The sequence below is a fragment of the Lutra lutra genome, chromosome 17 (genome assembly GCF_902655055.1).
Source record: "Lutra lutra chromosome 17, mLutLut1.2, whole genome shotgun sequence".
Classification (NCBI taxonomy): domain Eukaryota; kingdom Metazoa; phylum Chordata; class Mammalia; order Carnivora; family Mustelidae; genus Lutra; species Lutra lutra.
Genome location: NC_062294.1, coordinates 30,032,169 through 30,140,774, shown reverse-complemented (window position 1 = coordinate 30,140,774; position 108,606 = coordinate 30,032,169). Strand labels below are relative to the sequence as shown.

Here is a 108,606-nt window from a genome sequence, read left to right as displayed (position 1 = left end):
CATGCCCCTTAGGATGGGCAGAATCAAAAAGACAGGCGGTAAGTATCAGCAAAGATGTGGAGAAGTGAGAACCCTCATATGGTGCTGGAGAGAATGTGCAATGGTGCGACAGTTTTGGAACACGTTTTTGCAATCCCTGGTGGTATTGCCGTATGACTCAGCGATTCTATTCTTTTTTTTTTTTTTAAGATTTTAATTATTTATTTGACAGACAGAGATCACGAGTAGGCAGAGAGGCAGGCAGAGAGAGAGAGGGAAGCAGGCTCCCCACTGAGCAGAGAGCCCGATGCGGGGCTCGATCCCAGACCCCGAGATCATGACCTGAGCCGAAGGCAGAGGCTTTAACCCACTGAGCCACCCAGGCACCCCTTAGCGATTCTATTCTTAATTATAGACCCAAAGTAATGAAAACATATGCCCATGCAAACAAATATTCACATTAGTGTTATTCATAATAGCCCCGAAATATAAAGAACCTAAAGGTCCATCAGCTGATAAATGGATAAATAAAATGTGATATATCCATATAATAGAATATTATTCACCAATTAAAAGGCATGAAGTAGGGACACCTGGGAGTCTCAGTCGGTCAAGCACCTGCCTTTGGTTCGGGTCATGGCTCCAGGGTACTGGGACTGAGTCCCGCATCGGGCTCCCTGCTCTGCAGGAAGCCTGCTTCTCCCTCTCCCTCTGCCTGCTGCTCCCCGTGCTTGTGCTCTCTCTGTCAAATAAATAAAATCTTAAAAAAAAATTTTTTTTAAATAATAAAAGACGTGAAGTATAATACATGCTCCAACACGGATAATCTTTAAAATATTATGCTAAGTGAAAGAAGCCAGTCAGAAAAGATCACATACTGTATGATTCTATTTATATGAAGTGCCCTGAATAGGCAAATTTTCTGTATAGATGAAAAGTAGATTCATGGTTGCCCAGGGCTCAGTGTGTTGGACTGCTACTGGGTATGGTTTTTTGCTTTTTTTAAGATTTTATTTATTTATTTGACAAGTAGGCAGAGAGGCAGGCAGAGAGAGAGGAGGAGGCAGGCTCCCCAATGAGCAGAGAGCCCGATGCAGGGCTCGATTCCAGGACCCTAAAATCATGACCTGAGCCGAAGGCAGATGCCTAACTCACTGAGCCACCCAGGCACCCCTTGTTTTTTTTTTTAATAAAATGTTGCAAATATTCCAAGAAGAGATTTTAGGTTGTTGCTTTAATATGAATATACTAAAAACTACTGACTTGGGGGGCCTGGGTGGCTCTGTGGTTAAGCGTCTGCCAGGGTCCTGAGATCAGCCCCACATCAGACTCCCAGCTTGGCAGGAAGCCTACTTCTCCCTCTCCCACTCCCCCAGCTTGTGTTCCCTCTCTCGCTGTGTCTCTCTCCATCAAATAAACAAAAAATCTTAAAAAGAAAAAAAAAAAAACCCTACTGAATTGTATCCTTTAAAAAGGGGTGCATTGTATGGTATGTGGATTGTGTCTCAATAAAGTTGTTTTAAAACACACAAGGTGAGGGCGCCTGGGTGGCTCAGTGAGTTAAAGCCTCTGCCTTCGGCTCAGGTCATGATCTCAGGGTCCTGGGATGGAGCCCCGCACCGAGCACCCCCCCCCCCCCCCCCCCCCCCCCCGCAACCGGGCTCTCTGCTCAGCAGGGAGCCTGCTTCCTCCTCTCTCTCTGCCTGCCTCTCTGCCTTCTTGTGATCTGTCTGTCAAATAAATAAATAAATAAAAATCTTAAAAAAAAAAAAAAACCACAGAAGGTGAAATTTACAAACTCAGTGTAAAATCTTTTAAATTTTAACCTCAATGAACTCAATCATTTCCCCCCAGGGAAACCAACAGGCCTCCTCAGAGCTCTTGAGATTACAGAAGCCACTGCTCCCTCCACCTACAACTTTTGCTGATCCTTGAGGTTCAGACTGCCTAGCAGTTCTGCTACTTAAGAGCAGGCCCTGGGGGCCAAGAAGAAAAGCAAGAGTTCTGGAACCCCTTTTCCTCTCCTGTGCCTTTACTTCCAAGGTGAGACCAGGAAACTTACATCTCTTCCCTGCCCTCCACTTGAACTCCAGCCTAGAATATCGGATTTACTACGTGACGCCTCCATGTGCTTGTCCAAATGGTATCTCAAATTTAAACGGGCAAACCCAGACTCCTGATTACTCCTCTCCACACTTTGAGTTGCTCAGACCTAACGTGTGTCATCCTTGACAACTGCCCCCTCCCCACCCCTCCGTATCCAATCCATCAACAAATCCTGTTCTGTATTTCCATTTTTTTAGGTGAAGGGAAAGAATTCAACATATGCCTATAATCTTGCATTCTCACAAAATCCACTAAGTTGCAGTAAAGGGAATTCTTTTACTGATTTTTAAAAATTTTTTTAAAGGTTTTACTTATTTGAAAGAGAACACAAGAGAGTAAGAGAGAGAGAGAACTCAAGGATGAGCAGGAGGGCAGGGAGGGGAGGGCAGAGAGGGAGGTGCAGGGAGCCTGCCTGCACTTGATCCAGGACCCTGAGATCATGACCTGAGCTGAAGGCAGAGATGCTTAACTGATGGAGTCACCCAGGAGCTCTAAGGAAATTCTTTTAAATGACAAACCCATAGTACAGGGAGAATGGGGGCGGGGAGGGGGTGGACAGTTGCAAAATTTCGGAAACTGAAGCAGACCACTGAAAATTAACACAAGTCTCCAAAAAAGCTAAACCCCAAATTGAGAGTAGGAGAAGCTGAAAACTGGGAGTTCCTTTCTATTTGCTAAATGGGATGCTGCCAGATTCATGCATTGCTTAGGAAAACTAATCTGATCTTCAGGAAAGAGAAAGAAAATGAGAAAGAGAGAAAGAGGGACGAAGGAAGGAAGGGAGAGAGGGAGGAAGGGTAAGGGAGGAGAAGGGAGGGAAGGGAAAGGAAGGGAAGAAAAGGGAAAAGAGGAAAGAGAAAGGAAAGCTGAAAACGAATCCAAGTTACCTTTCTTTATCCTGAAAAAGTTTAAGAATTAGCAAACTAAATTCATCTACAACTAAGGATAAAAGAGCGACTATTAACAGAAAAAGTAAAAGTCTTAGAACTACTTCCCCACTCTTAGCCCTGTCTCTGCAGAGGTCTGGAGGTCTGTTCCATGGAAAACTGTTTCTGTACTGGAGGGCCCCTGGCTCGAGCAAGGAAGTCAGCACCACATGGAAACAAAAGGATTAAGTGACTGACACTGCAACTTAATATCCTGAGCCATCTCCCCCTAATTGGCTCCTAGAATTCTGGCATCCAGACTTTCATCTCGCAGCAGGAGATTAAAAGACAATTCACTGGAGACGGAGAAAATATTTTTATTTTTTTAAAAGTTTTTATTTACGTATTTGTGAGAGAGAGAGAGAGAGCACACAAACAGGAGAGGCAGAGGCAGAGAGAGAAGCTGGCTCCACCCCCATCCCCGCCCCCCCCAACCCAACAAGGAGCCTGACGTGGGACTGGATCCCAGGACTCTAGGTTTCCTGGGTTACCCAGGCACCCCAGCACCACAATCTAATTTTAGAACATTTATATCACCCTAAAAAGAAACCTCATGTCCATTTGCACCCAAAGAGTTTTATTCTCCAATTTTTAATTATGAGCTGATTGCCAAAATTTACCAGACATCAGAGGAAAACTTTTAACACAGAAGATAGAAATCTAAACAAAGAGCAAGGAACAGAAAGTGCAGAGAGGAAATCTTTCCAAAAGCTTTCAAAGAGATGAGAATTGCATTCATGAGAGAAAAAAGAAGAGAGGAAAAAAATGTATATTAGCATATGTATAATATATGTTAGCAATAGAATATATTTATATAGAATTAAGAGAACAAAAAGTCAATAAAAACACGATAGCAGAAATGAAAATTCAACAGAACTGTTCAATAGGAATAATAAGAAAATGTTTCAGGAAGCAGGCAAAGAGACGGAAGGTTAAAAAAAAATTCAAAGAGCAATTTAGAAGGTCCAATATTCAATAGGGACAATAGAGAGAACAAAAGAAAATATCTGTGAACTAAATAATTCAAGAAGATTTCCCAAGATTGGAGGGCATGAGTTACTTCTGAATGTCCAGCACGACAAATAAAAATGAACTCACACCAGAACGGATCATCAAACAATTTCCAAACATGAGTGTAATACTTCCAGACATGGGGATCGCATGGAGGTGGGACAGAGCCACCGGTCCCACTGGAGCAGCAGGACTCAAGAAATTGCCTTGTCATCACAAAGATCCCTGCTGCTGTGATACTCCCTTAGTGATTCTGGGAACGGGATGCACTGGTAAATTACCCAGATTCTTCTCTGCCCTTGGCTTGTCTTCACCCTGGGCTGATGATTTCCTCCTCTCCCTGTGGGGGATATGAGCCCCAGGCTATGCCCTGCTGACCTCAGTCAGTGAAGGACACAAGTCAGGAGCTTACAACTGAACCTACAGAGAAGGGGCGCCTGGGTGGCTCAGTGGGTTAAGCCGCTGCCTCGGCTCAGGTCATGATCTCAGGGTCCTGGGATCGAGCCCCGCATCGGGCTCTCTGCTCAGCAGGGAGCCTGCTTCCTCCTCTCTCTCTGCCTGCCTCTCTGCCTGCTTGTGATCTCTCTCTGTCAAATAAATAAATAAATAAAATCTGAACCTACAGAGAAGCCCACTTCCTCGGACTATTTCTGGACATCAGCCCCTGACTCATCCCTGCCCTACCAGACCCTCCAGCTCTCCTGACCTGGGCCACTGACTTCCCAGCAGGAGCCCTTAGAAAGCTTCCAGAGAGTAAAGCCAAGACCAAGTCCCTGAGGCCATTTCCCTGCTCCTGGGAGCCTGCATCCATGAAGGAGAGGCAGGACTCCCCTTTCCTTGACACTGTTATGCTTGTGTTTGCCTCCCAGTTTCTCAAAACACAGCACCGTATTGTTTAGAGATATATATAAGCAGTGAAACTACAAAGAAAAGCAAGGGGGTTATTAGCATAACAATTAAGTTAGTGGTTACGTCTTGAAGAATAGGGAATACTATTGTAGATAGCCTGTGGGGCCCTGCTAAATTATCTATAGCTCTCAACGTGGGTGGTGGGCACCTGAGTATGGGTTTTGTTATTCATTATTCTTTCAACTTCTTTGTGTATATATACTTTGTTTTATACACACCTGTGTGTATAAATTATTTCATAGTAAAATGTGTGTGTGTGTATCTCCTGAATCTGGGCACTCACTACCTCTATCTACTATGTCCATTAATTCGGTCTATTTTACGTACAGCAAACAAGGTGAGCTTTTAAAATTGTGGGGACTCAGGTGGCTCATTTGGTTAAGCGTCTGCCTTCGGCTCAGGTCATGATCTCAGGATCCTGGGATCGAGTCCCGTGTTGGGCTCCCTGCTCAGTGGGGAGCCTGCTTCTCTCCCTCTGTCTCCTGCTCCCCCTGCTTGTGTGCGCTCTCTCTCAAATGAATAAATGAAATCTTTAAAATAAAATAAAATATAAAATAAAATAAAATCGTAAGCCAGGCCACGTCAGCTCTCTATTCAAAACCCTCCTCTGGCACCCACTGCCATCAAAGTGACAGCCAAAGCCTTCACCAGTCTCCCCATTCCCCTCTGACATGGACTCCTACCACTCTTGCCCTTGTCATCCAGCTCCAGATACGCTAACATCCTTGCCATTGCTCCAACACTCTCCTCACCCTCCCACCTCAAGCCCTTTGCCTTCACTAGTTCTTGTCCTGCAGTGCTCTCCCTCGGGATCTCTGTGTCGCTGAGTCACTGACTTCAGCCAAGGTCACTGGCCTGCTCTGACCATCCTATCTAGAACAGCATGTCTCCTGCCATTGTTAGGAAAGCAGAACCCAATACTTTGCTTATCTGCACAGTGAAATCAACAGGGCTTGGTGACAATGAGGGACTCGAGGAGGGCTGCTGGTTTCTGGCTGGAGCGAGTGGGTGAGCGGTGGAGGTTCCAGTAAGGAGATGGAATGAGGCTGGGGGTGAAGCGGGTTTGCGGAGGAAGATCCTGAGTCTATTCTGGCCGTTTTTTGTTTTTTTTTTTTTTTTTTAACAGTTTTATTTTATTTTTTTTTTTTATTTTTTTTAAAGATTTTTATTTATTTATTTGACAGAGAGAGAGATCACAAGTAGATGGAGAGGCAGGCAGAGAGAGAGAGAGAGGGAAGCAGGCTCCCCGCTGAGCAGAGAGCCCGATGCGGGCCTCGATCCCAGGACCCTGAGATCATGACCTGAGCCGAAGGCAGCGGCTTAACCCACTGAGCCACCCAGGCGCCCTATTCTGGCCGTTTTGATCTCATAGCGTTCCCGAGCCTCGCAGGTAGAGGCGCTCAGAAGACAGGTGCACCCCAGAGACGCACTGGGCAGTGGCTTCCGGCTGGAGATCAAAGCCGAGGGAATGGGTGAGCTTGCCTGGGAAGGGAAGGCTGAGTGGAAAGAGAAGAAGTCTGGGGACGGAGGCCCGAGAAAGGCCCAAAGGGGACAGCCGCGGAGAAATCTGACAAGTAGGAGGGAAGCCGGGACGGTGGGTTTCCTAGAGGCCAGCGAGAAAGTGCGGAAGAGCTTCTGGGGGAGAGACAGTGGTTTCTGCCCACGTTGCTGGCGGACAGAGGGGAGGAACTTGGAAATGGAAGTCCCAGAGTGGGAGGTAAGAAAGTGACAGGGGCAGGGAGAGGTCAGATCAGCGTTAAGGGGAGGCAGGGAGGGGAGACTTTGGTCCAGCAACCCATTTCCTTCGCGGCTAGCCCCCTGGGATGCTGGCCAGGGTGGGTTTCCTCGGGGAGTCTGGGACACCCGCGGGGGTGGGTTTTTATTATAGGAGCGTGGTGAGGGAGGGGTCATCAACGGCAGGGGGTTCTGGAGGGGGTGAGGGGTTGGGGGGGTGCGGGTGGGGGGGTGCGACCGGGGTACAGACTGAGTCCTGTACAGCCTGTGAGAGAAGTCTCTTCTCTCCAGGAACCAGGAACCAGGAGGACCAGGGAGTGCTGGTGCCCAGTCATTTCTACCAACACCAAACATGCTCTCCTTTCTTTGTTTTTTTTTTTTCTTTTAAGATTTAATTAATTAATTAATTTGAGAGAGCTCGAGAGCGCGTGCAGGTGGGGCGAGAGGCAGAGGGAGAGAGAATCCCTAGAAGACACCCCTCTAAGGGCAGAGCCCGGTGCCTCTCTCGATCTCCCAACCCTGAGATCATGACCTGAACAGAAAACCAAGAGTCAGAAGCTTAAGGAACTAGGCCCCCCAGGTGCCCCCTTGTTTCTTTTATCTGAATGCAACAGCAAATGAATGAACAAAACAAAACTGTTCTCACCTGCCATCCCTCCCCACTTCTGTACTATTTTTTCTTCTCCCTTTTGAAGCAAAACTCAAGAATTCTCTGCCTTCTGATTTCTCTCCTCCCAAACCCTCGTAAACTTGCCTTGATCTAGTTATGGGTCAGCGGTCTCCATAACTGCTCTTGGCCCACAGGACCATGTTGTCACCTACGCAGCATCCATTTGTGTATTTTCTTGCACCATCGGTGTCGCTAGACAGGGGCACTCACCCCCTTTCCCTCCTCTCTTCCTCCTCTTCTCTCAGACCTCTGAGCACTGGAGGCTGTCCTTCATCCTCCTCTCTTCCCCACTCACGCTCTTGGTGATCCCGCCCCAATCTCATGGCTTTACAAACACCAACTCTGCCTGACACATCGCACATTTATGCATTTTGTGTCTTTATTTATGTAGGCTGCTGTAGTATAAGTAGAGAGAGGAACGGTAGCAGGAGGTGTGCTTGAGGTGGTAGGTAGATGAGGCAGATCCAGAAGGACCTTACAAGGCTGTTTTCTCAAGGTTGCCTTCTACTCTGAGTCAGAAGCATTACTTCAATGAAGCATTGAAGTAATTTGAACAGAGGAGAGACAGGATATGACTCACTTTTTTAAAGAAGTTATCTTAGGTGCTCTATTAGGTTTCTCCAGAGAAACAGAACCAGTAAGAGAGAGAGAGACAGAGAGACAGAGAGACAGAGAGATGGGGATGTGGAAGGAGAGAGAGAGAGATTGATCAATTTTAAGGAATTGGTTCACACGATTATGCAGCCTGGAAAGTCCAAAATTTGCAGGTGCACCAGCAGGATGAGGACCTAGGGGAGAGCCAGTGGGTTAAAGTTCAAAAGCTGTCTCTAGCAGAATTCTCTTGTACTTGGGGGAGGTCAGTCTTTTTGGTCTAGTCAGGCCTTCAACTGATTAGGCGCGGCCCACCACATTATGAAAGGCCATTTGCTTTACCCAAAGTACACTGACTTAAATGTAAATCTCAGCCAGAATTATCCCCACAGATCACTGAATAACGTTTGACCAAATATCTAGGCACTCTGGCCCAGCCAGGTTGACACATAAAATTACCACCACAGCTTCTCTATTGAGAAGAAATTGCTGTAGGATGAAGGAGGCAGAGAGACCAGCTGGGAGGAAATTGCTATAATGCTGGTAAGAGATGCTGGAAGCTTGCGCTGGAGGATTGGCAATGAGACATATGAGAACTGGTTAGGTCCTGAATAATTGAAGACCGAGCTGACAGAAATAGCAGGTGAATTGAATGCAGGAGGTGAGAGAAAGAGGAATCAAGGATGATGCCCAAGTCTTTTGGCCTGATCCACAGGAACAATGTTGAAATCATATTCTGGTAGGAAAAAATGGAAATGATGGGCTCAGGGCATGAGCTTTGATGACATGGAGAGTAAGGTTCTGGTGGGCACAGTGGGCGGCGGACAAGACACAGCCCCTCCTCCTGGCCTTGAAGCCTGTGGGATAAGGAAATGCTGAGGGTTCTAGAGGGCACAGCGAAAGGACAGGTGATAGTAAAGGAGAGAGAGATTTCATCCTGGCTGAAGTCACTCAGAGAGCGAGATAACTAGAAAGGTTTACATTCTTTTTTTCTTTTCTTTTCTTCCTTCCTTCCTTTCTTCCTCCTTCCTTTCTCTCTTTATTCTTTTTTTTTTTTTAATTTGACAGACAGATCACAAGTAGGCAGAGAGGCAAGCAGAGAGAGACAGGAGGAGGCAGGCTCCTTGCTGAGCAGAGAGCCCAATGCGGGACTCGATCCCAGAACCCTGAGATCATGACCTGAGCCGAAGGCAGAGGCTTTAACCACTGAGCCACCCAGGCGCCCCTATTCTTTTTTTTAAGATTTATTTATTTATGGGGCACCTGCATGGTTAGGTGTCTGCCTTCAGCTCCAGTCATGCTCCTGGGATCTGGGATCGAGCCCCCCATCGGGCTCCCTGCTGGGTGGGAAGCCTGCTTCTCCCTCTCCCTCTCTCTGATGCCCCCCCCACTTGTGCTCACTCTCTCTGTCAAATGAATAAATAAATCTGAAAAAGAACAGATGTATTTATTTACTTTTAGAGAGAGAGTGCAAAAGTGATGGGAGGAGCAGAGGGAGAGGGACAAGCAAGCGGACTCCATCCTGAGCTCAGAGCCTGATACGTGGCTCAGTCTCATGACCCTGACATCATGACCTGAGCAAAAACTAAGAGTCGGCCATTCAACCAACTGAGCCACCCAGACACCCCAAGGTGCCTTACATTCTTTTTTTTTTTTTAATGTTTTATTTATTTGAGAGACAGAGAGTAAGAAAGCACAAGCAGGGGGAGCAGCAGGCAGAGGGAGAAGCTGACTCCCTGCTGAGCAAGGAGAACAATACAGGACTTGATCCCAGGACCCTGAGATAATGACCTAAGCTGAAGGCAGCCACTTACCCGACTGAGCCACCCAGGCATCCCATTCTTAATGATGACAGAGGAAATCAATCTAATCAGCATAATCAATTTTATTTGGGGAACGCTGGGTTGGAAATCAAGCTAGGTGTTTAGTTCATTAATATTTGTTGAACACCTACTAAGGGCTCAACACTCTTCTAGGTTTCAGGGATAGAGGTGTGTCACTGCCCTCCTTAACCTAAAAATGTAAGTGGCTTCAGCTTTAGAATCAAGTCCCAAATCTTTCCCAGGTCTTTCACTTCCTCTCTATCCACACCTCTTGCCTTTTCTTCTCCATTTTCACACTTAAACCACATTCTTGTTCCTGCGATTCCCTGAATGGCCCATGTCTTTTCCTGATTCAAGGTCTTTGCATAAGTTTTTTTCTCCACCCGAAACCAAACCTCCTTCCCATTCTCTAGCTATGATTTGATATATGTATATATTATGAAATGATTAACACCATAATTTTAGTAACATCCATAACCACACATAGTTTCTCTCTCTCTCTCTCTTTTTAGCTTTCTCTTCAGGGAAAGGAAAGGGAGGAAGGCAAAGCCTTTGTCCACCTCCAACCACTCAGTTACCCCCACTCCCACTCCTGCACATGTGTGTGCACACAACACACACACACACACGGTTAAAGGGCTTCTGTGATGCACTCCCATAGATTGCTAAATTTATTTTTTATAACATATTCATATTTGACCGTTGTTTATTTTGGGTCTGTTTTCCTCATGAGATCACAAGCTCTGTGAGGACAGAGACCACACTGGTCCCATTTGCTACTGTATCCTCAGTTGCTGGCAAACTTGACCTATAGCAGATGGTTACTAAACATTTGTTGAGTGTTTGAAAGGGTTGATGGTAGGTTCTCTGGCTAAGTAAATGAGTAAATGAATGAATGAGGGGATGAATAATCAGACCCCAAGAAAATCTCTGAACAATGCAGATTGATTTCTTTTTAATTCTTTTTTAAAAAGATTTATTTATTTTTTAAGATTTATTTATTTAGGGGCCCTTGGGTGGTTCAGCCAATGAAGCATATGACTTTTTTTTTTAAGGTTTTATTTATTTGACAGAGACACAGAGATGGAGGGAACAGAAGCAGGGGGAGTGGGAGAGGGAGAAGCAGGCTTCCTGCTGAGCAGGGAGCCCGAAGCAGGGCTTGATTCCAGGACCCTGAGGATCATGACCCGAGCCAAAGGCAGACACTTAACGACTTAGCCACCCTGGGATCTGGCATCTGACTCTTGATTTTGGCTCAGGTCGTGATCTTAGGGTTGTGGAATTGAGCCCTGGGTTGGGCTCCGCACTGAGCGGGGAATCTGCTTGTGATTCCCTCTCTCCTCTGTCCCCACTCATGTGTCTTCTCTCTCTCTCTCTCAGTAAGCCTTTTTTCCACCTGAAACCAATCCTTCTTCTCTTCTGCTAGCCATGGTTTGATATATGCATATGTTATGAAATTATGAACACCGTAAGTTTTTTAATATCCGTAAGATTTATTTATTCATTTTAGAGGAGGGGAGGGAAGAGAGGGAGAGAGAGAATCCCAAGCAGACTTCCCACTGGCATGGACCACCCCGTGTGGGGCTCAATCCCACAACCCTGAGCTCACAACCTGAGCCAAAATCAAGAGTTGGACAGTTAGCTGACTGAGCCACCCTGGAGCCCCTAATCTTTTTTTTTTTTTTAAGGATTTTATTTATTTGACAGAAAGAGACACAGAGAGAAAGGGGAACACAGGCAGGGGGGAGTGGGAGAAGAGGAAGCAGGCTTCCCGCCAAGCAGGGAGCCCAATGCGGGGCTCAAATCCAGGACCCTGGGATAATGACCTGAGCTGAAGGCAGAGGCTTAACATCTGAGCCACCCAGGCACCACTCTTTTTTTTTTAATTGAGATATAACTGACATATAACATTATATTATGTTAGGTGTATAACATAATTATTCGGTGTCTATGCATGTTGTAAAATGATTACTACAGTAACTTTAGTTAATACCCACAACCACAGAGTTACACACTTTTTTCTTGTGATGTGAACTTTTAAGATTTACTCTCTTAGCAACTTTCAAACATGCAATAGAGCACCCTGAAGTATAGTCACGATACTGTCCATTATATCCCCAGTACTCATCCATTTGATAACTGGAAGTTTATATCTTTTGACCACTTTCACCCATTTTGCCCACTCCCTACCCCCTGCTTCTGGCAACCACCAATTTTTTTTTTTTGTATTTATGAGCTTGTTTGTTTTTAGATTTCACATATAAATGAGATCATACAATATTTGTCTCTCTCTGTCTGACTTATTTTACTTAGCATAATGCCCTTGAGATCCGTCCATGTTGTTGCAAGTGGCAGGAATTCAATTCCTTCTTCTTATAGCTGAATAATGGTCCATTTTATATGCACACACACATTTTTTTTACCTGTTCATCCATCGATGAATGCTTAGGTTGTTTCCATGTCCTGGCTGTTGTGCTTAGTGCTGCAATGAACACGGGGGTACAGATATCTCATCAAGATCCTGATTTCTTCCTTTCCTTCTTTCTTTCTTTCTCTCTTTCTTTCTTCCTTCCTTTTAGATTTTATTTATTTATTTGACAGACAGAGATCACAAGTAGGCAGAGAGGCTGGCAGAGAGGAGGAAGCAGAGCAGAGCGCCCCACGGAGCAGAGAGCCCGACGCGGGGCTCGATCCCAGGATGCTGGGATCATGACCTGAGCCAAAGGCAGAGGCTTTAACCCACTCAGCCTCCCAGGCACCCCAAGATCCTGATTTCAATTCCTTTGGATAAATACCTAAAAGTGGGATTGTTGAGTCATTTGGGTTTTTTGTTTTGTTTTGTTTTTTTCAATGTAGGCTCCACACCCAGCATGGAGCCCAATGCGGGGCTTGAACTCAGGCCCCCAAGATCAAGACCTGAACAGAGATCAAGAACCAGGTACCTAACTGACTGAGCCACCCAGGAGCCCTTAGTAATTCTATTTTCAATTTTTTTTTAAGGAACTTCCATACTGTCTACCAAAGCAGCTGCACCATTTTGCCTTCCCACCAAAGTCCACAAGGGTTTCCTTTTCTCCACATCCTCACGCTTTTTCTTTTCTTTTTAAGAATAGCCATTCCAGGGGCGCCTGGGTGGCTCAGTGGGTTAAGCCGCTGCCTTCGGCTCAGGTCATGATCTCAGGGTCCTGGGATCGAGTCCCGCATCGGGCTCTCTGCTCGGCAGGGAGCCTGCTTCCCTCTCTCTCTCTCTCTCTCTCTCTCTCTGCCTGCCTCTCTGTCTACTTGTGATCTCTCTCTGTCAAATAAATAAATAAATAAATAAATCTTGAAAAAAAAAAAAAAAAGAATAGCCATTCCAGGGGCACCTGGGTGGCTCAGTCGTTAAGTGTCCGCCTTCAGTTCAGGTTATGATCCCAGCGTCCTGGGTTTGAGCCCTGCGTCAGGCCACCTGCTCAGTGGGCAGTCTGCTTCTCCCTCTCCAAAATTCCCCCTGCTTGTGTTCCATCTCTCTTTGTCAAATAAATACATAACATCTTAAAAAAAAAAAAAAGAATGGCCGTTCTAATAGGCGTGAAGTGTTATTTTGTAATTTTGATTTGCATTTCCTTGATGATTAATGATGTCAAGCACCTTTCCATATATCTGTTGGCCATTTGTATGTCCTTTTGGAATAATTCTATTCAGATCCTCCATTTTTTTACTGGAACTTTTTGTTTGTTTCTATTGAATTGTATGAGTTCTTTATATGTTTTGGCTATTAATCCCTTATCAGATATATGATTTGCAAATATTTTCTCCCATTCTGTAGTTTCCCTTTTCTTTTCTTTTTTTTTAATTAAAAGATTTCATTTATTTATTTGACACAGAGATCACAAGTAGGCAGAGAGGCAGGCAGAGAGAGATGGAAGCAGGTTCCCTGCTGAGGAGAGAGACCGATGCAGGGCTTGATCCCAGGACCCCGGAATCATGACCTGAGCCGAAGGCAGAGGCTTAACCCACTGAGCCTCCCAGGTACCCCTGTAGTTTCCCTTTTCATTTTGTTGATTTTCTTTTGCTATACAAAAGCCTTTTAGTTTGTTGTAGTCCCACTTACTTATTTTTGCTTTTGTTGCCTTTGCTTTTAGCATCAAATCCAGAAAATCATTGCCAAGACCAAAGTTGAGGTGCTTGCTGCCTTTGTTTTCTTCTAAGAGTTTCACATTTTCAAGTTCTATCTCCAAGCCCAGTCTGAGTTGATTTTTGTATATGTGTGGGTTAATTTCTGGGCTTTAGTTTGTTTAGGCCAATACCATACTGATTTGATCACTATAGCTTTGTAGTATAGTTCATTCTACTTTGTCAAGGTTGTTTTGGCTTCCGGGGGTCTTTTGTGGTCTAGATTGATTTCTTTTTTTTTTTTTTTTTTAAGATTTTTATTTATTTATTTGACAGAGAGAGATCACAAGTAGGCAGAGAGGCAGGCAGAGAGAGGAAGGGAAGCAGGCTCCCTGCTGAGCAGAGAGCCTGACGTGGGGCTAGATCCCAGGACCCCGGGGATCATGACCTGAGCCGAAGGCAGAGGCTTAACCCACTGAGCCACCCAGATGCCCTAGATTGATTTCTTAAACTCAGTCATTAGTGTCTGTGCTTTCCACTCAAAGGCCCTCACTCACTTATGCCCTATTGGTCATTAACTTGACAGACACATTCCCAGCCACCTCTCGGTGGGTTACTCTGTTTGCAAGCCCTCTTCCTGGGTTATCAGTAGGTCATCCGGTGACTTCAGTGAAAAGAAACATCTTATTGCCTGAATTCAAAAAGGAAGATAAAAATAGACAAAGCATTTATTTTTTATTTTTAAATCTTGTAATTAAATTACTGATGGAGTGTTACAAATGAGAGAAAAAACATGTTATTCACAAATTAGACAGAGTGTCTTAAAACTCAACAGTACAAAGCAGTTGAATGTATGTAACCCAATACCTACTCCAACAGACCCGGTAGGCATCAGAAGACAATGATGGTTTATAATAAAAAGGTTTATAATTGTTTATAGAGGACTGAAAAGACAGGTGGCATTCATTCCAGACTGCCAAGGCTTCCCTGTATATTCAATCTAGCTAGTTTGTTTGTTTGTTTGTTTGTTGTTTAAGATTGATTTATTTATCTGAGAGAGAGAGAAGGAAAGGGAGCACAAGCTGGGGGAGGGCCAAAGGGAGAGGGAGAGAGAGAATCCGGAAGCAGGATCGCCGCCCAGTGCAGAGCCTGATGTGGGGGCTCAGTCCCAGGACCCGAGATCATGACCTGAACTGAAATCCAGCGGGCCACTTAGCTGACTGAGCCACCCAGGCGCTCCTCAGTGTAGCTAGTTTTTGTAGTTTATACTGCGAATTGAATTTTTAGCAGGCAGATTCTGATTCCCAGCCGGGAAAGCTGGTTTGAGGGGCTTATAGTATGGGCCCATAAGGGACACAGGTGCCTGACTGGAATTAATCACAGATAAAGTGCTAGTTAACTCGGGTCTCAACCAGAGGCTTCTCACATACCAGGTGAAAAGTACATTGGTCTCAGCTTTGCCTGAGTCGATGGCGCCCTCAACTGGCTTTTGCTGGTACCAACACCTCTTTCTTTGAATAATTGTGGGAGACACTTAAAGCGCAAACACAAGTTGAAGCCATAGCAGCTGTAAAAGCCATCTGATCACTCATCTGAAAGGAATACAACACTTATAGCTTCATGATCATAGGAAATAAATGTAAATGTATGTTTTTTTTTAATTTAAGAATAATGACTCTCTATCAGTTTCTGGTGTATATTGTTGTGACTTGTTATTTTTATACATTATGAAATGCCCCTCACTTTAATTCTGGTTACCACCTGTCACTGTACAAAATTATTAGATTAGTATAGACTCTGTTCCCTGTGTGGTACATTACATCCCTATAACTTATTTATTTTGTAATTGGAAGTTTGTACCACTTAGTCCCCAAATGTAAATTTCATTGTGGGTGGGAATGTGAAATGATAGAGCCACTTTAGGAAAAAAAAAAATTGGCAGTTACATATCAAGTTTAACATTTGCCATATAACCCAGTAATACCGCTCTGTCTTCATCTGCTAGACCTCTCCCTGTGTGTTCATATAAGCCTTTCCTCCATCTGTACATGTGACTTTCTTATGAGGCCACATATTTATGACCTCATTTAACCTTACATACCTACTAAAAGCCCTATCTGCAGATACAATCACATTGGGGGTTAGGGCTTCCACATATGAATTTGGGAAGGACCCAAACATTTAGTCCATGACACACTCCTAGGTGTTGACCCAAGAGTAATAAAAAACGTATGCTCTGCAAAAACATTTACCTAAATGTGATGGTAGCTTTACTCACAATCGCCCCAAACAGGCAACAACCGAGCTGTTATGGATAAATAAACGTTGGGACATTCATATGGTAGAATATTATCAATAAAAAGGAACAAACTACAGGCACATCCATGAATCTGAAAGGCATTATGCTAAGTTGAAAAAAACCAGACTCAAAGTCTACATATTTTTTTTTAAAGATTATTTATTTATTTATTTGACAGAGAGAGAGCACAAGCAGGCAGAGAGGCAGGCAGAGAGAGAGGAGGAAGCAGGCTCCCCGCTGAGCAGAGAGCCCGATGCGGGGCTCGATCCCAGGACCCTGAGATCATGACCTGAGCCGAAGGCAGCGGCTCAACCCACTGAGCCACCCAGGTGCCCCTCAAAGTCTACATATTTTTTAAAAAGATTTTATTTATTATTTATTTGACAGAGATTACAAGTAGGCAGAGAGGCAGGCAGAGGAGGGCGGGGGAAGCAGGCTCCCCGCTGAACAGGGAGCCCGATGTGGGGCTCAATCCCAGGACCCCGGGATCATGACCTGAGCCGAAGGCATAGGCTTTAACCCACTGAGCCACCCAGGTGCCCCTTAAAGGCTATATATTGTATGATGGCTTTCATGTGACATTTTGGAAAAGAGGAAAAACTATGGGGACAGAAAATTGGTCTGTGGTTGCCAAGGATTTACTAACAAGGGGCACTAGGAAACTTTTCAGGGGATGGAAATGTTCTATAGTATGATTGTGGTGAACGTAGCTTTGTGTAGTTGTCAAAATTCGTAGAACTGTATACTTAACAAGAGTAAATTTTACCACATACAAATTATACCTCGACGAATCTGATATGAAAGAATAAACAGAAGATACTTGAAAAAATTCATTTGTATGTATGTTTTTGCTGAAAGAAAATGGGAAGAGAATCCCTAAAGAACTTTTGAACACAAAACTTACCAGGATAAAATTATGTTGGAGTAGAATGGGAATATGAGGTAAAGGAGAGAAAGGTAGGATAGAAATTTCTAATTGCTAAAGCAAAGTTTTGTTCATGGATTTTTGAAATAGATGATAGTGAGTATCAAACTGTTATGAGTCCATTGGATATAGGTTAGTAACAGTTTTCTTTTCAAAGGTTTATAGTTGCATGTTGGATATTACACCTGATTAAACTTTTAATGAAAAATTTAGATGTCAAATTTAAAATATGCTAGAAGGTAGTTCTTTTAGGGGGACATGACCAAAAAGTTTCAAGACCACTGCATTTTTGTTTGTTTGTTTTGTCTTATAAAAGTTTATGTGAATATTCACAGTTAAGCCGTGTATTTTAAGGTCATATATACAGAGTAAAAATAAAGTTTACTTCTAGATAACTGCCATTTAGGGGCTTTGACATTCCTTTGGGCTATCATATCACAACAGGGTAAGAATTTTACACATGCAAAATTGAGGGTCCTATAAAAGCAGTTGGTAGGTAACATGTCTTAGCCATAGGTGTTTTGTGTTTTTTTTTTTTTTTTCTTTTTCTTTATTTCTTTTTTTATGTAGGCTCCATGCACAGTGTGGAGCCCAACTCGGGGCTCAAACTCAACACCCTGAAATCAAGACCTGAGCTGAAATCAAGAGTCAGATGCATGATCGACTAAGTCTCCCAGGTGCCCCACTCTCTCTCATCCCTAGTTCTTCATTCTCCCTTTAAGACACCCCACCACCTCTACACAGATTGGAATGGAGCTCAGCTCTCTCCCTTATGGTCAATAGTGTCTGAATAAAATCTGATTTCACCTCTTTAACTAACGCTCAGTTTTGTCTACCACTGATAATATGCTGCTCCAAGTAACCTGGGTTTCCTCACAGTATGGTGGCTGGGCTCAAAAAGGACACTGAAGAGAGAAGGAAGTGACCCCATGGCAATTAGCAATACGTTACTGGTTCCTCAAATGCAAAAATGCCTAATACTATACCCACTTATAAATCAAAGAGCATTGTTATTGAAGTGATTCAAGTCTGAAAGAGAAAGCAACGTAAAAATAACGGAATAAAGTTAAGAAAGCTGAGGATAGTACAAACGTATCACTTAGAGTGAAGGTAAATTTGCCCTTTGGGAAATAAAAGAATTACTGCTTTAAAAAAAAATCCAGTGTTTAATTGAAAGGCTCACATAAAACTAAAACATAGGAAAGAACGAGAAATTAGGAGCGATGTTGAAATTACAACTAGGCAGACAGGCCCTTGTTTGCTATTGTTCTTATTTTAGAGATAAGGACACCCAGATAATGAGTATTAATTTTGGAGATACATTGGATATTTAACCATCACAAAATGTTTTTTGGATGTGTTCTCTTCAATACAGTTCTGCCGAATGGGTCCACCACGGGACGTACTTAAAAACTAGCAAAGGCGCTTTTATTTTAGCTCAAGAAACTTGATTTTTTTAATATGATTTTTGACCCCCGTGGGCTTCCGGCTCGGACTACATTTCCCAGCAGGCCACGCTCGGAACTACGGGTGCCTACAAGAGGTTTCGCTACTTTGGTGGCGGCGCAGTCGCCGTGCGGCCGGCGGACGGGCGGGCGCTTCGCGGTTTGAATGGCTGCGGGCTCGGGCCCTCAGCTCACCTGAGGACCGGCCGCCCAGGGGTGCGCTATGCCGTCGGGAGGCGACCAGTCGCCGCCGCCCCCGCCTCCTCCTCCGGCGGCCGCAGCCTCGGATGAGGAGGAGGAAGACGATGGGGAGGCGGAGGACGCGGCGCAGCCGGCCCGGTCGCCGGCGCCTCAGACCCAGCAGCGGTTCGAGGAGCTGTGCAGCCGCCTAAACATGGACGAGGCGGCGCGGGCCGAGGCCTGGGACAGCTACCGCAACATGAGCGAGAGCTACACTCTGGAGGTGCGCCCGGGGGAAGAGAGGTGGGGCTTTCCGGGCCTAGTCGTCGCGCCCCGCCGCGGGAATGGGGCCCCTCCCCTCCCCGGGTCGGGCGCTCTGCAGGAGCGCGGAGACCGGCAGGCCCCGGGTCTCCGGTCCCCAGCCTGCAGAGCCGTGGGACTCCTTCCTGGGCACCTCGGTCCTGAAGACCTGGCTTCCGGGAAGCTTTTAGCGGCCCTGCAACTGACCCTCGTCTCGCAGCTGTTCCCTTTCGAGTTCCGAGTGGGGGAACACCTCTTGCCCTAAAGTGGCAGCGCGAGGCTGAGGTCGTGCTGGGGTCATGATTGCAAAAATACAACCACCTTGTTGGCGGAATGAACAGGTGCAGTCGTGGAGGCCGTAAGGAGAAGGGGAGGGGACTTGGCTGTGCTCCCACGGAGATCAGCCCGATTTTAGCGCCTCGGTTGCTAGGCTGCTCCTTCAGTTCTTTGCCTGCTGTACCAAATTGCCTTTGTCCCGGCGTTGCATCCGTGGAGTAAGCGCGTCGTTAAGTTTCGGGCTGGGTTTGTGTGTACACCGAGGCGAACCTTCCTGCGGGCAAATGAAACGGGCTTCCTGCCTATCTGCACATAGATACACGCCCCCCATTTGTCCCTAGGAAGTCCGGACTGGGACGACCTTGAGGACCTTTTGGTCACCCCAGACGTTACCCGGGACTCTGTACCCTCTGTGATTTCGGCCTGTCATGTCCCTTTCTTCGGACTGGGCTTGCGGATGAGAAAACTGGCCCTTCTAGCCAGTGAGGCTCAACTCTGTAGGCACCTCCCCTTTATGGACCAATGGGAAGTGACACGGAAGTCTGGATTGTTTACCAGCTGTTTGCCTGTGTGTGGCATTAAACAGGAGGCCGTGAGATTTTCTGAAGTTGTTTTACAATTTGGGGAAAGTGCGGGGCCGGTAGAATGAGGAGTCCTAAGCAAGGTATTGTTTAATTATAATAATAGGATTTTTTTTTTTTTTTGGCCTGTGTGTAACTCACTAAGGTTACTTTCTGTTTATTCTTGCATTAATAGAATCTTTTTTTTAAAAATATTTTATTTATTTATTTGTCAGAGAGAGAGAGGGAGAGCGAGCACAGGCAGACGGAATGGCAGGCAGAGGCAGAGGGAGAAGCAGGCTCCCCGCGGAGCAAGGAGCCCGATGCGGGACTCGATCCCAGGATGCTGGGATCATGACCTGAGCCGAAGGCAGCTGCTTAACCAACTGAGACACCCAGGCGTCCCGCATTAATAGAATCTTATTTCAATTCCTTCTCCCCGTAGTTACATCTACAGCGTGGAGGGAGGGGGGAAGGCTAGTAATATAGTGGCTTTAGAACTTGACAGACCTAGGTGACTTTGGACAGTTTGCTTCACCACTCCAAAACTCAATTTTGTGATATGTAAATCTGAGATAATTTGTGCCTCCATCAGAGTTGTTCTGAAGGTTTAATAAGGTCCTGTGTCGTTGCTGGCACAAAAGGCGGTCGTGGACCCTGCTTCTGCTTGAGAGTTACAGAGCTCCTTCCTCTGCTTAGGTGATGTGGCTGTGGCTGAACGGGTCATATTCCTGTTTATTTCTCCGTGGTTCTCGTGGTCAGTGGTTTCAGTGACGGGCGTAGTGCTTCCAAATAAGCTCTTATTTTATCCTCATGATCTTCTCTTAAATTGCATAGAACAAGTAATTATCACCATACAGCTGAGGTATTTCAGCTCAGAGAGGTTAAGTTGTATGAAGCCCGGTGTTCTATGAGCAAGTGACAGTTGATGGTTTCTGAAAACACATGTGTGATTACTCAATTTTTTAAAGACTTGGACTTCAGAGTCTTAGCTCAGTTTACCCAATGAATGAACAAATAGTCATTTATCAAATATTGTTCACCTCTTCCTTTTTTCTTAGTTTATTTATTTGACACACACAGAGAGCACAAGCAGGGAGAGCTGCAGGGAGAGGGAGAAGCAGACTTCCCGCTGAGCAGGGAGCCTGATGCAGGGCTAGGGATGATGACCTTAGCCGAGGGCAGAGGCTTGACCAACTGAGCCACCCAGATGCCCCTATCACCTCTTCTTTGCCAGATACTGTTGTAGATGGTGGGGACAGAGCAGCATCCAAAACTTAAAAATCTCCACCGTTGTGGAGCTTGTAGTCGGGTATGCTCTAAGATAACGTAGGTTGTCAGTCTCATGGAAGTGTACGATGGAAAATAACACTCATGATATTTTTAAAAAATATTTTATTTGAGAGACAGAGACAGTAACAGAGATAGGGAGAGAGAGAAGGAGCGTGGAGGAGAGGGAGAAGCGGAATGCCCACTGAGCAGTGAGCCCGACGCAGGGCTTGATGCAGACCTCTATCCTAGGACCCTGAGATCATGACCTGAGTGGAAGCAGACACTTAACTGACTGAGCCACCCAGACTCCCCTCAATATGATATTGAATACAGAGTATTGGCTATAGAATTTTATCTTTTGATTTCTTGTATTTCCTGGGCTTTATACTTTGTAACTCATTTCAGTCTCATAGCCCTCAGATAAGAAAATTGAGTCTCTGTGACTGTTAATTTGTCCCAGAGTGGGACACCCAGGCCATGTATGCTGAGAGAGTGAGCCAGGTAGAATCATTATTGCCCTTTCTGATCTTGCAAGGTACATAGCAACATTTTCATCTGTGCTATTAGTTGAGACAGTTGAAAATGAGGGAATGGAACACAGATTCCCATCTCCTAGTGTGAAAATGTTTATGTCCCAGTATAAGGAGCACATGGGATAGATAGAGCCATCATTGAACATACAGTTTCCCGCAAACATAAAAACAGTGCCTTCCATTTAATCTAGAAAGGCTATTATATTGAAATGTTTATATAGCTCATTAGCTAAAACTCAGTTTTCTTTTATTTTTACAGGGAAATGATCTTCACTGGTTAGCATGTGCCTTATATGTGGCTTGCAGAAAATCTGTGCCAACTGTAAGCAAAGGGACAGTTGAAGGAAACTATGTATCTTTAACTAGAATCCTGCGATGTTCAGAGCAGAGGTAACTATGTCAGAGTTTGAAAGGTAGAATGTGACAAATATGAAAACTCAAAAATCGTAGTGATATTAAGAATCCTCTCATCATTTCCCAGGCATTTGTACCTATAGAGTGCTGAATTTAGAAGTTAGGTCATGGTTTTCTTTTACTACATTTAAGTATCTATTATATTTTTACTCTTTAGTGAAAAGTTTTAAAATTTTAATGTATTAGGCATTTATATGAAGAACTTACTATTAAAGGTTATGACTTACTGTGCATTATTGGGAGAATTCTAAATAAGGATATTGAGAAACTTTAGGATATACTCTAAATTGTAGAGGTAATTAAATATGGTATTAAACTTAAAACTACATGTACAGGATTTGTATTTTAATATATGGAGTGTGTAAAGACTTCTCTGTTTCCTGTATTGGGGGATAAGCAACACTCTTAAAAACAGTTACTGAAAGGGCCAAATAATGGTTTAAAGAAGAGGCAGAAATTGCTTTTTCTATCTGTTGTATAATTGAATTGATTACATTTATCATTTGTGCCATTTGGGTGAATTTTCTTTTATGACTTACTAAAGATTGGCAGAAAAAGATTATTTGGCACTTTGTGGGGAGAGAATGCCACAGGTAAAATTTATGTTCCTAATGGCTTAAAAAATCACTTACTATTAAAATAAGAAGAAATGTAATATTTAAGCTGTAGTCTATTAACCTTGAACTCCATCCCAAATTATATTTAGGCTTAAGAACAAGAGGCAGTGCATAAAGAGTTGAACCCCTGAACTGTATACCTGCAAAAGTGGACTTAAATAAGGTGCAAAAGTATCATCATTATGGAGAAGAAAAGGCGAGGCAGGGCAATCCAGTTAGGATTGGAACTTTAGAAGCAAATGTCAGATTATGGAATCATCATCATATACTGTAGTAAATCGACTTATCCAACATTTTAGTGCAAGTAATTATACAGTCCTAGGCTTCAGGTGTAGTTCCATTTCAGAAACTCAGTTTCTATCTTTAAATTTTTACCTTTGAGTTCAGATTCTTTACTTTTCTGCCATAATGGACTAAAATGGGTTAAAAACAAAGAGTATGTCAAGGAGAAGGTATCTCCAGTGTGTATAACTGACAGCACCCAGATTTATATAAAGAGCTACTAACAAATGGTTGCGTATTTGACAAACAGCCACTAAACGAGGGGTAAAGAATGTGGCTTCCCAAAGGTCAAAACTCACATAGCTAATCGATGTATGTAAAGATGTTCAATTTCACTAGTAACCAAGGAAGTTCAAATTAAAAACAAGGTATCCGTTACTCTCATCAGATTGGGGAAATTTGAAGTCTGATAAAACCAGCTTTGGTCATTATGTAGGGAAATGGGAACTCTTGCTGGTGTACTTTGGTGAGAGTATAAATTGGCATGTCCCCTCAAATGGGAAATTTGACCAAATCTAGTGAAGTTGAAGACGCACAGTCTCCGACTTAGCAGTTCTACTTCTTGGTGTCCCGAAAGAAGCTCTTACGTACATGTACGAGAATGTGTCGATTACAGCATTTTGGGGTCATAATGTAAAAATAGAACTCAGTTTCCATTGGTTGGGGAATGAATGCAGAAAGTCATCGTAGTTCATAAGAAGGAATATTTTTAACAGTTAAAATCAATGAGGTCTACATCTAACAGTGTTAATCTCAGAAACATTGAATGAAAAAGCAAGTTGCAGAATTCTACTTAAAATATGATACTGTTTATCTAAAATCTTAAAGCCACACATACAAAAGATACTACTTACTGTTCTTGGATACATTTAGATCCATATAGTATCTATACTAAGTAGTAAATATAGTCACAGGGATGGGGAGGATTCAGACTAACTTTAGAATGGTGGTTATCTTTGGGCAGGCAGTGAGGGGCATGGGTTTGGGGAAGAGTACAAATGGGAATTTGGCTGTTTTGGTGGATCTGATGCAAACATGGCAAAATTTCTTCAATATGTTAATGTTTGTTAAATTTGGCAGTTGAATACATAAGTGTTGGTTACATTACTCTAATTATTTACTATTTTTATATATTTCATAATTAAAAAATAAAGCCTTCTGATAATTTCAGAAAAATAGATTAGGAAAATCAGAGAAATAAACCAATCTGTAAGAGATTAAGCTAGTCAGAGGCATGAGGTGTGATTTTATCACCGTTTTAAAGTAATATAATTAAATTTTTGATTTAATTATATTTGTGTACCCCACCTTTGTGTTAATTTTGAAAATATCTCATTTTTTATTTTTAATATCAGCTTAATTGAATTTTTTAACAAGATGAAGAAGTGGGAAGACATGGCAAATCTACCCCCACATTTCAGAGAACGTACTGAGAGATTAGAAAGAAACTTCACTGTTTCAGCGGTAATTTTTAAGAAATATGAACCCATTTTTCAGGACATTTTTAAATATCCTCAAGAGGAGCAGCCTCGTCAACAGAGAGGAAGAAAACAGCGGTATGTTTTTATAAAATTTGTTAGTCAGGAATACACTTTTTTTTTTTTGATCTGTGCTTCAGTTCTGATCCCTCAGTTGGTGTCCCTCAGTTTATTTTGTTAGGTTTTTGTTTTGTTTTGTTTTTGTGTTTTTTAGAGAGAGAAAGAGACTGAATGCATGCACTGGGTGTGGGGGGAGGGGCAGAGAGGATCTTCCTCAGACTCCAGGCCCAGGGAGGAGGCCATCATGGGGCTCACAGGCCATGAGATCATGAGCTAAGCAGAAATCAAGATTTGGTCGCTTAACCGACTGGGCCACCCAGACGCCCCTATTTTGCTAGTCTTAACAAAAAACAAAAAAAAAACAAATGTGATTTCATAAATAGTCTTTCTTTCCAATAGTTCTCTTTTAATAATAATTTCTTCCTTCTTGATTCATGTTAGCCATGAAAAATTGGGCTTCCTTCATATTGCAAAATGCATGGAATTATTATTTCTGTAAACTTAACCTTTTCATTTAAGCACCCAAAAATGCAAAAGTCAGATCTTAGATATTTTTGCCAGTTGGCTGCCTTGGTTATAGAATTTGACTCCTCGATTTTCTGTTATTGGCTATGTTGACTATTTGTATTATTTGACTTTTATGTCCAGCTTAGTGACAGATAATCCCCCTGAACTGGCTTCTGTGTGTATTTTGAAGTTTACAGTCAATGAAGAGTAGAGAAATTAGATGGGGAAGAGGAGGGGATCTAAAATGATCATGAATTTGTGCTTTCTTTCTTTCTTTTTTTTTTTTTTTTTTGGAAATTTAAAAAATCTTTTTTGAATTTGTGCTTTTTGATCATGTCTGCAAAATCTATAAACTTATTCTGGCTCAGTGTTTTTGCATCTTTCCCAATAAAGGCAACCTTGGGAAGTAAATTCTCTACCTTTATCATGAACACTTTTTCATAAAGTAGAATCGGAAATTTTTTTTAAGATTATTTATTTTTTTATTTGAGAGAGAGAAATAGTGAGAACAAGCAGGCAGAGCAGCAGGCAGAGGGAGAGGGAGAAGCAGGCCCTCCCCTGAGCAGAGAGCCCAATGTGGGACTCGATCCCAGGACCCTGGGATCATGACCTGAGCTGAAGGCAGCCGCTTAACCGACTGAGCCACCCAGGCGCCCCTGGAAATTGTTTTTAAACTAAACTAGAAGAATGTTGACAAGTCAGGGAAAAGGAGTTGTTATACTTGAATGAATAATGTTTACCTCTCTTTCTTTCGCTTGCTCGCTCGCTCTCTCTTTTTTTGTTTTTTGCTTCTCTTTCAATATAAATTTTTTTCCCAAATTATGAAAGTTGTTTACATAAGTAAGTGAGTAGCTTTTTTTTTTTTAACTTTATTTATTTGAGAGAGAGAGGAAACAAGAGGGAGAGAAATGGAGGAGCAGAGGCAGAGGCAGAGCGTGAGGGAGAAGCAGATTCCTTGCTGAGTGGGGAGCCCAACATGGGGCTCGATTCCTGGACCCTGAGATCATGACCTGAGCTGAAGGCAGATGCTTAACTGACTGAGCCACCCAGGTGCCCCAAGTGAATAGCTTTTAAAAATAAAAGAATCTCTGTACTTTCTTAGTTGACCCCACTGCTAAGGAAGCAGCTGGTGTAGTTTGCTTGTAGTTTTGGAGAACTATTTCCAAAGTTTGGATAGGTGCTTTGTTCCAAATCTGAGTGAGGCTGATTGTATCATTTACAGAAAGATAGACAATATCTTCTCTCTTTGTAGTTTTGTAGAAAATGATTTTAGATTGTACTTGTTTTGATATTTAGTAGGGTATCTGTACTACCTAATTATAGTTAAGAAAATTGTAAGATAACTTTATTCTAAAAGTTTTACATTTAGATCACTCTGTATGCATTAATTAGTACTTTTGGCTAATAATAGTAACATACACCATTTATTGAGCATTTATTATGGGGACTGTTCTAAGATTTAAATCTGTATTCAGGGGGCGCCTGGGTGACTCAGTTGGTTAAGCGACTGCCTTCGGCTCAGGTCATGATCCCGGAGTGCCAGGATCGAGTCCCACATTGAGCTCCCAGCTCCATGGGAAGTCTGCTTCTCCTCTCTCATGATCTCTCTCACTCTCTCTCAAATAAAATCTTAAAAAATAAAAAAAAAAAATCTGTATTCAGTGAATCTATATGATAGCCATATGAGGTTGATGTTGTTACAGGTGGAGAAACATAAGCTGTTGAGAGGTTAAGTAATTTGGTCAGGGTCACACAGCAAGTGTGGAGCTATTACTGAAATTAGCGGTCTGCTTGTAGAACCCATGTGCTTCATCACGACTCTGTACTACATCTCATACACACTTTGAGAATTTGTCACTGGGTATTTGTTGAGAACTTAGTGTGAAGTATGTTCTTAGGTATTATATAGAACACAAGTATTTATTTATTTATTTTTGAGAGAGCGAGAGTAAGAGGGAGAGAAAGAATCTTAAGCAGGTTTCATGCTCAGCACAGAACCCAGTACGGGGCTCAGTCCCACAACTCTGAGATCATGACCTGAGCCAAAATCAAGAGTTGAGTCCCTAACCGACTAAGCCACCCAGGTGCCCCAGGACACAAGTCTTTAAAAAAAACCAAAACCCCACAGCCACCGTCTTTTGAGAGCTTACAGTATAGTTGTGGAGAGGAGGCATGTAGAAATGTGAAAGACAATAGAAACGTACAACTTCTGAGCCAAAATTAAACCACTGTACATGAGCCAGTCAGCTAAGGATCCATGGAGTAAGGAATGATGGGTTGGATTTCGATGGGTGAATTTGGAGATGTAGGTAGAGCCTTCATTGCATAGGATAAAGAAGGAATACACTGAAGTAGCAAAATAAGAGGCAGTTTGGTGTAGTAGGTTAAATTCTAGGGTTCTCAAGTTAAAGATTCAGTTTTTAGAGTGGCTTGAGTGTTAAGCTAAAAAAACGTTTGGCTTTTATCTTGGTAGACATTAAAACTGAATAGTTCTCATGTGCCTGTGGTACAGAGGCCACTTTTATTTTGTATCTTTTAATTTTTTAAAAGATTTTGCTTATCTTAGAACATGCACGAAAGTGGGGAGGAGCAGAGTGAGAGAGAGAATCTCAAGCAGACTCTGTGCTGAGTGTGGAGCCCAACGAGGGATTCAGTCTCATGACGCTGAGGTCATGACCTGAGCAGAAATCAAGAGTCAGACGCTTAAGCAATTGAGCCACCCAGGTGCCCCAGAGGCCACTTTTAAAAAGCAGGGCACTGACATTTAATGTTGCCAGGGACTGGTGACTTAAGTACAGAACTCTGCCCAAGTAGAATGATCGTTCAGCAGATGAAGAGACGAGGCATATGGACAGCAAATGTGCCTTGTGAAGGACAGTGGGAGAACTAAACCCCAGTGTCCTGATTGTTCTTCTTAGAGCTCCTTGTTGGGATGTGGAGACCATAGATGTTTTATCTAAACATTGCAGGGGGTTCTGGTAGAAAACACGAGAGCTTAAAACTCTCGTCCAAAGGGTCCAAAACTCCCTTCAACAGACAGCATTGACAAAATAGAATGGATCATCTTAACGATAAAGAATAAAAAATTCTAGGAAGCCCAGAAGTTACATTAAATAGTCCTTTTGTGACTTGACGCAATCTGCAATGTCTTTAGGGAGGGAGGGTTGGGTTTACAGTTTATCAACTGTGATAAAGGAAACAAAATGGGGAAATAATCCGCATACACAGGTCCGAAAGCAGCATCAGCCTTGCTGATGTCATTAGAACTGTTGTCACTCATTTTCTGCCTTACCTGTCTTGACCTTGAAAACCTTTTAGAGTTCTTCAGAATTTTCTTTTTTCTGGGATGAACTCTCCTTGGCTTTGTCCTTACCAGGATTTGATTGGAGCAGAACTTGCATGTTTTCTGTCTGAAGTAAATCTGCTCTTATTCCCTTTAACTGGGGGTTTGGTGTCTCACCTACTTTATAGTCACTTGTGGTGTCTTTCTCGCATGCTTCTTTTATCTCATGACTTTTTTTTTCTCCCCCAAAGGCGACAGCCCTGTACCGTGTCGGAGGTTTTCCATTTTTGTTGGGTGCTCTTTATATACGCCAAAGGTAAGACAGAGCAATATTTATCTAGATTGTAGCTTATTTAAATGTTCACATAGCACTTTTGTCAATCTGTAATGTGTATCAGGGAAAGATGCACTCTGAAAAATTTCTTAAGGGTTTTCGTCTCAGATTCATTTTTGAGTATTGCCTTTTCATAAAAGATTTAAATTTCTTTATAATGTCCAAAACTACTTTTATTAAAAATGGAAAATCCTTTAATTTTGTTCTTATGTAACATCTTTTCTGCTCAAAGCTATTCTTCTGAGTTACGGACTGAAAACACATTAGTGGTCTGTACTGGTATCTTCAGCTGTATTTTTCATGAGCCACGTCTTATTTCTTTGAGTGTGACTGCTCATCTCAGTATGTGTAGTTCAGATTACTTTTTGCATCTTGTTCAGATAAAGACACTTGCTCAATGCCTTTGGATACAATTTATTTCCTCCCCCTTCTCATCTCCTTTAACTTACCCAAGGTCAGTGAAATATGTTTTTATTTTTTTATTTTTTGGTCCTCTCCATATTTCTATGTAGAAATGATTCTTAGTAATCTCAAGAAGAAAATAAGTGACATTAATTACATAGACTATGTAGGATGCCTTTGCTATTAAGAAAACCCAATAAAATACAAAGTTATAACCAAAGAATCAGAGCTGGAATTTCATAAATGTAAGAGATTCTCATTATTAGATCAAGTAGCCCAAATAATTTACTTTTAGGGTTAGGTAATTGAGGCCCAAAAACTAGCTGCTAGGAACAGAGCTAGGATCTGAACCCAGATCTAGCTCTCCATTTCTTGCCAGAGGCAAAGGCTCTCAATCAAGGATGCGTCACTCCATTGGTCTCGGGTTTGATGTGTCTGATTATAACTGATTAAATGAGTTTTACCTAGCTAGTTAAATGAGAGCTCAGCCTTCCTCCTTGAGCTTTATGGTTGATTGAAGGTATTACGCTAAGTGAAATGTCAGTCAGATAAAGACAATTATCATATGGTTTCACTCATATGTGGAATATAGGAGATAGTGCAGAGGATCATAAGGGAAGGGAGGGAAAACTGAATGGGAGGAGGTCAGAGAGGGAGAAAAACCATGAGAGATTCTTGACTCTGGGAAATAAACGGAGGGTTGTGGAGGGATAGGTAGGTGGGAGGATGGGGCAACTGGGTGATGGGTACTGGGGAAGGCAAGTAATGTGATGAGCACTGGGGCTTATATGCAATTGATGAATTATTGAACACTACATCTGAACTAATGATGTTACTGTGTGTTGGCTAATTGAATTTAAATAAGAAAAATCTTTCTTCTGCCAAAAATAAGCTGCTAGTTATTTTACTTTCCATCACTCTGGCATGTTTCTTTAGTGGAGGTAAAGGTGATCGGGTAAGTGGTACAAAATAAAGGCATAGGCGCATATAAACTGTTCTAATAGTGGCAGTCGCCCTTGCTGTCACTTTTAGTTTGCCGTGGTTGGTATTATATACGGTATTAATGTCATTCGATTGTGGGCAGGTATATGTTGACTTCTGGGATTTTTATCTGTTTTGTATATGTCTCTTATGGTGCATGTGTACCTGGGAGTGAATGTGTTTGGTACTTTATAAACTATTTACAAACAATTTTATTGTCCTTATTTACATTTTGGTCTCACTTGATTACCTGGGGTGGCATGTGTTTTTGTCTCTGCAGTTAATTCAGTGTTTGTGTTTTATTATTAGTTCCGTCTGTAATTACTTAATCTGAAGAATCTTTATCTCCTCACTGTCTGACACTACGATCTTTTATGATTCACCAGGAACTTTTCTTTTCTTTTCTTTTTTTTTTTTTTAAAGATTTTATTTATTTATTTGACAGAGAGAGAGATCACAAGCAGGCAGAGAGGCAGGCAGAGAGAGATGGGGAAGCAGGCTCCCTGCTGAGCAGAGAGCCCGATGCGGGCCTCGATCCCAGGACCCTGAGATCATGACCTGAGCTGAAGGCAGAGGCTTTAACCCACTGAGCCACCCAGGTGCCCTCACCAGGAACTTTTTTAATAGAGTTGTTGAATTCGTTTTATTCGGTTCTTGATTTAGTTGTTTGGAGAGAGTTGTACCCTTCTGTAGCCACCTTTCTATGACTTCCCTGTAGCATATGGGCAATCCCAGATGATCTCATTCCTGATACGGAAGCCAACTTTCTGCCTCTTACCTTCGTTGACTTCCTGTGGCAAGTATACACCAGTGACAAGTTTGGGCTTGTCATCATGAAGAGCTTTGTGGCCTGAAGACCGCTCAGTGCCACTTCCTGTTTTACACTCTCCAATCTCCTCATTCCTGATAAATAAGCCAACTTTGGAGTTTAAACAAGTTATCTTTATTTGAAAGATAACTTATCTTAACCAAGTGAGATCTGTTTCTAAGGTCAGGATTTGTATGTCGTGTGGGACAGTCTTGGGAATTTAAGATTTTGATCTTCAGGGGCCTTTCTGTTTTTGTGTTAGAAGTTATAGTGCTGCTGGTTTGTGTGTGGTTTTGTTTTTTTTTTTTTACTTTATGGCAAGTACAAACCAGTAAGAAGTTTAGGCTTGTCGATGTGATGGGCTTTGTAGCTTGAAACCAGTAGGTTCTACTTCCTCTTTTACATTTGAGAAACTGAGTACACTTTAGTATGAAACATCTTTATAGTGGAACCAAGCAAGTTAGTTTGGTTGTATTAGTGCAAAACTTAACCTATTAATTATCATTTGTCTTTATGACAACAGAAAAAAAAATTCTCTGTAATTCATTTAAGTTGATTTGTTGAATGTTTTCATCTTTACAAAAAGAGAGTTATCCTGATATGTAGAGGTAAGTGGCAATTTTCTTTGGAGGAAAGGAGAGGGGGAAAAAAGCCTGAAACAAAGCAGTATGTGTGTGTGTGTGTACATGTGTGCATGTATTTGGGCAGGCATTACATGTGAAAATGTCGAGGTTTAGAAATAATCCCTCAGATGTATGTTAGCTATTAAACTTGAATTTATGTGATATTATAAGAATGTAAAATCGCTAGGAAGCATGTGTATGCAGTGTTGAATGAGAAAAGGGATACGCTCAAAGTTATAAAAGAAGTCTGGAAATATTTGTTAATTTCTAAGAATAAAACTGTTTTCCTGACTGTAAAAACTGATTTCAGTATTAGACTTAAGCTAGCATTACAGAAATGACATGTTTCTATAGGTTTGAGTTTTGGGTTCTTTTTTCTTTGTTGCCAGATATCTACATCACTCCTGGGATATTAGCTCTAGACTTCCATTGTGACCTGTTTGCATTAATTTGTACGAGTTTGTATTACTGTGTAGAAAGTATCTAAAATATGATTATTAGGACTCTGATTATAGGTTCCGGTCTTTTTTAAGTATATACATGAAAAAGTCGTTTTTCAGCTGTTCCTATCTTAAGTGTTTCTACTAATCTTTTTTTTTTTTTTTTAATGAGTCTTCCTATTAGAACCGGTTTTTTGCATCCCAGAAATGTTGGACCATTGTTTGTCTCCATGTATTTTTATTTTTTTTTACTTTTTTGTTTTTAATTAAGTTTTAAATTTTACTTCCAGCATAGTTAACATACAGTGTTAATTAGGTGTACGATATCTACTAATTTTCTGGACAGAAGAGTATTTTCACACAAAGAATTCCCTACAGTTTGAGATAATTTATGAAGTTGTTTAGAATTTTCAAGAAAGAAAATGATAAAATTTGCATCAGCTACTAGGAATTTAATGCTTATTTAATGAATATTGAGTGAATGAATGTTGTTTTTAGTAAACTTTTAGTTTTTATTATGCTCTTAGAAATTTATTAGACTTAAAGAGTAATATTTCAAAATGTAAGTTTGCCAGAACATTTCGTGTCGCTCATGAGTCAACTTTGGTACAGTGTTGTATAATGTCATTTTAATTAAAGGAAGGAATTACTTTTAAAATATTGTAAAGTTGATGCAGATATACTCGATAACTGTTTATATTCCTGTAGGTAATTTCCCCATGATTAGTGACGATTTGGTCAATTCTTACCATCTTCTGCTGTGTGCTGTGGACTTGGTCTATGGAAATGCCCTTCAGTGTTCCAATCGTAAAGAACTGGTGAACCCTAATTTTAAAGGTAAGATTATAAATCAGAGACTATTGCACAACTCGCATTTCTACGTTGTGTTACTCTTGGGAGTTGTACACATACCACAGGTTTCCAGCATCAGAGAACAGAAGTGCTTTGAAAAACTCCATCATCATGGTTCTCCAGAGCGCTTATAACTACTTGTCACTAGGAGTTGAGCTCTCTGTAAAAATATCTGTGGAAAAAGCAACTGTAAATATTATAAAGTGTAAAGTCTCATATGACAACCTGAGAAGTTTCTGCAAAATATACTCAGCAGGAGGAAGGAATTTAAAAACCCAGGGTAGCAAAGTTACGTTAAAACTGATGTTGTTTTTTTTACATTGCCAGGCTTTATGCCTGATACACAGTAGGAGCTCAAAATGGATTTATTGAAATACTCTTCATTGCAAATTTTTTCCTACGGAGGAGAAGTAGTAATGGTTGTAAATAAGTAAAATAAATTTTTAACTCTTAAACTAAAAGGTGAATAGAAATGATTATTTTGACAGTGGATTGAACAGGTTTTAAGACCTGTATTTTCGGGGCACCCGGGTGGCTCAGTGGGTTAAAGGCTCTGCCTTCGGCTCAGGTCATGATCCCAGGGTCCTGGGATCGAGCCCCGCATCGGGCTCTCTGCTCTGGAGGGAGCCTGCTTCCCTTCCTCTCTCTCTGCCTGCCTCTCTGCCTACTTGTGATCTCTGTCTGTCAAGTAAATAAATAAAATCTTAAAAAGACCTGTATTTTCTACAAATGAGTTATCGTAAGAGACCAAATCATAACTTACAGTTAATATTATAAATATTAAACAGTATTTATAGAGCTAGTATGTAATGCTGTTGCTCTTTGAATAATACCATGGTAGGATTCTGAGTGATTTTCAATTTTGGGGTGGTTATAATTAGAATTTTAGGTTGTCCGACTTGCAAGGTAGATTTTTAAAGTTAATGGAGTTAGTTACCTAGTTGCTCCTGCTTTGGTACATGTAATGTTTTTCATTTAATGTTTTTTTCTCTCATTTCCTTCCTGAGTCCCTTTTATGTTTCTACATAGTGGCTGCTTTTCATTTTTCCCCCTCTCACTTAGCTTTTCTTATACTGAGTCTAGGGCAAAAATAAGTTGTAAATCAGTATATTAAATGCATCCCAGTGTAATGGAATGAAAGCATATAAACTATATATACTTTGATTAGTAATGTTTTCCAAAGTTGTATTTTTTATTTGAATGTCAGACTTACTTGCAAAGTTATATTTTATTTTTATGTTTTTTAGATCTTACAGCAGTATACTAAAATTGTTTCTTTAGTTTTTTTTTCTTTAAGTGTCTCCAGATAAATAATTGAATAACTGAAATCTTTTGCGTAGTGATACACTTTACTTCTATTTCTTATTTATTTATTCTTATTTAAGTATAATTAACAAACAATGTCACATCAGTTTCAAGTGTACAACATAGTGATTCGCCAGTTCTATACATGACGCAGCACTCACCACGGTAAGTGTAGTCACCATCAGTCACCATACAGTGTTATTACAAATATTACTGACTCTGTATTCTTTATGTTGCACTTTTCATCTCCATGACTATTTATTTATTTAAGCTGCTTGATGAATAAGTTTATTATTGTCTTTATCCGAAAAATTTTCATAGAAATTGTGGTTTGGTTTATTAGCGCTCAGCAGCCTGCTCCTGAGCTCTAAGGAAACTTGCCTTCTTCTGATCTACCTGGTCTTTCTTCTGGGCAAAAGACGGTTTGGGATGGTTCCACCTCTTCCGTCTAACTTCTTTCTTAGGCTTCTTCTCATAGACTGGATTCTGTCATGTAGCAGCGAGAGCTTTCTTATACATCTCCTCCAGCATTATCTAGAGGTTCTTTGTTCTTTATGTATTAACAGAATCGTTCCTTGTAAGCATCTTCACCTTCTTCCGTTAGGTAACACACCTAATCTGCGGTGTTCTGACCCATGACATGCTTCCAATGTACTTCTGCGTTGAATTCCTTGCTTTCCATATCATAACCAAGGAATCATTTGGTACTGTGAGCGACAGACAAGCTTTCATCCACAGCTTCCTTGAGGGTCCCCAAAACTTTATTTTCAGTAGTAGTTCTGGCCAGCCCTGTATCCAGATAGCAAGAGAAGGCACCAGGTTGATCATCCATGCTTTCCACGTTGCATTTGTCTTCACTCACTTGCACTTGGCCTTCATAGATCTTGTCTCTGCCAAACCTGTTGAGAAGCCTACAGACCAGCCAGTGGGTCCATACAATCTGCGGCAGCTTACTTGTCAGGCCAGCCGTCACCATATTTTGGGAGTTCATAAGCATGAGAGCTGCACAAGCTATCATATTTCCTTCTGTCTGAGCACGAGCAGTGTGATAAATGATCTCTCTGTTGGTTACATGGACCATCATTCTGTATTTATGTGTTATACTATTTTTATCCTGAATTACCAAGCATTTCTGAGCACAGTTACCTGTTTTACCCTCTCACCTTCTAAATTTCATGTTTTACCCTCTCACCTTCTAAATTTCATGTTTTACCCTCTCACCTTCTAAATTTCACTTGGTATCTCTCGATGCAAGCCTTATTCTTGACAACATGAATAAACATCATCCTACAGAACAGATACTGGCGTCTGCAGCTCACCACAGACCAGCAGGCCCAGCAGCACTCCATGGGGGGACGACTTATTTATCTCTGGAAGTTTGTACCTCTAAATCTCTTTTATCTGTTTTGTCCATTCCCCCACCTACCTCTCCTCTGGCAACCCGCTGTTTGTTTTCTGTACTTGAGAGTCTGTTTTTTGTTTCTTTGTTTTGCTTTATAGATTGCACACATAAGTGAAATCACATGGTATCTTGTCTGTCACTGTCTGACTTACTGCATTCAGCGAAATACCATCTAAGTCCAGTCGTGTTGTTAAAAATGGCAAGATTGCAGAGTAATGTCCTCTGTGTGTGTGTGTACGTGTTTGTGTGTGTGTGTGTGTGTGTGTGTGTGTGTGTGTATGAGAGAGAGAGAGAGAGAGAGAGAGAGGGATAGAGAGAGAATGAGATTCATCTATCAATGGACACTTGAGTAGCTTTCATACTTGGCTCTTGTAAATAATGTTGCAGTAAACATGGGAGTCCATGCCTTTCTGAATTAGTGTTTTCATTTTCTTTGGGTAAATACCCAGTGGAATTTCTGGATCTTAGGTGTTTCTATTTTAAAATTTTGGAGGAAATTCATACTGCTTTTCCCAGTGTCTGTACCAATTTATAATCCCACACCAGAAGGCATGAGAAATCCCTTTCAGCATATCCTCACCAACGCTTGTTCTTCTCGCCTTTTTGATACCAGCCGTTCTGACTGGTGTGAGGTCATTTCTCACAGTGGTTTTGGTTTGCATTTCCCTGATGATGAGTGGTATTGAGCATCTTTTCACGTGTCTGTTAGCTGTCTGGATCTCTTTGGAAAAATGTTTATCGCGGTCCTCTGCCCATTTTTTAATTGGATGGTTTGGTTTTTTGGTGTCGAGTTGTAGGACTTTAAATATTTTGGGTATTAACCTCTTATTGGATAAATCATTTGCAGATTTCTTCTCCCATTAGCTAGGTTGACTTTTTGTTTTGTTGATGTTTCCTTTGTTGTGCAGAAGCTTTTTATTTTGGTGTTATCTTGATCGTTGATTTTTGTTTTTGTTTTTGTTTCCCTTATGTAAGGGGACATAGCCATAGATACATTGCCAAGGATGGTGTCAGAGAGATTACTGCCTATGTTTTCTTTTGTCTGTTTGCTTTTTGAGGTATATTTAGAGTAAAATTAGGCCCTTATACACTGTTTCCTGTATACTTACATGCTGAGTCACATGCTGATTAGACTATGTACTTTTGTTTATTATGATTTGACTTACTGAATGCTACCTGATCTCTCTGTTCTGTGAATTTATTCATTGTAGGCCTGTCTGAAGATTTTCATGCTAAGGATTCTAAACCTTCCTCTGATCCACCTTGTGTCATTGAGAAACTCTGTTCCTTACATGATGGCCTAGTTTTGGAAGCAAAGGGAATAAAAGAACACTTCTGGAAACCCTACATTAGGAAACTTTATGAAAAAAAGGTTTGTAAGTAGTAAAGAAATAACTTGAAGATAATTTCTGGGGAAGATTTGTTTTAATATGATGACTTAAGGATCTTTTCTTTCATCATAGCTCCTTAAGGGAAAAGAAGAAAATCTTACGGGGTTTTTAGAACCTGGGAATTTTGGAGAGAGTTTGTGAGTACTTCTGTTATCACAGTGTTTTAATATTTTAAATTGCGTACTTAGAAAACCTCAGAGTTTACTGTTTTTATTTTTATTTATTTATTTATTTATTTATTTATTTATTTTTTGAGTTTACTGTTTTTATTGTTTGTACCCTGGAAATTTAGAATGTGTTTTGTGGAAGAACATAGCAAATTACATCAACTGTTACTCTAAGCACATGGTTTTAAATTTATTGAAAATTGTGTGGCTGTTCTTTAAAGCTTTAATAGTTAAACTTTTGGGTCCTAATTTTTGAGAGAAATTATTTCAGAACTATATAGGTTAAAAACCATGACATGGAAGTAGTGAGGTCTTCACAGATGTCTAGAGCAGCTAGGAAGGATAACTCAGCATGTCACCAGAAACTGCACCTCCCAGGCCGACTGGCACGGGGCACCCACCCTGAAACACTGTCCACAGAGTGCACCTGCTCTACGGAGGACCGACGTGGTGTAGCAAGCTCGTGTTTCATACACCTAAGGTTTTGTAATTAGCAGTGATCTGCAGTTTAGTTTTCACAAAATTAGTAGAACTTCTTAGTAAATAAAAAGAGTATAAAAATTAAGTGGCCTAAAACATGAACTGAAATGGCAGTTCTGTGAGTGTATATGTTGTCTGTTTTGTTTTGTTTTTCCCCCTGTAGTAAAGCCATCAATAAGGCCTATGAGGAGTATGTTTTATCTGTTGGGAATTTAGATGAAAGGATATTTCTTGGAGAGGATGCTGAAGAGGAAATTGGGACTCTCTCCAGGTGTCTGAATTCTGGTTCAGAAACAGAGACTGCTGAAAGGGTGCAGATGAAAAACATCTTGCAGCAGCACTTCGACAAGGTGAGCTGGCTGGAACCAGGAGAGCGGAAGTGCAGGAGCAAACGTGCCAGATGATCTGTTTTACGTGGGTAGTCATGTGTGCGCGTGCGCACAAGCATCATACTTCTTCTAGTATGAAAAAGAAAATGTTTGTCATACTTACATGAAAAAGTTGTCTCTGTGTTTACTGATTAGATCTGAGAGAAAGAGCATTAGATATAAACTTAAATGAATGTTTCATGCTGATAGCTGTGGGTTTTGAAAAAATGGACCAGATATATGCAATCTTTACTTACTGAACACAGTAGAAATAGAAAATGTCAATTGACCTGAGTGCTGTCTTCATCTAGATGGTAGAGAAACTGAGAATCTGTTGTCTTTAGGAAAATTCTGTCAAACTGAGTTTCAAGATCATGGTGTTATTTCTTGCATCCACTTAGGATGATGGAGACTTCAGAGTTTTCCTTCAGTTCTATGATGTCCACAGAAAATGTACGGCTTCTGACAAGTGCCTGCAGAGGCGGTGTGGGTAACTCCTAGGGGTAACCCACCTCTAAGATCAGACTTAAGACTGGTTTGCTAATCATTCAACAAGTATTCTGAAGGTATTCTACATGCCAGATAGTGTCCTGGCACTGGGGATACATCAATGAACAAAACAGCCATGAATACTCTGTTTTATATTCTAATATGGAGAGATAGATAACCAAACAAGTAAATATATGGGACATCAGATAATGATACATGAAGAAAAGTAAAATAGAGTAGTAGTACAGCATACTGGGGAGAAGGGAGAATGGGTGGGCCTTGGGCTGCTAGAGCTAGGCCGCAAGGGAAGGACATCTCTGAGGAGGTAACGTCAATAGGGGTGTGAAAATTAAGTGTAGAAGCAAGTCCTGTGAGGAGCTGGGAAGTTTTGGGAAGTTTTGGAAGCCTGGAGAATAGCAAGTGCCAAGCCTTGCAGTGGCTGTACGATTGGCTTTTTGGAGAAACTGAGAATGGTGTGTGGTAGGTATAAGGTAAGTGAGTGCGTGGGAGTGATTAAAAAGTGAGGGGCAGGTGGACACAAGGGTCAGGAGGGCTTTGGATGCTGTAGTAAGGGTTTTTGTCTTTGCTCTGACTGGGAGTAAAGCCATTAGGAACGTGTTATGGAAACAGTGACTGAATCAGTCTGATTGACATTTGTAAAGGTCTCCTGAGGAGGTGTTTTGGGGGCCCCGTGGAAGTAGGGAATTAAGAGGCTGTTGCAGTAGTTGTGGTGATAGCTCACGGTGTTTTGGCCAGAGCAGTGGTTGGGTTGGGCTGTATTGTGGAGATGGCAGCCACAGGATTGCCTGATGGCTTGGATCCAGGGTGTGAGAGAGGGACGACCGTGATGACTCCAGTTGCATAAATGGTGTGAAAGCTGAAGTCCTTATGAAGGCCTCTAACATCTTCAGTGATCCAGCCCTGTTACCTCTCTGAATTCATCTCCTACCACTCTCCTCCTCACCCGCTGCACTCATGCCACATAAACCTCTGTCCTCCTTCCTCAGGTATGTCAAGCATAGCCCCGCTCCAAGTCTGCGCTCATGCTGTTTCCTCTGCCTAGAACATGTTTCTTTGAGATATTCATGTGGTTTACTTCCTCACTTCATTCAGATCTCTGATAGACCCACCGACCACTATACAGAAAAATAACCACCAACTTCCTCCCCTTCAGCACTTCCTTCTCCTCTTACTCTGCAATTAGTGTTCCTCTGTCTTAAGATAAGTGGGTGGGTTGAAAGAATAGTTTGATGGTAAAAGTAGATAGACACAAAGTTAGGGGAAAAAAGAATCGTTTGTTATGCATCTCCCTGCATTAGAATATAAGCTTCCTAAGGGGCGTGAGGAGTCTTTGGTGCCCGGCCCGGGAGGAGTCTTTGGTGCCCGGCCCCTAGTAGGCATTCCATGAATATTTACTGTTGACGTTTACTCAGGGGGAAGAGTGAGTCTGGGGGAGAAAACCCAGAGTCCGTCTTACGATGGTATGTCAGTTTGAGATGCCTCTTGAGGTGTCCTAGCAGAGATGCTGAGTAGGCAGTGTATGTATACAAGACTGGAGTTCACAGAAGAGGTCAGGGCTGTTTGTATACGGTCAGGAGACATCAGGATATAGGTGGCTTTTAAAGCCACGGGATGAAGAGAAGTCACCTGGCAGTATAAGCTGACGGAGAATAAGCGCTCTAAGGCTAGAGTTCTGAGGCACTCCGAAATTTAGAAGTCTTGACTTGGAGAGGGACTGTCCTACTATTCAAAAATACTGATATTTATACCCGAGTCAAAGGAAGACTCCTATTGGTCAGAATGCACAGGCTGCCTGAAGCCAAGAACTGAACAGTGCCACCGAGAAGCCGCACACTGACCTTGAGGACGGTGGGCTGAAGGCTGGTTGTGGGAGCCCTGCCTGATTCCCTTTGCAGAAGCACAGCTCCCTGTGGGCGGTGTGAGATGCTGCTGGCTGCTCTTGCTTTCCTGTACAGGTGCAAGGTGTTTTCCCCTCCCAGCACAGCAATGGTTTGTATACAGGGAGGAAGCTGGCTCCGGGGAAAACTGGGGAGAGCAGGGAGTAGCCTTCTGAATGTAGTTAACCTACACAGATCATTTTATTGATCTAAAAAAATTACAGAATTAATTCCTTTGAAACCAAGTGGAAGTCTTGGCTCTATCCTGTTTAAATCACAGAGGAAGCATATAGATGTCTATCCGCATGGCGATTTTCTGTGCTCATCTACACTGCACTAAACTTGAGTAGTTTGTTTTGCTGGGGGAAAGTTTTGCTAGGGGTTTTTACAGATATCTCTAGAATAAATATACTTACTACATAGGAAACATAGTTTATCCTGAATATTGAAAAAACACTCTTAAGCTATCTTAACCTTTCAGAGTTTATTAGAAAAAATAGAAAAGATGTTTCACTGGCACATGTACTCATGCTTCAATTCTCAGACATTAAGTCATATATTTTTCATGTTTATATTCAAGAATGTTGACTTAAATGTATTTCCCTGAAGGTCTGTCTCCTTTATGCGGGAAAGACAGATTCCTGTAACTAAAGGTAGAGGAGGGGCAGGAAGGCTGAAGAAAGCTGTGTGTTCTGAGTCAGGCTGTTTTCTCGTCCAAGAGTGTTGTTTTGTTCCACCTCTCCGAAGCAAATTTGATGACTTAGATGGGCTTTTGTTAAATCATGGAATTCATCTGGGCCAGGTTTAATTCATAGCTTTCTTTTGTCAATCTGTGAGTAGTCAGAAAAAAGTAGTAGATGGGAGCTGTGAAATTCTGTTTCTCAGGGATATTCTTAATAGGTTATTGCTGGGGCACCTGGATGGCTCAGTTGGGTAAGCGGCTGCCTTCGGCTCAGGTCATAATCCCAGGGTTGTGGGATTGAATGCCGCATTGTGCTCCCTGCTCAGCAGAGAGCAAGCTTCTCCCTCTCCCTCTGCCTGCCAGTCGGCCTCTCTCAATTTGTCAAATAAATAAAATATTTTTAAAAAATTAGTTATAGGTGTGGCTCAGTGGCTTAAAGCCTCTGCCTTTGTCATGATCCCTGGGTCCTGGGATCGAGCCCCGAATCGGGCTCTCTGCTCAGCAGGGAGTCTCTGCCTGCTTCTCTGCCTCCTTGTGATCTCTGTCAAATAAATAAGTAAAATCTTTAAAAAAAAAAAAGTTATATTGCTTATTTGTGCCTTTCGGCTTAGGTTTGAAGTAGGGATACTAGGGAACTATGCCTTATCTTAAAGGTTTAACTTTTTTTTCTTTTAAAGGTTTTGTTTATTTATTAGTGAGTGAGAGAGAGCGAGCACCAGCAGGGGGAGAGGGAGAGGGAGAAGCAGACTCCCGCTGAGCAGGAAGCCCCATATGGAGCTTGATCCCAGGAGCCTGAGATTGCGACTTGAAGGCAAGGCAGACATTTAACTGAGCCACCCAGGCATCCCTTAAAGGTTTAACTTTTAAGAGATAAACGTCCTTGTGGACTAAAATACCAATTGTCCTTTCACACAGCTTCACACGGAGGGCGGTAGCTCCTTGTGGCATTGTTATGTTTAGATTCCAAGAATGGTGATATTTGATTCCTTAAAATGTATTGATAAAGTCTGATTGGTTTAAATTCTCATTTGTGAAGTAATTGAAAGTCCTTCTGACCTAAAGTAATGTTCTTCTCCTCCCCCCACTTAGTCTAAAGCATTTAGAATCTCCACACCACTTACCGGTGTGAGGTACGTGAAGGATAACAGCCCTTGTGTGACCCCAGTGTCTACGGCCACACACAGCTTGAGCCGTCTTCACACCATGCTAACAGGCCTCAGGAATGCACCAAGTGAGAAACTGGAACAGATTCTAAGGTTAGTTTGAGCCCTTCTTTCCTTCTAAGATTTGATCATTGACCATTTTCTATTTCAGTTTTTTAACTTTCAGTGCCTTAATTCACTCATTATTAATCATATACTAGTTGCATGCTCAGACCCTGTTAGTCTGTGGAGGATATAGTAATATGGGATGTATGAATGGAAGGTGATCATTTTTCCTCAGTATCTTAATGTGTTCCAGCTGTTACCACAGAAGACCATAGACTGGGTGACTTACAAGCAATAGTATCAAGGTGCCAAGGTGCAGTGTCTGGTGAGAACTGCTTCCTGGTCTGTCTGTTTGCTGTCCACACATTCTGTGAGGAGGTAGGGGAGCGCTCTAGGGCCTCTTCCACAAGGACACTAGTCCCAGTGATGTGGGCTCCACTGTCATGACCTCATCACCTCCCAAAGGCCCCTTTGCCAAATACCATCACATTGGGGATTAGGTTTCAACATAAGAATTTGGAGGGGGAACACAAAAATTCAGTCCATGGCATTCAGATTTCTCTTACGTAGTTTGGGAGATGGTAACTAACAGCACTATGCACTGTAGATTAAAGCACCAGACTGCTACCAACTGTTCTATCTTAAGATTTCAGGGAAAGAGGGATCTATAGGGGCACGTGGGTGGCTCAGTGGGTTAAAGCCTCTGCCTTAGGCTCAGGTCATGATCCCGGGGTCCTGGGGTCGAGCCCTGCATCAGGCTCTCTGCTCAGCAGGGAGCCTGCTTCCCTTCCTCATTCTCTGCCTGCCTCTATGCCTACTTGTGATCTCTGTCAAATAAATAAATAACGTCTTTAAAAAAAAGGGGGGGGGGATCAGTAAAGATGGGAGTTGTTAAAGGACTCCATGAAGAGGATTGGACCTGAACAAATTCCTGAGGGGTGGGTCAGATTTGAAAAGATAAACCCTTAATATTTATAGCTAATGTCATACAGCTGTAACTTCTGTAAGCTCCATAGAATACCCTTCCCCTGAAAACGACTTAACTGCCTTTAGTCCTTGATCCGTCTAAGACTGGTGGGAGTATCACTGAGCTCTGGTGAAAAGCATAATAGATTGAATCTCATGACCTGTGCATACTTTTTGCAAATTTACTTGAAAAAACTACCTTCAAGGCCCTTCCTAGTTCTAAAAAGTATAGGATTTGTTGACATAGACCCTGTAGGAGCCCATTTTGTTTCTGGTGGTAAAGTGTAAGAAGGACCAGTATACACACTTGAGTAATTTCTTTTTCACAGCTGGACTTACTAAACCATGAAGTCTGCTTTATTTATAAACTTGATTGTGATCAATACCCAGTAGGCCATGTTGTATGGCCTCTTCCTAAGTCGTGTTTCTCAGACCTTGTATACTTAGAATAGAGAAGCATTTTATAAATACATTTTAGAAGACTGACTTAGTCTTTGTATCTTTCAGATCACTTTAGCATCCCTAACCAGGTGTAGCAGCTTCTTTAATCTTAAACACCATTAGTGGGGTTAAATATTACCAGTATATACTAGGTAAAACCAAAGAGTCCTGTTTTCTGAAAGGTACCTGTGTGTGTTCATAAATAAAATTTTGCTTGTATATGATATTCAGTAGCTAACTCTAGCAGGATTATAACTGATTTTTGTTTGTAATTTTCTAAACTTGCTAAGCCTTTACAATGAGTATGTATGTCTATGATCATGATTAAAAAAACATAGTTGCTTCAGCATAGTCATGCTGAGCTAGCATCGGCCCCTGGAATTGGATAGGGCCTAGGGCCGCAATCCTTGCTGTGCCCACCTCTTCCCATGACCTCTGGACCATGGACCCCCACAAAATGAGTGAGCTTCAGGCCTTTGTGAAAATGTGTAAGCAGGATCCAAGCATTATGCACACACAGGAAATGTGCTTCCTGAAGGAGTGAGTGGAGAGCATGGAGGGTAAAATACTACCTGGTACTCATAAAACTAAATCAGAAGAAAATACCAAGAAAGAAAAAAACAGAAGGTGGAGGAAAGCTTAAAGACAGAACAACCATCAAGTGAGGAAAGTGGTCTAGAACTTGACAGTGAAGGTGTGATTGAACCAGATACTGACACCCCCGAAGAAATGGGAGATGAGGAGCGCCTGGGACGCTAGTGGGTTAAAGCCTTTGCCTTTGGCTCAGGTCATGATCCCAGGGTCCTGGGATCGAGCCTAGCATTGCATCGGGCTCTCTGGTCAGTAGGGAGCCTGCTTCCCCCGTTCCCCCCACCTGCCTCTCTGCTTGCTTGTGATCTCTGTCAAATAAATAAATAAAATCTTAAAAAAAAAAAAAAAGTGGGAGATGACAGTGTAGGGGTGACTGGGGAAATGATAGATCAGGCAAGTGATAAAGAAGTGGCTGCCATCGATGCCCTAAATGATGGTGAGCTACAGAAAGCCATTGACTTGTTCACTGATGCCATCAAGCTGAATCCTCGCTTGGCCATTTTGTATGCCAAGAGAGCTGGTGTCATCATCAAATTACAGAACCCAAATGCTGCCATCCCAGACTGACAGAGCTACTGAAATAAATCCAGATTCAGCTCAGCCTTACAAGGGGCGAGGGAAAGTGCACAGACTTCTGGGCTGCTGGGAAGAAGCAGCACATGATCTTGCCCTTGCTGGTGAACTGGGTTATGATGAAGGTGCTGACACATGGCTGGAAGAAGTTCAGCTGAGGACCAGAAAATTGCCAAACATCAGAGAAAGTATGAGTGAGAAAGTGTAGAATGAGAGATCAAAGAAAGAATAGAAAGGGTTAAGAAGGTTTGGGAAGAATATGAGGAACCTCAGAGGGAGGAAGAAGCCAGATGACGATCAGGAGCCCAGACTAACTCTTTTCTAGGTGTCTTTCTCGTGGGAATGTGTGAAATGGCGGGGCAGGCCTGGAATGGAAGGGATGCCGGGGCTCAGTGAAATTCTTAGTGACCCAAAGGTCCTTGCAGCCACTCAGGATCCAGAAGTTATGGTGGCCTTCTGGGATGTGGCCTAGAACCCAGTAAATGTGGCAAATATCAGAGCAACCCAAAGGTTATGAATCTCATCAGTAAATTGTCAAATTTGGAGGTCAAGCATAATGCCCTTCAGATAAATAAAACCCTTGCTGAAGGAAAAACAACTTATATCACGTGATGGATGTCATAGTAATACAGGGTGCTTCTGACCTCATGGAGAGAATGTTGGGGTGCTGGGAAGAGAGTCCCTACTCCTCAGCCCCATGTGCAACCCAGACATTTTGTAGTGGTTTGCCATTGGGTATTCATTCACATCATGTTTTCCTACCAGGAATTCCTACTAGGAATTTTAAACCTTAAAAATACTTAAAAATAAGTTAAAAAGGTGTGTTAATCCCTTAAAAAAAAAAGAGATGAAAACGTTATTCCACAGACCCACATGATGGATTAGGGCACGATGCAGATAATGCTTTTGCCTCGAACATATATTGCCTTGCTAGCTTAAAAAAAAAAAAAATCAAGGAAATAAACCTCGTTTTGGAGGAAAAGATGTAGAGTGGCAGTAATGGTTTGTGTGAGTCTGTAGTATAGTTTATATACCTCTTCATTCTCTTTTCTTCCAGGAGTTCCTCATGGGAGTTGTGTTGCCCTCTGGGGAAAGGATAGGAGACGGTTTTGTTTGTCACCAGTGATTGCAGATGTTGTAGGGTAGATGAGGGCCAGTCAAGAAGGCTAATAAGCTTAATTGTAGTGAAGGTACAGTTCCGTGTAAGAAATATTTTTTTTCACTCAAAATGGTTATACCAATACTTCTGATAAGGAGGTATGGAATTTCCTAGAATAATTTGGGAAGTGTGTAGTTTTTTTTTTAAGACTTTAAAAAAAAAATTTTATGTATTTATTTGACAGAGATCACAAGTAGGCAGAGAGGCAGGCTGAGACAGAGAGGGGAAGCAGGCTCCCTGCTGAGCAGAGAGCCCGATGTGGGGCTCGATCCCAGGACCCTGAGATCATGACCTGAGCCAAAGGCAGAGGCTTTAACCCACTGAGCCACTCAGGCACCCTAGTTTTTGTTCAAAGTATTTTATATTTACAGGTTAGTTAAATTACGAGTTGTAAATAGTTTATTACTTTGTGACTGGGCTAGACCTTTAAGTTGGATAATTTCTTACTCTTTTTTTTTTTTTAGGACATGTTCCAGAGATCCAACACAGGCCATTGCCAACAGATTGAAAGAAATGTATGAAATATATTCTCAGCATTGCCAGCCAGATGAGGATTTCAGTAGTTCTAAAGGTAAGGCTCATACTGTCCATCTTGTTCTCATCTTTGAAGTTTAACTACATGGAGTCCTTCCTTGGTAAGTGAATCAGAAATCGAAGAATAGATTTAGGACTTTAGATTGATGGCTACAGTATGGATGTCCAACTTTTCTGTTAACCAGGTGGTTTCTGGGCCCTTCTCCATATGATAAAATGTAGACTGATATCTGGTACTTTGTTGGCAAAATCTTTAGTTCCATTTGTAGACTGGATATTATTAGGTTTAGAAGTGTAGTGATTCTTCAAAATATGAAGAATAAGTTCAGAAGATACAGCTGTTCCATGCCCAGACCTGCTCTAGAAGTTATCTGATGTCATGAAGTAGAACCAGGTATGAGTGGAATAGTAAACCAGTTATATATACCTCTTAGCATAGAGCTGTACAGTTTAAACTTAACAACAACAAAAAAAAAAGTGTGACTCTTAATGGAATGCTGTTACAGTTTTTAAGTGGAAATTTCATTTCACGGGGACACCTGGGTGGCTCAGTTGGTTAAGTGTCTGCCTTTGGCCCAGGTCATGATCCCAGGGTCCTGAGCTCTGAGCTCTCTGCTCAGTGTCTGCTGTTTCTCCTCTCTCTCTCTCTTTCTCTGCTTCTCCCCCTGCTTGTGCTCTCTCCCTTTCTCTCTCACTGTCAAATAAATAAATAAAATCTTTTTTTTTTAATTCATTTCACAGTTTTAGAAAAATGTTAGTGTTACTGTGGTTACCATGAAGAAAATTAAGAAGTCATAGGAATGATGGGAACAGCAGCTGTAGGAAGTGCATATATATGAAGTTACTGGTTGGTTTTTAAATTTTATTTTGTGGGCAGCGAATGGAGTTAGACTCTCACTTTCTACAATGTGTTCTTTGCATGTGACTTTTATTTTTTATTTATGCAGAAATTGCCAGCAAACATTTTCGTTTTGCAGAGATGCTTTACTATAAAGTACTAGAATCTGTTATTGAACAGGAACAGAAAAGACTGGGAGACATGGATTTATCTGTGAGTAAATCACCAGTGCATTGGTCAACATAATAAAAATGTAGTTTCCTTTCAGCCCTACTCAACAAAGATAAAACCATAGCTTTGAGGGAGTAAGATTGGCAGCTGAGGAAACTCGTGTCTTGAGTGTCTTTGCCTCCGGTCCCCACTTAGTGTTCTCAGTGTGGCACTCACGGCTTCTGTGGGCAGTAATATTCCATAGTCAAAGACTGAATCATTCAGACTTAAGGTAAATTGAGTTTTTAGGGTGCATGAACTTGTTAACCAGCACATTCCCCAAACAAACCTTGCACAGCAAGAGTAAGTTGAGCATTGACTAGATAGGACTTTAACATAAATATTCAGCCATTGCTCTTTGACTAAGAAAATTATTTTTTCCAGATTTTACTAGTTAAGAAATATAAATTGGTTTTGAAATAAGTAGTATTTACTTTTAATGACATCAATAAAAATGATTTTTAAAAACTTTTTAAAAATAACATTTTAGAGAAAATTATAAAGCTGACCAATAATTACTCTAATTTCTTCTATTTACTTTTATTTTTGTACATGAAGTTATGGCTGTGGGAATTTAAAAAGCTGTTAAGACAAATTTTTAAATTTTGAGACACATACAGAAGGGTGTATAAAACAGCTGCAATTTAGGGGCTGATAAGAAGAGGATACCTTTTATACCCACTTCGAAAACTTATAAAACAACTTTTTATCGTAGTAAAATATACATAAAATTTACCATTTTAAGCATTATTGAGTGTACAATTCAGTGGCATTAAGTACATTCACAGTGATGCACAACCTTCACCACCAGCCATCTTCAGAAATTTTTCATCATCCCCAACTGAAAGTCTATGCCCATTAAGCAGTGACTCCCCATTCTCACCTCCCTCAAGCTCCTGGTAATCTCTACTTTCTGTCTCTACAGATTAATCTGTTCTAGGTATAATACAATATTCTTTTGTGTCTCGTGTATTTCACTTGGCGTGACCTGTTCAAGGTTCATCCATGTTTTAGCATGTCAATTTCCTTTTCAAGGCTGAACAGTATTCAGAATATTATTCATAATCAACAATATATAATTGTTTGCCTTTTTTTGGTCAAGTTGGAGGAGTTACGTATTCTGGATATTAATCCCTTATATATGATTTACAAACATTTTCTCCCATTCTGTGGGTTGTGTCTTTATTTCATTGATAGTATCCTTTGATAGACAAAAGGTTTTGATTTTGATGAAGCCCAATTATTTTTTTTCTCCTGTTTCCTGTGATTTTGGTGTCTAAGTAACTTTTTAATTCAAAAATAGTAAATGTTTATGTACAGATTTGGAAAATTAATAACCAAGAAAAAAGGGGGGGGATGTAATTATGTCTCCTGAGAGAAGTAAGTTCACTTGTGGCCCGTGACCATCTAGCTAGCCACCTGCTTTCCAGCTGTCTTTCTCTGACAGTGACCTCTAACTGTAGATACCATTTTGTAACCTCTTTCCACATTACTATTTCCCTAAGCAGCAGTGTGTCTGTATATTTTTGTTAGGGATATAATATTTTATCAGCTGTATTTCATAATATGTAAGGTTTTTGAACGTTCTTACACATTTTTTTAATATTTGTTTTGCTAAAACATGGGCTTATTTATCAAGCTAAGAAAAGTTCTATAAGAAAGTAAGCACATACTTCTCACTACCTCAGAAAATAAGACTTCCTTTGATATTTTTATTTAACTCTACTGGGTAGGAAATGTCTTTGTTAGAGTAGGTTAATGTTTCTAAACGTTAATAACTTTGTTTTATAGGGCATTCTGGAGCAAGATGCATTCCATAGATCACTTTTGGCCTGCTGTCTTGAGGTCGTTACTTTTTCTTACAAGCCTCCTGGGAATTTTCCATTTATTACTGAAATATTTGATGTGCCACTTTATCATTTTTATAAGGTATTTTAAAAATCTGTTACTGATGAGGAAATTGTAGATGCGACCATCTTCCTATTGTTAGCTGGCTAATTCATTTTGCTACCTAAGTATATCTCTTCTCTTTTTAATTATATATTTAATAGTTTTTACTCTATCTGGGGAGAAGAAATATAAGAGTCCTAAGAACTATTTAAATTCTTCTCAAACAGTATAAAGGCCAATTTATGGTAAAAGCTTTATTTGATTCTTCCTTTTATCTGCTATAGTCCTTTAGGATACTTTGATTTTATTGTCTAGGAAGCCTTTCAAAAAAAGTAGCAAACAAACCAGTAGTTAATCCTATATAGCAACCTTTTAAAATTTTTTATTTTAATTAATTACGTAGGCTCCACACCCAGTGCGGAGCCCAACTCCAGGCTTGAAATCATGACCCTGAGATCAAGACCTGAGCTTAAAATCAAGAGACCTGACTGAACCACTCAGGTGCCCCAACCTTTTTTTACTGTATGGAAATAACATTGAAAGTCTTTCAGAAGAAAAAAGTTCGCTTTCCCATGTTATATAGAAGTGCAGAGTGATGGCATTGATTTGGTAATTATTTCTGTCTTGATATGGATTTAGTGTATGGGTTTATCTTAATTATAGTAGTCAAAATCAATGTTTTTTAGTGGCATGGATTGAATGTTTAGAATTTTTGTTTTATTTATTTATTTACTTATTGATGTATTTATTATTTTTTTTAAGTAATCTCTACACCCAACATTGGGCTTGAACTCAGAATCCCAAGAGTAAGAGTCAGATGCTTTACCAACTGAGGAGCCAGGTGCCCCTAGAGTTTTTAAATGTGAAATTTTAAGAGTAATATTTTTCAACTTAATAGAAAAGGCATCTTTATTCTTTGAAAAATGTTTAAAATATGCCATTAGAAGATTTTCTATAATTCCTGCATGAATTTTAAATAATTATTTATAAAGACAGTGAAGACCAACTGTTTCAAAATAGTATTGTTATTTAGATTTGTAATTTCTGATTATCTGTTTTATCTATAAATATGTAAAAAACCAAAATGTACCCATTTTGCTTCACACTAAGTTTTTGGTGACAAAAATAATTATTGAAGGAGGGCATTTTTTTAAATTTCAGGTGATAGAAGTATTCATTAGAGCAGAAGATGGTCTTTGTAGAGAGGTGGTAAAACACCTTAATCAGATCGAAGAACAGATCTTGGATCATTTGGCATGGAAACCAGAGTCTCCGCTCTGGGACAGAATTAGAGACAATGAAAATAGAGTTCCTACTTGTGAAGAGGTTTGTGAAAATACCTTAACGTCTCTCTATAGCAAAAGTACATTAGTAACTAGTCAGTTTATATTGTTTCACTGAGAGCAGTTAAACTTAGTGTTTTCGTTATGGGAAGTGGGAGGGTGGCAGTTGGGTTTAATATGGTACAGTCACCTCTGTATCTGAGAAAAAACCCATAAGTCTAGGAGTCAGAAATAATGCGTGATTGCTCTAAGGTTTCAGTGCCAGAGTAAGAATTCAGTGTTCTCTCTTAATTTTTAGTACAGTTTCTGTACCTTAGAATGGTTGTATTCTGATTCTCTAAATCAGTAATGAAGACTGATTCATATTTAGTATTCAGCTATTAGCTTTGAATTTTTTAAGCCTGCCAGACTTTTTTTTCAACTTCGGTATGAAACTAGAAAAGACCGCTGATTTCATTTAGGTAGAGTAACTGGTGAGCAAGTTTTGTTTTGCCTTAGATTGTGACTGTATTTCTAATGAAAATGCCTTTTCGAATAATGACACTCTGTATATATCATTCTTTATAGGTTATGCCACCTCAGAATCTGGAAAGAGCCAGTGATATTTGTATTGCTGGCTCTCCTTTGACTCCCAGAAGGGTGAGTGAAGTTCGTGCTGATACTGGAGGACTTGGAAGAAGTAAGTTTAAAGTACCAGAGGGAATATTTGGGAGCCTAATATCTGGGAATTGAAATTCTATCTAAAACTATAAGTGAAGTTAATGGAGTTTATATAGTAGAAATATTTTGTGCATTATAGTACCACATGGATCACTTAAAAGTAATGCTTTTGAAGAATATTTAAGAACACAGGAAGAGACATGTAGCAACAGGTGACTATATAAAGAGAATGCTGTATATTAATGTGACTCTTATATTTGAAGTGTGTGTTTATATATAAGCATATAGAAGAGCTGAAATGGGTAAACCGAACTATTAAGAACAATTATTATTAGATGATAGAATTCCTAGTGCTTTCTGTAAATTTTTTTTTTTTAAGATTTTATTTATTTATTTGGCAGAGAGAGACACAGCGAGAGAGGGAACACAGGCAGGGGAGTGGGAGAGGGAGAAGCGGGCTTGCCACTGAGCAGGGAGCCTCACGTGGGGCTCGATCCCAGGACCCTGAGATCCTGACCTGAGCAGAAGGCAGAGGCTTAACGACTGAGCCACCCAGGGGCCCCTGCTTTCTGTAAAATTTTTAAGATGAGTATGTATTTCTTCTAAAATCAGAAGAGGGACACCTGGGTAGCTCAGTGGGTTAAGCCTCTGCCTTCAGCTCAAGTCATGATTTCAGGATCCTGGGGTCGAGCCCTGCATCGGTCTCTCTGCTCAGCGGGGAGCCTGCTTCCCCCCCCACCCGCCTCTGCCTGCCTCTCTGCCTACTTTTGCTCTCTCTGTCAAATAAATAAAAAATTCTTTAAAAAAAAATCAGAAGAGGGACACCTGGGTGGCTCAGTTAGTTGAACGTCCGATTCTTGATTTCACCTCAGGTCATGATCATGATGTTGGGGTTGTGGGATTGAGCTCCAAGTTTGTCTTCATGCTTGGCACAGAGTCTGCTTGAGTTTCTGCCCCTCCGCTCCTCCCCCTGCTCTCTCAAATAAATAAATCTTTAAAAAAAAAACAACTCAGGGGATGCCTGGGTGGCTCAGTGGGTTAAGCCTCTGCCTTTGGCTCAGGTCATGGTCCTGGGTCCTGGGATCGAGCCCCACATCAGGCTCTCTGTTCAGTGGGGAGCCTGCTTCCTCTCTTTCTGCCTTCTCTCTGCCTACTTGTCATCTGTCAAATAAATAAAATCTTTAAAAAAAACAAACTCAGAACAGGGTTTTTTTGTTACGTTAGTCACCATACAGTACTTCCATTAGTTTTTGATGTAGTGTTCCATGATTCATTATTTGCATATAACACCCATTGCTCCATGCAATCTGTGCCCTCCTTAATACCCATCACCGGGCTGTAGAGCTGTATGATGCAGTTAGATATAGACAAGTGAGTTAAAAGTGGTGAATGGCCAGAGCAAGTTCAGCTTTGACTCTTGGCAGTCGAGCTGTGCTATACTGGTAAATATGACATTAGTGCTGGCCCAAGAAATTGAGAAAAGAGAAGTTTCGCTATTCATCTGATTATATTTAGGCGGCTTTTTAAAAAAAGTAACTTCTATGCCCATGATGCCACTCGAGCTCAGAACCCCAAGATCAAGAGTCGCATGCTGTATGGGCCGAGCCAGCTGGGTGTCCCTTCAGGGAGCTCTCTGTAATGTCTTCCAGGTACAGGGTTTAAGTTTACACAGCTGAGACAAAACTGCTTTTTAAAAAACGATGCTGTAAATTCAGAGAGTTCTAAATCCTTGGATGCCATTAGAAGGATATTGTTGTTTCTAGATCAACCTTTTGATGTAATCGATAAGCACTGGCTATAGACGAAAGATCAGTTTTAAAATCAGGAATCACTTTATGTCCGTGCATACTCAATAAGTATGGATGAACTATATGAAAATGTCCTCATTTTTTGGAAGAGGTATATTGGCTTTACTGTTTTTCTGCTTTTATTTGCTTCAGACCCACAGATCTGACAGTTGGTCTTCCTCAGTCCTGTTTCTGTAGTTTTTTCCTTCCCTAGTCTATGGATTAGGACCTGACTTTATTTTCTTTGTACTCATCACTTCTCCAATTTCAAGGTCTCTTAATGCCTTACAAGATAATCATCAGTCATAATGCATTCTTTCTGACTGCAGCTTTGATCCAAATACAAAGCTAGTGAGTTTATTGGCTTTTGTACCATTGAGAAATTGAAATGTTAAGCTATCGGCTGTCAGGACTTTTGTACTATTGAGAAATTGAAACATTAAGCTATAGGCTGTCAGGACTATTCCTATCAATCCCCTTATGACCTCCCTACATACACTTTAAAACTTAAATAACCTACCGATGTGCTGTTGGACATGCTGCTTGAAAATTCAGTCCTTGATGTGAATATTTAACAACAGACCGTGCCATGATGGTTATAGAATTTGCTTCTATTTAGGATGAAGAAGTTTTGGAAATAGTGGTGATGATTGCACAAAATTGTGAGTGGAATTGATGCCACTGAATAGTACACACAAAAATGGTTAAAATGGCAAATTACATGTTATATATATATATTTATATTAAAGAAACTAATAACGTAATACACCCAAAACCATTGAATAGTACAATTTAAATGATTAAAATGTATGTGAATTATATCTCAATAAAGTTGTTTAAAAAATATAATAAAGTTGTTTAAAAAATACAATAAACTAAGCTTAATTGAGTCCAAAACACATAATATCCAATCTTGCTGAAGAACATTACTGCGCTTTAGTAATTTTCTGTGTGTGGAAAAAAGATAAAGATGAAAACTAATAAAACTGGGGTAAAATGCTCCTGGATGATGTCATAGTAATATAAAGTCCCCTTGAGTAGTGGCTTTACGGTGAAATCACATCATACATGAGTGAATATGGTCAGAAATACAGGAAAATAGAATAATTCTTTAAATTGCCCCTAAGTCATCAAGGTTCTGTAGCAACAGAATGTAGAGTTTGGTTTGATTTAGCAGAAGCTGGAATAAAGTAGGGAGCATTGTGCAACAAATAGAGAAATTTTCCTGTGTTTAAATTTTGCTCTTAATGATGTCTGGTTGAATTTTCATTAGCTGACTGTAGGTGTGATATGACCCCTGTTTTGTTTATGAAGTATTTCAGACACTAGTTTTGAACATAAGAGCTTGGATTCAGAAGTTAGATCTGAGTTTTCTTGAGTTAAACCGTTGGTTTGATGGGTTTTTGTTTGTTTTTAACTGTAGGCATAACATCTCCAGCCACATTATATGACAGATACAGCTCCCCAGCAGCCAGCTCTACCAGAAGGCGTCTATTCGTTGAGAACGATAGCCCCTCTGATGGAGGGACACCTGGGCGCATTCCCCCACAACCCCTAGTCAATGCTGTCCCTGTGCAGAATGTATCTGGGGATGCCGTTTCTGTCACACCAGTTCCTGGACAGACTTTGGTCACCATGGCAACAGCCACTGTCACGGCCAACAATGGACAAACAGTGACCATTCCTGTACAAGGTAAGGAAGGCAGGTTGGATATTGAGTTCTTTCTTGGTGGCATTTATGGAAAGTCACCTGAGATTTGGCTGGAATGACAACATGAGATAAGAGTGGAGCGGGGGAAGGAGGCTGGGAGGGGAGAAATTGGAAACCCATGCCTAGAGAGCCTTTCATCGTCCTCATTTTCTCCCTAACAAACTGTAGGTATTGCAAATGAAAATGGAGGGATAACATTCTTCCCAGTCCAGGTCAACGTGGGAGGGCAGGCACAAGCTGTGACTGGCTCCATCCAGCCCCTGAGTGCTCAGGCCCTGGCTGGAAGTTTGAGCTCTCAACAGGTGACAGGAACAACGTTGCAAGTCCCTGGTCAGGTGGCCATTCAGCAGATTTCCCCAGGTGGACACCAGCAGAAACAAGGCCCACCTTCAACTGGCAGCAGTATTAGACCGAGGAAGACCAGCTCTTTATCGCTTTTCTTTAGAAAGGTAATTTTTCATGTACCCTTGCCAGAGCAGAAGCTTGGGAAATACAAGTGTTAGGTAAACAAAATTGAAAATGTTTTTGTTTCTCTACCAGGTTTACCACTTGGCAGGTGTTCGCCTTCGGGATCTTTGTGCTAAACTGGATATTTCAGATGAACTAAGGAAAAAAATCTGGACCTGTTTTGAATTCTCCATAATTCAGTGTCCTGAACTTATGATGGACCGACATCTGGACCAGTTGTTGATGTGTGCCATTTATGTGATGGCAAAGGTAAGCACCATTTGGAATATAAAAGGAAAAAGTAAAGATACTAGCTCAGAACACCTTTAACAGTTTTATTGAGATACAATCACTTCATTCATTCATTCATTCATTTTTAAGTAGGCCCCACACCCAGCATGGAGCCCAGCGTGGGGCTTGAACTCACAACCCTGACATCCAAAACCTGAGCTGAGATCAAGAGTTGGGACACTTAACCAACTGAGCCACCCAAACACCGCTTAACTCACTCACTTAAAATGTACACCTCCTTGGATTTTAGTACATTTACAGATAACGTGCAGCCATCACCACAGTAAATTTTAGAACTTAATACTCCATTGTATGAATATATGATATTTTGTTTATCCATCAGTTGATGGTCATCTGGGTATTTTAACTTTTCGGCTATTATGAATAATGCTTTCGTGAACATTTGTGTACAAGTTTTTGTGTGGACATGTTTTCATTTCTCTTTGAAATGTACCTAAGAGTGGATTGCTAGCTAGGTCATATACTGTGTTTAACCATTTGCGGAACACCCAGACTGCTTTTGCAAAGTCCCTGCACCATTTTGTATTTCAACCATTAATATATGAAGGTCTTCATTTTTCTACCTTTTCATCAGCACTTTTTAAGATTTTATTTATTCATTCAACAGAGCAGAAGCAGGGGCAGTGGCAGGGAGAGGGAGAAGCAGGCTGCCCCCCTAAGCAAGGAACCTGGTGGGGGGGCTTGATCCCAGGACCCTGGGATCATGGCCTGAGCCAAAGGCAGATACTTAATTGACTGAGCCACCCAGGAGCCCCTCTCATCAGCACTTTTTTATTATTAGACATTGTGTTCTAAAATAACTTACTGAGGTGAAATTCACATAACATAAATGAGCCATTTTTAAATGAACAATTCAGTGGCATTCGGTACATTCCCAATATTATACACCTAATCTTTATCTTGTTCCAAAACATTTCCATCCCTGCAGAGTAAAACTACTTATTAAGTAGGTTATTGTTCCAACTCCCACTGGCTCCTGGCACCCACCATTCTACTTTCTGTCTCTATGAATTTGACTGTACCAGGTGCCTCTAGGAGTCATACAGTTTTTATGATTGGTTTCAGTTAGTATAATGTCCTCAAGATTTATCCATGTTGTAGCATGAGTTGTAATTTTGTTCCTTTGCAAGCCTGATTAAATAACCACATTTTGTTTATCCGTTCATCCACTGATGTCCACTTGGGTGGCTGGCACTTTTTAGCTCTTGTGAATAAGGTACTATGAACATGAGTGTATGAATAGCTCTTCAAGTTTTTAGTTTCATTCTTTTGTTTATATACTCAAAAGTGGAATTGTTGGGTCATACGGTAATTCTGTGCTTAATTGTTGGAGAAATTTGCCATATTTTTCAGAGCAGCTACACCATTTTACATTCCCACCAGCAGTGCATGAGAGTTCTAAATCCTCTACATCCTTGCCAGCGTCTTTTCTCTTTTTTATTATAGTCATCCCAGTGAGTATTGATACATTCTGGTGGTTTTGACATATATTTCCTGAATGACTAATGATGTTGAGTGTCTTTTATTGTGCCTATTGGCTGTTTTTTGAGTTTTTGCTTCTAGCCATCCCAATCATTTGTATACCGGTCATTTGTATATCTTCTTTGGTGAAATACTGGTTTAAATTTTTTGCCCGTTTTTGATTTAGATGGTTCGTGCTTTTTTGTGATTGAGCCATAGTTCTTTATATGTTCTGGGTGTGGCTCTCTCACCAGGTGTTTGCAAATATTTTCTCTGTTTTTGCACTTCTTGATGTTATTGTGTTATTTGGAGCACAGTAATTTTTAATTTTGATTAAGTCCGTTTATTCTTTTGTTGTTTGTACTTTTGCTCTCGTATCTTAAAATACATTGCCAAATCCAAGGTCATGAATATTTGTTTTCTTCTAAAAGTTTTATAGTTTTAGGTCTTAACATTTAGGTCTGTGATCCATTTTGAGTAATTTTTATTCATGGAGGTAGGAGTCCAACTTCATTCTTTCCCAGGAGGCTATCCAGTTGTTTTTATTAGGTAGTGAGGTAGGTAGTGAGGTAGGTAGTGATCAACTCTCTTAGCAACTTCCCAGTATATAATATTGTTAACTGTAGTCCCCATACTAGATACTCGATCCCTAGAACTTACTCATAACTGGCGATTCTTTGACCAGAATCGCCCCAGTTTTCCCACCCCAACATACGCATCTTAATGTATTAAAATCAGCCTCAGATTTATACTTAATTCCAGTGAGGAAAAAGAAGTGTCCTATGTAGCTGTTTCCTTTTAATCTTTTGAGATGTATTGTGATACGTATTACATCCATAAGTGTTATAAATCCAACAACTGCATTGTTATTTGTAATTCTATGACTTCCAAAGGAGCTAAGAGAAGAAATATAATGTATAGCTTTTATTAATCTTGTTTATCCTTTCTGATTCTCTTCATTGGTTCCTGTGGTTTTGAGTTGTCATCTGGAGTCATTTCCTTAGCCCAATACAGCATTCCTCCTCTTCCTGTGCTGTTTTTGGCAAATATATCACATTTATGTATGTTTCAGGCCCAATAACACACACACATATATATATATGTGTGTGTGTGTGTGTATACATATATATGATGTGTTTTATACAATGGCTTTTTAAATCAGTGAAGGAGAAATAAATATGCATTTTATGCTATCTTTACAGTTACATAATTGTCTTTACCAGGGCTTTTTTTTTTTAATGTGTATTTGAATTACTGGGGTCACTTGCTTTTAGTTTGAACTTCTGGTATTTCGTGTAAGATTGGTCTTTTAGCAGCAAATTGTTTTTATTTGTATTTATTTTCCATTTTTGAAAGATAACTTTGTTGGACACCAAATTCTTAGTTTTTTACTTTGAGCACTTTGAATATGTTGTTCCACCACCTCTTAGGTTCAGTCGTTTCTGATGAGAAGTTGCCTCTTATTTTACTGGGCTTCTGTGGATGTTGTCAAGATTTTCTCCCTTTCTTTGGCTCTCAGCATTTTTACTATGTCTGGGTATGATCTCTTTGCATTTATTGTATACTTGGAATTCTTAGCGCTTCCTGGATGTGTGGGTTACTATTTTTTAAATAAACTTGGGAAGTTTTCAGCCTTTATCTTTTTTTCCTGCTTCTCTCTGTGCTGAATGATGTTCACAGATCCCCTGAAGCTCTGTTAATTTTTCTTCATTTCTTTTTCTGTGTTCTTCAAGTTCCACAGTCTATTCCAAGTTGGCTAATTCATTTTTTCTTTGCCATTTTAGATCTGTTTTGTCCTTTTGGTGAATTTTTCATTTGGTAACTGTACTTTTTTAATACAGATCTGTGTTCAGATACCACCCACTCCCTCTTGTTGCTGGATTTTAGTATGTTTTCTTGAATAGATTGTTCATTTTGTATATGTCCTTAGGACCATTTCCAGAGACTTGAAATGCCTGTTTATATAATTGTCACCAGTTTCACTGGGGAGTAGGTTCACAGAGCTCTTTAAAATATTTTGAAGTCTATTTCTCTTTCAGAATACTCTTATTCTTTGCCAGGTCACAAAAGAAGACAAGTCCTTCCAGAATATTATGCGTTGTTATAGGACTCAGCCACAGGCCCGGAGCCAGGTAATTACATTTCCTCTCAGGGCTGAAAATAAAGCTTAAAGTCTTTGATAAATATAACCGTTGATTCTGTGGCCTTTTCTCCAAGACAAAAGCTAAGATTCTACTTTAAGGAAGTCTTTTCTTTAATGACAACTTTACATCTTGATTAGTTTAAGTCTTCTTTAATCCAAAAGGTGAGGAGGTGAAATTTTTTTTTTTTTTAAAGATTTTATTTATTTGACAGAGATCACAAGTAGGCAGAGAGGCAGGCAGAGAGAGGAGGAAGCAGACTCCCCGCTGAGCGGAGAGCCTGATGTGGGGCTTGATCCTAGGACCCTGGCCTAAGCCGAAGGCAGAGGCTTTAAGCCACTGAGCCACCCAGGCGCCCCGGAGGTGAAATTTTTGATTCTTTCTTAATTTAGATAATCACAAGGGAGAATTTAGCAAGTTATTTGGTTTCTGTGTCACCTTTAGAAAACAATACTCTACATTTAACCAAGACAACATTAAGGAAAAATTTAAAACTCATTTTATCTTTAATACTATTCATTTATCTCAAGGGGTAGGTAGGTAAGATCTTTGATTGAGAATAGCTTGATTTTAAGGTTGGGTGCTAGTATTGCCCTTTATATTACAGTATTATAGGCCATATTTGGAATTTTTTTTTTTTTTTAAAGATTTTATTTATTTATTTGACAGAGAGATCACAAGCAGGGAGAGAGAGAGGAGGAAGCAGGCTCCCCGCTGAGCAGAGAGCCTGATGCGGGGCTCGATCCCAGGACTCTGAGATCATGACCCGAGCCGAAGGCAGCGGCTTAACCCACTGAGCCACCCAGGCGCCCCCATATTTGGAATTTGAAGCCCGACAGGCCCCAGTGTAAATCCTGGCTCTGTTATTTAAAGATTTTTTGTGTGTGTGTGAGAGAGAGAGAGCAAGCAGAGGCAGAGGGAGAAGCAGGCTCCCTGATGAGCAAGGAGCCCGATGTGGGACTCGATCCCAGGACGCCGGATCCATGACCCGAGCCGCAGGCAGCTGCTTAACCAACTGAGCCACCCAGGCGTCCCCTGGCTCTGTTATTTAACAGATAAATGACCTTGGCTGCATCTATTAACTTCCTGAGGACAACAATTGTTACTACATGGAGCCACTGTGAGAATTTAATTACATGTCAAGGTCATTTAGTCCCAAGATGTGCTCAACAAATCTGTCCCTTTCTCGTGGTCTCTCTAAAGGTGTATAGAAGTGTTCTGATCAAAGGAAAAAGGAAAAGAAGAAATTCTGGCAGCAGTGATAGCAGAAGCCATCAGAACTCTCCAGCAGAACTAAACAAAGACAGAAGTAAGTGTTTAGGGTCTTCATGAACACTAAGAAAACAAAATTAGGAGCTTCTCACTTTTTAGGCCTAAGGACTAAGGATTACTAAATGATATTACAACTGTATTAAAATATTGGCAAAAAATTTGTTGGAACAATAAACAAAATCCTAAATTTGGTGGCAAAGTTGTCCTTCCTCCCATAGCTTCGAGGCACACTGTGCATAGCATTTTTCTCCAGGGAAATTAGAGAAGGTTTCAGGCAGGAATTTGTTGGCCTGAGTTCCAGAAAAGTCTGGCATCCCAGCTGAAGCCATGCTATGGAAATACCACCACTAATGGTTGATTTGCATCACTTAATGCAGGGCACAGGTCCTAGAAAATGTGGTATAATTTATTAGAACTACTCAGTAAGCCTTTGCATGGCAGGGGGTAAAGTTAATACATATTAGTGTCTGTGCTTTGCTCCCTGGGATTAAGAAGAGAGTGCCCACGTACAGCAGGTAGCTGTTCGCTTTTCTCTCACCGAACTTTCCTTTAAAAAACAGTCTGCACTAGCGGGCTTTCTGCTTAACACCCTCTGTTCTACCTGCTGCAGCCAGCAGAGACTCCAGTCCCGTCATGAGGTCCAACAGCACCTTGCCGGTTCCACAGCCTAGCAGTGCCCCTCCTACACCCACTCGTCTCACCGGTGCCAACAGTGACATGGAAGAGGAGGAGAGGGGAGACCTCATTCAGTTCTACAACAATATCTACATAAAGCAAATTAAAACATTTGCCATGAAGTACTCACAGGCAAACGTAGTAAGTTTGACAGGGATTATTCATACTCTCTTCACCTGTGAGGGAGGGAAATAACTCAGGTTGGGCTAGTCTTAGAAATCATTCTTTTGTTAAATAAAACTGAGGAAATCTCTGAGAGACATAATATGCCTAGCCAGCAGAATTTCTTTTTATCGTGAAGCATTAAAAAAGATGGTATTTGGATTCCCTACAAATTACTATAACACGAGAGAGCATGCATTCACATTGTCCCAAACTTACCAGCTACGGTAACCTTCCAGGTTACTTAACTTTCTCTCTGCCTCTTGTCTCTTCGTGTATCAAAGGGGAATAGGAGTCGACTCTAGCTTATAGGGTTGCTGTGGAGATTCAATGCCAGAATGGATTAAAAATGCTTAGAACAGTGGCACAAAATAAGCACTTAAGCGTTACTTGTTAAGAGCAATTGTGCTGCTAATGCATTACTCTTCAAAAAGCTACGGGTTTATTATACCTCACCACTCTGTCAATAAAAATAACTGTTTTCATAAAAAAAAGAATACCTGGTTAGAAATTTTGTTACCTTTCTTAGGAATATGGATTTTTAAATTTTTTTTTTTTTTTTTTTAAACAGATGGATGCTCCTCCACTCTCTCCCTATCCATTTGTAAGGACAGGTTCTCCTCGCCGGATACAGCTGTCTCAGAATCATCCGGTCTACATTTCTCCACATAAAAATGAAACCGTGCTTTCTCCTCGAGAAAAGATTTTCTACTACTTCAGCAACAGTCCTTCAAAGGTGAGCCCAATATAAATCTTGGCCTTTATTAACCCCAGAATGCCTAGGATGCTGGAATTGGGGTTAATGGGAAATGCCCAGTACTCACCTCAATGATGGGAACTACGAGGGGAAAGTGACAAGTTCCAGTGGAACAAAATAAAGGGGTTGGTGGGAGAACTTTAAGGCTGGAAATAAAGGATTTAGATTTTTTTTCATTCCTTTTCCTATTTGTGCATATATAGTTCACTCTGCTGTAAATCTGGAGTTTTATGGTTTTTACACCATTTAAAATGCAAATTTTCCTAACAAAATTTGGATTTCTAAACTGATTATGGATTGTCTGTTTCTGGGACAGGTAGTGTCTCTGTCCTTTAGGATTCTTTGTCTAAGGAGAGAAACGGCAATTTGTACAGGGCAGTGGGACAGTCGTATTTAGGAGAGATTGGTGTGGCAGCGTCTGCCTCCATCTGTGGTGGGGAGGGAATTCTGCATCAGGCCTTAACGGAAGAAAAGTTAGCAAGATGCTGAGGTGTGGAAGGAAGGGGGATATCCAGGAAGCACCAGAAAAGTAAAGAAGAAAATGTCCCTGAAGCAGTAAGGCTAGATCACTGGGAATCATGCGCTGCATTTAGGAGCACAACTTGATCCTAAAGCCCCTTATGGGATGCTTGTATGCATAAAGATTGCTTAGAAAAACATAGAACAACTAAAAATCACATTACCTGTGGAGCACAAAAAAGGAAAGTATGCCTATGTTAGACAACACCCTACAACCAACTAAATTCTGGATTAAATAAGAGTTAAATGGAAAAAATAAATACTCAGTAATACAAGACTCTTCAGAAACAAACAAATCAATGTCAGCAGTATCATGAAGGAGAGGTTAGATGGGGAGGGAACTAGAGAGAAAGGACACCCAAATGCAGTGCATGATCTCACACTGCATCCTACACAGAAAAGCACAGCTTTCAAGGACATTTTTGGGACAAGTGGGAAAATGTAATGGGGACTTCAATGTTAAATTTTATCTTTAAATTTCTGTTTAATTCCTTTGGTATTTATGATAGTACTGGATTATGTAGGAGAATATGTTTAAAGTATTCAGAGGTACAGTGTCCCAGTGTGAATAACTGACTTTCAAACGGTTCAACTAAAAAGAACATTACACAGAGAACACATGTGGTAAAATGTTACTGACTGATAACTGGGTGTTCAATGCACTATTCTTCCAACTTTTCTTTTAAAATAAAAAGTTGGGAAAAAACAAAGCAGCAAAACTCTCAGAAAATGGAAAATCTTTTCCATTTTTCTGTTACAGTAGTAATGAAGGTGCTACATACCTTTGAGTAAACTTATCCCCTGCAGAAACCTCAGTTGACCTGAATAATGAAGACATACTGATGTTTCTGAATAGGAAAACCAAATAAGTAAAGACCTAGTTTCCTCCAGACACTGCATAGGTTTGATCTGATTCCAGTGATACTGCCAGTGGGATCGCAAAAGCTGGAAACATCAATCACCAATAGCCCCAAAAGCACCTGGAACAGATGACGTAGCTCAGAGATCCTGCAGGTGCAGGTCCAGACCACTGCAGTGAAGGCAGTTAAATGAATTTATTTCCCAGTGCGTATAAAAGTTCTGTTTATACTAGACTGTTAATGTGCATTATATCTAAAAAAACTGTTCATACCTTAATTAAAAAAATATGCTAACCATTTCTCTGAGCTTTCAGTGACTCTTAATCACCAAAGATCACCCTGACAGATATTATGAAAAACTTTGAAATCTTGAGAGAATGACCAAAATTTCATACAAAGCAAACCGCACCGGAAAATGTCACCGCGTTTGCTTGATGCAGGAGCCGCCGGGGAAAGTCCCATTATGTGCGCCTGCACTCCATGCTCGCCCTATAACCAAATACATTCCATCTGGACTAAATAAACGATAAGGGGGGAAAATGAATACTCAGTAATCCAAGTCAGAATACTCAATTTAAAAGAAGGACAAAAAGGGAGGAAAAAGGAAAAAACACTTGGGAAAATAGTCTACAAATAGCAATTAAATGTAAGTGGTCTAAATATACCTATTGAAAGCCAGAAATTGTAAGTTTGGACACAAAGGCAAGACCCAGCTATTTACCACTTATAAGTAACCCACTTTAAATATCAAGACACAGTTTAAACCAAAAGGATGATAACTCAGTAAGTGCATGTCCACACGGTGGAGTATTACTTCAATAAAAAGTACAGACACATTCTGCAACATGGGTGGACCTTGAAAACAAGCTAAGTTAAAGTAGCCACAAAAGGATAAATATTGGGGCACCTGGGTGGCTCAGTGGGTTAAAGCCTCTGCCTTCGGCTCAAGTCATGATCTGAGGGTCCTGGGATCGAGCCCCGCATTGGGCTCTCTGCTCAGCGGGGAGCCTGCTTCCCTCTCTCTCTGCCTACTTGTGATCTCTGTCAAATAAATAAATAAAATCTTAAAAAAATAAAAAGGATAAATACTACATGATGCCATTTTTATGAAATGTCCAGAATGGGCCAATTTATAGAAGCACAAAATGGATTAGTGATAGCCTAGGTCTGGAAGGAATGGAAGGTTTCTGTTACTGGGTACGTGTGGTAATGAATTGCACAATTTAATGTAGCAGTGATTGCACAACTCTAGGAACATACTAAAAACCATGGTTTTGTGCACTTCAAATAGTTGAATTATATGGTATGTGAACTATATCCCAATAAAGTATTTTTAAAAAAAGGATGGAAAACATTATATATACTCTGCTAACAGTAATTACTGTAGCTACTCCAGCTTTCATGTCATTAATAAGAATATTACCACTGATAAAGATCATCATTTCCCAGTCACAGGGCATAAAATCCTATATAGAAAAAAATTTATAATCAAGACATTTCAACATAATTGATAGAACAAGTAAGCAGAAAAAATCAGTAAGAATATTCAAGATGTGAACAACCAAATTGGCTAACTTAACATTTATAGAACACTCCAACAGCATCAGTTGGAACATTTACCAAGACAGACCACACTGAGGACCATAAAACAAGTCTTGGTAAATTTTAAAGGATTCAAATAATGTATTTTCTTTTACCACAACAGAATCAAATCAGATATCAGTAACAGAGATACCTGGAAAACCCCTAAATTTATGCAAACTAAATTGCATACTTCTATTAGTCAAAAAAGAAAAGAAATTAGAAAGTATTTTGAACTAAATGAAAATGAAAACTTGACATACCCAAATTTGTGGGATGCAACAAAAGCAATGTTAAGAGAGGGAAATTTATAGCACTAAAATACTTACTTGAGAACAAAAGAAAGGTCCCAAAGTAGTGACCTAAGATTTTACCCTAAACAACTAGAAAAAAGCAGGAATCTGTAAAACCGCTTAAGATACAGAAAATTAAGGCCATGAAAAACCAGGGGTTTTTTTTAGAAGGTTTTAAAAAATTGATACATTTCTGCACAGACTAATCAGGATTAATAAATGCATCAAGATCAGAAATTAGAGCAATCAGTACAGGTCCTACAGATATTAAGAATATATAATAAAGGTTAAACAACTTTTTGCCAATAAAAGTAATAATGCAGATGAAATGGATCAATTCCTTGAAAGACATACACTTCTAAAACATGCTGAACAAGCAGTCTCAGTGACCCTGTATCAAGCGAACTGACTTTATAATTTAAAAACATCCTTTCAAAGAAAGCTATAGGCCCAGATGGCTTCAGTGGTAAATTCTACCAAATACTTAAGATACAGTTGCCCCTTGAACAGCACGGGGGTTAGGACACCATACCCCATGCAGTCGAACATCTGTGTATAACTTTGGACTTCCCCAAAACTTAACTATTAATAGCCTACCATTGACTGGAAACCTTACTGAAAACAAAACCCGCTAACACATATTTTTGTATATATAGTACATACTATAAAGTAAATGAAAATACTGAAATCATCAAAAAAAATCCAAGTATAAGTGGACCCATTCAGGTCAAACACGTGTTGTTCAACAGTCAACTGTAATGCCAGTTCCATCCAAACTCTTCTAAAAAGTGAAGGTGATAAATCATCTCAGTAGTTGAAGAAACAGACATTTGACAGAATGCAACGTTCATGATAAACCTCTCAGGAGACTTGGTCAATCGGATCAAGACTGCATACCAAAAACATCTGCAGCTACCATCACACTAAGAGAGAAGGCATCCACAGTCTTCCCACTGTGAAGATCGGGAACAAGGCAAGGATATCTGCTCTCACCATTCCTATTCAACATAACTGTAGGCCCTCACATATGTAATAAGGCAAGATAAGGCATACAGACTGAAAAGGAAGAAATAAAATCCTCTCCATTCACAATGATTTTCTATACAGAAAGATGAAGATCTAAAAAATGCTAGTGGAATAAGATTAGCAAGGTCATATGACTAATATATAAAAATTAACTTTATTTCTATATACTAGCAACAAGTAATGAGAAGTAAAAATTTTCTAAAGCACCATAACACTAAATACTTGGGATGGGGGGAGGTGCCTGACTGGCTCAGTCAGTAAGCACCCAGCTCTTGATCTCAGCTCAGGTCTTGAGCTCAGGGTTTTGAGTTCAAGCCCCAAACTGGACAAACAAAAAACACCACCACAACTTAGGGATAAGTTTTGACAAAAGATGTAAAAGACTCCTATATCCTGAGATCTGTAGAACACTGGTGAAGGAACGACTGAAAGTGGGGAAATTCCACGTTCATGAATTGGATGACATTTTCACGATGTCCGTTTTCTTCCACTTGGTCTATAAATTCAATCCAGTTCCTGACAAAATCCCAGCAGAATTATTTGTGCAAGTTAAACTGGTTCCAAAATGTATATGAAAACCCAAAAGAACTAGGTTAAACAATTCTGAAAAAGGTGGAAGACCCACACTGATTTCAAGACTTAACTACGAAGCTATGGTAATCAAGACAATGTGGTATTGGTGAAAGGACATACAGATTGATAGACTAGAATAAAATCCAGAAATAGACTACATATCCATGGCCAACGGATCGTCAGCCAAGGTACAAAAGTAATTTAGTTGTTCAGCAGATGGTGCTGAACAACTTGATAACCATATACAAATAGTAAACTTGTACCCATACTCTGCACCACATAAAAAATGAATCAAAATGAACCGTGGACCTAAGTGTAAAACTTACAAAACTTCTAGGAGAAACCACAGGGGAACAAATGTTTGTGAACATGGTTTACACAAAGACGACTTAGGTAACAGAATCAAAAGCACAATCCATAAAAGACTGATAAATCAGACTTCATCAAAATTAAGAATTCCTGCTCTTTAAAAAATAAGCCGCAAACTGGGAGAAAAGTTCACAAACCTCTTACCTGATGAAGGATTTAATTCTGTAACATATAAAGGATTGTCAAAACGCAAAAGGAAAACCAACCAACCAGATTTAAAACTACGCAGAAGATTCAAACACGCTTCATCCATTACGTGCCTGTTAGGACGGCTAAAACCAGAAAATGTTAGTAATTCTGGCGATGATATTGGAGCACTGGGAACTTTTTTATGTATTCCTGGTGAGAATTCAGAATGATCCAGCATAGCTCTAATACCTGGAAAACAGTTTGGCATTTTCTTACAAACATGCGCTTACAATATAACCAGTAATTTCACTTCTAGGTGTTCATCCAAGGTTCATTACAAAAACACGTACATGAACATTTAAAACTACTCCTAATTGCCAAAAAGTGGGAAACAACCCACATGTCCTCCAGCTGGCCAGTGGATAAGCAGACCTGTGGTATGCCTGAGTCATGGCCAACTACTTTGCTGTAAAAGGGAACTACTGATACACCCGGCAACACGGATGAGCCTCAAATGTGTTGGTGTTTAAGTGAAACACCCTGGATTCGGTAGGCCACTTACTATAGGGTTTCATTTCTGTGAGAGTCTGGAAAAGGCAAACTATAGGGACAGGGAACACATTATCAGTGCTTGCTGGCAGGGGGCCCCCAAGCTGTGTCCCTTAACTAGCAATGTGGGAATTTGGTGGGGGAATGAAGAAACTTCTTTATTGTGGTACTTACAGGGCTGTGTTTATCAAAACATGTACCACTAAGACACTTTTAAGGGTGTTGGACTCTAGGTAAACCTTTAAAAAATGACATTTTGGGGCACCTGGGTGGCTCAGTGGGTTAAACCTCTGCCTTCAGCTCAGGTCATGATCTTAGGGTCCTGGGATCAAGTCCCGCATCGGGCTCTCTGCTAGGCGGGGAGCCTGCTTCCTCCTCTCTCTCTCTCTCTCTCTCTCTGCCTGCTTGTGATCTCTGTCAAATAAAATCTTTAAAAAAAAAAAAAATGACATTTTGTGCAAAAAAAGTTAGACTAAATATATAAATCAGCGGCTTTCAATCTTACCTATCACCACCTGGGAAGGTTTCAAAAAAAATCTTGCAGAGAATTGGGAGTTTCTCCAATAAATAACAAAATTAGACCGCTGAAGTAACATTTGTCATTATGACTGAATAGATGATAGCTGAGATCAGAAGTACCTCGGGTCTAGAACCACTTACACCACCAGAAGAAAAGAATTCTAAAATACCACACAAGGTAATTAACATGATTGGGGACCATTAGTTAACATTTATCAGGGCAGTTTGGCATATTGGTACAGTCTGTCAAGTATTAGAACATTACTTGTAGTATTAAACAAGTGGGAGGAAATCATACATCAATAGGGGATTAAACAATGACAGCACACGGCAGCTAAAGAGATGTGTGTATTTCTGACACGGGAAGATCTAAGATGCAGTGTTGACTGAGCAACTGTTCCAAACAACACATAGATATGCCATTTCAGGTTTTTTTTTTAAGTTGGCTCCACATCTAGCAAGGAGCCAAACGTGGCACTTGAACTCATGACCCCAAGGTGAAGACCTGAACTGAGATCAAGAGTCAGATGCTTAACCAACTGAGCTATCCAGGTGCCCCTGCCATTTCAATTTTTTTTTAAACCCCACTTAATAGACAGTATTACATTTCTAGTGAGTGCATTCGTAGATAGAAAGCAGAGGCTGTACAGTAGCCTGATCAGTCCAGGGAATGAAAAGTAACAGGTGTCCCAGGAATTGGGTGAGGACAAGAAGTCTCAGCATATTCGGTATGAGCTTTTGGGGGGAATAAGAATTTGTATTTTAAATATGTACATGTGCAAATTGTGTAAGATACTATGAATTGTATATAAATTTATGTAACACATTAATGTACTATATATATATGGCATAAATGTGCTGTGTATATTGTTATATAGTTATATACTGTATATTTCATATGATATGTATACATTATATGCACTTAACAATTTAAGGAACAGTCAAGTGAATACGAGACTAGAGTTTAGGAATGCAAGAGGGTAGAAGAGAAAGTCAAAGGAAAGCTTCCTGAGAGTGGTTGAGATTTGGGAAGGTGCATATGCTAGTAATAAAGAATACTGGTGATTTTATTTAAAACCTCAGAAAAATTATTTTAAAATAAAGACTAAAATATGAATAAAATGGCCTAGGATTAGCTTTAAGACAGTCTGGTGAATGGGAAATGAATGAGGGTACAGATCAAGCATGACTGGCCAAAACTGGCGCAATGGGGTGATCGCTAGGGGAGGGGTCATTACCCTCTTCTCCCTGCTTTCCTGTTTGAGAGCTCCTGTAATAAGCACAGGTGAATGTGGTGAGTATTTTCCCTAAGGAAACATGGACAGTGAAGTAGCATGTGAAAAAAAAAAAATGTGACCAACAAACTACCAGAAAATCACGTGGCAACTGACTTTTGGGGCTTTGGAGAAACTTAGTGCTGAAGGCTTTATATATGCGTCCAATCTTGCTGGCATCCTGGCAGTTCTCCCTCAATCAGGGTTCCTCACATTAACCACAAAAGACAAATTTGTTAAATTTTTCTCAATTCTCGAAATGAACTGAGATGAAAAAATTGAGATGAAAAAATAACTAGTACCTTCTAGATCATACTAATAAGTTACTTATAGTGGATACTTTAGGGAATTAAGGTTTACTTGTCCTGTGAAATTCCAGTTTGGAACCACTGCTAAAAAAATGAGTAACACTAGACTGAAAAGGGCATAATACTGTGTAAAAGCACACTATTTTTTTTTTTTTAAGATTATTTATTTATTTGACAGACAGAAATCACAAGTAGGCAGAGAGGCAGACAGAGAGAGAGGAGGAAGCAGGCTCCCTGCCAAGCAGAGAGCCCGATGCGGGACTCGATTCCAGGACCCTGGGATCATGACCTGAGCCAAAGGCAGAGGCTCAACCCCCTGAGCCACCCAGGCGCCCCAGCACACTATTTTTTAAAAAAGAAAAATGGAGACATACAGAATTGACTAAGTATGACACAGCAAGGTGATGCTCCGTAACTATTGTAAAACAACAAAATCACAAATTCGTGAATTCTTATTTTTGGAAAAGTGTACATCAGAATCACCCCTGGAGCTTGTTAAAAAATAGAAATACTGGGGCACTGGGTGGCTCAGTGGGTTAAGCCTCTGCCTTCAGCTCAGGTCATGATCTCAGGGTCCTGGGATGGGGTCCCGTATCGGGCTCTCTGCTCGGCAGGGAGCCTGCTTCCTCCTCTCTCTCTCTCTCTGCCTGCCTCTCTGCCTACTTGTGATCTGTCAAATAAAAAAATAAAATCTTAAAAAAAAAAATAGAAATACTCTGCCCTCCAACCCAGACAGTCATCAGTGTCAGCCAGCTGAGAAGTGAAATCGGAAATGTATATAATTCAGTAGTTACTTTCTTTATAAAGATGTTCAAACTCTTTAACCCACTGAGCCACCCAGGCTCCTCAAGATGTTCGAACTCTTGAAGTTAAACTCTTAACTCATTTGAGGTTCTTTGACTAATCACTGAACTCTACGTATGCGCATTTTAAACTTTTTGTATGTCCCCCCCCCACTCTAGAGACTGAGAGAAATTAACAGTATGATACGGACAGGAGAAACTCCAACCAAAAAGAGAGGGATTCTTTTGGAAGATGGAAGTGAATCACCTGCAAAAAGAATTTGCCCAGAAAATCATTCTGCCTTATTACGTCGTCTCCAAGATGTAGCTAATGACCGAGGTTCTCACTGAGGTTAGTCGGTTGTACTGAAACGGTCTTTTCACAAGCTGTTGACAGCACCGGTTAATGCATGCTAGATTATGGGGCTCGTTTCCTAATCTTCCAGTATCCTTAGGGTATCTCTACTCAGCCCAACTGCCTTTTTCCTATCACTCAGTGCTTGCCATCAAGGCTGCTTAGAATCCAAACAGGATTTTTTTTTTTTTTTTTTTTTTAACTCTTCAGCAGTGCTTTTGCAAGTATTACAGGGAACAGAGCGTGCTCAAATATGTGTGTAAGAGGTCTCTGGTGACGTGCTCTGGCAGAGGGACTGGCTGTCAGTTCATTCCTACCTGTTTTGTGGTCAGCTTCTGGCCCTCATGAAAAGCAAAACAAAAACTTAAGAGGTGTTTATCCCAAAACGCTTGGTAGGAGTTAGGAGGATTTTGCGTTCCTGAAACAGAACAAAGGAGAGAGCCCAGATTTGGAGCTCCTAGATTATCCCAAGTCTCCCGTTCCCTTTGTGTAATTCTTCCCTCTCCCCGTTAGGTGTGGTACAGTGTGGTAAGTGCTGGATTGTTTGGTGTGCAATGTGTGAGTGAACTTGTATAAGAAGTGGCACTTTAGGGCTGTAAAAAGCATGATTTTGTAACCCAGATTTTGCTGTATATTTGCGATGGCACTTTCTACAATGTGAACTTCATGGAGTACAAAACTTCCAGGCTAAACATGCAATATCATCTTTGATGCTTTTGTACTTTTTTAAACTGTTCAAGCCCTAGTAGCCACCTTTGGGCATGTGTTTTAAATTCTCCAGTTTTTTGTTAATAGGGATCAGCTGGCTAAGTAAAGATTTTAAATCAAGTTGAATTAAGGCAATATGGAAAATTATGACCTCTTCTTTAGGAGGTAGTTATCTGAAAGACACGTGTCTATTAAGGTGATAAATTTAAGATATCTTTGGGTGTGTTCCTGGCAGTTTAAAAAATAGACTGGAGAATTTAGGTTTTTATTAGTACCTAGTACCATTTATAAAAATTAGAAATGTTATTTAACAGCTATTGAATTATCTATACATACCTTTATTAATCACTATTGTTCCAGCAGTTTTAAAGTTGAACGAATAATCTTATTAGGGAGAAATTCAATTGTAAATTGAATCAGTATAAACCAAGTTACTGGGTAACTTCATATTGCTCTGAAAGAAATATGGAACTTACACTGTTCAGTTAGAATAGTGGTGCAAAAATATTTATAAAACCTCTTAAGATACTTACTGCTACTGTAATTTTATATGAATATAAGTGTATTTTTCAATAAAGCATTTATAAGTTAATCTTTGTTTAGTTATATTAAGAAAGGGCTATTTAGTTTCCTGCATAAATGACAAAGAACAATCATTTATTGGTTTATTTTGTTTCTACAAAACACATTAGTCATTCATCATTTAAATATCTGACTTCATTAGAAACCGTTTTAACACTTTCTCCCTCCTGCCATAAAAATACAGTAAGTAATTTCCTTTTAAAAAAAAGAAAAAAACCCTCAGCTATGAACAAGTGTTCTGGTTTCCTCTCACTCACCTAATGTGTACCTCAGTGATTGACGGGAGTCTGTAAAGCAGTAAGACAGCAGACTGAGGACTGAGGTTCGGATGATCTTCCACTTCCAAGTGCTCATCAGCTACGGAACCTGTTCTCTCTACCTCTCTTCTCGTCCTGACATTATATACAACTGAAACCACGCGTGTCAGAGGCACGAGAGTGCCGAACTCTGCTACTCTATTAGTTTAAATGAATGTAACTTACCTTTAGCGTTATATTCAGAAAAATACTTAAGCCTCGAGGTCTCCAATAATTTGGAGTACTCAACTAGATAACCACCCTAAAGACACTTCTGACAGAAGTAATGCATTACTTAGAGAGAGGTTTCCAAAACTTGCTGTTAGAACCCGCGCACACACGGACACACTGATACCAGTCCTCGTTCGCACAGTTTTACTCTTCCGGCAGTCCTTTGCCATCGGTCAGCTCTAACTAGGCCCGAGTCCGGCAGGAAAGTGCACGGTGCACCAGATTCACCAGCGCTTAAGTTGCTACTGTTTTCTCTTCTTTACTGAAAGGTTGTACTGAACCAGGCTTTACCCATGACAGGCCGGCAACATGAACACTTTTATTGTGCTGTTCTTCAGGCTTCTTCTAGGCATAATAAAAAACAGACATTAGACATAGGACTGATGGAGATGTTGGCCCTGTAAAATTCATTTCCCAAAAAGTTATTTGTACATAATGAGTAATCTCCAACTAAGACATTTCAGAGAGGAAACCGTTAACGAATTCAAAAATGGTTATGTACTCACCTTCTGAGTCAGCATCTTTTCTCTGGCTTCATCATGTACAGAAGGATTCCATGGAGAAAAGCTTTAGGAAGAGAGAAGTATTTATTTATTTATTTATTTATTTTTTAAAGATTTTATTTATTTGACAGACGGAGATCACAGGTAGACAGAGAGGCAGGCAGAGAGAGAGAGGGAAGCAGGCTCCCTGCTGAGCAGAGAGCCCGATGTGGGACTCGATCCCAGGACCCTGAGATCATGACCTGAGCCGAAGGCAGCGGCTTAACCCACTGAGCCACCCAGGCGCCCAGAGAGAAGTATTTAAAAACTGCTTTGGCTTACTAAATTTGTAGAGTATCCATTTATTCCCTTAACAAAACTTAACAAGGAGCAATAACCAGTTGTCGACATGTAAGTTTTTTTTTTTTTGTTTTGTTTTTTTCCCCTCCCACCCCGACATGTAAGTTTTAGATGGGACTCCAGATGATGCTCATAGGCTAACTAACCCTTGGAAAGCACTTACACGTGTCGCGTCAGCTCATTTCAGCTTCACAACCATCCCTGAAGTATTATTATTTACAGATGACGAAAGTGTGGCAGTCAAATTAAGTCACTGCTCTGAGTCACCCAAGTCAGTAAGCGCAAAGTCCAGCCAGTCTGTCCGCAGAGGCCAGGCCTCTCACCCACTGTACCACCAGCCTTCCAGTAGTACGTGTTGCCAGAGAGCTAAATCACCAATTCCTCAGGTCTCCGTAATCCTTCGGATGTTTCCGAGATTAAATATCATAGTGATAAAGGAACGCGCTATTCACACTATTTGGTTTCCCCTCCTTTCCCCAAATCTGAGCATTAGTGGGGGATGTGGCAGTTTAAGAGGGGCTCCAGCTAAAACTGTCAGCTCAAAAGAAAAGTCTGGACATTTGAACGTGCACATGACAAGGATCCTTAGGAAATCAAAGTCACTAAATAGCTTGCTATTGGCACAATATGCCAGTCAATGTAAAGCTTTCTTTCTTTTTTTTTTTTTTAAAAGATTTTATTTATTATTTGACAGAGAGAGAGAGAGAGACCGCAAGAGAGGGAATGCACACAGGGGAAGTGGGAGGGGGAGAAGCAGGCTTCCCGCCAGCAGGGAAGCGAGATCGACATGGGACTTGATCCCAGGACTCTGGGACCTGAGCCGAAGGCAGACACTTAACAACTGGGCCACCCAGGGGCCCCGACGTAAAGCTTTCTGTTTCAGGGATACCTAAGAAGTATCAGAAGGCGAGCTGCCAACAAATTATAAAAGTTGTAGGCTAACAGATGATACACTCTCCTTTTAAATCCCCATTCTAAGACCACCTGAAACATGGAAGTACAGGATGGCAAAGTGCAGTTTATCTAGATCGTGGGCCACTTACCTAATCGCGTAGGGGTCTTCTATCTTAGGTTGGTCAAACAAATGAGCCGTGCACATCTTAACACTGTCCACCACTTTGCTTTTAAAAAGCTGAACATCTTTTTCATACCTGTATTAGAAGTTTAATTCAAAAAGTTACCCACGTAATCTACTTAGCTGCACTGTCAAATGTATCTAAAAGGACAAAGCAAAGTAACATACAGCACTGCAGCCTCTGGGTTCAGGGGGCTTGATGTATCAATCTTGTAGAAAACTCTCCTCGCGTACATTAAAACTTGCCAAATGTGATTATGGTTCCGCCTAAAGAGAAACACGTAGGATCACTGAAGTATCGTCCTGCTGACGTAGGTCACCAAAGTAAACCTTTTGTACTGACCTCCATTTTGCAAATGCTCTCTTGACATCCAGTTCCCCTGAGGTGGGGTCGACTAGCGGGTGAAAGACGGGAATATCGAACACCAAGCGCTGTATTTAAAGAGAGAGACGTGTCCTTTAGTGGAAGCAAGGAGCTTACCGGACCCATAGAGAGAGGTGGAAGGGGAGCTTCAGGACAAGGCAGTCATGGTGTTTGAAGTCAAAGAGCTGCCTCAAGAGGGAGACTTAACTACTTCCACCATTTTCCCATAAAACTCAATTTTGCAACCGGGGGGCAGGCACCCTTTGCTCTGCTGTAGCACAGCACTGCCGCGTGCACAGCCAGCCTCCCTCGCACGCCCTGAGCTGAGAAACAAGGGACACTAAGGGCAGAGGCCGGCGCGGCAAAAGACGCAACAAAGCACAAAAATCCCCTCCAAAGACGACTGCATAGACAAAACATTTTGGGAAACTGAAATCGTAAAATGAGCTCAGGAAAAGAACCAAGGACTCTTTCAAGCCCTTTAGGCCCTCCTCGGACCCAGCAAAGGCAGGCAGACTTGACTCCTTACTTACGGGGCAGTCACCATCCGGGTAGTTATCAGGGATGTAAACTGTAAACTTAAACACACCGTCTTGATACAGTCCGTGTCGTATGAATATTACTCCAAACCACACTGGGGGCAAAAATAAAAAACAGTTAAGACCCAAGTTTGCGTCAGAGGAACCAAATATGCTATAAATTAAGAACAAATCCTCCTTACTTAACGCAGAGCGGTAAGACGGCTGCACGTAGACACCCGGTAGCTTCTGCTTCACGACCAAGGTACTGAAACAGAAGAAGAATAAAATTGTTTGCATAGAAATGACACGTACAGACCAAACAACCCTACATTCACTTTCCGAGACAAGCACTAGTCCGCTGACGGGCAGCCAGCAGCTAACACACAAGCCAAGTCCTCACCATCTCACCCGGCCCCGGGCTCGTCCCCGTGTCCCAGCTTCCCAGATCAAGCTCACAGAGAAACCGGAGCCAGAGCCGGCCCCAGACGAAGAAATTCAAGCCAAGCAGGGGTACACAAAGAATCAAGTTTTCTTCTCAGAAATCAACTTTCCCAAAACATCACCTTGGAAACCAACCAGTAGGTAATTCTGAACAATGCAAACTGATGTAAATTCTGGACGTTAAATTTTAGGGAAAAGATGTACAATTTTTGCTTTTGTGACTATGGACAATAGATTTCACCCACACACGTTCCAAAGCCTCCTGAAGCACGATTTTAGGTAATAAGCATAAAAATTCTCCACAACTGCCATCACTTAGGTGTCATCTCAACTGTGAACACCAGTCCACGGGGCAGAGGGCCGCGTAGACTTGCGGCGTTCTTGGCGAAGGCAGGCATGTGCGTGAGGCGCTCCCCACTCTGCTCTCCCTCGCAAGCACCCCCTCCCCAATCCAGGTGCCTGTACTCTGTGGGCCCCACAGCAAGGGAGGACAAGGGCACTGACAGAGGTGGTACGGGATCTCTGGGGACCTTGTCACCGTGCACCTAAAGACAAAAGGCTGAGCTCAAACCTGGAACAGTGCTGACTTCGGGCCTTAAAACACGTTTAACCTGCCAAGCCTGGATTTCATTGAGAAACAACGTGTTGAACCTTAGTTGTCTGTATTACCTATTTACCATCACACTTACTTGCAATCCTTTGCCTAAAGCTCGGCACGCGCGGCTGGCTGATGCAGCTACTATGGGGAGGCCGTCTGGTGTTCTAACACAGACAGCAGATCTGGGCCACAGTAGATGCCTGTCCGGCCCGCGGCCCAGCCTCAAACACAAGGCCTCCATTATAAAGCCAAAGGGACCACTGTCACCAAACCACACTCCGCCAGCAGCGCTGGGGCCTCAGACCCTCTAACCGGCACGACACGAGTACACTATGGGAACGCTTGAGGATGCGGTACCATGACACAGCTGAAGAATTCCTCCTCCACACTTCGGCCCCGGGAACACGTGCTCAAACCCGAGCCTGCCGGCCCCCCAAGGTCAGCGTGACCAGCACTATGGGCAGCACCTCCTCGCCTCCCGCTATGGACGCTGCGACTTCAGTCTGACCTTCAGCTTCTGAGACTAGTGCGGTTCTCACCTGCACAGAGCCTGAACCTTTGTGACTTCCCTGTCACTGCCTACTGCTGCCTCTGCGGGAATCCAGTCCCGTGTAATGACAGGCCCTCAAATACACGAAGGCAGCTCTGATAAGTACTTTCTACGTGGTCTCTTCTCCGAGTTGGAAGTTCTAGTTCCTTCCATTGTTGGCTCCTAAGGTCTGGCTTCCTGACCTCTGCCTACTGGGAGCCTCTCCTCAGTGTGTCAGGATGCCTCTTACGAGGTGGTCACCACAGTGGAGCACAAACTCCAGCTGAGTCTGACCCAAGAACAGATTCCTGCGTCCCACCGTCCCGTTCTCCACAACCAGCTCCTCAGGAGGGGACTTCCTCACTTCCTGTCAAGGCACACCAAAATTAAGTTACTCAGCTCCTGACCTACTTTAAGTGCTCAGAGGGTCTTCTCTTGCTCTCCAAAACAGACGTGAAAATGCAAACCCACGTTTGCCTTTCGATCTTATTTACCGGATATCGGAGGGGGATGCACCTGAGCCTTAAGACTGAATGACGCAGGCGTGTACGGAGCGCACCGGAATAACCTTCACTTTTCACCTTCAAAGGTCAGTCAGAATCTAACCAGACCGCTTCAGCACTTACAATTCTGCAAGAAGAGAGTATTCCAAGTAGAAGGGTCCGTAAGAAGCATGTGTGCCGTTTGTTGACTGTGCGGCTGGGGCGGGGGATGTAGGCTTAGTTATGGGCAAAGCGTTTTTGGGAATACAAGGCAGTTGTTTCTTCGGAGCGGCACGTGGAGGGCTGGTTATCACGTCCCCTGTTAATGCCTTCTCCTCGCCGTCCGATCGCTGTTCAAGATGAAGTGGTGAGAACATGTTAGCATGAGTCTTAAATCACGAGGGTACCTGTGATACACTCTTATCCTTGACCTGAAAGCTGGAATGACTCTTTCACAAGGACGTTCTAGCATCACAATGGAAGTCCTCTGAGTAGGCAGCCCGTTAGAAAGAGAGCGAAGCTGAAGGCAGACCAAAGCAACAGGAAAAAAAAAATTTGAAAGCTATATCTGAGAAAAACAACGCCAGTATTTACAGGATGTATACGAAGCAGACAAACGGTTTCTTCTGGTGACCCCAAAAAGAAGGCAAGGGGTTACTTAGCAACTAGACAACCGTAAGAGAAGAGGCCCTTGGCTCTTAGGTGCTGTAGAAGGTCAGGTGCGAAGCAGCACAAAGCAAACAGTAGAGGTGACTGAAGCCGTAGTCGCACCACCGGATGTGAGCACCTCGAGAGCTTAGAAACAGCGAAAGGAGCGATGCTCTCCCTTGCGCTGCTCTGATTCTGATCTTGTCCCTGATGGAGATGATCCCCATCTGGACTCTGCTCAGCACAGTCAGCCTAGTCAAAGACAAAGGTCTACATGAGTCAGAGATGAAACCACCATCTCATGGGCACTTCCTGGGCTCAAGTAGAGCCAAAGGCTGTTTAAATTACCTGCATTAAAAATGGGTATCACGTACATAGGAAAAAAGAGGATTCCTGGCGGTGGTCTCTTAGAGGTGGAGTTACAGATTATCTTCATTCTCTGTTTGTCTGCATTTTTAAAGTTTTCTTAAAATGTTACTGGTTTTGCGATTTAAAAATAAGACCTTTTGTTTGGAGAAAATAAACCCATATCCTCAAGTCTGAGCTGACCACATTGGACTGGTCTTTCTCAAAGCTTCCTGACTGTGGAATCTTGCAAATTAGTAGAAAGACTACTATAATAACGTGTCACAAATTTCATCCTGTGTAAATATACCCTAAAAAATAATCTTAGAATTGTGATTACCAGGATGATTTTCCATTTGAGATGCCATCACTCTCAGAAGCTAACTTTAATCAGCAAAATAAATTATTTCTCAAAAGTAAAACCTACAGGTGCCTGGCTGGCTCTGTTGGAAAAGCGTATGACTCTTGATCTCAGGGTTGTGAATTCAGGCCCCATGCTGGGTATAGAAATTACTACAAAAAATAAATAAAATTAAAACAAAACAAAACAAAATAAGCAAAGCCAGGTAATTTTGTCAAGATTATAGGCACTTTAGTATGAATTATTCTTGACCTCTACTTTGACTCAAATGGGTTTCCTTGTTAAATTTATTAACTATACCTACTTTGCGGACAGAGCTTGCAGACATACTCCAGAAAGGGTTCATAACGTGGACTCCAAACAAAGAAATTCAGTGGTCTGTGTCATCAAACTTCCCCGTCCTCAGAAGTCGCTTTACCTAAAAATGAGATGGGAAAACACGGAAACATACCAACACCAACAGTTAAGATTTCCAAAACAGTTAAATACTAAATTTGACACTCTAAATAAAAATTCAACATAACGTTCTAGAATATATAGTTATAAAAATTAGGGGAAAAGAGTATTCAGAAAGTTTCCTTCAGCAAACCCCTCCTTCTTCTGAATCCAGTTTCTTTCCCACCTTTAAATGCCTACGAGAATCTTTGTAATGAGCCCTTGGCCAGGATTCAGAATATTCAGTGACACAGTTCAGCTTCGGTGCCAGAACCAGAAGACATGGATGGACTACAACAGTTGCTACTAGCATACAAAGGCATTCGATTATAGGGACAGGCAGGGGCAGGGATCACTGAACCCACATACACAAAAGGTCTGTCACTGTTCAGAGTTACAGTAATTAAAGAGCCAAGGGGCTTATTTGTGTCTTACAGTTGTTTTAAGTACAAAATTATTATTCCCCGCAAAACCAGTAGCCAGAGACATAACAGAGAGAAAGTAGAACAGGTAAGAGAGAGAGGATAACTGGGTTCTGGCAGGATCATCCCCGAGAAATGGCCTTTTTCTGTGCTTAATGTATGGAAACTACAGGATTAGATGATGAAGGAATGGCCAAGCAGTACATACGAATGCGAGAGAGGAGTGCAGAGACATTTCACAAATAAATCTCCCAGCAAAGCTTCAAGTACTGGACAAGAAAGTATGCCTCAAAGGTCACAGAGTCAGTGGGTCATTTGCTAAAAATACAGAGGAAGAGGCAGAGGAAAAGCAGCAAGTCAAGCTGTAAGAAAAACTTCTCCACTCTGATGATTTTCTCCAAGCTCGGTTATGTGGAAAGCAGAGCTCCTTCTCTGAATTCCTACTTGCACCAAATGAAAAGGCTGAAGGTTAAAAGGGTCAAAACTTAGCAACATTCTACTAAATTCATAAGAAGCATATCATGAGAAAAACCTGTACCAAATGTCCCCGACAGCAAAAATTTGTTTTATGACAAGCCTATGATATCCGCAGGTGGGTACCAAGTGTCCATACCTCAGCGGTGCCAATTACTGCTGTTTTCCTTGCCATGACATAATGCCACCCAGTAATTAAATCAAAGGAATGAGGCTCCTGGTTCTTCCACTACCCTGCTGACTTACACCCACTATAGAGCAACTTTTTCCAGAGAGCTCTCCACACACCTGCCTTTAAAGGTGACTAGGGCACAGAGGAGAACGGTTGGGACATCAAAACTCTGTGCGGGCATCTTCTCCTTTGGACCAAATGAAATTGTTGTTTTTTCAGATCCAGAGTAATATATGGCACCCTGCTGTGATCTAGGATACATCTGACTTAACAGAGGATCCCCTCCCCTTGGGACGCAGTGCTCACCACCATGTAAATTTCCTGGAGTGATGCATTCACCTGTATGGTCCCTTCCAAGTCTAACACCTAAAGATTCTAGGACTCTGCCTTTAAGAATCCAAACCTGCCCCCCCAGTTCCTGTTACCTTTAAGCAGAAGGTAGTTTCTACTACTGCCTGTGTTTCCAGTAGCACCATAATCACCTGAAGATTAACTACTCGGTTTATTAGATGTCCAGTCTACCCAGACAGGGTTCAGCATTTTCCAATAGGAGTGAGATAGATAGAAGGAAGCCCTAGGGCACAATTGGAGAATTTCTGCTGGTTTGGCCATACAAACCAAACAGGACGGTCTTCCTTTACGTCATACAGCTGAGAAATCAGTGTCTTGGACCGGTACGAATGATATGAACATGGCTTGAGCCAAAACTCAGAAGGGTGCTGCTTTCCTACGTGCCACAGTCCCTAAATAGGCACTAACTTAATACATCACCCGAAAAGCCTTAAATTCCACGTTAAGAGGAGACAAGAGTACGGCACCGAGAAAGGACGAAAAACCTCAGCCCTGGCCGGGATCGCTGCGGACAGCCCGGACCGGCACCCTCGCCCAGGGCGGAAATCCATCTCCGCACACACACGGAATCCGGACAAACCTGTCTCGGGGTGATGCAAGGCGCGGGCCGTGTCCCAGCTTCGCAGCTAGTTCGAGGCCGGCGCGGGCCCGCAAGCCCCTCCGGTGGGGAGCTGAGGGCTTCCAGGGCTCGAGGACGACCCCCCCCCCCGCCCCAACGAGGGCGCAGGACGGAGGCGGGGAGGGCGGGCCGCGGACGGGGCGAGCCGGTCGGGCCCGCCTCCCTTCCTCAGGCAGCGGGGCCCAGCACCCGGACAGTCCCCAGCACCGGCCCGGCCCGCAGCGCAGCAGGTGCCTGCAAACCCGGACAGGTGCCCGACCCCGCCCCCGTGTCCCAGCGCGGCCGCCGTCGCTACGGAGTCGAGAGCTCCGGGTAGGGCGGACAAATGCCGGGCCGAGGACGCTAGCGGCCCAGGTTTAAGGATTCCACAGGCCTCCCGTCCCTCCCAGCAGTGCACCTTACCTCGGCGTTTTTAACGTAGTGCTCCCGGCAGCTGAGCGCCGTCGCGGCCCCACAGCATCTCTGGCCGCAGCGCCAGCCCGGCCCCTGCCTGCTCCGCGCCCCGCCCTACTCTCGGTGTTGGGCCCCGCCCTCTGCCCCACGCCCCTGGGCCAGGACGCTTCCGCCCAGCCTCCCGGCGCCAAGTGGCTGCCATACCAGTCCGTCAAGCACGTTCTTCCGGGGGGCGTTGGGACGAATGCACTCCACTCTGCCAATCAAATCAGCTCCGCTCGGGTGGGGCAGCACTTGACCCTCCCCTTACGTAACAGCGCCCAGAGTGAACTGTCAGTCACGGAAATCTCAGCCCCGGGGGAGGGACGGGGAGGAAACAAACAAGCACCTGAGCGTAATTGGCTACGACATCCGTCAGTCATCATAGAGGCCCGCCCACAGGTTTGTGCGTGGCCACTGCAGCCATTTAGGGAGGCTGTGACTGCGGATTTTCGGAGTCCCCACCGTGGCAGGGCGAGGGCGGGGCCGGCTTCCCCGAGAGAGAGCTGAGGGAGGGCTCGGCCGGCGGTGGGAGCACCCCACTCTGGGGGTGGGGACGCTACGAGCCGCGAGACCCCCTCATCTCCCCGGAGTGGTGGGAGGGGGGCGCCAAGGTGGCTGACAGGTCAAGGGAACCTACTAGAAGGTTTTACGTAACGTTGAGAAACGCAGTGTTACCGGTCACAGAATGGAGGAGCGCATGGGGGGGAGCTCAGCCCTGTCAGCGCTTGGCGGTAGTGCTGCCGGAGGAGCTTGATAAAGGTGTACCTGTCAGACTGAAGCTACAGAACCCGAATCCAGGGGGGCGGTGAGCGACAGCAGTTACATCTGCCACAAGTTCCTCTGGTGGTTCCGGTGCGCGCCGAAGTCCGGGGACCTCTTCCATGGCAACAGAGCTCCTGGTCCCTGACTCCTAAGTCTTTTGACCCCACAAACCCTCACTCTGATCCAGAACACTTGCACCCCGTCTAACCCTTTGCTGCTCAACAGTTTGCCACGGAAGCCCCTCCCGGCTGCAAACAAGACCAAAACTCAGCCGGCCTTCCAAGGCACAGCCCGGGTCGGCCTCCGTCCCACATTCCCCTCTCATTTCCCACGTCCGTCTCCAGCCCCATTCCGTGATGGCTGCCCTTTTCTTAGGATGGTGCCCTTCCCATCTGCACCTGACTCAGTGTCTTACAGTCCTCAGAAGAGAAGTCTTCTCCGACCGGGTTGTTCCGTTTGGGGTTGCTTTTGAGATCCTGGTAAAAACGACCTCGAATGGCAGGCAGCCAGACTCTCTTGTTAATCCCCAGGGCTGGTTCCGAAACCCGACTTCCTCCCCTAGCTGAAAACACTCCTGGAGCTGCTTCCTTTTGTCCAGGCTGAATACACTTGGGATTGTTGTCCTGCTCTTAATATTAGCTTCAGTCAATATGAAATGAGAGGCAAGCAGGAAATCCTTTCCTCTGGCCACAGGTGGTCTCCCTGGTACCTACATGGCCCAATTCCTCCCGACCTTGTTTGCAGGCTCATTATCCTCTCCCAGACTGATGTTACCCTCCACTCTCTGCTTGGCCAGCTCATTCCTTCCCCCAGGACTCATGTATGTTATTGCAGCCCAGACGGCTCCACTGACCTTCCGTTGCTCACGTCCAATGACCCACAACGGCACTGGATGCCTCAGGCAAGCATCGGTTAGAATCCTTGGGGTGGCACCTGCCAGAAAACCCAGCTCACACTGGCTTCCATAGCAAGGGGCTTTATCTCACAAGGTAGGGCAGGCTCTGGGGGCTGGTACCCTGGGCTTCAGACAGAGGCATACCCAAATGTGACAATGCCTAGCAAAGTGAAAGGATCCTTTTCTTCCAACCTTTTCCAAAGAGCAAGAGTACCTTATCCGGAAGGGGTCCAGAAGAATGCCCACGTTCCAGTGACCAGAGAAGAGTCACTGGGTCTCCATCCACAACTAAACCAGTCAAGAGCAAGTGGAATGAGACTGCCATGACGGGCCAGAGCTAGTCAAGGTTTACTTGCCCTTTAGGGAGGGTGGTGGCATAATCAGATTTGCATTTTGAGAAGGCCACCAGAGTAGGACACCATTTGGGAAGCCATTGCAGTTGCTGAGCAAGGGACAGCTGCACAAAGATAATAGTAGAGCAGGAGAAGGGGATGCATTGGAGAGATATTTAAGAGGTGGAGTGGACAAGCCTGGGCCAGAGATAAGACACGGGGGATAGGGATGCGAAGACAAAGGGTATCATGGAGGACACCTAGATTTTTGGCCTGAGCTACGGGGTGGATGGTGAGAACATTCACCAAGATGAGTGACCGTAAGCCATGCTGTTTATGGGAGGGTGGAAAATGGGGGAGAGTTCTGTTTCCGATAGGTAATGTCAGGGGTGTTTCTATGAGTACTGTTACTTGTGTACCTGATATCCACATCCCTCTTCTTCATTGTTGACAGGTCCTCAATGTTTATTGAGGAGTCCAACCCTTCAGTGGTTTCCCATAGCTCTTAGGACAAGACCAGTGGCACGGCTGGGACAGCACCTGTCCAGCTCCCTCTGCCCCAGACTGTAGTCACTTGCATTCTTTTAATTTCTAAGGTGTGATGCTCTCCCACCGCACCCCACTGAAAAGATGGGGCCTTTGAACTGGTTGTCTCCTTTGCCTGGAACCTTCTTTTTTTCTCCCCTACACAGATCTCAGCTGAAACACCACTTCCTCAGGGATATTTTCCATTTTGGGGAGAGGACTTATTAGTGTCTGTCTCCCTCACTACACGGGAAGCTCCACGAGGTCGGGACCGTGTGCTTCTCCCTTCATGGTCTCCCCGACAGCCAATCCAATGCCTGGATGTAGTAGGTATGCAAGAAATATTTGACAAGTGAAGGGCAGAAGCAACTAAAGTAAATTTAAAACCTGCATGCTCCCAGCTTTTCATCAAGAAGAGTAGGTCATTATGAAAACAAGGATGATGGACTCCAAGAGAAATGAAGCAGCCTCAAGGCACCATTTTCTTTTAAGATTTTATTTATTTGACAGACGGAGATCACAGAGAAGCAGGCAGAGAGAGAGGAGGAAGCAGGCTCCCCACTGAGCAGAGAGCCTGATGTGGGGCTTGATCTTAGGACCCCGAGATCATGACCTGAGCCGAAGGCAGAGGCTTTAGCCCACTGAGCCACCCAGGTGCCCCGAGACACCATTTTCTTAAGAGTGAAATAGATACTCTTCAACATGGTGTTGGGAACACTGGGCGGCGACAAGCAAAAGAATGAAACAGGACCACTTTCTCACACCATATACAAAAATAAACTCAAAATGGATTAAAGATCTAAATGCAAGACCCGAAACTATAAAAGTTCTAGAGAGAGAACAGGTAGTAATTTTTCTGACACCAGCTGTAGCAACATTTTTCCAGATACCTCTCCCAAGGCAAAGGAAACAAAAGCAAAAATAAGCTATTGGGATAACATTAAAATGAAAAGCTTCTGCACAGCCAAGAAAACAGTCAATAAAACTGAAAGGCAACCTGTGGAATGAGAGAAGATATCTGCAAATGACATAGCCAATGATGAACTTCTAAAACTCAACACCCAAAAGCAGATAATCCAATTTAAAAATGGGCAGATGACGTGAACAGGCATTTCTTCAAAGAAGACATCCAGACGGCCAACAGACACTTGAAAAGATGCCCAACATCACTCGTCATCAGGGAGATGCGGATCAGCCACAAGAAGTTACCACCACACATTGGTCAGAACGGCTAACATCAAGAACACAAGAAGCCACAAGTGTTGGCAAGGATGTGGGGAAAACAGAACACTCTCGCACTGTCGATGGGAACGCGAACTGTTAAAGCCACAGTGGAAAACAGTATAGAGATTTCCTCAAAAAATTAAAAATAGACCTACCCTAAGATCCCAGTAATCACACTACTGGGTATTTCCCTCATAACAGAAAAATACTAATTCAAAAGGATACAAGCACCCCTATCTTTATAACAGCATTATTTACAATAGCCAAGATATGGAAGCAGTCCAAGTGTCCATCAGTAGATGAATGGATGAAGAATATGTGTGTGTGTGGCTGGGGGGGATGTTTGCTTGTTTATTTATTGGAATACTACTCAGCCATCAAAAAGAATGAAATCTTGCCATTTGCAACAAGAAGAATGAAGCTGGAGAGTTTAACGCTAAGTGGAACACAGAAAGACAAATACCATATGCTCTCATTCATATATGTGGAATTTCAGAAATAAGCTAAAGTGAAAAAAAAAAGAGACAAACAGACTCTTAACTGGAGGGAGGAAACTGATGGTTACCAGAGTGGAGAAGGGTATGTGTGGCAGGTGGGGGGTGGATCTGGGTGGAATAGGGGATGGGGAATAAAGAGTGCACTTATCATAATAAAAAAAAATAAAGTGAAAATCTTAGTAGCTACATCTATTAGCACTTTAGAATAATACTTAATGTTTTTCTTATTTGCGTTATAAAGCTTTGGTCTAGTGCCTTTTTATTTATGTGTAAACCAAGGAAACATGAAAACAAAACAGAAAATTCAAATATAGAAGGTACTGAGGGGCGCCCAGGTGGCTCAGTCATTAAGCGTCTGCTTTAGGCTCAGGTCATTGTCCTGGGATCGAGCCCTGCCTCAGCAGGAAGCCTGCTTCTCCCTCTCCCACTCCCCCTGCCTGTGTTCCCTCTCTGGCTGTGTCTCTATGAAATAAATAAAAATATAAAAAAAAACACAACAAAAAATTAAAGTATATAAAGTGCTGAGAAAAACCCCACCTGAGTCTAAACCTTACCTATAGAACATTTTCAATTACTTCATTATTCTAAATTTTTAGAACATATCTGGTATTGGTATCAAAAAATAAATTCTTCTTGATGTCAGACCTTTTTATTTTTAGATTTTATTTGAGAAAGAGAGAGAGAGAATGTGAGAGAGCGATCAGCAGGAGAAGCAGACTCCCCGCTGAGCAGGGAGCCGGATGCAGGACTCGATCCTCGGACTCCAGGATCAGGACCTGAGCTGAAGGCAGTTGCTTAACCAACTGAGTCATGCCAGCGCCCTTGATGTCAGACTTTTAAAAAAAGATTAATTTGTGAAAGAGTGCACGCACAAGCAGGGGGAGGGAGGGAGAGGGAGAAGCTGGCTCCTGCAGGGAGCCTGACATGGGGCTTGATCCCAGGACCCTGGGATCGTGACCTGAGCCAAAGGCAGCTTAACCATCCGAGCCACCCAGGTGCCCCCATTGCTGTTGAACTTAATAAGTATGTGGGCTCTACGAGCACTCGGGTCTCCTGCTCATGTTCTAATCAGCAAAATATTCACTGAATCCCTTCTTCCTTTGGTCCCTCAGAAGTTAATTGCACAAAGCTTTTAGGTCACTGATTTACAACTAAAGGAGGGCCTTAACAGAAGGAAGGCCTAAAATGATGTTAGTTGAAATATACACATGCACGCATGACCCAAGATCATTAGTTCAACCCACTTGCCCTTGACTCCTCAGAAAGGTGGGTTCCTATTACGTGTGGTAGATGCGTCACTGCCTGCAATTGTTATTCAGGACACTGGAGACATGGGGCGCCTGGGTGGCTCAGTGGGTTAAAGCCTCTGCGTTGGGCTCAGGTCATGATCCCAGGGTCCTGGGATCGAGCACATCGGGCTCTCTGCTCAGCGGGAGCCTGCTTCCTCCTCTCTCTCTCTCTCTGCCTATTTGTGATCTCTGCCTGTCAAATAAATAAATTTAAAAAAATCTTAAGATATAGGAGATGATTCCCTAGCTATAAACTTTCATAGGTCAGAAAAAAAGATCAACACAGCAAAGCTATGATTTTATGGATAGTAACATTTATTTTTTTTTTTAATTTTTTTTTTTAAAGATTTTATTTATTTATTTGTCAGAGAGAGAGAGGGAGAGAGAGCAAGCACAGGCAGACAGAGTGGCAGGCAGAGGTAGAGGGAGAAGCAGGCTCCCCGATGAGCAAGGAGCCGGATGTGGGACTCGATCCCAGGACGCTGGGATCATGACCTGAGCCGAAGGCAGCTGCTCAACCAACTGAGCCACCCAGGCGTCCCTGGATAGTAACATTTAGTACGAGGCTGAAGTAGGCTTTTTTTAAGTGAGTGGATTCAAGGAAGACTATCAACAATCCTATAATCAACAATGATCCTTAGAGATGGCAGAAATCATGAATTTTTGACAATGATTGAAGTCTGAGAAACACTGCTGTGGAGGGATGGCGTGGCTTTTGTCCTTTCTGCACCTTCACGGATTGTCATAATTCTTGCCATCACATCACAATTCATGGTTTGGGGTTGTACCATATTTTGTTCCCCTGCCCTAGTCCCCAGAACTTTCTTCCCCATTAGCTGCTGAGTGGCTGCGTGGACAGATGGGGAGATGACGGCGAGGTAGACGAAGGGATGAGTTTTACAGACAGACTACAAATATTAAAATCAAAAATCAGAGTGGCTGATGGACCACTGTGAATATTGATGCTTTAAGGAAAGGCAAGCAACCTACGGCAGCGCACTCACAGCGGGCTGCAGAAGAAGAGATTTCCTTTTATGATCTAGCAGCGATCTGAACATACAGAACACTGTAGACAACCACCCCCTCCTCTCCACGCTTGCTGCCAAGTCCACCGCCAGCCACAAGAACACTCTTCTCTTTGGCGTTATCTTTGCAAAAACACCTCACTATGTGGTTGCAAAGCATTTGGAAAGATGATAAAGTCTTAACTTCAGCTGGAGTGGCAGATTCCGCCAAAGAAGAGAGAGAGCAATATTCATCCACTGCTCAATAATTCAGGGTCTGCTGGTGGCAGGGCACTGCTCCAGACAAGACCCCCCTTTTTAAAAAAATTTTAATTTTGTAAAATTTTAATTTTTTTTTGACACCTTCCTTTCTTACAGTTGGTGAATGGTGAGTCACAAAGGACACCTTAAGGATCTCAGTGTCTGTCACCCAAAGGAAAGGACATGGTCACCCATCATCTCTTCCAACTTTTTTTTTTTTTTAAAGATTTTTATTTATTTACTTGACAGAAATCACAAGTAGGCAGAGAGGCAGGCAGAGAGAGAGGAGGAAGCAGGCTCCCCACCGAGCAGAAAGCCCGATGTGGGGCTCGAACCCAGGACCCGGGATCATGACCTGAGCCGAAGGCAGCGGCCTAACCCACTGAGCCACCCAGGCGCCCCTTTCTCTTCCAACTTTTTATTATGAAAAATAATTTCTTATTTTTCTTGTTTATTATCCTTCTATTCACTACCTCGATTCAACAGTGGTTAATGGTTCTGCTGTATTTCTTTTTCCTAATTTTTTTCCTTCTCAAATCATTTATAAATAAGTCATCGCGACCTTCAGTCCTAAATACTTCAGCATGTCTGTCCCTAAGGGCAGACATTTCCCTATGGACAGTACCACAGTCACCCTTGAGAAAATTCTCTAAATCCCTTGCCTCCGTAGAGGCCCACACCTACTTAAACCACCCTGATTGCCACACATCATGGAGAAGAAAAAAAAAAAAAAAAGTTTGTGGTTTTTATTTTTGTAAGCCAGGATCCAGTCAAGTTTCACTCATTACAGCTGGTCTCTTCAATCCTATATTCTAGAACCCTGCCGTGACACGGACTATCTGAACAGGCCAGGATGTTTCACTTTCTGGATTTCTCGTGATGTGTAGCTTGGTCCTCTCTCCCTGTATTTCTTGCCAACTGTAAGGTCTGGGGACCTGATCAGACTCGCGGTTCCTGGCAGGGGTATTTCCAGAGCGAGAAGCTTCTAGGACCACGTGACTACTGACTTAGCAGGATTGCACCCTAGTGATTAGGTGTGAAATACGATCCGTGCTAACACAGGTTACCTGAATATCGGTCCAGTCCGTGGGAGTCAATTTGAAGTTTGCAGTTGGGTTATTTTGGCCATTCCTACTCACTGCTCTGAAGGCGGACTCTGTTCTGATGACTCTGTTCTCACAAATACTGAGGAGTCTGGAAATCAGATTCGTTCTTATGGCCACTCGGTGGGCCCCTGGCGAGGTTGAATCCATGTAAAGAAGCAACAACGTGGTTCAGAAGACGCGGAGCTGGCGAGCTGTCTGCTCATGAAGGTTAAAGAATTTTTTTTAGGGATTTATTCATTTAACAGAGAGGGAGAGTGGAAGCAGGGAGAGCAGCAGGCAGAGTGGGAGAGGGAGAAGCAGGCGCTCTGCTGAGCCAGGAGCCAGATGTGGGACTCGACCCCAGCACCCTGGGATCACGACCTGAGCCGAAGGCAGCCGCTTAACAAGCTGAGCCAGCCAGGCGCCCCCGGCTAAGCGAAGGTTAAGGGAGGGCAAGCAGGGGACGCCTGAGGAGGGATGTTGATGGATTAACCCCTTCAACATTTGCTGCGTCCTCCTTGGAGGCCGGCTCGGGCCTCAGGTCCCTGCTAACTGGTACACCGTACGCTCCTCTCTCTCATCCCTTAACGAGAAGCTGCGCAAGAACGGGAAAGCCAGGTACACAGCTGTGTGTGCGGGAGCGCGAATCCACACGGATGGGACAGCAGAGCCTGGCACTGAGGACCCCCATCGGCTCATAGCAATGCATGTTTATTTTCCCCAGTAACAGGCGGCAGTTTCTCCTGACACCGTTCACACGGGCCTTCCCTTTCAACGGACGCTAAAAAGCAAACCATTCTCTGCTCTAACTTGGCTCTAAGCCTGGGAAGGCGCTGGGTGAGTTTAAATAACCCGTGGGGAAGGGCCTGCCCTCCTCCTAGTGGATGGTCGCGCGCCCTCTGGTGGGCAGCGGGAAGAATGCATGCAGCGAATCTGAATTAACCTGTTTCTCGAATGATGACTAGTACATTCAAAACACACACATTTCTTTAAAGAAAAAAAAAATCCTGCATCTATGTTTGCATTCCTAAAAAAAAAAAAAAATCCTGCCTAAAACAGTTTTCTATTTCCCTTAGACAAAGTACTTACTCGTCTCAAGCAGGGGAATGTTCCCTTTAGAGCCTCAAGCTCACAGAGAAGAGGAATGGATTCAAAATGGATTCCTGACCCTTTCCTCTAAGATTCCTTAAATATCCTGTAGGTATCATCTCAGAAACCATTCTTCAGGGCTGTCCCGCCTAAGAAAATTCATGCCACTAGCCCGCAGAGCCTCTCCTTTGGCACCCTTGTCATTGGCTTTATCCCTCTGTCCCCTAACGTTCCTCCTGCCATCAAAACCAGAACATGGAATCCTCATTCCCTAAAACAGAAACGACTAACCACGATTCAACCCTTCTGCCCCTGCTTAGGGCTCAAAGCCCCAAAGCCTCAAAGGATTGAATCACTAACAGTAATTTCTGGCATGGGCCGCCGGAGCACAGGGATGAAGTCTGTCCTCCAGGGACGGGCTGGGAAATTAAGGGACCAGGATGGGATTGGGAAGGTTTGAGGGCTGGGATTGAGAAGAGGGTCACTGCAATTCCCTCCCCAGGGCCTCTCCCCTTGGAGCCACTGCCCAGTAGAAGGCCAGCCCTGAACATACCCATGGGATGAAGGACCAGGCTGGGTAACCTGGGGTGAATGGCGTCACCGACTGGGTATGTGTTTAGGTCAGTGGCCCCAGGGAGGAGCGAGCACACTCCTAGTGATCCAAGTTCTGCAAGAGTCAGGCTGGTACCCGGGGGTCATGGGATCCAGCTTTGCAGGACAAATATTTACTTTAACCATTCCTCCAGTCAAAGCTGTGCTGGTTGCCCCAGGCTGGTGGGATCCACAGGCTCCTTCCAGAAGGCGGATTAGCCCCAGGGGATGAGCCCTCTGGGGTTAGGGGGAAATCCTAATGACTGAGAAGTTTTGGGAGAAGACCTGCAACCCCCGACCACCATCCATCCGTATCTTCACAACCAGTATCCCAGTATCCCTGTTGACTGCTATCTTTCTACCTGAAACCACACAGCAGAGGGTACAGGGGCCCTGCCTGCCACCACCTGGGGGTCCGCCTCTTTCTCCTCCCTTATGGAAGAGCCACAGGCACTTAACACAGCCCTTTGCACCCAGTGCAGCTCAGTAGAAATGTAGCTGATTAGAGGGTGTGTTGCTATTGGATCCTGGCCAGAAATCTCTGCAGTGAAATGCAAGGTCACATTCACGGAGAGGAAGGAGAGCAAGGGACTATTCTGCACAACAGACAATCCCTAATTCATCCGTATGCCTCTACTGCTAGGACCCTGGTCCGAGCCACCATGACCTCTGACATCTCACCAGGATGACAACATCAGTCTCTTCACTAGGCTCTGGCTTCCTCTGCTTCCTCTCAGTCTGTTCTCATCATGGTGGGTAGAGAGAGTTCATTAAGCCTCAGGTCAGGCTGTGTCACTCTACTCAAACCTTCCACTGGCTTCCCATCTCCCAGCCTAGGAGATCCCAGGTAATCTAGCCCCTGCCACCCACTCCTCTGGCCCCAGCTGCCTCTCGGACTTCATCCCCTAAAATGATTCCCCTTCTTACTCCATTCCAGCCTCAATGGACTCCACTCTTCCTGGAATAGGCCAGGCGGGTGCCGGCCTCAGGGCCTTTGCACTCACTATCCTCTCTATATTTGGACTTCTCTGTCCCCAGATATCCATGCGGTTCACGCTCTTACTACTTCAGTGTTTTCCCCCAGTCAAGAACATGGCATTCATTACATTGTGGGCTCTTATCAATGTTGATAACAGGAGAAGTGCTATGACTGGCTATTTTGTTCTTAAGTGGTATCAAGAGCTGTGCTGAAATCTCCCCACCTCTGCTGATACCAAATACCACAGCTACCAAAACAATTGCTAAAACACAATTATTTTTGTAATACAGTATTTCAGATTAAAATGGCAAAATGCCTCGTTAAGACATAACAGGATTTTTCAGTTCCTTGTATTGGGGAACTAGAAACTTGCACAGAAAAAGTAAAAGTTCCACAAACCCATATAGAAGAGTAGTTCTGATTTTTTTTAACGTTATATAGTTTCCTTTTTAAAAAACCTACTTTACAGGGACGCCTGGGTGGCTCAGTTGGTTAAGCGGCTGCCTTCGGCTCAGGTCATGATCCCGGCGTCCTGGGATCGAGTCCTGCATCCGGCTCCTTGTTCTGTGGGGAGCCTGCTTCTCCCTCTGCCTCTGCCTGCCGCTCTGTCTGCCTGTGCTCGCTCTCTCTCTCTCTCTCTCTGACAAATAAATAAAATCTTAAAAAAAAAAAAACCCTACTTTACAGAGGTATGACTGATACACGAAAAGCTGTTTCCGTGGGTTCAACTTGAGTCCGAGGTTAAGTATTCACCTATGAAACCATCACCAGAACCTAAGCTATAAACCGATCCTCACCCCCAGAAGTTTCCATTTTTTTTTAATAAGAAAATTTGGCATCTACCCTCTTAGCAAAGTATACAAATTTTATACTTAAAAGTAAACTGGAGGGGCGCCTGGGTGGCTCAGTGGGTTAAGCCTCTGCCTTTGGCTCAGGTCACAATCTCAGGGTCCTGGGATCGAGCCCCACATCCAGCTCTCTGCTCAGCAGGGAGCCTGCTTCCCCCCCTCCCTCCGCCTTCCTCTCTGTGATCTGTCAAAAAAAATAAAATAAAATAAAAATAAACTGGATTGTCAATTAGGGGCAGGTTGCTCTTCAGCATTTCTCCAGGATTTTAATCATCTTGCATAACAGATTCTTTTTAGCCTTTGACCACACCTCTCTGTTTGCCCCTCCCCCAGCCCCCGCTAACCACCATTCTATTCTCTGCTTTCGGGATTTTGACTAGTTCAGATTTCTAACACATGCGGTATCATGTAGCAGTAGGTATTCTTTGATGTCTGGCTCATTTCACTGGTCTTCTAGATTTATCCATATTGTCTCAAATGGCAAGATTCTGTTTTATGGCCAAATAATTCTCCATTGTAGGTAAATACTACATTTTCTTCATCCTTTTTTCTACCAGTTGGTGTTTAGGTCCGTTTTGGGTCTTAGCTATTGTGAGTAATACTGCAATGAGCACGGGAGTGCAGACAGCTCTTCAAGATCCTGAGTTTAGGGGCGGCTGTAATGGGCTCAGTCAGTTAAAGCATCCAGCTCTTGATTTTGGCTCAGGTCATGATCTCGGCTCAGGTCATGATCTCAGGGTGGTGGGATCGAACCCCGAGTCGGGTTCCCTGCTCAGGCTGGAGTCTGCTTGTTCCTCTCTCTCTGCTCCTCCAATTATGCTCTCTCATCAAAAATAAAATCTTAGGGGCGCCTGGGTGGCTCAGTGGGTTGGACCTCTGCCTTCAGTTTGGGTCATGATCTCAGGGTCCTGGGATCGAGCCCCACATCGGGCTCTCTGCTCAGCGGGGAGCCTGCTTCCCTTCCTCTCTCTCTGCCTGCCTCTCTGCCTACTTGTGATCTCTGTCAAATAAATATTAAAAAAAATAAAATCTTAAAAAAAAATCCTGATTTTAATCCCTTTGGATAAATACTCAGAAATGGGAGTGCTGGATCATAGGGTAGTTCTAATTTTAATCCTTTGGGGAACCTCCATCCAGTCTCTCACAGTGACTGCACCAATTTACCTTCCCACCAACAGTGTGCAAGGGGTCCCTTTTCTCCACATCCACACTGACGCTCATTTTTCGAATTGCCACCTTCAAGGTGTGAAGTTCTAGCTCATGAGGGTTTTCAGTTGGATTTTCCTGATAGTGATGTGGAATTCTTTCTCATATAGCTGTTAGCCGTCGGTTGCAGGTCTCCTTTGGAGGAAGGTCTATTCAGGTCCTTTGCTCATTTTTACTTTTTTTTTTTTTTTAAGATTTTATTTATTTATTTGATAGAGGTAATGAGTAGGCAGAGAGGCAGGCAGAGAGAGGAGGAAGCAGGCTCCCCGCCGAGCAGAGAGCTGATGCGGGGCTCGATCCCAGGACCCTGGGATCATGACCTGAGCCGAAGGCAGAGGCTTTAACCCGCTGAGCCACCCAGGCGCCCCTTCACGCATTTTTAAATCGGGTTATTTATGTCTTTGCTGTTGAGTTGTAGGAGTTCTTAGATTTCAGATATCGGCCTTGAGCATCTCTGTGGCTCACACATATTCCCTCGGTTCCTTCTCTACATTGCTGGTGCCTTCCTTTGCCCTGCAGAACCTTTTTAGTTTGATGTAGTCCCACTTGTTTATTTTTGCTTTTGGTGTCTGTGCTTTTCGTGTTATATTCAAAAAAATCATTGCTCAGATCAATGTCAAGGCGTGTTTTGTTCCCTCCATTTTCTTCTAGGAACTTCAGGGTTTCAGGTCCTACATTTCAGTCTTTAACGTATTTTGAATTGGTTTTTGTGTATGGTGGGAGATAAAAGTCTAATTTCCTTATTTTGCACGTAGATATCCAGTTTTCCTAATGCCATTTATTAAGGGGAACTATCCCTTCCCCATTGGGTTTTCTTGGCGCCCTTATCAAAGATCAGCTGACTGTATGTGTCCCTTTTTTTTTTTTTTTTTTTTTTTTTTTTTTTTTTTTGCTGGTATATATATGTGTCCCTTGATATCCAGGCTCTTGATTCTGTTCCACAGCTTTGTAGGTTTTTACGCCTGGTGGGAGGTGGTCTGTGAGCCAGAGAGAGGAGCCTTACAGGAAACCAACCCTACCGGCACCTTGATCTTGGACTTCCAGCCTCCAGAGCTGTGAGAAAATAAATTTCTGCTATGGATGGCACCCAGACTGTTACTTTGTTACGGGAGCCCGAGCAAGTTAACACAGCGTGTAAATATTTGCTGACCGAATGCATGCCTTCCATAGGCCTGAAATGGTTGCTTTTGACACAGCTGGGGGTTGGTTTCATTGTTTTTCTCCTTCCCATATTAAGGTGGGTATTCACTGCACATCCCCCCTTCCTGAAGGTGGGGCACCAACCCCCCTTTAGCATCAATCACGGATGCCAAGAAAACAGGAAATGATAAAATGAAGGTCAAATCTCTTGATGGTCACAACCTTTCCATGGGTAAAAATGGGCCCCAACAGCTGGGCCCCAGTATCTGTCTCCCTTGATTCTTGGATCTGTTTTTGCCAACAACGTGTTAGCAGAATCCTCTCAGCCGTGGCCCCATAGATAACGTGGGTGTGGGAGCCCAGCCATGCATGAGCCAAGGCTTTTGCCTCCTTGCTTCTAAAACAAGCCCGCCAAAGAACAAGTGATCAAAAATGGCCCTAGGCTGCCAGTTTGCAACCCCTGCAGAGCATCTACATAGAGCCCCTTTAGGCTGGATACACATTCCTAGGAGGAGTTCTGGGCAATCAATTGGCCGGCAGTCACTATGTATTGGGGGTGGGAGAGGGCACCAAGGAAACAAAGGCCTAGGAAATAGGTCCTTCCCCCCACCTTTTTTTCTTTTTTTTTTTTTTTTAAGATTTTATTTGTTAGACAGCGCACAAGCAGGGGGAGCAGCAGGGAGAGGGAGAAGCAGGCTTCCCTCTGAGCAGGGAGCCTGATGCGGGACTCGATCCCAGGACCCTGAGATCATACCCTGAGCCAAACACAGACGCTTAACCAACTGAGCCACCCAGATGCCCCAGAAATATGTCCTCTTTTATGTGATGGATGAATAAGGCATAGATATAGCCTTTGACTCTAAAAAGCAAACAGTCTAGTCAAAGAGAGTGTCTTATCAATTATGGAAAGGTTGCTACTCAGCATTTACTTCATTCGTCTTCTAGATTTATCTGACAACTGCAAGAGAGGGTTCAGTGCATCGGTCCCTTCCTTGGATGGGCCCCCGCTGGGCTCCAGCAGAGGCACCAGAGGTCTCAGAGGCAGATGGCCACGGCGGCCACGTTACTAATGGGCCCTGGGCCTCTCATACGGCTGAGCAAGCTGGGGACAGGATAGAGCAGCATCCTTCCATCACACACACAATAAAAACCACCTCCCATAGTCTTGTCTGCTGGACTGAGCGGCTCCCTCCAGGATCCAGCATCCACGATCTCTCTCTTTATTCCGGGGAAGGGTCCCATTTTCTTCCCACTGAGTCCTCTGCAAAGTCACAGGTGGAGGGCCACCACCCCCGGTATTTTCCCACAAGTCACACACACGAGAGAACAAGAACAGGAAGAGGAGGGCCTGGGCCTCAGCCGAGGCCTTCTGTGCACTTAAGCTCTGTGTCTGCAGTCCTGCCCCCTCTACCTGATTTGGGGGAGAAGCTCCATGAACAATTAATTCTCTCAGGGCCAGTGGTTTCGAGAAGCTAAGGGGAGAACAGTGGTGCCTTGGTGACAAGTGAGCCTGGGGGAGGCCTCCTACGGCCCGTTTTTCTGGTCGGGGGGGCTCACCGCTCCTCCCTCTGCTGACACAGAGCATCAAAGAGATGGAGTTCAGCCCCAAACGGTGCGCGACAAAGTTGTGTCGTCCATGGTTGGACAGCCATGGGGGCCACGTGAAGATCCTCTGGTGACCCGTCACCCTCCAGCCCCCTGCCCCATCTCGTTTTTCAAACGACAGCTGCACAAGTCCCCTGGAACAGGAGAGGAAGAGCCAGGCTCAGACGGGTGCCCAGGGGACGGCCCCAGCTGAGACAGGATGGGGACAGATCAAACAGGCTCTGCCTCCCAACCGTCAGGACATTTCTGTATAATTCAGCCTCTACCAGTTGTTAGTTCTGCCGCCACCTGGGGGGGGGGGGTTTCCTCCCCGAGGGGGACTCACCCCGGACCCGTGCACATAGGCAAACCCATGGGCTGATCTCGCAAGGAAGCTCCCCCGTGTCCGTTTTCACTGCGGTGTGCCGGTCTCCCGGGGCCCCTGAGCTTCGGGGAGCATGGAACAGGCGGGGCTACGCTTCCCAAAATTCGCGGATGATGCCTTCGTGAGCGCGCAGCCTGTCTACATCCTCACGCCACCCGTGTCCTTTTCTGAGACCTGCTGCTTCTACCTGCTTCTCCTCCACCGGCCCCGCCCCAATCACCCCAGCAGCAGCAGGACACCTGCCACAGGCCACTTGCCCAGGTGCCCCTGGAGGAGTGTCCTGGTTTCTACAACTAAAAGCCTTTCTGCACTTGAAAAGAGGGAGAATTAGCCCCAAGCCACAGGGAGGGAGATGGGGGCGTGGGGAGGGGGTCCAGAAACCCAGCTCAATCCCTATCCTGCCAGGATTGGCACGACCGTTAGCTTGTGGCCGGTCCCAACCCTGGGTCGGGAGAGCCGCCACTTCCCAAACCGTGAAAGGAGATTGGCCTCGAGTTTCTCATGCCTTCCAGCTCTCAACCGTTTCATTCTCAAGATCTCAAGTCAGAAAGGACTTGGAAAGGAAAATAGTGCCATCCTCCAATGTTGCAGAGGAAACAGAAGCCGGGGGGAGCGGTCGGGAGGTTTCCAGGGCTCCAGCTGCATGTGCGTGGTGTGAGTGTGTATGTGGGCCTGGGTGTGCGTGTGGGTCCGAGTGTGTGACATGTGAGTGTGGGGCGTGCTTGGTCTGCATGGCAAGGGTCAGACAGCACGGGAGGTGGCGAGCGAGGCCCAGAGAGAAGGTCGCCTTCCTTTCCCAGATCATCCCAGAGATTTCCTCGACTTTACAGGTGGAACCGAAGATAAATGGATTAGCCTGGTGTATAAACCTGTATTAAAAAACCTTCTGAAAAAATCAATTTGAGAGAGAAGATTTGGGAAAATAAAATATGATCAGCTGTGTCAGAGAGCTCGAATAAATCGAGGCCCGCAAGTCTGGTAAACATTTTCTGATCTATGGCCCCCGCGGTAGTCTCGCCGGTGATAGTTACCTTGGTAATTGGACCATGGGATGAGGCCAGGCCAGAATGAGAGGCATTAAAAATGATGTTTCTTCAAGTGAAAATTAATTTATTTGCTGACCAACAAAGACCAAAGTAATTTCAGAATTTTAAGGATGGCGAGACATCGTAAAATTGTTTACATTTTTTACCCCCTCCTTAAATTAGGTGTGGAGGTTGCATGGAAATGAGAAAGAAACGGGCCTCTCATCCCCACACAGGATATTCTGAGCACAGAGGCCAGCGGCTGACCCCGAGCAGGGAGTAGGGGCCTGGGGCGGCTGGGGCCTGCAGGAGCAGGGGAAGGAGGGCCAGGCAGGACCCCACGCCCAGCTCCAGACAACCAGCATCTATGGCAGGCAAAATCAAAACACCATAGAAAGTCAGAGGAGCTGAGCTTTTCTGCCCTGGACTCGCTCCTCACCAGAGAAGGGCAAGTTAAAGGAACAGCTTTTGGTGCTGGAATGAGTCAGTGTCAAGAGGGAGGAAGTCCATGTTGCAATTGAAGCTAAGACCTAAGGCGGAGGCGTGCACCTGTGTCAAAAAGGCGGGCGGGTCTAGGGAGGCGGGTCTAGGGAGGCGGCGGCCCGGGAGGTCTGGAGGGCGGGCCGTGCAGGGGGACCTGCGTTTTGTGGGCCTCAAAGAGGGCTGCGTGGCATCCAGAAGGATCTTCCTAATGGGGACCAAGGCTTGAGCCACTGGGATACGGGAGCTGCCTCTTAACAGCTTGTCAATTGTTGTTCTAGAAAATGTCCTTTTTAAAATTTTTTTTATTTTTAAAAGATTTTATTTATTTATTTGACAGAGAGAGAGAGAGAGATCACAAGTAGGCAGAGAGGCAGGCAGAGAGAGAGGAAGGGAAGGAGGCTCCCCACTGAGGACCCTGGGATCATGACCTGAGCTGAAGGCTGAGGCTTTAACCCACTGAGTCACCCAGGCACCCCTAGAAAATGCCCTTTAATGGGTAGAAAGCAGAAGGCTTTCAATAAAACAAGTCCTGAGGAGCAACGAGCTACCCTTGGCACCCATGGATCACCTGTGGGCATCTCTTTCCAATTCCCAGTTCAGTGACCTCACTGTAGTCGCTTCCTCGAGATGGGGAGTTCCCACCATTGAAATGGGTGCCGGTCTGCCGTGCTGGCCCAGCTCCCCAGCTCGTGGTTGAACTTGTACCAGCACGTCACGGCCCACAGCCTTCCGTGGGCTTCCTGAGCGCAATCCTCACAGACGGCGGACTCCTTCCCTCCAGCCCGAGGCATCCCTGGCTCTCCCTGCTGCCCGCTCTGCACTGTTTGCCAAGCCTGACGTGGGCTCCTTGGATGTTCCCTGGGACGCCCTGTTCCTTCGGCTCGAATGCTTCTTTTCCAGATCTTTGTGTGACCATCTTTCCCTGTTTCAGGCCTCAGCAGAGATGTCACCTCCCTGGGGGCTTCTGATACCTCATCCTCTTAGGTCAATGTCAAAATGACCCACTGGATTTTCTTCGTGGGACTCCCTATACCCTGGAGTCCTTGCACTGCTTGCCTGGTCTGGCCTCCTGACTTAATTCAGTGTGGCCACCTGAACTCACACATTTCCTTGGAGTCCAGCCCAGGGCCTGAACCAACCCAGGCTGCTGAACTCAATGAATGAATGAATGAATAGAAATGAATTATTGAATGAGTGAATCATAGACAGCCTCAAATACCACCATAGCCTAGTCACCTTTTTTTGGTTACTATTACTTCTCCATTTCTGTTCTGGAAGTAAATAACTTCAGAGATAATCCCACTTCCAATGGTAAAAACCCTTGAGGGAGTAAGTTTCTTTTTCCTCCAGGTGTAGGAGGGCAGAAGAGCCTGGGCTAGCAGAAGAGGCAAAGAAAAGGTCACCAAGTACAGACTTCGCTCATCTAAGTCTGTCACGTGGCAATTCTAGGAGCTGGGTGGAGAGCTGTGGGTAATCCTGCCTGCCGACTACGACTCCATTTAAAAAAAAAAAAGAAAAAAAACTTCTCCAATTGAAAAGGTCAGACGATTTGGTAACACTAGTTGGAAAATGTACCAATACACATGCGCTCTCATCTGGGGCTCTTGGGACCTTAAACTGTTACTTCCTTTGACAACATTAAAAATCCAAATACACATGCCCTTTGACCTAAGTATTCCACATCTAAAATTTATTCAACAGATCTGTGTTCCCACAGGTACAAAATTTCAAGTTCACAGGTTTAGTAATTGTGTTAAAAATTAGCAACAATGTAGGAGCCCCTCGGTGAGGGGCCAGTTAAGCCAATTACAACACATCCAGGAAATGAAATACCATAGAAAAAGAATGAGGAAGTTCTCCATGTGCCACTATGGAATGTTCTTCAAGATGTATTAAATGAGCCACAGGTAGATGCTGCCATTCGCGTAAAAATGGGCAAAGTGAGACAGGTGTATCCATAACACACATGTGCTAAGCACAGTTCTGGAAGGATGTGCAAGGCAGTGGGGACCTGGCTGACTCTGGGTAAGGAGGCCGAGAAACAAGAGTAAGAAGAATTTTTATGGTGGTGTAAGTTTCAGTGAATTGAGAAATGCCATCTCTCCTGCCAAAAACTTAATAAACGTAAGCTACAGATTTGGCACCAGACCAGTAGAGAGAAAATTCTGTATCTCGGTCCTGTTGATGGCACCCAGCTTCCTTGCTGGAAAGATGAACTAGATGGGGAGGGACTTCTAACTCTGGGGCGTAAGGGACCTGCTGCCTTCTTTGGTTTCTGCATGTGTCCCTCACTTCGGGCCGCAGACCCCCTCTGCTCTGCCTACATTCGCACAAGCAGGGACCTCATCCAGTCTATCCACAAAAGCCTCCCAGTCTGTCCAGCCTGCACCTCCCCCCAAGCTTCAGACTCATGGCGTCAGCTGCTTACCCCATGTCTGTGCTCAGACGTGGTCACCTCCAATGCCACAGCATTGGCCCAAGCATGTGACCCTCCACCAGCAATCTTAAGGTATTTCCTCCTCTCCCTTTCTCCCCCCACATTTAACCCATCAACAAACCTGGGTCACCCCAACTCCAACCATAGCCCCAATCCACCCATGTGTAACCCCCTGGTTGGCTTCCACCCTGGCCTGAACTGCTGTCAAAACCTCCCGCCTGGTCTCTCCCCGACAGCCCCGAAAACACAGTCAGCTGGAGTCTGTGAAAACCCAACTCAGAACATATCACTCCTCTGCTCCAAACTCCCAATGATTTCCCATCTCAGGATAAAACCCAAAGTCCTTGCAGTGTCCCCTGAGACCCTCTGTAATCCCTTGTCCTTGCCCTACACTCTGGCTCCCTCTCCTACCAGCCTCCCCCTTGTTTGTGCTGTTCCATCTACACCAGCCTCTTTGCTCTTCCTCAAATATGCCAACCACAGGGCCTTTGCACTTGCCATTCCTTCTTCCTGGAAATGTCTTCTTCCAGACAATGATGTGGCTCACCTCACTTCCTTCAGGTCTTTACTCAAACAGCACCTCCTGAGTGAGGTCTACCTTGGCCACTCTACCTACATTTACAACCCTCCTCCTTCTACCTCCACTAACTCTCCCCCTTTTCTCCCACCCTTGCTTTACCATCTCCCTGCTCACCAAGAAACCCTGGGTTTTACTTATTCATCTTGTATATTATCAGTTTCTCCCTCTTGAATGTCTGTTCCACTAGGGCAGGAATCCCCAGAACTTACAATAGTGCCTAGCCCATAGTAGATGTTCAATAAGTATTTGTGGGACAAATGAATCATCCACGTGTTCGGCTCAACAACAGACTGCCCAGCAACGGTTCTGATGGGCTAAAGTACACCTCTGTGGCTCATGCATCTCGCCTGTAGGGTACCTTCTACACCATCTATCACCTTGACCATACTCAGTGGCCAAGGTCTGCGTATCCCTAATCCGGGAAGCTCGCTCTTTGGTGCTGCACTGGGGTTACCACAGAGCATGCGCCAGAATCCAAATGCCCACAGATGCTTGATGGGACATGGAAATGAGGGATATGGGCCAGGACTGGGCTGGGGTAAGGGCCAGTCCCAGCCAAAGGGGCAGGCTCTCTCCAGCCAGTGCCAGGCAATGATGTGGCTCACCACAGCTGGGTCTTTTGCTCTTTCCGGGGAAACCAGAAATCTGGTTTTTTAAATGGGAGACCTCCTAGAAATTGCTCAGACACTGAGGTTTAATCAAACCCATCCTAAGGGTCACTGGTTGGAGACCTCTGCATGGACCCTGCACCTTGCAGAAAGCTGAAGAGAGGAGGCCCTTGGGATGGGCTTTACCTGTGTTTGTAATGCTCTGGGAAAAACTGTGTTTCCTCTCCATTGTTCCCTAAGAAGGGGGAATTCCAGCAACCGAAGGATCTGTTTTACTGACTTCAGCTTTATTCTCCTCTTGTACGGCCTTCAATGGCCTTTGCTTTGCTTAAAGAGGATATTCACAAGTTTATGTGGGCATGCAAGCTGAAGGAGGGGACATCCCACTCAAGTGCATCAGAAAGGAACAAAATGAGAGGAGAAGATAGAGGTGGGAAGGGAGGGGGGAGGAAACGCTGGAGGGGCCGACCAAATGAACAGGCCAAATGAGGATTTTTTATTCACCAGGAACTTGGGGCATTCCTCCTGGATCCCTTCCTTGGTCTGAATACAAAATCTTTACCCAATGTATTTGTGCCAGTGGATGTCACCTCTGGAGGGAGGAGTCTGCAGAAGGAAAGGAGTCAATGGACGTGAGTCTCTGTGGCCAAAATTAGTTTTAAATATCGATCCAAAGTTGGGGGCAAAGACCCAGGGATTCCACTCATAGGTATAGGTGCATATATACACAAAAGAATTGAAAACAGATGTCCCAGCAAAAGATTGTACACAAGTGTTCGTAGCAGCAGTCCTCACAAAATCCAAAGGTAGAAACAACCCATGCCCACGAACGAATGAACAGATAAAACAAACATGGCACATCACTCAGCCATAGAAAGGGATGCGGTACTGACTGACACCTGCTATGACACGGATGAGCCTGGAAGACGCAATGCCAAGCGAAAGAAGCCAGCCACAGACAGACCACGTGTTACGGGATGCCATTTCTCTAAAATCACCAGGACAGGCAAATCTGTAGAAACCAAATAGCAGTTGCTTAGGACTGAGCGGGAGCTGATAGCTAAAGGGGACGAGGTTCATTTTGGGGATGATGAGGATGTTCTAGAACTGGCAATGGTTGCACAACTTTGAACAGACCAAAATTTGTTGGAATGTACGCTTTGAATGGGAGGATGGTAGGGTTATGTGAATTACATCTTACCAAAGTGATTTAAAGATGAAAAAGCTGTGTCACACCCTTGGAAGATTCAGGATCCTCCAGATACCAAGACTCATCCACCAAAAACCTAGAGCCAGACACACGCTCAGGCAGGAGGAGAAGATGGATGAGGAGACTGGACTGGGCAGGCCCAGGACTAGAAGAACCTCAAAGTAGCCACCAACAGCTCAAGAAACAGGACCTCTGAGAAGAACACCAGCCTCTTTGAGGCGCCTAAATAAGAAAGGAATGGAGGAAAGGGACATTACCAGCACCCTTTCCTGCCAGGACAACACCCTCTGCCTTCCACAGTGACCACAGTGGCTCTGTCCTCCAAGAACAAGTTTATTTCATAAACTCAAGCCAGCACACAAGACAAAGTGTGCACACTTAGAATTAAGCACCCCCCCCTTTTTTTAAAGAATTTTATTTATTTGTTTGACAGAGACAGAGAGATCACAAGTAGGCAGAGAGAGGGGGAAAGCAGGCTCCGTGCCGAGCCAAGCCAAGAGCCCGATGTGGGACTCAATCCCAAGACCCTGATATCATGACCTGAGCCAAAGGCAGAGGCTTAACCACTGAGCCACCCAGGCACCCCCTAAGCACTGACACTTAGTAACAAAGGGCCCAGAAAGCTTGCTGGAGTCCCTGGCTTGGCTCTGAACCTCATACGTACTGAGGAGGGCAGAGATGGGAGCTGTCCCTGGGCTCCGGCTGCAACTGGGCTCTCGCAAAGAAAGCCCAGCTCCTTGCTGGCACGTGGAGACACGATGGCAGTCCCAGGGCTGCTGGGGGCAGGTGCCTCTTTCTCCCAGCCCTGGCTTGCTCTCGGGTCCCCTCCTGGCAAATCCCTTTCCCTTTGGCCCCCTGGGCCAGAGCTGGAGCTCCCAGAGCCCTCACTGTCACGGCCTACAGCTCAGCATCTTCATTTGTCATCAGCAGGACAGGCATGAGACTGACCCCAGATGTCTTCACGGCTGTTTAATGAGCAGATTCACGTAAAGCACATTTGTTTCCCTTATACTGGCTGTGAGCATGGATAGTGGGGGACGCGATCCCCGGGTCTGTCGCTGCCCACATGACCAGGCTTGAGCTGAGCCAGCAAGATAAAGCCTCGGAGCTGGAGACATAAAACTAACGAATGTTTGTGCTCACACACTCACGCACACACACACACAAGCCATCCTTTGTGGGAACACCAAAGCGAAGGCATGACCAACTTTCAAATTAACTGCGGTTCCTCCCCAGCCACACGCTGGGCATGCAGGCCCCACCTGCTTCTCCCCAAGCTTAGGCAGACTTTCCAGGGCAGGCTGCAACGGGGCTGCGAGCCCACCTGGGGGTCCGGCCACCGTCCAGGTGATCGTCAAGGACTGAGGCCGCACCCGAAGCCCTTCCCACAGAGATAATCACCGGGAGCCCTTTTGATTTGCAGCGAAATCGGGGCTCCTGGCTGCACTTCCCTGTCAGGCCGGCCCTTTGAATGGGCTCACTCCATAATTTAGAGTTTGAATCTCGTTTTAAATGGCAGTTAAAAATTGTATGTGGCAGTTCACAATGAAATTTAGCTTGACAGCTTGGACATAAAACTAAAAATAAATGACTTCACATCCAAATAATAAGTAATAACAATGTTAGCCTGCATAAGAATAGCAGGGCTGGATTCAAATACAATATTAATTTTAGGAATATGAGTGACTGGGGACAGACAGAGGCAAAGAAACAAATCCTTCATATAGCGACGGTCTCCTCTTATCCCCCAGGCAACTAGCTGCCTGGAACCTCCGCGGCACGGCAATTACGCAGTGTAATGGAGCTAGCGCAAATAAGCAGAAAGATTTTATTAAACCAAATGAGCAAATCATCTGCGTATTATTGCGATTTGATTGACACTGACAAGTGTCGAGCAGACGCGGATGTGAATATGATAAAGAAGCTTGCAGAAAAGCTCTTGATAATGTTACTCTTGATAAAGTTGCCCGGCCACCCTCTCTAAGTAAATAAAGGGGAGAGGAAGAGGACGCATATTAATTCTACTCGTTGGCAGCCTCCTGGAGGGGCGGGAGGGGGGGGGGGGCGCGGAAAAAAAAAAGTTGCAATGGGTTCAGCGTATGGCATTTTATATGAATACCAAAATTGCATCGGTGATTCGCACAGACTTTACGATAATATATTAATATTAAAACTAAAGGTCATTCCACAGAATGGTTAAGCTGCCTGAGCTTCAACCTTTATACCAATAACACACTCTGGAAAGTAAGTAAGAAATATTTGAATACTCAAAAAAATGTATTTTTCTTTTTTTTTTTTTTTTAATTTGGGAGGCTTGGCGGCTAACGTTAGCTCAGGTAGCCCCTCACCCACCTGCCTTCTCCGGGGACAATTACAGGGCTACCTGGAGGATGGCTGCATCTGAGACAGCTGGTGCTGCGGGGGAGGAGAGGTGATTAATTGCCACAGGCCTCGGGCCCTCCGCGCGGCTGCATTGCACTAATGACTCCCTTATGAACGGGCGACGCGCGCCCTGACGCCACTCCACCGAGTCAGCACAAAACTTTCCGCAGCTGCTCGGGGCGCTCGGAGCAAGCGCACCCGCGCCAGGCGGGCTCTGTCTAGGACGATTTAAGGGACGACCCGCCTGGAGGCAGGGGGCCGGCCGCGATGACCTCTGGAGCTCCCTCCAGGGGGTGGTTTGCTCTGATTCTGTCAGTCGGCCTGGACGGAACCAGAGTCCTGGCTGGCTGGCTGGTGGGTGGGTGGGCGGGCGCGCGGGTGGGCTCTGAAGTTCTTCTAGAAGAGAAGCTTGGAGGAGCAAACTGGGCATTGAGAGACCTGCGGAATGGAGGGGCCGTCCAGGTTGACCCGGTGTCCAGAGAAGGGGGTTTTTCCTCAGTGTTCTGGGCAGGTCCGCAAGTCTGTTCTCCGAACTCAAGGTGGACGGAGACCCTGATGGGCCGGAAGAAGCCGGGTCACGCTCGCAAGCTTCCTAACTGCATCGGTGACCTCGCTCTTTGCATGAAATTAATCATGCGGGGAGGATTTACACCGCGGAAACTGGCAAACACTTTACATCAGGGCTCCTTCTCCACCAACCAGTTTTTAGACATTTTAGCAGCATTTCACCAGCATACTCCCAGCAAGGTATGGGGGGGGGGGGGGGGGAGAGTCTACTTTCCACAAGCATCTGGGTTGTTGCTGTGTTTACCGGCATGACCTTATGTGGACACGGACCACAGTTTATCTGTTAACTATCCAGTCTTCACAATGGGCATTTGGTGCAAAGCAAGGGGGGGGGGGAGGCTAAATTAAGTCCCACCTAATACAATAATTCTAACAACTTCTCTAGGCCGTTTTCTTTTTTTGGGAAAAGAACTGGGGCTCAGATTTCTTAGACTCTCATCTCTCCTGCCAGCTCTGTTCTGAGGCAGCACCCAAGTGAACGGGGTGGATGATGGCAGGTGTCTTGAGGGCTGGCCTCTTTGTCTGATGGTGTCCCTTGACCCCTGGTGACTACTGCCCTTGGTGACATTCTGGTGTTGGAATTAGCGATCTGGGCCCCTCTGGTCTGGTCAGCCTCATCTTTGGCAGGTAGATGCCCCTCCCACCCACAACCTTCTGGCTTAGGCAGGCCAGTCATCTTCGGTCATGGAGTCTCCTTGTCCTTCCTGGATGGGGGAGGCTCCTGGTTGCACCTACACCATGAAGTGAATGGAAGGCCACTGTGGAAAGCCGGGCTCCTCTGCTGGACCACGTCCCACCCACTTCACTGTGCTGTGGCCTAATCCAGGTCCATGTAGAGACGGGGGATCTGTTTTCAAAGGTCCTCGGGGGAGCTGGTGGAGAAATACCTCCCCCACTCCTTTTGGCCTCATCTTTCCCTCTTCAGGCCCAAATATAGAGCAGGGAATTAGAGACACACAGACTGCTTCATCTATCTGACCTTCCCACCTTCCTCCTCCACAATCTGCCAAGGCCAGGTTCAATTTATCCACCTTAGTGTTTTTCAAACTGTGACCTACGACCAGTGGTTGGGGATGAAATAAAGTCAGTGCTTCCTGACCAACATTAATTAAAAAGACAAAGACAATTTTTTTTTTTTTTACAAAGACAATTTTAAAAGTGAGAAAATACCACATCAAGAAAGGCTAGGAACTGTTCTGTGAAATGTGTTTTGATTGTGTGTGTGTAGGTGTCCTGGTTAAAAATGTGAAATAAATTTTACTGTGCATCATGGAAAACATGTTTGAAAGTCATGGTCCTTCATCCTCTGCTCTTGTCCCAGAGCAACAGGCTACACAGGTCAAAGGTGTCAGGGGTATGACCTCCGTCCTGGGAGGCCCCCCAGATACGGCTGCTTCCAAGCTCGGCTCTTGATCTGCTAACCAAGGAGATAAGCCAGAAAATCTCCACAGCACAAGTCTGGCTTGCCGCGCAAAACCGATTTTTGAGTGTCAGGACTCTTTCTCTTGCACCTTTTCTGTAAACCATTGTGACCTCTCCTTCTGCTCCAAGTAAGACTGAGGACTCCCGCCAGCT

At 43.3% G+C, this 108,606-nt stretch overlaps 2 protein-coding genes and 1 pseudogene across 10 annotated transcripts; 1 reads left to right on the top strand and 2 right to left on the bottom strand.

Annotated features, from left to right (window-relative positions):
- The first annotated feature begins 18,619 nt into the window (after positions 1–18,619).
- RBL2 (RB transcriptional corepressor like 2) lies at positions 18,620–71,308 on the top strand. Of its 5 annotated transcripts, none has more exons than XM_047710008.1 (22): positions 18,620–18,976; positions 21,894–22,024; positions 24,303–24,503; positions 28,527–28,591; positions 32,572–32,700; positions 36,634–36,794; positions 36,886–36,950; positions 37,624–37,810; positions 41,987–42,153; positions 46,300–46,406; positions 47,317–47,420; positions 49,209–49,346; positions 50,469–50,633; positions 51,158–51,269; positions 54,461–54,730; positions 54,917–55,197; positions 55,289–55,465; positions 59,029–59,100; positions 60,313–60,418; positions 60,992–61,197; positions 61,790–61,954; positions 63,414–63,664. In XM_047710008.1, the coding sequence occupies exons 1-22, from the start codon at positions 18,737–18,739 to the stop codon at positions 63,414–63,416; spliced, it is 3,252 nt and encodes a 1,083-aa protein (XP_047565964.1). In that variant the 5' UTR covers positions 18,620–18,736; the 3' UTR covers positions 63,417–63,664. The 5 variants fall into 5 exon arrangements, with proteins under 5 accessions (XP_047565964.1, XP_047565963.1, XP_047565965.1 ...); XM_047710007.1 differs by lacking the exon at positions 63,414–63,664 and adding an exon at positions 70,938–71,308 and having other exon boundaries at positions 18,621–18,976; XM_047710009.1 differs by lacking the exons at positions 18,620–18,976; positions 63,414–63,664 and adding exons at positions 19,818–19,933; positions 70,938–71,308.
- On the bottom strand, positions 34,291–35,420 carry LOC125088703 (60S ribosomal protein L5-like; annotated as a pseudogene).
- A 1,164-nt stretch (positions 71,309–72,472) lies between the features above and the next one.
- On the bottom strand, positions 72,473–91,931 carry AKTIP (AKT interacting protein). 5 transcript variants are annotated; one of them, XM_047710016.1, is made up of 10 exons: positions 91,913–91,931; positions 79,440–79,553; positions 77,926–78,131; positions 75,932–75,996; positions 75,744–75,844; positions 75,190–75,278; positions 75,015–75,113; positions 74,815–74,922; positions 73,436–73,496; positions 72,473–73,274 (listed from the first exon to the last, which is right to left on the bottom strand). In XM_047710016.1, the coding sequence occupies exons 2-10, from the start codon at positions 79,479–79,481 to the stop codon at positions 73,164–73,166; spliced, it is 882 nt and encodes a 293-aa protein (XP_047565972.1). In that variant the 5' UTR covers positions 79,482–79,553; positions 91,913–91,931; the 3' UTR covers positions 72,473–73,163. The 5 variants fall into 5 exon arrangements, with proteins under 5 accessions (XP_047565972.1, XP_047565971.1, XP_047565969.1 ...); XM_047710015.1 differs by lacking the exon at positions 91,913–91,931 and adding an exon at positions 82,206–82,334; XM_047710013.1 differs by lacking the exon at positions 91,913–91,931 and adding an exon at positions 82,011–82,159.
- Between the last annotated feature and the right edge of the window lie 16,675 nt (positions 91,932–108,606).

Bases quoted from the DNA above. Each gene is read 5' to 3' on its own strand.
- RBL2 (XM_047710007.1), top strand. From the start codon at position 18,737: ATGCCGTCGGGAGGCGACCAGTCGCCGCCGCCCCCGCCTCCTCCTCCG. The intron at 55,198-55,288 runs GTAATTTTTCAT...TTTCTCTACCAG, and splicing joins TATCGCTTTTCTTTAGAAAG to GTTTACCACTTGGCAGGTGT. The intron at 60,419-60,991 runs GTAAGTGTTTAG...TACCTGCTGCAG, and splicing joins AGAACTAAACAAAGACAGAA to CCAGCAGAGACTCCAGTCCC.
- AKTIP (XM_047710016.1), bottom strand. From the start codon at position 79,481: ATGAACCCTTTCTGGAGTATGTCTGCAAGCTCTGTCCGCAAA. The intron at 78,132-79,439 runs GTAGGTATAGTT...CATCTTGAACAG, and splicing joins CTGCAAGCTCTGTCCGCAAA to CGATCGGACGGCGAGGAGAA. The intron at 75,279-75,743 runs GTAAGTAAGGAG...CTTTAAATACAG, and splicing joins ACCCGGATGGTGACTGCCCC to CGCTTGGTGTTCGATATTCC.